Source organism: Nelumbo nucifera, chromosome 7, assembly GCF_055504915.1.
Source record: "Nelumbo nucifera cultivar China Antique chromosome 7, China Antique-T2T, whole genome shotgun sequence".
Classification (NCBI taxonomy): domain Eukaryota; kingdom Viridiplantae; phylum Streptophyta; class Magnoliopsida; order Proteales; family Nelumbonaceae; genus Nelumbo; species Nelumbo nucifera.
In genome coordinates, this window is record NC_142655.1 from 43162285 (window position 1) to 43306463 (window position 144179).

The 144179-nt window shown below is 40.3% G+C and overlaps 2 protein-coding genes across 3 annotated transcripts; one reads left to right on the top strand and one right to left on the bottom strand.

Moving 5' to 3' along the window:
* Positions 1 to 1503: 1503 nt before the first annotated feature.
* On the bottom strand, positions 1504 to 90174 carry LOC104590004 (NagB/RpiA/CoA transferase-like superfamily protein). 2 transcript variants are annotated; one of them, XM_088891131.1, is made up of 10 exons: positions 89737 to 89875; positions 88779 to 89090; positions 88465 to 88592; positions 72324 to 72393; positions 72006 to 72110; positions 65801 to 65896; positions 65610 to 65666; positions 2439 to 2556; positions 2195 to 2261; positions 1504 to 1850 (listed from the first exon to the last, which is right to left on the bottom strand). In XM_088891131.1, the coding sequence occupies exons 3-10, from the start codon at positions 88566 to 88568 to the stop codon at positions 1778 to 1780; spliced, it is 690 nt and encodes a 229-aa protein (XP_088747257.1). In that variant the 5' UTR covers positions 88569 to 88592; positions 88779 to 89090; positions 89737 to 89875; the 3' UTR covers positions 1504 to 1777. The 2 variants fall into 2 exon arrangements, with proteins under 2 accessions (XP_088747257.1, XP_088747256.1); XM_088891130.1 differs by lacking the exon at positions 88779 to 89090 and having other exon boundaries at positions 89737 to 90174.
* Positions 90175 to 124374: 34200 nt separating this feature from the next.
* SMP1 (seed maturation protein) lies at positions 124375 to 124858 on the top strand. Its single transcript, XM_019196422.2, has one exon. The coding sequence runs from the start codon at positions 124405 to 124407 to the stop codon at positions 124687 to 124689; it is 285 nt and encodes a 94-aa protein (XP_019051967.1). The 5' UTR covers positions 124375 to 124404; the 3' UTR covers positions 124690 to 124858.
* The last annotated feature ends 19321 nt before the right edge of the window (positions 124859 to 144179 follow it).

The window sequence follows — 144179 nt, forward strand, 5'->3', positions numbered from 1 at the left end:
TCGGTACATTTTTTCAGTTTTATTTATATATTTTTCGAAACTGGTTTAGAGGGGTCGGTTTAAGGGCCCAGCTACCCCTCTGACTTGATACAACCCCTGGAGGGGTGTATCAGTAAGCCATCTGCATGATATATATCGATACAAGGACTTGACTACCCTCACTCTAAAGTTTTGGAGACCTTAGTAAATAAAGCTTACATGTCAGTTATTGGATGCAACCTCGTAGACTGTGTTAGTTGTCAAATGGGGGAGAGTTGTAAATTGCCCTTTTCTAAAAATAATATTAAATACAAATTTCCTTTTCACAAAATTCATTTTGATTTATAGGGACCCTAGCAGTTCTGTCTTTCCAAAGGATCAATTTTTATGCTATTTTCATTGACGATTTTACACGATTTACTTGGTTCTTACCCTTGAAACACATATGATTTTTTCTTTTGCTTCCTAAAACTCCAACTATGTCCTTGTAATCAATTATTCATTTTGGGAACAAAATCAAAATTTTCCAATGTGATGGTAAAGTGAATTTTGTTTTCTTACTTTTATTAATCATGTTGATTACATCTTTGTCGAACAAAATGAGGTGGCAGAGAGGAACCACCGTTTACTTGTGAATCTATCGATGAGATATTAGGTTGAGGCTTTTTACATAGCCATTTACTCGATAAATTGTCTTCGTATTCCCTTGCTAGTCTGATCCTCTCCTTTTGAGAAGCTATAAGGAAGGCCACTAGATTACTCTTATCTAAGAATCTTAGGCTGCAGATGTGTCTCTTATCTAAGTGATCATGCACCTCAGAAGTTGCATGCAAGATCGTTTTAATGTATATTTCTTGGATGGTCCCTTTCTTAATGGGTATCCCTGCCTCAATCCAACAACTCAAAAGGTCTATTTATCTAAACGTGGTGTTTGATGAATCTCACCTTCCTTTTGCAGACAGAAATTCTAATTGTGATGGAATTATGGGGGAGTTACAAACTTACTCATCTATATATCAATGGCTTTCTCATGGGCATCAATCTGCTTTAGTGTTGCCTTCTGCGGATAATAAAAACACTACAACTACAACAGTCCCAGTCAAATCAAAAGTTAATTTTGATTGATGATGATGTTGCCCCTGAGATTAGTACAAGTGCTATCATGCCTCCTCGCCAAATGAACTCTTACAAGAATAACAGTAACGATTGGTTTTTTCTAACACATGCCTATAACAGAAATGTAGGAAGAAGGCGTATAGCAATTAGGCCACAATAGAGACAAGAAACAACAATGAACTGTTACAAAAAAAAAAAAAAATCTAAGGAAAAACAGGACGAAATAAACAAGAAAGAAATAACAATTAGAAATAAGGACAAAGAAAGAGATGAAAGGAATGTAACTAACAGATTTGAAGACATCATCATTGCCTTCAAGAGTCGAGCCTTAATACCATCTTGTAAAAAATAGGTAATTAAGGTAAAGAGAAGAAAGATGGAAGATAGAAGAGAAGATGCACAATTAGGTACTCTCACATCTCTATCAAATGAGAGAAATGCTTTAAAATTAAACTAGAAATGCCAAATTACAAAACAAACTCCTCACACGTCTGATATTATAACAATGTCCCTGAATATAATCTACTTCCTAAAATACCACCATTCTTAATCCATATTACATTCTGAATATTCCAACAATTGGGCGGTTATACATCTATTTTCCCACCTAATTCTGAAGAAGTTAACCCATCAAAAATATAAGTGGGCTAATCGTAATCTTGGCTACAGACCAAGATTACAATCATCTGATTGCATTCTTCGACAAATTAGTCACAACTTGTAGTCCATTTTCTGAAGCGATTACCACTGTGCAGCTGCAGTTTATCAAATAAAAAAGAAGAAATTTCTCAGAAATATCTTATTCAAGAGATGGGACATTAACACAACCAGGAAATAAACATTTTTCTCCTTGTAGCCATGTGTAAAGAGTGACTACAGAAATGTGATACATCCGTTTTTGAACTCTGAGGCATCTTAGCAGTTCAAAGTTAGTCCCACTAATATACACATGGATCTATCTATCTATCTATCTATCTACCTATCTATCTATCTATATATTTATCTATATATATATATATCAGTAAACTTTCTTCTCATATCCAGCATGGCGTAGAGATAAACTGAAGACTAGAGTTAAAAAGGGGATTGCAAAACTTACGGCACTCCAGATATGATTCCATGGTCCACAACCCCATCAATGTTATCCAGGCTCTCTCTTACTTCAGCTGCAATTAACACTTAAAATCTGTCTTAGGGATGCAGATAGGAGAAGCATACAATGGAGAAAGTATAAAAGAACACAATAGACAAGCAGTTCATACATATCTTGAATTTTATTAATTGGAAATAGTTCTGGATTTAAGTGAGAATTAACAAAAGATTCCGCAAAAGTAATGATGTACCTAGATTCTGTATGGGAGATGTAAAGAAGAGATCAAGAACATTATGTCCTTCTCTGGTGAATAATGGGAAATCACCTCCCAGTGGACCAGCATGACTTAAAGCTGGTCTCCTCCAAACCTTCAATTATTAAGGGCAAAAAAGAAAAAGAATTAGTACAACGAACTGAACTAGCAGTTGGCTTTGCATAACATCAAGCGTCCTCAATATTCAGTGATCATATGGTGCAACACACTGATCCTCATTGATGATGCTTTATTTATAAATGGATTGATACATTTGAAGGACCATTTATTATCAGATTAGTTTGATATCTTATTTTCCGTGGTTTCGATCTTTTTGGATAAAATAATCTTGCTAACTATGCTAAAATAAAATTGTACAAGCTTCAGAATTAGGCCACACGTATACTACTCAATTTCTCGTGTATCAGGTGAAGGTGTGCCGTGTAATCTCTGTTATTTTAGCAGAGGATCAAGAAAATATGAAAAGAAGCAGAAAAAAGGAGAAAAAAGAAGAAAGTTACATGGAACAGAAAAGAGTCTTCACTTATCTGATTGGAGCAAGGTTTATCTGAATGCTTTGGCTGTTCAGCAGGCTATGGAACCAATGATAAGGTTCCACACAATAAAATACATGGGGCCCACACCCTTTCACAGTGGGGCCCATGAATTTATTATTGGTGTGGAACCTCATCATTGGTTCCACAGGCTGCTGAACAGCCAAAGCGTTCAGCTAATCCGAATTCATCTGATTGACCATTTTTGTTTTTATTGAAAAAACTGAATACAGAATTACAAAACTACCCCTGTATATACACTACTAATAGCTAACCAATAAACCTTTGATAGAAAGATAGAAACACTCTCAAACTTTGGTAGTTGTCTAGAGAATATATTATATACTCAAAGATTGTTACATATAAAATCAACCCTCTAAATAAATCAGCCAATTGATTCTCACAAGCCACAAATGAAGTTGACACCTCTCCACTTAAAACTTCATATCAAATAAGTTGACTTCAATATGTTATGTTCTATTGTATAGAATTTGACACAATATAGACAACTACTAAGTCAACTTACACAATGTGTCTTCCATTGCTTTGTAATCAATTTTAACACTAGACCGGGCCCCCTACTACACTTCTTACTCTTCAAATTAACTAAATTTTCACCCAGTAAAATATTGTAAATTGTAGTGGAGTGCTTGTAGATGTGAATCAGTCCTCTAAAACTGATATAAACTTGGTAAAAATTAGAGAGAAAAGAAGGAGAAAAGTAGAGAACAACAGCACAAAGGAAGAAGATGGATAAAAGAAGAAGAAGAGTTCGAATAATCTCTTCCCTCCCTTATCTAATCCTTTTGTTAAACTTCAATCATTAGGCTAATTACAAGTATGCCCTTAAGTGGGCAGCCAGCTACGCAATAACATAAAGAGAACTTACAAAAAGAAATAACAGGCCCATAAAGGTAGGCCCATTAACTAACAAATAAATAAATAACATACTACAAGAAAAGATACTAGAGCCCATTCGGCCCAGTCTCTCTACACTCCCCCTCAAGCTAAGAATAGATGTCAATCATGCCCAGCTTGCTTATATAGTGTGTTAGCTTCCCTCTTGGAACTCCCTTGGTCAAAACATCAGCCAACTGTTATTCTAAGGCATTAAATGGCAAGCAAACTTCTCTTCATAGTTGTCAAGGCGCCGCTTAGGCTGGGCACCTCGCCCAAACGCCTTACTTTTAGCAACTAGGCGCCCTTCTAGGCGACTAAGCGCCCGCCTAGGTGACAAAAATGACAAGGCGGGCGTCTTTTATAATATCATTTATATTGTTGTATCTTATTAATGTATGTGTTAATACATTTTATTATATGCTATATATATCAATTATACTTTGTTTTAATGTTTTACTATTGAAATTTAAAAGATCAAAGGGTTTTGAGAAGAGAAAAAGAAAGAAAGAAAGAGCGGAATAATTAAGTTATTTTTTCTATTCTCTCTCTCTCTAATTAAATAAAATAGAAAATCCATCCTTGTTTTTTTTTTTTCTATTTTACTTTCCATCTTGAATATTTATCATATAAAGTTGATAACCATCTTTAGCTGTTAATTAATATGAATTTTCTCTATTAAATACTTATTATAGTAGTATTATTTTTGAAAATAATGAAATTAATATATGTAAAAGATTTTTATCTTTAGATGTGATGATTTGCCACATTTTTAGAGGAAATTTAATGTTCTTAATAAAGAGAATTGCTATTTTTTCAATTAACATACATGCTGAATGGTATATAAAACTAGGAAACTAGCCAAAAGTCAGATTTTTATATTATAAAATTTTTATCGCCTAGGCGTTACTAGGCAACTAGGCGCCCTATTGTCGCTCATAATCGCCTAGACGCCTTGAAAACTATGCTTCTCCTGAGGAAACTCTTTCCCGTATAAAATGTCTATAAACCTCGATGTGCTTAGTTCTATCATGTTGAACAGGATTATGTGCAATATTTATAGCTGTCTGGTTGTCATAGTAGAGCATCATTGGCTTCTCATAGTCAACCCCCAATTCTTCTAAAAGTGATCGTAGCCATAGTAATTCTGACACACCATGTGCCATTGCCCTGTATTATGCTTCAACAGAGGATCTGGCAACTACAAACTGTTTCTTACTCCTCCATGAAACAACATTCCCTACCACTAAAGCATAATAACCCGAGGTGTATATCCTACATCAATACATCCTGCCCAATCAACATCATTGTATGCTTCCAGCTTCATGTGTCCATGTTTGAAAAATAGAATACCTTTCCCTGGAGTACCTTTCAAGTAACACAGAATTCTTTCTGTAGTAGCTAAATGAGTATCTCTGGAAGAATGCATAAATTGACTAATAACAATCACTGCATAGGAAATGTCCAATCGAGTCATGCAGAGATATAACAACATCCCAAGCAGTCTCTGAAACACTCCCCTATTAGATAAAAGTTCATCTACAGAAAGCTTATGATTGGGATCAATAAGAGTGGAGGTTGGTTTTGTACCAAGTTTACCAGTCTCTGCAAGGAGGTCAAGGACATATATGCGTTGAGAAATGAAGATACCATCCGTAGATCTAGCAACTTCAATGCCCAAAAAATACTAGAGATCTCCTAAATCCTTGATCTCAAATTCAAAGTTAAGAAACCTTTTGAGTTTACTGACCTTCGGGGTGTCATTACCCGTGACCACAATATCATCAACATAAACTATCAGAAAGGCTACCAAAGAGCCACTTCTTTTCAAGAACAAGGTATGGTTAGATTGAGTTTGTGTGTAACCAAATGAGATAAGAGCAGCCCTGAATCTCTCAAACCAAGCCCGAGGGAACTGTTTGAGACCATAAATGGATTTCTACAGTTTACACATCTTCCCTTGCATTTCCTTTCCATACACTCCCGGAGGCAAAGACATATAGACCTCTTCATGTAAATCTCCATTCAAGAAGGCATTTATAACATCAAATTGGTGGAGAGGCCATTCAAAAGTAGCAATTAGGGACAACAAAACCCGGACTGAGGTCATCTTAGCCACAGGAGCAAAGGTCTCAAGATATTCAATACCATACATCTAAGTGTAGCCTTTAGCAACCAGCCTAGCCTTAAACCTCTCAATAGAGCCATCAAAATGATATTTAATGGCAAATACCCATTTACATGTTAGACAGTGTATGCCCTTAGCTCTAATCAGCATGATGTACATTATGACATTTATTGTAAATGAATAAAGTACATATTTGATTCATGTTATTGTGGGGTGTTTCTGTATAATATCCTTAAACTGGACACATATGAGACTCGTGTCAGTTTAGAATCTTCACAACTGTTGGATAGATTTGGGGAGATTTATCCTGTCAAGGCTGACACTGATGTACCGCCAAGTTGGTTGGGGTGGCTTGTCTCAGCTGCCAGGATGAGACCTGAGGTACATATAGTGTGGGTTTTCTTGAAACCCTGAACCGGACCAAAATTCTAGTATTGCCCTGAACCTTGGAGATAGATGGGCAAAACTGGAATGTTACACCTGACCCTTGGACTCGGATACGATACTGCACTAGGTGTCGGATTGGGCTGTCGTTGATGTGCCAATCAGTGAGATCCTTAGAGGGGGTCAAAACCTGGGTATGTTGGGATAGTCCGAGAATTCATCTGAGTGGGTGATCATAGTGACAGGATCAGCCCCTTTGTCGGACAAAGTGAATGATCGGGAAAATGCACTTTCTCTTATGGAAACCTAAACTACCGGCAGTGGATTTCAAATGTGTTTGAAATTTGGTTTTGCAAAATATATTTATATAGATATATACTTATAGATATTATGGTTTCAAAATGTTTGCAAAAGGTTTTAATTCCCGGGATCCATGTGAGTAGAGAGTACAACACTGTACCTTGCATCCGAGGGAGAGGTCCTCTCTTGTCGAGCAATGTTTGAACATTAAGGGCTGAGAGGTTAAGCGTAAGACCATTGAGGGTTATACCTGATGGGCTAATCTTGCATTTGCTCATAGTCCTTGGGCTTTCATAAGATGGCTGGACCCAAGGACTATTTAGTGTAAATGTTGGACCCATTAAGAGCCCATAGTGATGGGCTCAGGGGTTCACTGTATTCAGCAGTGAATTCGGCCAGGCCTTGTAACAGAGGCTAGGCTGAACCCATGTGGCTGATGTATAGACCAATATTAGGGTCCCACACCATACAAAGAGATCCAAGCTAACCAGCATTAAAAGGAAGTGAGCCTAAAAACTTAATGGGCCTAAAAACCCATTTCGAACTAGGTCAATTGGATTAATTAAATAGGGGCGGATCTGGGTTTGGATCAGTAGATAAGGACAAGAAGATAACTCTTATCCACTTAAAGAGTCTAGATCCAAATAAAAATTTGGATAAGGAAACTCCTAATTTGATTAGGAATAAGATGATCTTGAATTGCAAATAAGATAAGGGATTATCCTTATCACTTAAAGAGTCTAGATCCAAATAAAGATTTGGATCAGGAAACTCCTAATCAGATTAGGAGGTTGTCTGAGCAGGGCGAACCTAAAAAAGACACACAACACAGAGAGAAGACAACTCAGTTAGACTGATTTTGCCTTCAGTTCTTTTCCTTCCTGCTCTTGCCGCCCTACCCTGTTCGATCTCCAATTCTTGGATCTGATCAAGATTTGATCTTGATATTGTTTCTTGCTAGAAGAAACAATTTTGAAGCTGTGCTCACTACCCCATTTGATTCTTGGTGAAGAATCACAGGTTCTTGGTGAAGAACTACCTGCTGATATTGCCTCATCCTAAGTTGTGTTATCTTCAGTGGAGGGAGGATTTGGTACACTTTTTGGGCGTGAACACCTACGTTGGGAAGAGCTTTTTTGTGTAAATTCCGTATCAGGTATATCCCTCCCTAATCTTGCTTTCAGATTTGGTCCGATTTGGTTACAAGAACGAACCTTGAAAATGCAGTTTTCTAAATTGGGAATAAGATTCCCGGGTGGGGGTAAAGAAATTTTTGAAATTTCGCCCAACCTTCTTGTAGGGTTCGGCCATCCATATAATGGATCTCCCATCCCTTCAGTTGTATCAGAGCCAGGTTCAAGTCTTGAACCAAATTAGATCAGATCTGAATTTGCGCAAATAGGCAGAAAGCGTTCTACCTCATTTTCGCAATTTGCGTTTTTTCTGGGAATTGGTTCCCAGATTATGGGCGGATGATCTAGAAAATAAATCTTTATTATTCTGTCATATTTATAGAATTGTTCTGTGAATGTTTCTTGAATATTTGGGCTGGACATGTGATGGAGATCGAAACTTTTTGGTGCCAAGATTGGCGCACCCTGCTATTTCCTTTCTATTCAATTTGATCTGTAAATAATTTTTTTTTTCTTTTTTAGACAAATTGTATAGGAATTCGATGTGATGTAATAAATTAGGTTTTCCTATTTTATTTCCATCTGGAGATTGTTGGAGTGCGCAACAGAGGAGAAGAAGATTTTGTAGAAAGAAGTTTTGCGATCTGCAATTTTGCAGATATTGATTCTACAATCTGCGATTAACTGTTCTTTGCAGGTTTGCAGGATGTCCAAGAAATCACAGTGCATCCCTCTGATTTTGTTTTCTTGATAATTTCATTATCTTGAATTAATTTATTTTTCAGATCATTATTCTTGAATTAAATCTTGAACTGGACACCAAAACTTGGGCCGATTTGGTCCAAACTGGTTGGATCGAATTGTTGGTTCGATGGGGTTGGTTTTTCTGACCCTAATTCGACTTAGGCCAGAGGGTTGATGGCCCACTTCAAGTTTTAATTCGGCCCACCTCTTTAAAAACCTAGCTTTAATATGATAAAATTGAATCAGCCCTGATTTAGCTACATGGGCCAAACTGCTTTTTGCAGTACAGCCCATGTACCTAGATAATGTTATATGATAACATTATGGGCTCTATTGGGCTGATACTGATTTAATCTAATTAATTATGGTTTTACAAATATTTTTAATTGAATGGATCAATTTGTTTCATGCATGTGATGTATGGATGTGTGATGTGCTACGTACATGGGCCATAAGTACTTGGCCCATGATTAATTCGATAGTGGCTCTTTCGTACACCATGGTTGAATGCACATCATTGCCATAGTGTCCATAAGATCATTGGATGATCTCCCCGTTTGATGGGCCCCACATCAGCTTCCTCCCCAAGAGGAACCGTGCGGAACCCAAGCTGTTTAGGGCCCATTTAAATCTGGCTTTGAGAAAACCAGTAAAAGCCACTTTGGTTTGACCTAAATAAAACTAGGGCGTAATATTTCGTTCCCTCCACTGAAATATAAGTGCATGTGATAAGGAGATTCATATGATGAACTCTCTAAAGGCCTTTCATCATTAGCATGAAGATGGGTCCTTCAGTAATGAGAAGATGCACCATAAAATTGGGCTATCCATTTGCTGCTAGATCTGTTGGATTGTTTCATAAGATGATAGCGACATTATAGATCGATGTGGGAGGGGCCTATCCTAAAATGGAAGACTCTCTCACGGTACCTTGGCGTTCACGAATATGATGGGTAAGCACTTACTGGACAGAAAGGTTTAACCTAAAATGGCAATGAACCTTGTCTAATAGAGGCCAAAGGGAAAGCTCATGAGATGAGTGGATGTGATCCTTCGCAAAAGGTGGTGGGGTTATGCAGTTGAAACAGTTGGCTCCATGCACTGTATGTGGTTTTCCACATTTCCAGAGACATACTTCGCAGTCTCCGTCATTGAGATAGGAGGGAAATCTTAGAGATGAATAAATGGAAATGGAACATAAATTAAAAGCCATATATATGTAGATAACATGAATCAAATCAAGTTGTGGACTAATATTTGCTTTGCCTTTTATCAGAAATGGCAAACGAACAATTCACCAAACTGTTGGACGATAATAAGCTTAAGGGCCCAAATTACACTGACTGGTATCATAACCTTATGTTGGTTCTGACATCCGAGAAATTGGACAAAGTTCCTAAGAACCCTGCTCCGGATCGTCCGAGTGATAGGGCTTCTGAGGCCCGCAGGAGGGAATATCAAGAATGGGAAGAGAAAAACTCTCTTGCCTGGTGCTACGTCATAGCCTCCTTAGACAATCAGATACAGCGACAGTTCGATCAGATCGAAGTGTCCAAGGATATCTTGGATAGTCTAAGGACCATGTATGAAGAGCAGAATCGTTCTACTCGTCAGAAGGTCCTAAACCAGTTTATGACCACACAAATGTCCAAGAACCAACTAGTTCATGACCATTGTCTTAAGATGATGGGATACATCAATGAACTGGAGGCTCTTGGATCTAGGCTAGATCATGTCACCAAAGTTGATGCCATCCTAAACTCTTTGCCTCCTTCCTTCAATCAGTTTATAATGAATTACAATATGAACAAGCTAAATGTTAGCCTTCAAGAACTCAGCAATATGTTGCAGAGGGCCGAAGAACTGATAAAGAAGGATGAGCCCATAGCCATGCTTGTTGAAGGTGGCAAATCGGGCAAGAAGAAGAGGAAGGCAAAGAAGAAACCTCAAAAGAAAACTAGCAAGCCTAAAAAGTAGAAGAAAGACAAGGCATCAGACGCCTGTCACTTTTGCAAGCAGACCGACCACTGGAAGAGGAACTGTCCTCAGTACCTGGAGATCAAGAAACAAGGTAATTTCGAATCCTTTGTCATAGAGACCAATATATTGGTCACTTCTGCTTCATTCTGTATTGACTTTGGGGTTTCTACTCATGCATATAATACATGAAGAGGTCTATATGTTTTTACCTCTAGGGGTGTATGGGAAGGAGATGCAAGGGAAAGTCTGTAAATTGAGGAAGTCTCTTTATGGCCTCAAACAATCTCCTAGAGTCTGGTTTAAGAGATTTCAGACTGCCCTTGTTACTTTTGGTTACATATAGACTCAGTCTAATCATACCCTATTTGTAAGAGAAGAGATTCCTTGGTGACCCTTCTAATTGTCTATGTTGATGATATTGTGGTTACTGGTAATGATACTCAAGAAGTGACTCATCTCAAAAGATTTCATAACATTGAGTTTAAGATTAAAAACTTGGAAACTAAGATATTTCTTAGGAATTGAAGTTGCTAGATTTAAGGATGGTATCTTCATTTCTCAACGTAAGTATGTTCTTGATCTTTTTGCAGCGACTAGCAAATTGGGTGCTAAACCAACATCCACTCCTATAGACCTCAACCACAAGCTTTCAACTACTGATGGTGAATTGTTGACTGATTGGGGAATGTTCAGAGACTAGTTGGGAAGTTGTTATATCTTTGCATGACTCAACTAGATATTTCCTATGCAATTAGTGTCATTAGGTAGTTCATGCATTCTCCTAGAGATACACATTTAGTATATATTGAGAGGGTTTTGTGTTACATAAAAGGGACTCCAAGGAAGGGTTTCTTGTTTGCTAAGCATAGACACATGAAGATAGAAACATACACTAATGTTGACTATGTAGGATGTATTGATGATAAGAAATCAACTTCAGGTTACTGTGCTATGGTGGCAGGGAACATTGTGGTCATGGAGAAGTAAGAAGTAGTCTGTAATGGCTAAATCCTCAGTTGAAGCAAAGTACAGGGCAATGGCAGATGGAGTTTCAAAACTTTTGTGGTTGATACTACTTTTAGAAGAATTAGGTATTGATTGTGAGAAGCCAATGATACTATATTGTGATAAGCAGGCCACTACCAACATTGCACATAATCCTGTTCAGCGTGACAGAACTAAGCACATAGAAGTTGATAAACACTTTATACGGGAGAATTGCTTCAGGAGAAGCTTGCTTGCCATTTATTGCTTCTGAAGAACGGTTGGCTAATGTTTTGACAAAAGGTGTTCTTAAAGGAAAGCTGATTCACTATAAAAGCAAGTTGGGCATGATTGATCTTGAGGGGGATGAGAGAGACTGGGTCGGATGGGCCCTAGCCCATTAATATCTTATTGTTAGTTCTTCCTTGGCTTTTGTTTCTTAATGGGCCTTTTCTCTATGAGCCTTTAATTCTTTTTTATGCTTTCTTTAAGTATGTTGATGAGCTGGACGCCGACTTAAGGGCAGACTTGTAATTTATTCAATCTTAGAAAGATTAATAAAAGAATAGAGAGGTGAAAGAGGAGATTATTGAACTCCTTTCTCACTTCTTCTTGTTTTCATCCTCTTCTTCTTCATCCTCTTTATTATAATCTGAAATATTTTACAGTTTTTTATTGGACTGAATCACATTTGGTTTTCTTGAATATTTCTTAGGGATCATGGTTTCAAATCTACCGACATTTCGCTAATGTCACCCGACATGTCTAAGATCTCAGACATGAAAATGGATGGTAATATAAAAATTACATTATTTCGGTCAACATTTCCTATATTTCGGAAATGTTGACCAAATCGGTCCAAATAACCAAAAAAAAGACAGTTTTTCTTATTATGTCAACAGGATATCGACTAAAATAATATAATATATTAGTATATTATATTAATATAATCCAGTATATTAATATAAATTATTCCATTAATAATTTCTATTTAATATTTCAAAAAAAATTATTTATAAAAAAGAATTAACAAAAAATAAAAACAAAAGAATAAATTAATTACTTTATAATATACACATATAATATTTTTCAAGTAATAAAATATTAACTAGTTAGTATTTTTAAAATATTTATTAAAATCAGAAAATGTTTATTAAATTTTATAATAAATCATATTCTAAATTTAATATAAAAAATCAGAACAAATTTATTAAATTTTATACTAAACCATAATTTACTATAAATTTAGTATTAAAAATCATAATAAATTCATCAAGTTTTATAAGAAATCAGAATTTATCATAATCTTAATACTACAAAAAGGTGAATCAGTTTATTAAATTTATAATAAAACATAATGTAATATAACTTTAATATTTAAAAAATCAGAACAAATGTATTTCTATTTACTAGTGTGAAATAAATTTATGAGAATTTATAATAAATCAGAATTAAAAATAAAAAAAGAAAATATCGGATAACCTTGTAAAAACATAAAAAATGCATAATAAATCAGTAAATCGTCATTTACTAATTTGTTATTGATCATAGTTTTTTAGCTTTATATCATGGGAATAAGATAATAGTCTAGAAATATGTAATAATGCTTCTTTTATCATTTTACAAAATATCATTGCATATTTCCACATATTTCATAATATGTCCACAATGTCTCTAATTTTTACAATATTTCCCCTCGACATTTCCGGCATTTCTGACATATGTCCTATATTTGTTAGACAGCGAAGAATGTGAGACACCCATTAACTAAGTCACTAACACAGAAAGTGTTTGAGAAACATGTGGAAAGTATGGGACTCCGACTTGTACCTGATTGGAACTAAGTGCAATTGGGAGCTGTTAGACAGTGTATGACTTTAGCTCCAATCAGATTGATGTACATTTTGACATTTATTGTAAATGAATAAAAGTACATAATTGATTCATGTTATATCTGGTATGTTTCTGTGTAATACCCTTAAATAGGACACTTATGAGACTAGTGTTAGTTTAGAATGTTCACAACCGATGGATATACCTGAGGAGGTTTATCCTACCAATGCTAACACTAATGTGCTGCCAAATCGGTTGGGGTGGCTTGTCTCAACTGCCAAAATGAGACCCGAAGCACATGTAGTGTGAGTTTGCTTAAAACTCTGAACCGGACCATTTTCCAAATATGTCTTGGACCTTGGAGACAGATGGGAAAAACTGGAAAGTTACACCTAATCCCTAGACTCGACCATAGTACTGCACTAAGTGTTGGATTGGGTTGTGTTTGATATGCCAACCAGTGAGATTCTTAGCGGGAGTCAAAACCTGGGTATGTTGGGGCATTCTAAGAATTCACCTCAGTGGGTGATCATAGTGACAGAATCAACCCCTTTGTCGGGCAAAGTGAATGATCGGGGACTGCACTCTTTCTGATAGAAACCTAAATTGCTGGTGGTTGATTTCAAACATGTTTGAGATTTGTTTTGAAAAATATATTTATATATAGATATACATATATTTTGTTTTATGAAAAAGGTTTGTAAAGGTTTTAATTCCCGGGATCCATTTGAGTAGAGAATGCGAAACTATACATTGCAGACGAGGGAGAGGTCCTCTCTTGTTGGGCAGTGTTTGATCATTATGGGCTGAGAGGTTAAGTCTAAGACCATTTAGGGCTTATATACCTAATGGGCTAATCTAACTTAAGACCATGGTCCTTGGGCCTTCATAAGGTGGCTGGAACCAAGGACCATTTAGTGTAAATGTTGGGCCTGCTAAGAGCCCATACTGATGGGCTCAGGGGTTCATTGTGTTCAGTAGTGAATTCGGCCAGGCCTTATAACAGAAGCTGGGCTGAACCCATATGGCTTTTGTGAAGATTAATGTTAGGGTCTCACGCCATACAAAGAGAGCCAAGTCAGCCAACAATTAAAAGGGAAGTGAGCCTGATAACTTAATGGGCCTAAAGCCCATTTCGAACTGGGTTAATATGACTAATTAATATGGGTGAATCTAGGTTTAGATTTAGATTTGGATCAACAAGAGGATAAGATAAGTCTTATCCACTTAAGAGTTCAGATCCAAATAAAGATTTGGATCAAAGAACTCTTTCCTGATAAGATTATGAAGCTGATCTTGAAAGGGCAATAAATAGAGGGCGAATTCCTTCAGTTTAACACTTTTACTACAATCAATTTTCCCCCTCTATTCTTGCTGCCCTACCCTATTCGATCTCCAGTTCTTAGACTGATCAAGATCAGATCTTGATTCTGATTTTTGCTAGAAAAATCATATCTGAATCGTGCTCACACTCCCCTGCGTGATCCTTGCTGAAGGATTGCAGTTCTTGATGAAGAACTACTTTGCTGATCCTGTTTCATCTCAAGCTGTGTCATCTTCAATGGAGGCAGGATTTGGTGACCTCTTTGGGCGTGAACACCTACGTTGGGAGCTACGTTTGTGGATTCCATATCAGGTATAGCTCTCTCTTATTTTGGTTTCAAATCCGGTTCGGTTTGTTTCAAGAACAAACCTTGAAAAATGCAGTTTTTCTAAAACTGGGAATATGATTCCCGGAAGGGAGAAAGAAATATTTTGAAATTTCGCCCAGCCACCCTGCATGGTTCGGTCATCCATATGATGGATCTCCCTTACGTACAGTGGTTTCAGAGCCAAGTTCAAGTCTTGAACCAAATTTAGACCAGATCTAAAGCTGCGCAAATGGGCAGAAACTGTTCTACCCGATTTGCACAAACTGGTTTCTTTTAAGAATTTGGTTCTTAGTTTTGAGCGTATGATCTGAAAATTAATTCTTTATTATTTGTTATAATTATGGAATGGTTCTATGATTGTTTCTTGAATATTTGGGCTGTATGTGTGGAGATCGGAATCTTTTATGGCGCCAAGATCTACGCACCCAGCATTCTTTATTCTATTATTTTGGTATGTAAATAATTTTTTTTTTTATTTTTAAACAAAATGTATAGGATTCGATCTGATGTAATTTTTCTTCATCTCCGTGCACCTATGTGATTTCCCACATTTCCAGAGACATAACCGCGTCTCCGTCACTGAGATGGGAGAGAAATCTCAAAGATGAAGAAATGGAAATGAAACATAGATAAAAGCCCTCTATGTAAAAAACATGAATAAGATTTTACGTCGTGGACTAATATTTTGCCTTTTATCAGAAATGCCAAATGAACAATTTGCCAAACTGTTGGATGAAAACAAGCTTAAGGGACCCAATTACGCTGATTGGTTCTGTAACCTTATGCTGGTTTTGACGTCCAAAAAATTGGACAAGTTAGCCAAAACCCTACACCAGAACGACCGGGTGATAGGGCTTCTGAGGCCCGTAAGAAGGAATATCAAGAATGGGAGAAGAACTCTCTTGTCCGGTGTTATATCATAGCCTCCTTAGACAATCCAATACAGAGACAGTTCGATAAGATCGAAGTGTCCAAGGATATCATGGATAGTCTGAGGACAATCTATGAAGAGCAGAATCGTTCTACTCGACAGAAAGTCCTAAATTTGTTTATGACCACACAGATATTTGAGAACCAACAGGTTCATGACCATTGTCTTAAGATGATGGGCTATATTAATAAACTAGAAGCTCTCGGCTCTGGGCTAGATGATGACACCAAGATTAATGCCGTCTTAAATTCTCCGCCTCCCTCCTTCAATCAGTTCATCATGAACTACAACATGAATAAGCTAAAGGTTAGCCTTCAGGAACTTGGCAATATGTTGCAGAGGGTTGAAGAACTGATAAAGAAGGATAGACCGATAGTCATGCTTGTTGAAGGTGGCAAGTCGGGCAAGAAAAAGATGAAGGCTAAGAAGAAGCCTTAGAAGAAAACTGCCAAACCTAAAATGCAGAAAAAAGACAAGGCATCGAATGCGTGTCATTTCTGCAAGTATACTGGTCACTGGAAGAGGAACTGTCCTCAATATTTAGAGACAAGAAGGAAGGTAATTTTGAATCTTTTGTCATAGAGACCAATTTGTTGGTCACTTCTGCATCCTGGTGTATTGACTCCGGGGCTTCTACTCATGCATGTAAACATTGCAGGGGTTCAAGACAAGCAGAAGGCTAAGTGACGGAGAAGTGACGCTCTATTTGGGGACTTCTCCAACAATTGCAGCTACAACCATAGGAACTATAGATTTGTATTTCAGATAAGGAGTTATTACACTTAAAAATTGTCTTTATGTACCAACATTGAGAAGAAATTTAATTTCTACTTCAAAATTGTGCAAGGATGGTTATTCTATCTTGTTTAGTAATACGATTACTATTAAGCTGAGTAACAAATTCCTCGCTTACGGAGAACTTGAGAATGATCTCTATGTCCTCCATCCTTCTCTGGAAACAAACATAACCGAAACTACGTCAAAAATTATCCCCAAGAAGAGATCACGTGATATGATTAATCCCACATGCCTGTGGCATTACCGACTTGGCCATATTAATATAGATCGTATCACAAGGTTGGTAAAGGATGGTCCTTTGGATTTTCTAACTGTAGAAGATCTTCCAACCTGTGAACCTTGCCTTCAGGGGAAGATAACGAAACGACCATTTACGGGAAAGCTTGAAAGATCTACGAGCACACTTGACCTGATACATATTGATGTATGTGGTCCCATGAATGTTAGGACACGTAACCAGCACATTTATTTTATAACATTTACCGATGATTTCTTATAGTATGGTGACGTGTACCTAATAAGACATAAGTCTGAATCATTTGAAAAGTTCAAAGAGTTCAGACAAGAGGTCAAGAAACAGTTGGGGAGACAGATCAAGGCCCTTCGATCAGATCGAGGAGGCGAATATCTCTCCGACAAGTTCAGGGACTACTTAAAGGACAATGGGATTATATCACAGTTAGCTCCTCCTGCTACACCACAATTAAACGGTGTATCGGAGAGGAAAAATCAGACTCTATTAGATATGGTCCGTTCACTTCTCGTCCACTCAGAACTACTTATATCCTTTTGGGGTTAGGCATTAGAGACTGCGATATACATGCTGAACCGGGTTCCAACCAAATCTATTCCTAAGACTCTATATAAGCTATGGACCGGTAAGAAACCAAGTGTAAGACACTTGAAGATTTGGGGTTGTCTGACACATGTTAAAAGAACAAGTGCTGACAAATTGGAATCCAATACCAATCGTTCCCTATTTGTAGGTTACCCCAAAAGCTCTGTAGGTTACCTATTCTATGATCCAAAAGAGCAAAAGGTGTTTCGCAATCGAAATGCCTACTTCTTGGAAGAGGATTACATCCTAGACAATCATCATCAGGAAGTTGTTCTTGATGAGGAAAGTCAGGGGTAGTGGGAGATGTCCTGCAGGCTCCAGATAATGTCCAACCTAGAAGATCTACCCGGGTTTCTAGACCTCCAGTTCGTTATGGCTATGATCAAGAAAGTTACTTGATGGAAGCCACGATCAGTAAGGAAGATCCCCTGACTTATACGGAAGCTATGTTGCACATAGATTCCTTGAAGTGGGTAGATGCCATGAAAGCCGAAATGGACTTGATGGAAACCAACAAGGTCTGTACTCTTGTAAACCCACCCACTGGGTGAAAGCAATTGGTTGCAAATGGATCTACAAGAGGAAGAAGGGCCCTGATGGAAAGATTGAAACCTATAAAGCTCGTCTTGTAGCTAAGGGGTACACTCAGAAAGAGGGAATCAATTATGAGAAAACCTTTTCGCCAGTGACCATGCTTAAATCCATAAGGACCTTGCTATCTGTAGCAGCACACTATAGCTATGAGATTTGGCAAATGGATGTCAAAACCGCGTTCATGAATGGAGATCTTACTGAAGATATCTACATGCAGCAACCATAAGATTTCATTGCTGCAGGTTAGGAACACATGGTGTGTAAACTCAACCAATCCATCTATGGACTTAAGCAAGTTCTAGGAGTTGGAACATCCGGTTTGACTTTGAGCAAAATCCGGATGAGCCCTGTGTTTACAAAAAGGCAGTGGGAGATAAGGTTAAGTTCTTGGTTCTGTATGTAGATGACATTCTACTCATTGCGAATGATGTAGGAATGTTAACTACGGTGAAGGTATAACTTTCGCAGAAATTCTCCATGAAAGATCTTGGAGAAGCCTCCTATATCTTGGGACTTCGACTCTATAGAGATAAATCAAAGAGGATAATAGGATTATCCCAGTCTACTTATATTGACAAGATTGTCAAAAGATACAGCATGGAGAACTCCAAGAAGGGATTTGTCCCTTTCAAACACGGAGTCACTCTCTCCAAGGGTATGTCTCCCAAGACCCCTGAGGAGATTGAGGGCCTGAGAGAGGTTCCTTATGCCTCATCTGTAGGGAGCATCATGTATGTCATGTTGTGCATTCGGCCAGACATTGCATAGGTTGTTAGTGTGGTAAATAGATGATGAGACTAAAAAGTACCCTATTTTTATCGCCTAATATTCACTCTTTTACACCAATTTAGCACTTAAATGGACTCATTACTCTTGTATTTCGATTCAGGGCAAGAAAGAAGGCAATTGAAAGAAAACAGGGCAAATCGAGTGATTTTGCACAGTTTCGGCTACAATCAATAATCTGGGCATAACTCTCAATTCCGGACTCCGAATTGGACAATTCAAGAAGCATTAGAAAGATGAAAGGAAGGCCCACAACTTTTATGTTTTGGGTTTTTGCAGATTCGGTCCACATCGAGTACGAAACCGGACCCGAAGTCGGAGCAAGTTCGTAGCCAGGCCCATTTCACAGCTGAAGCCCAACTCGCAGAAGAACCTGGAAGCAACCCAAGTTATCAGAGAAGCCCAACTCGGATGCAAGAGCCTAGAGTCCTAATTCGAATGTAACCTCCAAGGAGGGAGAGAGTCTTATTAGATCTAAATTTTGAATGTAATCCTATAAATATAAGAAGGTTGGGGACTAGATAAGAGATAGGATAGGATTAGTTCAAAGAAGATCAGAACTCCCTGAAGATAAGATGATCTCCTAGAAGGAATTGGAAAACAGCCCTCTCCTTTGGCTATATAAAGAGGGGGGTGGACCAGCTCTAGCATCACTCACTCCAAGATCCAAGAGATCACCAAGCAACTCAAGCTACAAAGGAGCAGTTCGGCCATAGAGAAGAAAAGCATGGAGGGTTCGAAGATCATGAGCAACTAAACTTCTCTTTTCTGGTTCAAGGGGGGAGGTTCGATTGAGTCATTGTGAGGTTCTATATTTAATTTTAAGTTCTTGTTTTCTAATTCAAGTATTCATTGATTCTTGTGCATATTTTCATTGGATGTTAATGTTAATTAGTCTGACAAACTGAATTAATGTTGATTTTCCTACTACTATCCATGATTTCGGTGATCCGTAATTGTCACGAATAATGGTACAAGTAGCAATTAGGTTATTATCTTTTTGGGTCAATTGTTCATGACAGCCTTTGACCAATGTTTTGACATGGTTTAACCTAAGTGAATCGATGGAACAAGATTTGATAATTGCAACTATCTCAATTACTGTTGTCTTGGTTTAACTGTTTTCACAAAGCTTAATGCTATCACTAATTGATACGGAACGCTATCTTACCCAGTCAATTAGTGATAAGTGTTGATCGAATGCTGGGTTTGGTCAGCTGATTTAGGAAAACACAAGGTTTATTATGGCTATCCTAATAAATCTAAGGTTAAATGCTTGAATTGCAAGATTACCAGGGATACCTATGATCGATGGCCAATTGGCCAAACCGAACTCCTGAACCAGAATTCGGTAAGACTAATTTCTCTTGTTTGTTTAAGTTTGTTATTTCTTCTTTTAATTTCAGTATTTAATTTTCCCACTCAGTAATATTATCCATTCGGCTAAGAGATTACTGTTAGCTCCCTGTGGGATTCGACCTAATACCACTTTTACTGCAAATATCTTATTGTGGGACTAGTACTAATTTTGAGGGCTTCGACAACCCGTCAGTAGATAGCAGTCAAACCTACGACAGGAGCACTAGACAACTGTGAAGAACATACTTAAATACCTTCGAAGGACAAAAGAATTTTGTTTGGTATTTGATGGTAGTTCACTACAAATCATAGGGTATATCGATGCCGACTTCCAGTCAGACCCAAATGATAGAAAGTCTACATCTGGTTCCATCTTTACAATGGGGTCTTGTGTAGTTAGCTGGAAAAGCAACAAACAAGGGTCTACAACAGATTCCACGACCGAGGTCGAGTACATTGCCGCAAGTGAAGCTGCCAAGGAAGCCGTTTGGATAAAGAAGTTCATTCAAGAATTAGGAGTAGTTCCATCAAGCACATCACCCATTTCACTATTGTGTGACAACACTGGAGCCATTGCTCAGGCTAAGGAGCCCCGAGCCCACTCGAAGTTGAAGCACATTGAGAGGAAGTACCATGTACTACGAGAGATTGTTGGTAAAGGGGACATCCAGATTCAAAAGGTAGCATCAGCGAAGAATGTGAGACACCCATTAACTAAGCCACTAACACAGAAAGTGTTTGAGAAACATGTGGAAAGTATGGGACTCCGACTTGTACCTGATTGGAACTAAGTGCAATTGGGAGCTGTTAGACAGTGTATGACTTTAGCTCCAATCAGATTGATGTACATTTTGACATTTATTGTAAATGAATAAAAGTACATAATTGATTCATGTTATATCTGGTATGTTTCTGTGTAATACCCTTAAACTGGACACTTATGAGACTCGTGTTAGTTTAGAATGTTCACAGCCGTTGGATAGACCTGGGGAGGTTTATCCTGCCAAGGCTAACACTAATGTGCTGCCAAGTCGGTTGGGGTGGCTGGTCTCAGCTGCTAGGGTGAGACCCAAAGCACATGTAGTGTGGGTTTGCTTGAAACTCTGAACCGGACCATTTTCCAAATATGTCTTGGACCTTGGAGACAGATGGGAAAAACTGGAAAGTTACACCTAACCCCTAGACTCGACCATAGTACTGCACTAAGTGTTGGATTGGGTTGTCTTTGATATGCCAATCAGTGAGTTCCTTAGCGGGGGTCAAAACCTGGGTATGTTGGGGCAGTCTAAGAATTCACCTCAGTGGGTGATCATAGTGACAGAATCAGCCCCTTTGTCGGGCAAAGTAAATGATCGGGGACTACACTCTTTCTGATGGAACCGGTAGTTGAATTCGAACGTGTTTGAGATTTGTTTTGAAAAATATATTTATATATAGATATACATATATTATGTTTTTATGAAAAGGTTTGCAAAGGTTTTAATTCCCAGGGATCCATCTGAGTAGAGAGTGCGATACTATACCTTGCAGCTGAGGGAGAGGTCATCTCTTGTCGGGCAGTGTTTGATCATTATGGGCTGAGAGGTTAAGTGTAAGACCACTTAGGGCTTATATACCTGATGGGCTAATCTCACTTAAGACCATAGTCCTTGTGACTTCATAAGGTGGCTGGACCCAAGGACCATTTAGTGTAAATGTTGGGCCTGCTAAGAGCCCATACTAATGGGCTCAGGGGTTCACTGTGTTCAACAGTGAAGATTAATGTTAGGGTCCCACACCATACAAAGAGAGCCAAGTCAGCCAACAATTAAAAGGGAAGTAAGCCTAATAACTTAATGGGCCTAAAGCCCATTTCGAACTGGGTTAATATGATTAATTAATATGGGCAAATCTGGGTTTAGATCTGGATTTGGATTAGCAAGAGGATAAGATAAGTCTTATCCACTTAAGAGTTCAGATCCAAATAAAGATTTGGATCAAAGAACTCTTTCCTGATAAGATTAAGAAGTTGATCTTGAAAGGCTATAAATAGAGGGCAAATTCTTTCAGTTTAACACTTTTACTGCAATCAGTTTTCTCCCTCTGTTCTTGCCGCCCTACCCTATTCGATCTCCAATTCTTGAACTGATCAAGATCAGATCTTGATTATGATTTTTGCTAGAAAAATCAGATCTGAATCGTGCTCACACTCCCTTGCATGATTCTTGCTGAAGGATTGCAGTTCCTGCTGAAGAACTACTTTGTTGATTCTACTTCATCTCAAGCTGTGTCATCTTCAGTGGAGGCGGGATTTGGTGACCTCTTTGGGCATGAACACCTACGTTGGGAGCTACGTTTGTAGATTCCGTATCAGGTATAGCTCTTTCTTATTTTGGTTTTAAATTTGGTCCGATTTGTTTCAATAACGAATCTTGAAAAATGCAGTTTTTCTAAAACTAGGAATACGATTCCCAGAAGGGAGAAAGAAATTTTTTGAAATTTCACCCAGCCACCCTACATGGTTCGGCCATCTATATGATGGATCTCCCTTCCCTACAATATTTTGGTAAGCGACATTTCCATCGACATCAACATTTTAAACCTTGTTAGGGATTGAGGTTGTTAGGTCCAATAAAGGAATTTCATTTCCCAAAGTAAGTACATCCTAGGTCTCGTCTAGGATGTAGGTAAACTAGGGTGCAAACCAGCTAATGCCCCCATTGAACCTAACCATAGGCTTGGTGACTATGAGGGTGACACAGTAGTTGATGTCAAATAGTTTCAAAGCCTTGTTGGTTGACTTCTATATTTATCAATGACTTGACTTGGCATTGCATATTTTGTTAGTCAACATATGCATACTCCAAGTAATGTGGCTGCTAGAAACAGAGTTCTGAGGTACCTAAAGGTGCACCTTGGAAGAAGTATTCTCTTTGCTAGTAATGGGAACCTAAAAGTTCAGACTTATATTGATGATTAGACTGGATCAACAGAGGACAGATGGCCAACATTTGGTTATTGCACCTTTGTGATAGGTGATTTGGTAATGCAGAGTAAGAAGCAATTTGTGGTGTCTAGCGTAGAGACTGAGTATTGGGCTATGGCTCATGGAGTGGTAGAGATGTTTTTGGTGAAGAAATTCACTCCTTTTTCTATTATACATACAGATGTGTGTGGCTCTTTTCCAATTTCTGCTATGGGTGGCATTCAATATTTCATTACTTTTGTGGATGATCATATGAGATATATGTTGTTTATGATTTTAAAACAAGAAAGGTATTATGGTTGTTAAAAATTTCTACAATACGATCCTTACACAATTTGAGAAATTATTCAAGATCAATAGGAAAGAGTATTTCGAAAAAGAAAAAAAATTAAATACATTCTTGATAGAGTGAGGAGTTATTCATCGAAGTACATGTAGCTACACACCACAAGGTCCACAACAAAATGGTGTAGTAGAAAGAAAGAATAAACATTTGTTAGAAGTTACTCAGAGGCTTCTAACTACTTCCTGTCACTATTCCTCTTCCCCCTCATCCTTTTCAGTCAACTCAAGGTGGTTGGATAAGAGGAAAGGTCTGGAAATTTCTGATAAGGGTTTACAATCACCTCCCATGAATCCATATTCAGATACAAAGGGCGCATATGGGTCTTCACTGTGAATTTTGAAATATAAATCTAATGGTTCTGTCGAGAGGTATAAAACCTGACTTGTTGCTAATGACTATAACCAAATTATTGCATTAGGTTACACAAAGACTTTTGGCCTTGTTCCTAAAATGAATTCTATCAAAGTTCTCTTGGCTGTTGCAACTTAAAGATTTTTGTCCTCTATATCAATTAAATGTGAAGAATTCATTTCTTCATGGTGATTTGAAAGAAGAGGTTTATACGCTTCCTTCACCAGGTTTTGAGGTAACTTTAAGGAAGTTTTGTTGATTGAAGAAGTCAATTTATGGGTTGAAGCAATCACCTAGAGTGTAATTTGATCATTTTAGCAATTATATAAAGAGGTTTAGGTATGCTTAGAGTCATGCAAGTCATACTCTGTTAAACTTGAAAATGGGCTTACTACATCCCTGATTGTTTATGGGGATAATCTAGTGTTTACAAGAGATTTTTTTTGAAGATAAACAAAAAATAAACTTTATAAGTGAAAAAGAAAGAAAGGGAGGGTACAGCAGGGTGATAAGAAATCACCCAGCAATAAAAGACCCAGAATACAACAGACCTGCCCTAATAAATAGCCCCTTAAACAGAAAACAACCCTACAGACAAAACAAACACCTTAAAAAAACCCAGATCCAACTACAAGTATCCCAAAATATATCACAGAAGTCCCTTCCACCAAGCCTTAGAACAACTACAACAAACAAAAGACTGTATATCCAAGACCTTCCAAATCCTGCAAAAAAAAAAAACACATAAGAAAAACCCTGAACCCAGGTAACCAACTGATGAAATGCTCAACTCAAGCTTTATCCATTTTCTCATCGTGTCCACTGTCTAATATAGAAATCTCTTGTCTCATCTGAGTTACTTTCCTTATCTTTCTCTTGTCTCATCCTAGCGTTTACAAGAGATTAGTATGATGAAATCAAGAAACTCAAAGATTTCCTTGCCTCAAAGTTTGTGATCAAAGACTTGAGGGATTTTAGGTATTTCTTGGGTATCAAGGTGGCAAGATCCAAGAAAGGTATATGTATTTCTTAAAGAAAATATACCCTTGATCTTCTTGAAGAAACAGGGAATATGTGTGTCAAGCCTTTAGATACCCTAACTGATCCAAACCACCACTTAACGGTAGTAATGGAGAGTTCTTGGAAGATAGAGGGATGTTCCAAAGGTTTTGTGGGAAGACTTCTCTACTTGTCCTTGTCAAGGTGTGGCATTGCCTATGCGGTTGGAGCAAATAAGTACATGCATGTTCCTCATACTCCACATCTTGGACTAGTGAAAAGAATTCTCAGGTATTTGAAGGCCTCTCCTGGAAGGGGACTGCTATTTTCTAGCCATGGGCATTTGTAACAGGAGGCATGTATTATTGAAGGATCTTGAATTTGTGTCTCAAGAACCTATGAGGTTATGTTTTGATAATAAAGTTGTTATCAATATTTCCCAAAATCCTATATGGAATGTGAAAGAATGGTAGGATCCATCTAATGGACGCCATAAAGGTTGCGGAATGGGTGGGGCGAATTTCAAAAATTTCCTACCTTCTCCCAACTGGGAATCATATTCCCTGAATTTAGAATACAATATTCAAGGATCTACTTGAACCCTAATCAAACCAGATCTGTACCAAAAGATAAATGGGAGGATTATACTTGATCCGGAGAAGCAGTATCTCCCAAAGTTGGTGTTCACGCCCAAAGAATGCTCCAAGATCTGTCCCTGCTGAAGATGACACAGCTGTGGATGGAACAGAACCAGCAGGGTGCGTCCTACACACTGGATCCTTCACAAGAATCCCCTGGATGTACTAAACACTGAATTCTTTCAGTCTTTCTTGCAAGACTGATGTCAAGAACTGGTTTCTTGACTTTCTTTTCTGCAAGGATCAAATCTTGCAATAATGCAGATGGCGGCGGCAGGAGGAGATTTCCAGAAACGAAAAGGCTGAACTGTTTTCTTTTCTGGAGAGAATGAGATCTAATCTCAATTCGCAGGAACCCTTCTTGCTTACCAGAACCTCTTGGATCGAAATCTGATTTCCCTCTCTTGGTTCATTCGAAAATCTCCTCCCTTTCTTCTTGATTAAGAAATCTCCTAATTAGGAGTTATCCCAATCCAAATCAGTATTTGGATAGGGGATAATCTTAATCCCTTTCCCAGATAGAGTTAGCTTACTCCTGATCTTATCAGGTGGTTACCAGATTCAAATCTGATTTGAATTTGGTCTCTAAGAGTGGATAAGGCTAAGAGCCCAATCCTTTTTGCTAACTTCAATCTCAAATTCGCCCCATTGATGGGTGATCATATCAGCCCACCTCGAAATGGGCTTTTGGCCCATTAAGTATTCAGTGTTTAATTAGTTTCCAATCTGCTGCCCAGTTGGGCTTCTTTGTATGGCGTGGGACCCAAGCATTGATCTACACACCAGCCACATGGGTTCGGCCCAGCCTTTAATACAAGGCCCAGCCGAATTCACTGAAAATCTCAATGAACCCCTTGAATCCATCGTATGAACCCTATGGGCCCAACACTTACATTAAGTGGTCCCTGGGCCAAGCCATCTTATAAAAACCCAGGGACTGTGGGCAGGTGCAAGATTAGCCCATCAGGTATTATCCTAAATGGTCTTATACTTAACCTCTCAGCCCTTAATGATCAAGCACTGCCCGACAAGAGAGGACCTCTCCCTCGGCTGCAAGGAACAGTGCCGCACTCTCCTCTCACATGGATCCCGGGAATTAAAACCATTTGCAAACATTTTGAAACCGTACATATATATGTAAATATATTAATTTTGCAAAACAAAATTCCAACGATTGAAATCAACTGCCGGCAGTTTGGTTTCCATTAGAGAGAGTGCATTCCCGATCATTACCCTTTGTTCGACAAAGTGGCTGATTCTGTCACTATGACCACCCACTCAGATGAATTCTCAAACTGCCCCAACATACCCAGGTTTTGATCCCCACTAAGGATCTCACTGATTGGCATATCAAAGGCAGGCTGATCCAGCACCTAGTGAAGTGTCATAATCGAGTCTAGGGGTCAGGTGTAACTTTCCAATTTTGCCCATCTATCTCCAAGGTCCAGGGCAAGACTGGAAATCTGGTCCGGTTCAAGGATTCAAGTAATCCCATGCTGTATGTGCCTCGGGTCTTACCCTGATGGCTGAGACAGGCCATCCCAACACTTGGTGGCACACCAGTATCAGCCTTGGAAGGATAAATCTCCCCAGACTTCTCCAACGGCTGTGAACATTTAAAACTAACATGAGTCTCTACAAATGTCCAGTTTTAGGGTTTTACACAGAATTAAACCAAACAACATGAATCAAACATGCACTTTATTTATTTCCACTAAATAACAAAAGTACATCAAAATGATTGAAGCTAAGGGCATACAAAACTGTCTAACAGCTCCCACTTGCACTTAGGTCCAATCTGGTACAAGCCGGAGTTCCATACTTTCCACGTGTTTCTCAAACACCTTCTGTGTCAGTGGCTTAGTCAATGGGTCTGCCACATTATCCGCTGATGCTACCTTTTGAATTAGGACGTCCCCTCTACCAACGATCTCCCGCAGTACATGGTACTTCCTCTCGATGTGCTTTGACTTCGAGTGGGCCCGAGGCTCTTTAGCCTGGGCGATCGCTCCATTGTAGTCACACAACAACGGGATGGGTGATGTGCTGGATGGAATCGCTCCCAATTCGTGTATGAATTTCTTCATCCACACGGCTTCCTTGGCAGCTTCACTTGCGGCAATGTACTCGGCCTCGGTTGTGGAGTCTGCAGTGGACCCCTGTTTGCTGCTTTTCCAGCAAACAGCACACGATCCTATCGTGAAAACATACCCAGATGTAGACTTTCTATCATCTGGATCCGACTGGAAATCGGCATCGGTATACCCTAGAACTTGCAGTGAACTACCATCGAATACCAGACAAAACTCTTTCGTCCTTCGAAGGTATTTGAGTATGTTCTTCACAGCGGTCCAATGCTCCTGTCCTGGGTTTGCCTGGAATCTGCTTACCACACTCACCGCCTGAGCTATGTCCGGGCGAGTGCACAACATGGCGTACATGATGCTCCCCACAGCTGAGGCATAGGGAACGTCTCTCATGCTCTCAATCTCCTCAGAAGTCTTGGGAGACATCTTCTTGGAGAGAGTGACTCCGTGCCTGAAAGGAACGTTTCCTTTCTTGGAGTTTTCCATGCTGTATCTTTTGACAATTTTGTCAATGTAAGCAGCCTGGGATAATCCAATTATCCGCTTCGATCTATCTCTATAGAGTCGAAGACCCAGTATGTATGAAGCTTCTCCAAGATCTTTCATGGAGAACTGCTGTGATAGCCATACCTTGACCGAAGTCAACATTCCTACATCATTCCCAATGAGTAGGATATCGTCCACATACAAGACTAAAAAGGTGATCTTATCCCCACTGGATTTCCTGTAAACACAGGGCTCATCCGGATTCTGCTCAAAGTCAAACGTTTTGACTGCAGAATCAAAACGGATGTTCCAACTCCTAGAAGCCTGCTTAAGTCCATATATGGATCTATTAAGTTTACATACCATGTGTTCCTGACCCGCAGCAATGAAGCCTTGCGGCTGCTGCATGTAGATATCTTCACTAAGATCTCCATTCAGGAACGCTGTTTTGACATCCATTTGCCAAATCTCGTAATCATGGTACGCTGCTACAGCTAGCAGGATCCTAATGGATTTAAGCATGGCCACCGGTGAAAAGGTTTCCTCATAGTCGATGCCTTCTTTCTGAGTATACCCTTTCGCCACCAAACGAGCTTTAAAGGTCTCAATCCTGCCATCGGGGCCCTTCTTCCTCTTGTAGATCCATTTGCAACCAATTGCTTTTACCCCGGAGGGCGGATCCACTAGAGTCCAGACTCCATTGGTCTCCATTGAGTCCATCTCGGCTCTCATGGCCTCCACCCACTTCTAGGAGTCTATGTCTAACATAGCTTCCGCGTAAGTCACGGGATCCTCTTCACTAGTCAAGGCTTCCACCAGGTAACTATCCTGGTCATAACCATATCGGACTGGTGGTCTGGATACCCGGGTGGACCTTCTAGGTTGGTCATTACCTGGAACTTGTGGGACATCTCCCACTGCTCCTGAGCTCTCCTCATCAAGAACTATTTCCTGACGATGGGTGTCCAGGATGTAATCGGATTCTAAGAATCGGGCGTTTCGACTGCAGAACACTTTCTGCTCACTTGGGTCATAGAATAGATAACCCACCGAATCCTTTGGGTTGCCTATAAACAGGCAACAGCTGGTTTTAGATTCCAACTTGTCCGCACTTGTTCTTTTAACGTGTGCAGGACAACCCCAAATCTTCAAGTGTCTCACACTTGGCTTCCTTCCGGTCCAAAGCTCATATGGAGTTTTCGGAACTGATTTGGTTGGAACCCTATTCAGCACGTAGATAGCAGTCTCTAATGCGTATCCCCAAAAGGATGTGGGTAATTCTGAGCGTACGAGAAGTGACCGGACCATGTCCAACAAGGTCCTATTTCTCCTCTCTGAAACACCGTTGAGTTGAGGTGTAGCAGGAGGAGCTAGTTGTGACACTATCCCATTGGCCTTTAAGTAGTCCCTGAATTCGTCAGAGAGATACTCGCCACCTCGATCTAATCGAAGGGCCTTAATTTCTCTCCCTAACTGTTTCTCGACTTCCTGTCTGAACTCTTTGAACTTTTCAAATGATTCAGACTTATGTCTCATTAGGTACACGTAACCATATCGTGAAAAATCATCTGTAAAGGTGATGAAGTACACGTGTTGATTCCGTGTCCTAACACTCAGGGGACCACATACATCAGTATGTATTAGGTCAAGTGTGCCTGCACATCTTTCAGGCTAAACGTCAAATGGCCACTTAGTCATCTTACCTTGGAGGCAAGGTTCACAAGTGGGAAGATTTTCTACGGTTAGAAAATCCAAAGGACCATCCTTTACCAGTCTTGTGATTCGGTCGACACCGATGTGGCCAAGTCGGTAATGCCAGAGGCACGTGGGATTTACTGTATCACGAGTCCTTTTCTTGGGATTTTCGACCGACGTAGTTTCGGTTAAGTTAGTTTCCAAAGAAGGATGCAGAACATAGAGACCGTTCTCTAGTTCCCCGCATGCGATGAATTTATTATTCCGTTTAACAGTAATCATATTACTAAAGTAAACAGTATATCCATCAGCACACAATTTTGAAACAGAAATTAAATTCCTTCTCAAGTTCTGTACATAAAGACAATCTTTAAGTACAAGGACTCCTTCTTTAAAAACTAATTCTACGGTTCCTATTGCCGCAGCTGCAACACTTGCAGTTGTTCCCAAGAACAGTGTCACTTCACCTTCACTCAACCTTCTGCTAACTTTGAACCCCTGCAGTGAGTTACACGCATGAGTTGAAGCCCCGGAGTCAACACACCAGGACACAGAAGTAACTAACATATTAGTTTCTATGACACAAGTTTCGATATTACCTTTCTTAGATTCCAGGTAGGTAGGACAGTTCCTCTTCCAGTGGCCGGTCTGCTTGCAGAAGTGACAAACATCAGATGCCTTGTTCTTCTTCTGCTTCTTGGGTTTGGTAGTCTTCTTCTAGGGCTTCTTTGCCTTTCTCTTTCTCTTGCCCGATTTGTTAGCTTCAGCAAGCATAACCACAGGCTCATCCTTCTTGAGTAAATCCTCGGCCCTCTGCAACATATTGCTGAGTTCCTGGACGCTGACATTCAGCTTATTCATATTGTAGTTCATAGTGAATGCATTGAAGGAAGAGGGCAAAGAATTTAGGATGGCATCCACTTGCGTGCCAAGATCTAGCCCGGATCCAAGAGCTTCAAGTTCGTTGATGTATCCCATCATCCGAAGACAATGGTCATGAACTTTCTGCCCTTTGGTCATCTGCGCGGTCATGAACAATTTCAAGACCTTCTGTCGAGTAGAACGGTTCTGCTCCTCATACATTGTCCTTAGACTGTCCAATATGTCCTTGGCAAGTTCGATCTGATCGAACTGCCTCTGTATTGAGTTGTCTAATGAGGCAATGACAAAGCAGCGGGCTAGGGAGTTCTTATCCTCCCAATCTTGGTAGTCCCTCCTACGGGCCTCAGAAGTCCTATCACCCGGACGTTCCGGGGCAGGATTTTTCACTACCTTGTCTAACTTTTCAGAAGTTAGGACCAGCATAAGATTTCTGTACCAGTCGGCATAGTTTGGGCCCTTAAGCTTGTTATCGTCTAGAAGCTTTGCAAATTGACCATTTGCCATTTTCTGATAAAACAGCAAAATCATTAGTCCACAACCTTAGTTTGATTCATGTTTACCTACATAGATATGGCTTTTAATCTATGTTCCATTCCCATTTGTTCATCTCTGAGATTTCCCTCCTATCTCAGTGACGGAGATGACGAAATGTCTCTGGAAATGTGGGAAATCACATGGGGTGCGTGAAGCCAACTGTTTTAGCTTCATAACCCCACCACCTTTCTGTGACGGGTCATATCCACTCATCAAATGAGTTTCCCTTTGGCCTCTGTCAGACAAGGTTCAGAGCCATTTTCAGGTAAACCCTTCTGTCAGTGAGTGCACACCCATCATATTCAGGTTACGCCAAGGTACCGTGAGAGAGTTCCCATTTTCTGGTGAAGCCCCTCCCACATCGGTCTATGACGCCCCTATCATCTTATGAAACACTCTAACAGATCCAACAGCAAATGGATAGCCCAATTTTATGGTGCGTTTCCTCATTACTGATGGACCCGTCATTGTGCTAATGACGGAAGGCCTTTAGAGAGTCCATCATATAGATCTCCCTATCACTTGCATTCATATTTGCTGGAGGGAACAAAATTACGGCCTAGTTCTAATTTAGGTCAAACCAAAGTGGCTCCCACTGACTTTCATAAAGTCAGATTTCTGGTGGGCCTTAATCGGCTAGGGGTTCCGTACGCATCCCTTTTCAGGGTTGTGGGGCCCACCAGGCAAAGAGGGGTTCATCCAATGACCTTTAGGGACACCATGGCAATGATGTGCATTCAGCCATGGTGTGCGCAAGAGCCACTAACGAGTCATCACGGGCCAAGTACTTATGGCCCATGGTCGCAGCACATCAAACATCCAAACATCACATGTAAAGGAGGAATTGATCCAATCAATTAATTGCTGTAAAGCCCATTCAACGGCCCATTTAAAAACCAAGTCATTAACGATTAATGTCCACTAGGTGTATGGGCTGAATCGCAGATAGCAGTTCGGCCCATACAGCTTATCTCACAATAATGGGCTTTTGCAGTTTTAACCCTTTAAAACTGGGCTTTACAGGTGGGCCGAATTAATCCCTGTAATTGAACATCAGATTTGGAACAAAAGTGTGAGACAATTGGACTGAGAACAGCCCCTTTCGAAACCTAGATTCGGTCCAAACAGTTTTGGTCCAATCTAGTCCGAAATGGTCCAAAACTGATTTTCAATTCAAGAATTAATTATTGAATGATCTGAAATTAATAGTTTTGATTTCTAGCAAACACAAAACAATTATGGACTGTTCGCACCACCTGCAAAACAGAGGTTAATCACAAGGGTTGCAGTTTCATAAACTGCAAATCGCAGAAAACGATTTCTCCATCTGCAAATCTCCAGCGCCGCCATCTTCTTCCATCTTCTTTAATCAAGAAAAATAACAGAAATCCTATTTCTATTAATTACATTCTTGATCAAATCCTATACATTCAGTCTAAAAATAAAATAAAAAAATATTTACAGACCGAATTGAATGAAATAAATAAATAGAAAAGAAAAAGGGTGCGCAGACCATCTGCGCTAAAACTGCACTGCGATCTCCAGGTTTGAACAGTCCATTAAATCAAAATAAATAAAGATCAATTCCAAATAAATTTTGGATTTAATAGAAATTAATTTCAGATCAATCGCCCTTAACAAGAAACAGTTTCTTGAAAAAAGAAAACAATCTGCGCAAATCTTGAAAGAACACCTTCTATCCATCTGCGTAGGGTCAGATCTGATTTGGTTCAAGATTCGAACCTGTGGCTCTGATACCACTGAAAGAATGGTAGGATCCATCTAATGGACTTCATAAAGGTTGCGGAATGGGTGGGGCGAATTTCAAAAATTTCCTACCTTCTCCCAACTGGGAATCATATTCCCTGAATTTAGAATACAATATTGAAGGATCTACTTGAACCCTAATCAAACCAGATCTGTACCAAAAGATAAATGGGAGGATTATACCTGATCCGGAGAAGCAGTATCTCCCAAAGTTGGTGTTCACGCCCAAAGAATGCTCCAAGATCTGTCCCTGCTGAAGATGACACAGCTGTGGATGGAACAGAACCAGCAGGGTGCGTCCTACACACTGGATCCTTCACAAGAATCCCCTGGATGTACTAAACACTGAATTCTTTCAGTCTTTCTTGCAAGACTGATGTCAAGAACTGGTTTCTTGACTTTCTTTTCTGCAAGGATCAAATCTTGCAATAATGCAGATGGCGGCGGCAGGAGGAGATTTCCAGAAACGAAAAGGCTGAACTGTTTTCTTTTCTGGAGAGAATGAGATCTAATCTCAATTCGCAGGAACCCTTCTTGCTTACCAGAACCTCTTGGATCGAAATCTGATTTCCCTCTCTTGATTCATTCGAAAATCTCCTCCCTTTCTTCTTGATTAAGAAATCTCCTAATTAGGAGTTATCCCAATCCAAATCAGTATTTGGATAGGGGATAATCTTAATCCCTTTCCCAGATAGAGTTAGCTTACTTATGATCTTATCAGGAGGTTACCAGATTCAAATCTGATTTGAATTTAGTCTCTAAGAGTGGATAAGGCTAAGAGCCCAATCCTTTTTGCTAACTTCAATCTCAAATTCGCCCCATTGATGGGTGATCATATCAGCCCACCTCAAAATGGGCTTTTGGCCCATTAAGTATTCAGTGTTTAATTAGTTTCCAATCTGCTGCCCAGTTGAGCTTCTTTGTATGGCGTGGGACCCAAGCATTGATCTACACACCAGCCACATGGGTTCGGCCCAGCCTTTAATACAAGGCCCAGCTGAATTCACTGAAAATCTCAATGAACCCCTTGAGTCCATCGTATGAACCCTATGGGCCCAACACTTACATTAAGTGGTCCCTGGGCCAAGCCATCTTATAAAAACCCAGGGACTGTGGGCAGGTGCAAGATTAGCCCATCAGGTATTATCCTAAATGGTCTTACACTTAACCTCTCAGCCCTTAATGATCAAGCACTGCCCGACAAGAGAGGACCTCTCCCTCGGCTGCAAGGAACAGTGCCGCACTCTCCTCTCACATGGATCCCGGGAATTAAAACCATTTGCAAACATTTTGAAACCGTACATATATATGTAAATATATTAATTTTGCAAAAACAAAATTCCAACGATTGAAATCAACTGCCGGCAGTTTGGTTTCCATCAGAGAGAGTGCATTCCCGATCATTACCCTTTGTCCGACAAAGTGGCTGATTCTGTCACTATGACCACCCACTCAGATGAATTCTCAAACTGCCCCAACATACCCAGGTTTTGATCCCCACTAAGGATCTCACTGATTGGCATATCAAAGGCAGGCTGATCCAGCACCTAGTGAAGTGTCATAATCGAGTCTAGGGGTCAGGTGTAACTTTCCAGTTTTGCCCATCTATCTCCAAGGTCCAGGGCAAGACTGGAAATCTGGTCCGGTTCAAGGATTCAAGTAATCCCATGCTGTATGTGCCTCGGGTCTTACCCTGATGGCTGAGACAGGCCATCCCAACACTTGGTGGCACACCAGTATCAGCCTTGGAAGGATAAATCTCCCCAGACTTCTCCAACGGCTGTGAACATTTAAAACTAACATGAGTCTCTACAAATGTCCAGTTTTAGGGTTTTACACAGAATTAAACCAAACAACATGAATCAAACATGCACTTTATTTATTTCCACTAAATAACAAAAGTACATCAAAATGATTGAAGCTAAGGGCATACAAAACTGTCTAACAGAATGACCATTCCAAACATGTGGAAATTGATAGGCAGTTCATAAGGGAGAAAATAGACAAGGAAATATGCTTGCCATATGTTGTAACAGGAGGCATGTATTAGTGTTTGTGCAGGGTCATTTTGGTCTTTTTCCTTCTCTTATTTATGGTTCTTATTATTTCTGTTGTAACTCACATAATCAGGGGTATTTATGTAATTTAATTCTTTTATGAATATAAGTCATATTTGGACGGCAGTTGAGTCTCTCGACTGAAACTGTCTTTAGCCCTATTGTTTTTGTATTTTTCTTCTTTTCTACTTCCTCTCTGTTGCAACTCTGTATCCTGGGTTTATACCAGGTTTTTATTTGTTTCTTTACAAAATACAGGTCTGATCCCATGGTATCAGAGCCTGGTTGATCGACCTGCTCGACTGGTTCTGTTAAGGACGCCTCAAACAAGTTCAGTTGAAGGTTTCTGTTAATAAAAGTTGTAAAGATGAGGAAGAACCAAAAAGAACTGATCGCCCAGAGGGATAGGAGGCATCAATGCCTCAAGTTGCATTGTGCATTGAGTTTCTGGTGGTGTTCTAGACTTTATTTAGCAGTTCGTACAGGGACTGTGTGTGAATGGTGGAGATCAGTTGATTTTTTCTCTGTGAGTGATGGATTATTTTCTGTGAATGGTGGGACGTAACAACCTGGTGATCCGTTTTCTATGTTTTTCAATGAATGTGGTGAGGCCGGTTGCCTTTTAGAAGGATTCTCTTGTTGTTTCACTCTATACTAAGGATTGTGGCTATGTTGTAGGCATTTCCAGATTAATAACTGAATCGGCTGAGTGTTCTTTTTGACCTTGGAAGGTGTTAGACTTGGGAGTGAGTTGCTGAAATAGTGTGTTTGTGATCTATGGCAGCTTCTGGCAGTGAAACCAACACAAGTGTGATGGTATAACTGGATTTCATGGCTATCTGGATGACTTCAGTCAAACTCAATGTTACGAATTATGTACCATGGGAAAAATCTATCGAAGTAAATTTGACAGCTAGAGGCAAACTAAAATATATTAAAGAAAATAAGACAGTCCTAGGGGCTGCAGGGTATAGTGATTGGATACAAGAAAATGCGCAGATCATGACATGTCTTTGTAACAGTATGGAACCTCATATTAGTATGAACTTGATGATCTTTGACACTGCAAAAGAAATTTAGGAGCATGACAAACAACTGTATTCTGGACAGGAAAATGAGACTAGAATTTATCAATTATACTAGGAGTATTTTTAGCTACAACAAGGTGATAGGAGTGTGGAGGAGTATTATGCTAGTTTAAAGAGTTTGTGCAATGAGTTGGATTTGTACCAGCCTCTTTTCAATTGATCTCAAGGTGCAACAACAACACAGAGATCAATTGGAGGTGGCAAGATTTCTTTTTGGGTTGAGGTCTGAATTTGAGCCAATGCGTGCTAAAATTTTGGGTAGCAGTGATATTCCCACATTATCACGAGTTTCCTCCAGAGCCAGAAGAGTTACTAGCCCCCATACAGGGCCCCTAGTACTAGAGAAGTCAGCCCTAGCTGCAACCAAAGGTGGTAGATATGACTCAGGTGGTAGAGGTAGCTATCCCAGAGGGGGTAACCGTGGAGTGAGAGGTCATGGTAGTGGTAGAGATGGGAGCATTAGAGGTCGTGGTGTTGGTGTTGTTGGTCAAGGCATGGTCAGAGAATGCAGTTATTGTGAATGGGAAAGACATACCTTGAATTTTTGTTATGATTTGCATGGCCCGCCATCCACTTGGGCTAATCATGCTGGTGTAGGAGAAGATGGTGGTGCTTGTGATGAGTCTACTACTTTAGGCACTAGGAAGGAGAAGGAAATGGTCTCTATCACCTGAGAAGAATATGGAAAGCTTCACTTGTCCTCCCCTTCTCCTGGTAATACTGCAACCCTTGCAAAATCAGGTACAGCATACCTTGTTTCCTCTTATAAGCCATAGGTTATGATTTTGGAGCTTTAAATCACATGACCGGGTCTTAAAACTTGTTTGTATCTTTATCCCCTCCCTCCCCTGACTAGTCGGTTACACTTGCTTATGGGTACTGCCTCTGTTGTTTCTGGTACTAGTGATGCGACTTTACATTTTGATTCGACTTTGCCTTTTGTGCTATATGTTCCTAAATTTCCCTTTAGTCTTATATCTGTTAGTAAGTTGATGAAATATTTGAATTGCTCCATCTCATTTTTCCCATCTTATAGTATTTTCCAGGATCTCAAGACGAGGAAGACGATTTGTGTCGGGCATGAAGTTGGAGGATTGTACTATCTAGATGGTGGTGGATCACAGAAAGCTCTTCATTCCTCCATTACGCCGTTGCAGTGGCATTGTTGACTAGGTCATCCATCTCTTCCAGCTGTCAAGAGTCTTGTTCCAGATGTTGTGTCTGTTCATGAGTTACAGTGTAAAGTTTATCAACTTAGTGAACATCATCATGTTTCTTTTGTTCGAAGGGTATTTAATAGAGTCTCGAGTCCTTTTGAATTTATTCATTCAGATCATAGTTGTCAAGGCAACTAGGCAGGCACCTAGGCAGGCACCTAGGCAACAAGGCACCCATGGAGGCTCACCTCACCCAGTCGTCAAACAGTTTTGTATACTGTGTAATAAAATACTTTTATATTGTTATTTTTTTGAGATTATAATTATAAAATAGACATTATTAAAGAAATCTTTCTTTAATAATGTCACATGTAACTGTTATGTAGGAGAAAAGAATGGAAGAAGAGAGAAAAGAGAGAGAGAAGAAGAGAGAAGAGAGAAGAGAGAACTGAGAGCAAAAGATACTACTGGCGGCGCAGCTTTTTCAATATATATACTAGGGCGACAACAACTAAAATAAAAAAGAGTAAAAGTACAATAGTACCCCTGCGGTACTATACATAGGAAAAATAACAGTTGTTAACACTCCCCCTCAAGTTGGGACATAGATGTCAATCATGCCCAACTTGTCACATAAATCATGATATCATGAGTGGTGTAGTCCTTTGGTAAAGATGTCTGCAAGTTGATCCTCAGAGTTGACATAGGGAGTACACACTTCCCCTGTGATAGCCTTCTCTCTGATAAAATGCTTATCGACTTCAATGTGTTTAGTTCTATCATGTAGCATAGGGTTAGCAGCAATGTTTATGGCTGCTTTGTTATCACAGAATAGGGTCATAGGTTTGTCCACTAGAAAACCCAACTCACTCAACAGATTCTTTATCCACATAATTTCAGCCACTCCATGAGCCATTGCTCGAGATTCAGCTTCAGCACTGGATCTAGCTACCACACTTTGTATTTTTCTTTTCTAGGTAACTAGATTTCCTCCTATGAAGGTACAGTAGCCACTAGTTGACTTTCTGTCATCTAGGGATCCTGCCCAATCTGCATCAGTATACACTTCAACTTTCAAATGTCCATTCCTTTGAAACAACAAGCCAGCACCTGGAAACCTTTTAAAGTATCGGAGGATTCTTTCCGCTGCTTCAAGATGAGTGGTCATAGGGGCATGCATGAACTGGCTAAGGACACCAACTGCATAAGCAATGTCTGGGTGGGTCATAGAAAGATATAACAATCTCCCTATAAGTCTCTAAAACTGTTTCACATCCTTGATAGGTTCACCTTGGCTGCCACCTAATTTATGGTTAGGATCAATAGGGGAATCAACTGGCTTCACTCCCATTTTTCCTGTATCCTGGAGTAAATCTAGGACATACTTCCTTTTGGAAATGAAGATACCCCTTTTTGAGCGGGCAACTTCAATTCCTAGGAAGTATCTTAGAGGACCAAGATCCTTTACTTCAAACTGTGTGGCAAGAAAACTCTTCAACTTTTGGATTTCATCCTTCTAGTCGCCAGTGATAATTATATCATCAAAATATACTATCAAAGCATCAATTTTACCTTCTCTTTTCATAAACAATGTGTGATCAGATTGACATTGCTTGTATCCTTTCTGCTGAACCAGTCTCTTGGTGATTGTTTCAGCCCGTATAAAGACTTCTTCAACCTGCACACCTTTTGTTCATTACCTTGAGCCTGAAAACCAGGGGGTTGTATCATGTAAACTTCCTCTTCAAGGTCACCATTCAAGAATGCATTATTGATATCAAGTTGATGTAGATCCAAGTCAAGATTAGCAGCAAGAGATAATAGAACTCTAATGGAGTTCATCTTGGCAATGGATGCAAAAGTCTCTGCATAATCAACTCCGTACACTTGTGTAAACCCCTTTGCCACTAAACGAGCTTTATACCTCTCCACCATGCCATCAACCCTATGTTTGACTGTGAAAACCCATTTACATCCAACTAGATTCTTTCCCTTAGGAAGATCTATAAGTTCCCATGTGCCATGTTTATGAAGGACATTAATTTCTTCCTTCATAGCATCTGTCCATTCAGGTACTGAAAGAGCTTCTGCCACATTCTTAGGGATAGGGATATTGTCAATGGATGTGAGAAAGGCTCGAAAAGAGGGTGAAATGTTTTCATAGGAAATAAAGTGGGAAATGGGGTGTTTAGTAGTGCACGATCTAACACCTTTCCTGTGAGCAATAAGAAGGTCAAGGTCATTAGCAACAGAGGTATCAATTGCAATGGGGTCAGGGACATCAATGGGAACCAAGATACCTAAGTGAGTATGATCCGCCCCCGAAGAGACTAATGGCATTGGAGGTACAGCTTCTGGATTCTCCACAGCTCTTGAATTTGGTTGGCCTTTGTGACGACGGAAGAAGACACGAAAAGGAGGAGGATCAAAACGAGGAGGGAGCTTAACCAGTTTCTCCTCATTCCTACTCTCCCCCTGAGGAGAAACAGGGGAAAAAGGCTCACTCTCAAAGAAAGAGACATCCATGGAAACATAGAATTTCCGAGAAACAGGATCAAAACAATGGTATCCCTTCTAAGTGAAGGAATACCCCAAGAATATGCAAGGACTGACTCTTAGACTCTGTGACTTGAAGACCAGCCTTATTCTCCAGCATGTAAAGTCCATCAACCATACATCCTCTACCAATCGTCCTCTACGAGGCCAGATCCTGGATCACACAGTAAGAAGGGAAAAAGGTCACTGAGCAGTTTAAGGAATTAGTAATACTACTACCAGAGAACAAATTAATGGGAAATTTCGAAACATGTAAAACATCAAAGAGGGAAAGGCCAAAAGGGAGAGAAATGGTTCCTTGACCAGCTATGGTAGTGTATGATCCTATGAAAATTTGAGAGAAAAAATGAATTGATTGTATTGTATTGGAAGGAGCATATACACAACTTTATATAGAATTACAGAGCTAATTTACAGGGTGATAAAATACGAAACTAACTTTTCCTAAAAAACTAATTTCTATATCAGTGGGATTCTCCAATTAATATCCCATGATTCTAGGATATCCCATGATTCTAGGAAATTAAGTTTCCTAAACTGATGAGCCTAAAATTATGGAGAATCAATCAGAGAGTCAATCTTCTACTTTCCAACACTCCCCCTCAAGCTGGTGAATATGCATCTTTCATTCCCAGCTTGGAGATAAGTCCTTGGAATGCCACACTGCAAAGCCCTTTTGTCAGCACATCTGCCAGTTGACCATTCGTTGAGACGTATGGAGTGCAAATTAATCCGCTATCCAGCTTTTCCTTTATGAAATGCCTATCTATCTCAATGTGCTTTGTCCTGTCATGTTGGATAGGATTGTGAGCAATGTTAATAGCTGACTTGTTGTCACAGAATAATCTCATTGGACCTTCCCATCTGATCTTTAGGTCTTCCAAAATTATCTTGAGCCATAGTAATGCACATACTCCCTGAGCCATTGCCCTGAATTCTGCCTCTGCACTTGATCTAGCTACCACATTCTGCTTCTTACTCCATGTCACAAGATTTCCTCCAAGGAACGTACAGTAACCTGTAGTGGACCGCCTATCCATGGGAGAGCCTGCATAATCTGCATCGGTGTATGCCTCTAGGGTTAATCCAGTGTTTCTTTTAAACAAGATTCCTTTGCTAGGATTAGCCTTTAGGTAATGTAGTATCCTATAGACCACCTGTAGGTGAACCTCTTTTGGGTTGTGCATAAACTGGCTAGCCACGCTCACGGCATATGCTATGTCTAGCCTTGTGTGGGCAAGATATATAAGTTTTCCTACTAATCTTTGGTACATTTCCCTATTCACGGTTGGATCTTCATTTGCTTCTCCCAATTTGTGATTTGGCTCAATCGGTGTGGAGGATGGTTTGCATGCTAACTTTCCTATCTCTCTTAAAAGATCTGTTACATATTTCTGTTGTGAGATAAAGATGCCTTCTTTGGAATGAGCTACTTCAATCCCTAGAAAATACTTCAATCTCCCAAGTTCTTTTATTTCGAATTCTCTGACTAGGCATCTTCTCAAGGCTTCCTTCTCCTTTTCATCATTTCCTGTCACAATTATGTCATCGACATATACCAGAAGAGCCGTGACTCCCCCTGTATCCGAATGCTTTATAAAGAGTGTATGATCTCCCTGACTTTGTTGGTATCCGATGGCAAGCATAACTTTAGTAAATCTTCCAAACCACGCCCTAGGTGATCGCTTGAGACCATATAGTGCTTTCTTCAACCTGCAAACTTTATTTCCTTTTAGATTTCCTTTGAAGCCCGGAGGAATATCCATGTATATCTCCTCCTCTAAATTACCGTGAAGAAAAGCATTCTTTACATCAAATTGCTCCAAGTACCAGTCGAAGTTAGCTGCTAGTAACAACAAAATTCTTATCGTATTCATCTTAGCCACTGGAGCGAATGTCTCCTGATAGTCAACACCATAGGTTTGTGTATATCCTTTTGCCATGAGTCTTGCCTTGTATCTTTCTAGAGAGCCGTCTGACTTGTACTTTACTGTAAAAACCCACTTGTAGTCCACGGGTTTCTTTCCTGGTGGTAGGTCAACAATTTCCCATGTTTGATTCTTATCTAGAGCCTGCATCTCTTCTCTCATAGCATCTTTCCGTTTCTCATCAGATAATGCCTCAAATAAAGTATTAGGAATATGAATGGTGTTTAGACTAACTAGGAAACTCCTATGTGATGGTGAGAATTTTTTAAAGGACACAAAATTTGCTAAGGGATATAAGGGATGTTTAGTGCATTCTTTTGTGCCTTTCCTAAGGGCAATAGGAAGATCTTGGTCAGATGCTAATTCAGAAGAAATTTTTGGAACTGTATTTACCTCATTCTCAGGATTAGGAGTTGAATCTTGAACCTGCACAAGATTAGGATCCTGGTTTCTTCTTCTTGAATATACCTGCAATCTCATAGAGTCACAAAGTTCATCATTCTCTGTCATGGGTCTGGTATGAATGGGTGAAGAAGTTAGTTTGGTTTGAGGCGGTTTGATAGGTGCAGATACGGATTGAACTGGTATAGATGCTGAGTTTGGGTGTTGAGAAATTGTAGGTAGACCAAGCGGGAACAAATCTCTGTCCTTATCTTCAATGAATGACAAGGACTCCCCCTGAAGATAAGGTTGAGTGAAATATGGTGTTTTTTATTCAAAAGTGACATCAATAGAGACAAAGAATTTTTTAGTAGGTGGGTGGTAACACTTACAACCCTTTTGGGTGGACGAATAACCCACAAAAATACACTTGACGGCTCTTGAATCTAACTTCCCTCTATTATGGGTATGAACATGGACAAAAGCAGTGCATCCAAAGATTCTTGGGGTGAGATTATTTGTGGTACATAGATCGGGATAAAATTGAGAAAGTGTTTCCATTGGTGTTTTAAATCCCAACACCCTCGAAGTTAATCAATTTAAAATGTATGCAGCTGTAAGCACAGCTTCCCCCCAATAGGTTTTTGGAACATGCTGGTGGAAAAGTAAGGCTCGGGTTGCAGCTAGTAGATGACCATTCTTCCTTTCTGCTACTCCGTTTTGTTGTGGAGTATTAATGCAGGAGGATTCATGGATAATCCCTTCCTTTTGAAAATATGGGGATAAAGTTTGGTTGAAATAATCCCGTGCATTATCCGATCTAAATCTTTTGATTCTGACCCCAAACTGATTTTGGATCATGTTATGGAAATTTGGGAGGACACTACTTACATCTGATTTAGATTTAAGAAGAAAGATCCAAGAGACCCTAGTGCAATCATCAATAAAAGAGACGAACCATCGTGAGCCAAACACATTTGGAACTGTGGAGGGTCCCCATATATCACTATGGATCAAAAAGAATGGGACTGAACTTCTCTTGTTACTGATTGGAAAGGGCACATGCTTGTGTTTTGCAAATTCACACACATCACAATGAAAATATTCAACACTCAATCCTTTAAACAATGAGGGAAACATAGTTTTCAGAATTCCAAAAGATGGATGTCCTAGTCTAAAGTGATGAAGCCAAATGGTGTCTTTGTTGGATGATGAAAGGAATGACAGAGATAACTTATCCTGGACAATATTTGATTTGCATGATTCTTCAAGATAGTAGAGTCCATTCTTCTCCTTAGCAAGTCCAATCCTCTTCCCCGAATCCTGGTCCTGAAATATACAGTAAGAATGATAGAAAAGCACATTACAGTTCATGTCATGGGTGAGTTTTTGGATGGATATCAGGTTAGTGGACAATTTTGGAACATGAAGGACACTTTTTAGTGTAAGTGATGGATTAATATGGATATCCCCAAGGCCAGCTACGGTAGTAAGGGAACCGTCTGCAATGGCTATTTTTCGATTGCTTGGGCAGGGGGTATAAGTGCTAAAATGTAGTGAGGAGTGAGTCATGTGATCTGTGGCTCCTGAGTCAATAACCCATAAATCCCTAATAGGTTCATCTGAGACATTTAGTCCGTGAGGAATAGAAAACTTACCTGAGATTGCAAGAGAGCCTGTACCACTAGGTTTCTCCAACGATCCCAGAAGCCCCCTTAACTTTTCGATCTCCTCCTTATTGAACTTGGTCTTGTCTGGAGGCTTTTCTTGGCTCGGCTGATTTGTGGTGAAGTTAGCTTAACTTCGACTCTTCTGTTGTCCTCCTCGGTAGCCCCATTCCCTATTCGATGGTTTACCATTCAGCTTCCAACACTTCTCTTTGGTGTGCCTTGGTTTCTTGCAATAGGTACACCAAAGAGACTCCTTTTTGTCCCGTGCAGAGGACAAATCTGTCTTCATTCCTTCCAGTATTTTCGGTTGTTCCATCCTTGTAGTCATGGCTGAACCTTCTAGTACTTGGGGTTCAAGCATAACCCCCCTACGGCTTTCTTCAGCACGAATCAAAGAAATAGTCTCATTTAGAGATGGTACCTCTTCTTTGCCGAGAATCTGGACCCTAACTTGATCAAATTCTGCGTTGAGTCCTGCAAGAAAGTCATAAACGCGATCTTTTTCGATAAAACTCTTTAGGATTGCTGCATCCGCTGCACATTTAGTCTCAATGCACCGATAATGATCGAGTTCTTGCCATAGGTTCTGTAGTAAATTTGCATACTCGGCAACTGTCTTGCTGCCTTGTTTAGTTGCTCCAGTCTTGACTTTGATTTCGTACACTTGTGCTGCATCACATGCTTTTGAATATATTTGTCGGACGGCATCCCAGATCTCTTTAGCCGTGGATAAAAACATACACGTGTCGCTGATTTCAGGGTTCATTGAATTCCATAACCATGACATGATCATGGAGTCAGCTTCGTCCCATGCATCAAATCTTGGATCTCCTTCCTTCGGTCCCGTCCCTAAGAGATGGCTAAGCTTTCCTTTTCCCTTTAAATATGTTCGAACAAACTGAGACCACTTCAAATAATTTTTCCCATTCAACCTATATGCTGCGTGAATGTTTTGCAGGTCGCCAGATGCTTGATGTGAGGAAATTTCTTCCGATTGTGCAGTGGTATTTGATACAGTGGCTTCTGACATATTGGGCGGGCTTCAAGAAAGAGAGAAAAACAGACAATGAAGGTCTGAAAAACTTAGTAAGTGTTGGCGATGAAGGCCTAAAGAATCTTTCAGCCAATGTAAAAAAAAAAGGTAACTGTAATGCTCCACCAAACTGAAGAGTGGATCGAAACCACTCAAAATCCAAACCAAACCAAAGGGATTCAGTAAATCTGCTCTGGGCAACACCAAATCTAAGATTTCAGACTGATCTGATGTCTCTACAAAGAGATCCAAGAAAAAAGGATGAATCCGATGGCGCAGCAGTCCAGAAGAAGCAAAAATGTAGAGTTCAGATCTGTAGCCGATCTCGAAGAAGAATCAAGGACACTCAAGAACCTCCCAAATACTGTTAGAGAGTTCTTGAACCAGCAGCAGAGATGACAAAAGAGATACTATGTGTGGATTAAGTCGTGACCAGCTCTGATAGCATGTGAAAATTTGAGAGAAAAAATGAATTGATTGTATTGTATTGGAAGGAGCATATACACAACTTTATATAGAATTATAGAGCTAATTTACCGGGTGATAAAATACGAAACTAACTTTTCCTAAAAAACTAATTTCTATATCAGTGGGATTCTCCAATTAATATCCCATGATTCTAGGATATCCCATGATTCTAGGAAATTAGGTTTCCTAAACTGATGGACCTAAAATTATGGAGAATCAATCAGAGAGTCAATCTTCTACTTTCCAACAGATCCATCAGCTAGTCTCACCTTGTCTCTTCCAGAAAGAAGGTGATAGGTTTGAAAGTAAGAGGACGTACCAATCGTGTTTTGACGTTCCAGAATCAATGATCCAAGGAGTGTCAGGGTTATGAGAAGCAACATGGAAGGTTGTGGCAGAGTTACCTGATGTAAACACAAATGAAGTTGAGGGAGGAGCATCCATCTGACAAATTGCTCTACCATAGAGCTCTAAATGGTCATAAAAAGAATTTATAATATCCTCCCTTGGGTCAGATCCAAATGGATGTGTCTGAGTCATAGTATGAATGGGGGGCTGATTCCCTTGAGTAGCCATGTTTGTCATAGTGTATTTTCTTGTACCGTGTTGTCCTGACTTTTTATTCATATCTGAACCTTGCTTCTTATTCAAATCTTGAGCCCATTTCGGCTTTCCATGAAAATCCCAGCATGTGTCTCGGGTGTGTCGGGGTTTCTGGCAATGAGTACACACCACAATTTGTCCTTGTCATCCATCTTTTTCTGAAGATCCCCCTTCTTAGAAGTATTTCCCCCACCGGTAGTAACACTCCCTTTCGCTGCCAACTCAACTACATCTCCTCTAGAACTGTTCATCAAATTCCTTCTGCTTTCTTCTGATTGTACAAGAGCATAAACTTCCTGAACTGATGGAAGATCCTTGCTACCTAGGATCTGGACTCTGATAGATTCATATGTAGGGTTTAAACCATGTAAGAAAGCAAACACTCTCTGTTGGGAGACGAGTATTTTGTACAGTTTTGCATCTTCACCACACTTCTAGTCCACACTCTGATAATGATCTAACTCCTTCCAGATAGAGGTCAAGTCTGAGTAGTACACAGATAGACACCTCTCCCCCTGTTTACAAGTAGACGATTCTGCTTGTAGCTGGTAGATTTTTGCATAGTGTCGCAGTTCGAATATGTTGATTTTGCTTGTTCCCAGATCTCATTTACCGTTTTAGCCCACATGAAATTCCTTCTTATTTGAGGTTGCATAGAAACCAAAAGCCAAGACATGACCATGCTATTTTCCTGGTTCCATCTGTCATATTCAGCACTCCTAGAATGTGGTTCTTTGATTCTCCCATTAATATAACCTATCTTTCCCCTTGTAGTGATGTACAACTTGGTCCCTCTTGACCACCCTAAATAATTTAAACCATCAAGAGGAATAACAGCCATGGGAAAGGATAGGTCCACACCCCGACTCATTCCATTCAGCATTGAGGAAACACCGGATGTAACAGAACCTTCACCACTCATGATTTCAGATTCAAAAACAACTCTTAAATGGGGTACACAGCCTTAAAGAAATTCAACACTGAGGGAGAACAAAAAAAAATTTTCTTCAAAAACACACCTTTTGTAAAACACAGGTGCTGTTACAGCACTAACAGGTCATCCCTTGACTTACAAGCTCAACACAAGTGTTGCCACAGTGCATACAGGTCATCTCTTGACCTACACATCAACAGGACTGCTGTTACAGCAAGTACTGGTCACTTTCTAACCTTCAGTTCACCATAAAAGCTATTGTTGCAGCACAAAAGAGGTACTGGTCACTTTCTGACCCTCAGTTCACCATAAAAGCTGCTGTTGCAGCACACAAAAAGGTCCTCACGACCTACAGTTTCACAGGGATCAGTCGACCCAACAAAAAAGGAAAGAAAGAGGTGCTGATCACCTCACATCCAAACGGCAAGCCTAGTACAGGTTCTGCCCTAGCACACAACCAGAATAAAAAGGTAAGAGAGAGAGAGAAAAGTTACTTCAGTGTGTGAGGTCTTCAATCAGCCAAACAGCAGATGAGGGTGGCAGATCTGGAAATCTGGTGCGAAGAAGAAAAAAACTGTTCACTGGACTTCTTTCAGATCTGATAGTCCCGCTCTGATACCATGTTATGCAGGAGAGAAGAATGGAAGAAGAGAGAAAAAAGAGAGAGAAGAAGAGAGAAAAGAGAACTGAGAGCAAAAGATACTGCTGGCGGTGCAGCTTTTTTAATATATATACTAGGGCAACAGCAACTAAAATAAAAAAGTGTAAAAGTACAATAGTACCCCTACGGTACTATACATAGGAAAAATAACAGCTGTTAACAGTAACCAAGGGTTGGAAAAGTTTAGTAGGGCTGATCACTCAGTGTTTAGTAGAGATATTGCCTCTGGGAAGATTGTGTTGGCAGTCTATGTTGATGACATTATTATTACAAAGAGTGATGAATATGGCATCGAAGAACTCAAATAGTTCCTACAAAACTAGTTCCAGACTAAGGACTTGGGGCACTTAAAATATTTTATGGGCATAAAGTAGCAAGGTCAAAGTGGGGAATTTCTCTCTCACAAAGAAAGTATGTGCTTGACTTGTTGGAATAAACCGGTCTATTAGGGCCAAAACCAGTGGATACTCCTATGGATCCAAATGTGAAGATGTCTGATAATGAGGGGGAGCACCTAGTTGATCCTGGATGATATAGGAGATTAGTTGGGAAGCTGCTTTATTTAACCATCACAAGGCCAAACATTTCCTTCAGGCTCCGTTTGGTTTGTGGGAAGATTTGGGTGGGATGGGATGGGATGGGATGGGATGGAAAAGTGTAAACATTTACACTTCCATTGTTTGGTTTTATATATGGGAAAATAATGGGAAAAGAACTGTGACGAGCTACTTCTTCGCTATGGGGTGCTCTGTTTCACCAAGATGAAAGACGAACAGTAGTTCGCCGGTGGAAAGCGAAGACGATGAACAATGCTGCTGGTCACAATTGGAAAGCAAACAGTGCCACCGAAGACAGTAGTTCGGACTAACAGGTAGCAACAAACTGTTCAGACTAAAGACAAACCTAATTTTCCTATTTGGAACAAGAAGAAAAAGGAGGAAGGGGAGTGACTGTTCATCATCTCCTACCTTTGGACTAACAGGTAGCAGCAAACCAAACCCCCACCTCTCTCCATTTCTAAATCTTACTCACATATTCCTATCCTTCTCCCTCCATCCTCTTCTCCGTTTGTTAGTCCTCTATAGAATGTCTCTATCGGCGGCGAGGGAAGAAGTACACTAGAGTAGATCGCATTTCTCGTATCGTTTTCAACATAAACCCAACACTCGTGAAGCTACAATTGGTAAGCTTGGTAACCGGCCACAAATCATCGTTCTTGTCTAAAGAGAGGTACTCTAAAATCGAATCGAGCTCAAATCTCCTCTATACACCAATTGAGTTCAGGCCAGACACAAATCATCGTTCTCATCCCCATCCCACAAACCAAACAGATTCTCAATGTTGGACTATTGAGCCAGTTTATGCAAAACCTAAAGACATCCCATCGGGAAGGTATTGTTAGAGTACTATGCTACTTGAAGGGTGCTCCAAGCCAAGGGTTGTTGTATAAGAAAGGGAAGGAACTTTCCTTGGAAGGATATACAAATGCTGACTAGGAACAAATAAGATTACTTGGAAGAGTAAGAACTAAGAAGTAGAATGTGGTGGCTAGTAGTAGTGTTGAGGCCAAGTATAGAGCCATGGCCCACACTACGTGCAAGTTGGTGTGGCTAAAGCAGTTGCTACAACAAATGGGAATGTCAGTCACAACTCCCACTAAGTTGCTTTGTGACAATCAGGAAGCCATTCATATCTCCTCGATCCAGTGTATCATGAGAGAACTAAACGCATAGAGGTGGATTGTCACTTTGTAAGAGAGAAGGTGGTTAGTGGAGAAATCGTTAACCCATATGTGAAGTCTGAAGATTTTTATAAATAAAAAATTTTATTAAAACAAGAAGAAAATAGGATACAAGGAAAGGTGATAAGCAATCACCCAAATGAAATGAAAACACCCAAAGGACATCCAACTAAAGCTTAAAACACCCATGTAAGCCAAACCCTCCCAACAAATCCAAAACCTCAAAAACCAAGCCCCAAAACAAGAAAAAGAACTGACATGTGAACAGCAAAACAAGCCAAAAACAAAAACCCATACAATTCCCAACATAAATAAAACCCCCCACCTGAAAGCCATAGCGAAAAACTAGACCCACAATGGATTCTGAACTACTTGTTAATTTTTTTACTACAATCTTCCTATTGTCTTCTGGATGAGGTTGTGTTTCCTTACTTTCTTGTTGGGCCCAAGGCCAAACAAACCTCCTTTTATCCTTGTGAAAACCTTTGAAATGGTATCTGTTATTGACTTTTCTTAATCTTCTGAGTTTTGAGTCTTCTCACTATATTTAATGCTCGAACAACTTCTTCCATCTTCCCCTCAGAATTCTGACCCCTATCCGGAACAATCTCCCCCTTCAAAACCTCTTCCTTTTCCTTGATGTTATTCTCACTAGCTCCATCAAACCTTTCCTCCACAGACCTGAAAGCTTTCTTCGCAAACTCCTCCCCTCCTAGGAAAAATAGACCTAGAATTTTGCTGACTTCCACATCCTTATTAACAACTTTTTCAATGTCACAAGTGTTAAAAGCTGTTATTTATCTAAGTATAGTACCACAGGGGTACTATTGTAATTCTCCTCTTTTTTTTTTTAGTTGCTGTCGCCCTAGTTTATATACAAAAAAGCTGGCGCTGCCAGCAAGCTTTTTGGCTCTCAAATCTTTCTTCTCTGTTAGCGTAGGGGTATTTCTGTCTTTATACCTTGATTGATGTTGCTGATCTGTAATGTTGTGTTGAAACATGTGCTCTTAACTTAAGTAAGGGCACATAGGTCTTTTCAGTTATGTTTTAATAATAATATAAATACTTACTGGCCGACTGGGAGAAGTCAAGTTGACTCTTTCAGTTCGAACCAGAATTCTCTCTTCTCTCTCTCTCTTTCTCTCTTTCTTTATCACTTTTTCTTCTTCTACATAACTGAACTTAGTCAGGCCGAACTCTAAGGCAGACCTGAATTATAACATGGTATCAAAGCTAGGTTAAATCTGCCTGGATTTCTGCTTGCCTTGGGTTCATTCTCTGCGCACCCTATCTAGGGTTTTCCTCTTTTTTTCTGTGTTCGATTGGAGATAAGGGAAAGGGCTGAAAAGGAGTGATTGCCCTCTTCCCTTGGGGGTCTCTATGCCTCCAGTCAGGTCGTATGTGGTCGGTTGCTGTGATTTCTGAGATCGCCCTCTCCTAGTAGAGGAAGAATAGAGGACCGAACTGTGTGTGGCTGTTGTGTGTGAAGCGGCTGTTGTGTGTGGACTACTCTCCTGCTTGCATGGGTGTTACTTCAGCAATAAGGTAAGAGATTTCAGTGCATGATATCTGTTATGGATTAAATAGGAGGTGTGTTTCAGACTATTTGCTAGGGTTTTGGCCAATAAGTGCTAGGGTTTATGCTGGTTTCTTTGTGCATTTTGAAGGAAGAGATATGATCATATAGTGGTGAGATTTCAGGTAATTGTAGGAGTAGGGTTTGTGGTGTGAGCACACTTTTCAGCAACAACAAGTGCTGAAATCAGTGTGACAGGTGTGATTTAGGGTTTGTGGTGTAAAGAGCACACATTCCAGCAACAATTAGTGCTGCAATCAGTGTGACAGGTGTGACATAGTGGTGTGTAGTGTGGAGATCTCAGTGATAATAGAATTCAGCAAGTGTGCAGAATTGGTGATAACATAATGGGAGACAATAATGATTATAAACCTAGTGTGATGGTGCCTACAGACTACCTGAATGTTTAGATGACCTCCGTTAAGTTAAATGGAGAGAATTATGTGCCTTGGGCTGTTGTGGAACAGTATGGAACCCAGGATTAGTGTGAACTTCATGTTCCTTGATACTGCCAAAGATGTGTGGGACCATGCGAAGAAATTGTATTCGGGGCAGGACAATACAACCAGAGTTTATTAGCTTTATCAAGAGTACTTTAATCTGCAACAGGGCAATCAGAGTCTTGAGGAGTACTATGCCAACATGAGGAACATACGTAATGAGTTGAATGTCCATCATCCTCTCACTTCTGATGTCAAGATTCAGCAACAACAAAGAGAGCAGCTTGATGTGACTAGATTTTTGGTGGGACCAAAGTCTGAATATGAACCAGTACGGGCTCAGATATTAGGGGGATCAGCTCTTCCATCCCTAGAAGAGGTATTTGCTTGACTTCAGAGGATTTCTATCGGATCTACTAAGAACTCTAATATCTCAGATAGATCTACCTTTGCTGCGTCGAGAGGCCGTGGTGGTAGAGGTGGAGCTCGGGGAGCTCAGTCTGGCCGTGGTGTTGGTAGTAGTTCTGCATATGGCCGAAGTGGCAATGGTGGGTCTACTTATAATCGTGGTGGTGGTCGTACTGGGAGCAGAGATTCAGGGGGAGCCCGTGGTAGAGGACGTAGCTCAAGCCCGAGGAAGTGCACTCATTGTGGTATGGATGGACATACCATTAACTATTGTTATGATTTACATGGTCCTCCCTCAACCTGGGCCAATCATGCCACGACCGGTGACTCAAGTTCTAGCTTTAGATAGGAGAATCATTCATCTGACCAGTTGCCTCCTACATCCACAAATGGTCCCATGAAGGAGATGGTGAGTGTTCCCCGTGATGAATATGAGAGGTTTATCCAATCACAGCAGAACACGGCGACTTTTGCTCACTCAGGTATGGCTTGTCTAGCATCTACACCCAATCCCTGGATCATTGACTTTGGAGCCTCCGATCACATGACTAGAACTCCAGGTGTGTTTTCCTCCTTATCACATTGCTCAACATCACAATCTGTCACCCTTGCTAATGGTTCCACATCCTCAATTTGTGGTGTTGGTAATGTTGACCTAGATCCTGTATCCCTCTCATCAGTTCTATATGTTCCTAAATTGCCTTTTAACCTTATGTCTGTTAGTAAGCTGACCAAATCACTTAACTGCTCCATTACCTTTTATCCTTCTATGTGTGTTTTTCAGGATCTCAAGACGGGGGTGAAGATTGGTGGAGGGCATGAAGCAGGTGGACTGTATTATCTTGACGGTGGTGGTGGTAGAACTTCAACAGCTCTCCAGTCATCTCTTTCTCCTTTCCAGTAACACTGCCGATTTGGTCATCTGTCGCTCAAAGTCTTGAAGTCCTTGGTTCCGCCCTTGAGTCAGCTTTCTATTTTGGATTGTGAGTCGTGTCAGTTTGGGAAACACCATCGTGTTCCCTTTAGTTCTAGGGTTGATAACCGTGTGTCGAGTCCTTTTTCTTTAGTTCATTCAGATGTTTGGGGTCCTTATAAAGTAATGTCATATAATGGATACAGATATTTTGTCATTTTTGTGGATGATTTTTCAAGGATGACGTGGCTCTATTTAATGATAGAAAGAAATGAATTGTTTACCATTTTTCAAAAATTTTATGCTGAAATTCGTAACCAATTTGGTACCCACATCAAAGTTTTTCATTCTGATAATGGCCGCGAATATTTATCCTCATCATTTCAGGAATACCTGGACCAACACAGCATTATACATCAGACCTCGTGTACCTACACCCCACAACAAAATGGGGTGGCTGAGAGAAAGAATCGCCATCTCCTTGAAACAGCAATATCCCTAATGCATCACATGCATGTTCCCAAACCTTTTTGGAGTGATGCAGTGCTTACCTCTTGTTTTTTGATTAATCGGATGCCCACGTTCATCCTTGATGGTCAGTCTCCATTTCAGGTCTTGTTTCCTACTTTGTCTCCGTTCCCTCTTATGCCGAGAGTTTTTGGGTGTGTCTGTTTTGTCCATAATCTGGGTTCTAGGAACGACAAGTTTGATGCCCGTTCTCTCAAGTGCATCTTCCTTGGCTATTCTCGGACCTAGAAAGGGTATAGGTGTTACCATCCTAGTTCTCGACGGTCCTTTGTGTGTGTTGATGTCAGTTTCTTTGAGTCTACTCCGTTCTTTTTGGGGTCAGGTGATGCTTCTTCCTCCTCATCACCTCCTCCTCTTCCACTTCCCGTTGTCGATCCTCCTCCCTTTGTTCCAGTCGTGACCAAATCCTTGCCTCCGGTTCCACCACCTGTTGAACGCCCACCTATCCATCATGTGTATACACATCGCCCACGTGCACCAGCTACTACTCCTCCGACTACATCTCCGTCAACGGATCCGGCACCAGATCCCCACTTAGCATCTGAGATTGATCTACCCATTGCTTTGCGGAAAGGTAAACGTACATGCACCCTTCATCCCATTTCTAATTATGTTTCTCTTACTCACCTTTCCGCTTCCCATCGCCAGTTTGTTACCTTGTTATCATCAGTTATTGTTCCTAAAGATGTCCAGGAAGCCCTTGCCTCTCCAGGGTGGTGCCGTGCCATGGAAGAAGAACTCTCAGCCCTTCATCATAATCATACTTGGGACCTCACTGCTCTTCCTCCTGGGAAGCAAGCTGTTGGTTGTAAGTGGGTTTATACGGTTAAGTATCTGCCTGATGGTAGTGTTGAACGCCTGAAAGCGCGGTTAGTTGCAAAAGGGTACTCCCAAACCTATGGCATTGACTACACAGAGACCTTCTCACCGGTTGCTAAGATAGGGTCAGTTCGTGTTGTGATCTCTCTTGCAGCCATGTATGAGTGGCCACTATATCAGCTTGATATCAAGAATGCCTTTTTGCATGGTGACTTACTCGAGGAGGTCTACATGGAGCAACCTCCAGGGTTTGTTGCTCAGGGGGAGAATGGTAAGGTGTGTAGACTAAGGAAGGCTATATATGAGCTTAAACAGTCTCCTTGAGCATGGTTTGGTAGGTTCAGTGAGGTGGTAAAGAAGTTTGGCATGAAATAGTGCAAAGTTGACCATTCTGTATTTAGTCATGACTCTCCGGGAGGAAAAATACTGTTGGTGGTGTATGTAGATGATATTGTTATTACTGGGAATGATAACATTGGTATTGACAGGCTGAAGACTTATTTGCAGGATCACTTTCAGACAAAGGATCTGGGTAAACTGAAATACTTCTTGAGGATAGAGGTAGCGAGATCCAAGTATGGGATTAACCTGTGCCAGAGGAAGTATGTGCTTGATTTGCTGGAAGAAACAGGCTTGTTGGGTGCCAAACTAGCTGAAACACCCATGGACACAAATACCAAGCTAAGCAGTGATATGGGTGAAGTGTTTGAAGACCCTGGCAGATACCGATGACTTGTGGGCAAACTGAACTACCTAACCACTACCAGACCAGACATCTCATTTGCAGTTAGTGTGGTAAGCCAGTTCATGCAAAAACCTCTGATTCCTCATTGGAATGTGGTTCTGAGAATTGTGAAGTATCTAAAAGGGGCCCCGGGTCGCGGTCTGATATACAAGAGTGGGGGAAAACTTGAAATAGAAGGGTATTCTGATGCTGATTGGGCCGGTTCTATGTCTAATAGGCGGTCTATGACAAGCTATTGCACATTTCTGGGAGGTAACCTGGTGACATGGAAAAGTAAAAAGCAGACGGTTGTGGCAAGAAGCAGTGCAGAAGCAGAATATAGGGCTATGGCGCATACCGCTTGTGAATTAGTGTGGCTAAGGAACCTTCTACAGGAAGTAGGGTACAACATTAACACTCCAATGAAGCTCTATTGTGATAATCAGGCTACAGTTCATATTTCCTCTAATCCAGTGTTTCATGAAAGAACCAAGCACATTGAGGTTGACTGTCACTTTGTGAGGGAGAAGGTGCTGAATGGAGAGCTAGACACTACACATGTTAATACAGGAAATCAGTGGGCTGACTTATTTACAAAAGGCTTGAGTCGGGGAAGAGTGGACTACATATGTAACAAGTTGGGAGTATATGTGGGGGAGTGTTAGCGTAGGGGTATTTCTGTCTTTATACCTTGGTTGATGTTGCTGATCTGTAATGTTGTGTTGAAACATGTGCTCTTAACTTAAGTAAGGGCACATAGGTTTTTTCAGTTATGTTTTAATAATAATATAAATACTTACTGGCCGACTGGGAGAAGTCAAGTTGACTCTTTCAGTTCGAACCAGAATTCTCTCTTCTCTCTTTCTCTCTTTCTCTCTTTGTTTATCACTTTTTCTTCTTCTACATAACTGAACTCGGTCAAGCCGAACTCTAAGGCAGACCTGAATTATAACATTCTCTCTCTCTTCTTTCTTCCTCTCTTCTTCTCTCCTGCATCACAGCACTGATAACATGGTATCAGAGCGGGACCATCAGATTTGAAAAGGAGAGATCGCACCAGACTTCCAGATCTGCCTCCATCATCTACAGTTCGACCCCTGTAAAAATCTGTAGGTCGGTGAAGACCTTTTATGTGCTGAGAAAGCAGCTTTTATGCTGAACCTAAAGGTCAGAGTGGCCTGTACTTGCTATAACAGCATCTATGTTTGATGCATAGTTCAAGAAATGACCTGTCCACCCTGTAACAGCACCTGTGTTTATCAAAAAAGGGACTGTTAGTGCTGTAACAGCACCTGGGTTTATCAAAAAAAGGGGGTAACAGCACCTGGTGTTATCAAAAGGGGTTGTAAAAAAGGCGATTCCTTTCTCCCTTGGTGTTAGCCTTTCTTTAAGGTTTTGCTCCCACTTTAAGAGTTTTTTGAATCTGTAACCATGAGCGGTGAAGATTCTGCTACGTCCGGTGTTTCCTCAATGCAGAATGGAATGAGTGGGGGTGCGGACCTATCCTTTCCCATGGCTGTTATTCCTCTCGACGGTTTAAATTATTTAGAATGGTCAAGAGGGATCATGTTGTACATTTTTGCAAGGGGAAAGATATGTTATATAAATGGAGGAATCAAATAACCCAATTCTGCGAGTGCTGAATACGACAAATGGAACCAGGAAAACAGCATGGTCATGTCCTGGCTTTTAGTGTCTATGCAACCTCAAATAAGAGGGAACTTTATGTGGGCTGAAACTGCAAATGAAATCTAGGAACAAGGAAAATCAACCTATTCTGAGCTGCATCACTATGCAAAGATTTATCAGTTATAGGAAGAATCGTCCACTTGTAAATAGGGGGAGAGGTGCCTTTCTGTGTACTACTTAGACTTGACCTCTATCTGGAAGGAGTTAGATCATTATCAGAGTGTGGACCGGAAGTGTGATGAAGATGCAAAATTATACAAGAAACTTGTTTCTCCGTAGAGAGTTTTTGCTTTCCTACATGGCTTGAATCCTGCAAATGAATCTATTAGAGTTCAGATCCTAGGTAGCAAGGATCTTCCCTCCGTCCAGGAAGTTTATGCTCTTGTACAATCAGAAGAAAGTAGAAGGAATTTGATGAACAGTTCTGGAGGGGATGCAGTTGGGTTGGCAGCAAAAGGGAGTGTGATTACAGGTGGTGGAAATACCTTTAAGAGGGGGAACTTTCAAAAAAGAGCACAAACTGTGGTGTACTCATTGCCAGAAACCCCGACACACCCGAGATACATGCTGGGATTTTCATGGGAAGCCAAAATGGGCTCAAGATTTGAGTAAGAAGCAAGGTTCAGATTTGAATAAAAAGCTAGGACAGCAAAGTACAAGAAAGAACACTATGGCAAACATGGCTTCTCAAGAGAATCAGCCCCCCATTACTATTGTGACTCCGTCTCACGCCTCTGGATCTGACCCATGGGAGGATATTATTAATTCCTTCCGTGACCATTTAGAGATCTATAGTAGAGCAATTCGTCAGATGGATGCTCCTCCCTCAACTTCATTTGCGTCTGCATCAAGTAACTCTGCCACAACTTTCCATGTAGCATCTCATACCCCGACACTCCTCGGATCATTGATTCTAGAGCGTCTAAACACATGACTGGTACATCCTCTTAGTCCTCTCACCTGTAGTATTCTTTTGGGCTCTCAGTCCTCTCACCTCTCCTCTCTCCCTTTCTCTTGTTCAACATGGTATCAAAGCAGATCGTTCAGGCCTGAAGGGTGATGTCGAGCAGTCTGATTTTTCATCTTCCAAAGTCGAGCAGTCTGTCCCTTCATCTTCCAGTTGTGTCCATCTGTTGTTCGGCTTTCAGCAAGTAGAAGTCTGCCTGACTTTTCATCTTGCGGCATGGAGAAGGTTCTGTTTTATGGAGTGTTAGAGTTAGCTGAATAAGTGTAGATTAGTCAACTCACCTTTGTTAAGTTATGTGCTTATGTGGCAGTCGTATTAGAGACTCTCTGTCCCATACTTAAGTGGGGGCAGTTTAGTCTTTGTACAATTAATTAGAGCCTAATCACTATTAAGAGGTTGACTGATAGGGTTTAGTCTATTAGGTTCGACAGTTCTTTCATCTTCTTCTTCTTCTTCTTCTCTTCTTCTTCTTCTCCTTCTCTTTCTTCTTCTCCTTACTGGTTCGGACTACTGTAGCAGCAGTTGAAACATGGTATCAGAGTAGGGTTCGTGACCTGCTTCAGTTCATGACAACTTCAGTTCGTGCTTCAGTTCTCTCCTTTTCTTTTCTGGGCTGTCAATGGAGAAAACTGGTTCTTCCTAGGCCTGAAACATCTCAGCTTTCTTTCTCTCTGGTGCGCAAAACCTCCATTCTTAAGAAAACGACTTCAACAGTGAATGGTTGGCTGAAGCTCTCAAAAGAAGGTTGGTTATCTCTTCTCTTTGTGCTGTTGGTATTTCTGGGTTGAAAATCTTCAAGAACCTGCGAGGACTGATCAAAACCTAGAGAACTAGGTTGGTTGTTGCCCTGGTTCTTGGAAAAAATTCCAAGAACAGGCTGTGTTTACAGTGACCGAATGGTGTAAGGGCTGCTGTAGGTGGCCGAATGGTGTAGGGGCTACTGTAGGTGGCCAAATGGTGCAAGGTGTAATGCAGTGGCACTAGTTGAGTTTTCTTTGGTCTTGTAGTGCCCTCTTAAAAGTGTTAGACAGGTCTGTACCGTGTGTGACAGCTATGGCTGTGTGGTGGTGCTTGTGATGCACAATCTCTATTGAGTAGTTGTAAGAGGGCTTGCATGTGGTTAGTAAGTGCTGAATTAATGTCGGTGTGATTCGCGGTTTTGTGAAATCAGTAGTGGTGTGGACAAGAACAAAGGCTTGTGTATCTATCATTGTGTTTAGGGACTGTTGTAGGTTCTGGAACATCAAACTCCTGACAACAGCACTTAGTTGGTGACTGGGAATTCAGATTAGAGGCAACATTGAAAGAGTATCATGGCAGCAATGGGAGATGGCTGTAGTGATCAGAAACCTAGTGTGGTGGTTTCCTCTGACTATCTAGGTGTACAGATGACCTCAATTAAACTGAATGGTGAGAACTATGTTCCATGGGCCAAGTTAGTGGAAGTTTTTCTCAAGGCAAAGAGGAAAGTGAGGCATGTGAAAGAAGATAAACCACCGGCTGACTCTCCAAGGTTTGATGATTGGGAACAAGAAGATGCTCAAATCATGACATGGCTATGGAATAGTATGGAACCCAAAATAAGTGCCAACTTCATGTTCTTAGATACAGTTAAGGACATATGGGAACATGCCAAGAATCTGTATTCTGGGCAAGATAATACTACAAGGGTATATCAGCTCTATCAGGAGTACTTTGATCTGCAACAAGGAAATAAAACCCTAGAAGAGTACTATGCCAGTATGAAGAACCTCAAAAATGAACTCAATGTCTATCATCCTCTCACTCCAGATGTTAAGGTTCAGCAACAACAAAGGGAACAATTAGATGTCACAAGGTTCTTAGTGGGGTTGAAATCAGAGTATGAACCAGTTAGGGCCCAAATATTGGGGGGCTCTACCCTTCCTACACTTGAGGAAGTGTTTGCACGGCTTCGTAGGATTTCTTTGGGACAGACAGAGAACCCCACACAGTCTGATAGATTAGCATTTGTGATAGCCAGAGGAGGTGGACGTGGTACAAAAAGGGGGAGGACATGCCTCCCGAGGAGGTCGTGGTGGTTCCATATTTGGCCATGGTGGTGGTCGTGACTCAGAGGGAGGCCGTGGCAAAGGAAAAAGCAACTCTACAAGGAAGTGTACCCACTGTGGCAAGGAAGGACATTCGGTAAATTTCTGTTATGATCTCCATGGCTCTCCCTCTACATGGGCCAATCATGCTATAGCTGGTGGGGTTGACGTCAATGATAATCAACAGGCAGACCTAACTCCTTCCACATCTACATCTGTTTCCAAGAGGGAGATGTTGAGTGTACCGCGTGATGAGTATGAGCGGTTCCTTCAGTCTACTTCACAGCACACTACTGCTACTCTTTCCCACTCAGGTATAGCTTGCCTGTCATCTAAAACCTCTCCCTGGATTATTGACTCTGGAGCCTCTGATCACATGACCGGGACTCCAGGTGTGTTCTCTTCTCTCTCTGAAACTTCCACATGTCAAACTGTTACCCTTGCCAATGGTTCCTCCTCTCCCATCTGTGGTGTTGGCAATGTTGACAAGGCTTCTCTTTCTTTATCATCTGTTCTATATGTCCCTAAGTTTCCATTCAATCTTATGTTTGTTAGTAAATTAACCAAGACTCTTAACTGTTCTGTTACTTTTTTCCCTTCCTCTTGTGTTTTTCAGGATCTCAAGACAGGGAAGAAGATTGGTGGGGGCATGAAGCTGGTGGATTGTATTATCTTGACGGTGGTGGATCGTCAGTTGCACTTCAGACTTCACTCACACCTCTACAGTGGCATTGTCGACTGGGACATCCTTCTCTCAAGGCACTCAAGATACTAGTTCCGTCTTTGAGTCATTTGTCGGTGTTACAGTGTGAGTCGTGTCAGTTTGGGAAACATCGTCGTGTTTCCTTCTGTCCTAGAGTTGAAAGTCGTATGTTGAGTCCTTTTGCTTTGGTTCATTCAGATGTTTGGGGCCCGATCAAAATAGAGTCTTATAATGGTTACAAGTATTTTGTCACTTTTATTGATGATTGTTCAAGGATGACATGGATTTACTTAATGAAAGAAAGAAGTGAATTATTTTCCATTTTTCAGAAATTCCATGCTGAAATACGTACACAATTTGGTGTTCCAATCAAAGTTCTTCGTTCAGATAATGGTCAGGAATACTTTCTTACTTCGTTTCAACAGTATTTAGAAAAGCATGGCATCATCCATCAAACTTCATGTGCATCCACTCCTCAACAAAATGGGCTAATTGAACGAAAGAACCGTCATCTCCTTGAAACTGCTCGGTCTATTCTTCATCATATGAGTGTTCCTAAACGGTTTTGGAGTGATGTTGTACTTACTGCGTGTTTCCTCATTAATCGGATGCCCTCCTTCATTCTTCATGGTCACTCTCCCTTCTCTATCTTGTTCCCTACTTTGTCTCCATTTCCATTAACACCTCGTATCTTTGGCTATGTGTGCTTTGTTCACAATCTGAGTCCTGGAATAGACAAGCTAGATGCATGCTCCATTAAATGTGTCTTTCTTGGCTACTCTCGGACTCAAAAAGGGTACAAGTGTTATAATCCCATTACTCGGAAGTGCTATGTCTGTCCTGATGTCACCTTTTTGGAGTCTGTCCCCTTCTTCTCAGGAACTGAAGCATCTTCGTCTCCACCTTTACTTCCTCTTCCTCTTCCGGTCAGTGATCCCGTTCCGGGTGTTCCTGTTGGAGTTGACTCGTCACCTCATCCAGTGCAGATCCCTACTGAACGACCACCGATTCGGCAAGTGTATACACGTCGAACAACACCGGCCCCTCCTCCAGCTTCTACCTTGTCCGCAGATCCTGTCGTTGCTCCTGTTGCTGAACCCTCAGGACTTGATCTACCCATTGCCTTACGAAAAGGTAAACGTAGTTCTACTCTCCATCCCATTTCCAATTTTGTTTCAGTATCTCGCCTTTCCGCCTCACATCGCCAATTTGTTTCACTATTGTCATCTATTTCCATACCTAACAATGTCCAAGAGGCTCTTAGTTCACCTGGGTGGAGGCAGACAATGAAGGAGGAACTCTCTGCTCTTCAGCATACTCACACGTGGGAGCTCACTACTCTTCCACCCGGTAAGCATGTTGTGGGTTGTAAATGGGTGTATACTGTTAAATACTTGCCAGATGGTAGTGTGGAGCGTTGAAGGCCAGACTTGTTGCTAAAGGTTATTCACAGTTGTATGGAGTGGACTATATGGAGACCTTCTCTCCAATGGCTAAGATTGGCTCTGTCCGTGTGTTAATTTCCCTGGAAATTATGTATGATTGGCCCCTATTTCAACTTGACATCAAAAATGCCTTTCTTCATGGTGACCTTATGGAGGAGGTATATATGGAGCAACCACCTGGGTTTGTTGCTCAGGGGGAGGATGGTAAGGTGTGCAGACTGAAAAAGGCAATTTATGGGTTGAAACAATCGCCTCGTGCTTGGTTCGAGAAGTTTAGTGAAGTGGTGAAGAATTTTGGAATGAAACAATGCCAGGTTGATCACTCAGTGTTCAGTTATGACTCAAAAGCCGGAAAGATTTTATTAGTTGTCTATGTGGATGATATTGTCATAACTGGCAGTGACAAATTGGGGATCGACAAACTAAAGGTCTTTCTGCAAAACCATTTTCAAACAAAAGACCTTGGGACATTGAAGTATTTCTTGGGTGTAGAAGTTGCTAGATCAAGACAAGGTGTAAACCTGTGCCAAAGAAAATATGTTCTCGATCTACTGGATGAAACAGGACTGTTAGGTGCAAAACCAGCTGAGACTCCTATGGAACCAAATGTTAAGTTGAGCAGTGATACAGGGTAAATATTTGATGATCCTGGAAGGTATAGACGACTAGTGGGGAAGCTGAACTATTTGACTATCACGAGACCAAACATCTCCTTTGCAGTCAGTGGTGAGCCAATTTATGCAGAACCCTCGTATATCTCACTGGGATGCAGTTCTTAGAATTGTAAGATATCTGAAGGGAGCTCCGGGCCGTGGGCTATTGTATAAGCCAGGAGGAAAACTTGAAGTAGTTGGGTACACAGATGCAGATTGGGCAGGCTCTGTGTCTAATAGAAGATCTACTACAGGTTACTGCACATTTCTTGGAGGAAATCTTGTGACGTGGAAGAGTAAAAAGTAGACGGTTGTGGCTAGATGCAGTGTTGAAGCCGAGTACAGAGCCATGGCACACACTACATGTGAATTAGTATGGTTGAGGAATCTCCTACAAGAAATCGGGTTCCACATGGATAAACCTATGAAATTGTACTGTGACAATCAAGCTGCACTCCATATCTCATCCAACCCTGTTTTTCATGAGAAAACAAAGCACATAGAGATTGATTGCCACTTTGTGAGGAAGAAGGTTCTTACTGGAGAGATAAGCACAGAACATGTAGGCTCAGATGATCAGTGGGCAGATTTGTTTACAAAAGCTTTAAGCTCAGGGAGAGTGAACTATATATGTAACAAGCTGGGATTATATGACATATATTCTCCAGCTTGAGGGGGAGTGTTAGAGTTAGCCGAATAAGGGTAGATTAGTCAACTCACCTTTGTTAAGTTATGTGCTTATGTGGCAGTCTTATTAGAGACTCTCTGTCCCATACTTAAGTGGGGGCAGTTTAGTCTTTGTACAATTAATTAGAGCCTAATCACTATTAAGAGGTCGACTAATAGGGTTTAGTCTATTAGGTTCGACAGTTCTTTCATCTTCTTCTTCTTCTTCTCTTCTTCTTCTTCTCCTTCTCTTTCTTCTTCTCCTTACTGGTTCGGACTAGTGTAGCAGCAGTCGAAACATGGAGAAATTTCCATCTGATGTTCAACTGAAACTTTCATGGAGAAGTTTTGTTTTCATCCCCTGATATTCGACTGAAGTACCTTTTTTTGTTACTTTGTTCTCATTGACTGTTCGGCTGCCCTGTTGATGGACTGAAGTAACCCTTTTTTTCTTTGCTCTCTATGATTGTTCGACTGCCCTGAAGTTGGACCTGTACTAGGTCTGCCGATTCGATGTGTGGTGAACTTCACCTTTCTCCTTCCATTTTGTTGTGGGGTCGTATGATCCCTGTAAAACCGTAGGTCATAAGGACTTGTTTATGTCTTGCAACAGTAGTGTTTGTTTTTGGATCCTTGTGAAACCGTAGGTCATAAGGACCTGTTTGTGTGCTGCAACAGCAGTCTTTTTTTTTTTAGGCAGTGCTCCTCCTTTGGGTGTTGTTTATAAATCTGAAATCATGAGTGGTGAAGATTCTGCCACATCTGGAGTTTCCTCAATGCTGAATGGAATGAGTGGGGGTGGTGACCTATCCTTTCCCATGGCTGTTGTCCCTCTTGATGGTTTATATTACCTAGAGTGGTCAAGAGGGATCAAGTTGTACATCACTGCAAGGGGGAAGATAGGCTATATTAATGGGAGAATTAAAGAACCACACTCTGGGAGTGTTGAATATGATAGATGGAATCAGGAGAACAACATGGTTATGTCTTGGCTCTTAGTCTCTATGCAACCTCAAATAAGGAAGAATTTCATGTGGGCTGAAACAGCATATGAGATCTGGGAACAAACAAAATCTACATATTCAGAACTGCGACACTATGCCAAGATCTATCAACTACAGGCAGAATCGTCTACTTGTAAACAGGGGGAGAGGTGTTTATCGGTATATTACTATGACTTGACTTCTGTTTGGAAGGAGCTGGACCATTACCAGAATGTGAACTAGAAGTGTGACGAGGATGCAAAACTGTACAAGAAACTTGTCTCCCAGCAGAGAGTGTTTTCCTTCTTACATGGTTTGAACCCTATGTATGAATCTATCAGAGTCCAGATTCTCAGTTCTAAGGATCTTCCATCAGTTCAGGAAGTTTATGCTCTTGTACAATCTGAAGAGAGCAGAAGGAATTTGATGAACAGCCCTGGTGCAGATGCAATTGTATTGGCAGCAAAAGGGGGTGTCTCTACTAGTGTGGGAAATTCTTCCACGAAAAGAGATCTCCAGAAAAAAACAGATAAAGACAAATTCTGGTGTACTCATTGCTAGAAACCCCGACACACTAGAGATACATGCTGGGATCTTCATGGGAAACCAAAATGGGCTCAAGATCTGAATAAGAAGCAAGGTTCAGATGTGAATAAAAGGTCAGGACAGCAAGGTACAAAGAAATACACTATGGCCAACATGGCTACTCGGGAGAATCAGCCCTCCATCCATACTATGACTCAGACACATCTCTTTGGATCTGACCCAAGGGAGGATATTATGAATTCCTTCCGTGACCATTTAGAAGCTACTGCAGTACCCTGTCAATTTAACTAGGTCACTCATGACCTACAAGGTTTCAAACCTTACAGTTTTGGATCTACAGATCCACAAAGAAGGGTCAAACACCCCTTACACCATTCGGTCAATGCAGAACTTAGCTTGTCCTTGGACTTACTGCGAAGAACCGAGGCTACAAAAAAAAATGTTCTTGCCCCTGTTCAGTCTGAGCAACTCTTTTGAAGATTGCAACCCAGAAGTAATAAAAGGAGAGAGAATAAAAGTCACAGACCTCTAGAAGAAACTTCAATCAACCATCCACAGATTTCTGGTATTGCCTTCTTTTGGATTTCAGTCGAGTTCTGAGTATAGAGGGGCCGAAGTGTTCTCAGGGCTGGGAGGTGTTTGTATCATCCCACCCATGTTTTCCAGTTAGGAGAAGAAGAGAAGAAGATGAAGAAGGAGAAGAAGAGAGACAAAGGATATGAGAGTCCAAATTCAGGGTGGCAGCACCAGCTCTATTATATTAAATAGTAGGGCAACTAAACATAATAAAAGAAAGTAAAAGGACAAGAATGCCCCTCTACAGCATATAATACAAATTACATCATTGAACCAATACCTAGTGCATGAGAGTGTATTTCTAAGCCATTTTGGTATTTGGGAACACAAGTATCTTGCCTAATAGGTCACATTTCTTTCGACCATAAAAATTATGATCTATAGAAGAAAGTTGAACAAGAAAATGTAAAGTGTATAAATGAACGATCCAATATTTCAAAGAATAAAAATATACTATATATGAATACTACCTTAAATTTAGTGAGTAAAAGAAACAGTTATTTAAATAACATGGTGATAGGTCTTTACGAAAGAAGCATACCTCTGCATCTCCAAGAAACAGGTCATCAATTTCTTCTGCAGTCTCCATCCAGTTATACTGGAAAAGTTAAATATTAAAGTATAGAAATTAAAGATAAAAATAGAAGTCTAATAAACTAATACAAAAATAGAAATCCAAGTGTTCAATAGAAGACATTATCTTTATTGACAGATAAGGTGGAAAAGGCTCACAGCATGAACTATGACTGGAATAGAACCATCAAGAACTCCTTTGTATTGCTTTTCAGTAACAATGAAAACAAGCTCACCAGCATCCTTGATGATAGACTGAAAATGAAAAGTAAACATAGTAAGTCCTTTATAAAAAGAAATCCAAGGTTTAAAAAGTATTTTAAATGAGATCACTTTTTCTCTTCTTGCATTATTTTTATCCTATTTTTAACATATAGATAAAGATATTAACCATGAGCTATACTATTGTGGGATCAAACTCATGAACCATACAATGAAACTTTCAGAAAGAATAACTGAACATAAAACTCACTTTTCCCTCTTTTAACCACTTTAAGGTGGCGAACACATGTCACCCTAGAAAGGAAGAGTTTTCTTTTCCCTCCTTTACCCATTTTAAGTGGGGTGACACTTGGCACCCTAAGAAGATAGAGGTGGGGAGTCACTTAATCACCTCCCTCCTCTTTATAAACCCTTCTCCTATAAGGAGAAGAGGCTAATGCCATTTTGTTGGCTAATGCTATTCAATTGATTGAATTTCTAGCAACAAGAGACAAACAAAAGGAGAAACAAAAGAAGATTGTGGTGTAAAGAAAAGGAAGAAAAGGAGAAAGAAGGTAGGGGCTAATGCCATTTTGTTGGCTCACCCTCTTGTGGTAAGAAAGTGGAAAAGTCTCTTCCTCTTGTGGTAAGAAAGTTATTTTCAATTAGAAGCCTCCTACTATAATTGAAGGATCTTCAAAACAATCTCCTATTTCCATTCATAAGCCTAGGTCCAAGAGACCTCCAAAGGCTAGAACAAAGTAGTACTCCCATTTCCCTTGCTGATTTTGATGTAGAAAGATCAAAAAAAAAAGAAAAATTGGACATGGAAGCTAAAAAATGGGCTTTTATTTCCAGATACATGTTTTCCAAACAAGCCAGTTTCTACTTTGAACCAGGGGCATACACTATGCCCAATGAAGGGTTCAAGCCTTATAAAAGCCCTATCACTCGAGCAAGGGCTCGATTATTGCAAAGTTCCGAGGTTTGTTCATGATCAAGTTTGACTAGTGAATTTTTCACTTCAAAATTTTAACTAATCCATGAAGATCCTGAATCTTCAATTCAAGAAAATGAATTTGTGGATGAAATAACATTCCGTTTACAAAAATTTGTCATGCTTTCAAAAGAAAATCAAGAGTCAACTTCCATACTAGTCATGGTGACTGGAAACTCAAGTTTAGAAGAACGAATTCAAGACATGAAACGAAAGATGGCAGAAAAGGATGTGGAAATTGCATCTTTTGATACTCAGTTGGTGGCACAATCAAGTACATCTACAACAAAGTCGTCTCAACAAGCAACATCAACTTCTGCTCCTACTCCTCAAGTAGATCTAAAGGCACTTATCGTAGATGGAATAAAAGAGTTCCAAGCATCTCTAATGCCACCAGTTCTTGGGTATAGGAAACCATATCCCACCTACTATGATACACTCCCATTTCCTCCAAGATATCAAAAGCCCAACTTTGAGTAATTTGAGGGAATAAATGGGTCTCCCCATGAACATTTGGCCCATTTCTATTCTTCATATGGTGAATCGGCAATGTTTGATGCCTTATTAATGAGGCAATTTGTGCATTCTTTAAAAGGAACAGCTTTAATTAGTATATACAATTAGCACCAGGATCAATTGTCACATGGGATGATATGCAACGTGCTTTCTTAGCACAGTTCGTGAGTTCCAAGAGGAAATTTTCAATTACAAACTTAGCTAAAAACAAAACAAAGGCCAAACGTAAGTGCAAATGAATTTATTACATGCTAGAGAGACATGAATCTTCAATGTGTTGAGAAATTAAAGGAAACTTCAGCGATACAAATGTGTGCTAACAATATCTTGCCAGAGATTGCTTCTTTGTAGGCACAACAAAACCACAATCATTTGATGCATTGGTTTCTAAAGCTAGCAATGTGGAGAGACAAATTGCTAGGCAAAAGACTGTGGCATGCAAGTCCAATCCTCCTTCAGAAACAAAAAGGATGGCAAAAAGCCCATAGACAAAAAAGAGGCAATGACCACCTTTGTTAATGTTAAAAAGAAGGATAAGGCTAAAGGAAAGAGTAGAAATCTGCTGAATTAAAAAATATGAAAGAAAGTAGTTTCTTGAAGAGAGAAGGAAGAGAGAAGGAGAAGAAGAGAAGAAGAAAAGTTGAAAGAAAAGAGAGCAATGATCTGGTCGCCCCCTTCACTTATTATTTATACTAAAATAATAGAACAGTACAAAGACAATTATGCCCTTATAGGGCGGCAAAACATAAAACAGCATATATAACACTCAAAAAACATAATAAAATTTGGACTCACATAACTACTGTGGTCCCCACCTCCTATCTAACAACTAACATAAAACATCTACTCAGAAAAACATCATAAAACTAATTAATCTTCAACAGAAAGGATGTCCCTATTAAATTGCTAGATCCAAAGCGAACAAATGATGTCAACAAGATAAAGGACCCAAAGTATTGTCCTTATCACAAGATGGTCAGTTATCCCATAAAGGATTGTTTTGTCCTTGGGTACATTATCCAATCAATGATAGAAACGGGGGAAATTAAATTAGTGGAACCTCCTACAAAAGAGATTATTGCAGCTACTAACAGTATATTGCTTGCAGAAGAAAATGCTCCAACTATCCCTTCTTTATGTGAATTGATGGTAGAGCCAAGTATGTTATGTTGTGATGACTCCTCTACATCAGATAATGAAGAAAGTTAGCAGATAGTTGTCAACAGAGAGCTAAAATTGGTGGTTAAACCCTAAAGAATAGAAATAATTGCTTCTCCAGTTATCACTTTCAGGAGACGTAGGGTCCCCAAGAAGAATAAGAATGTCCAAAAAGAAGCCTCAGATAATTTTTTAGGATGAATAAGAACAACCCCCAAGGTTCTTGTCACTCTGAAGGAATATATTCCAAAAGAAATACTTGATGAAGGCCTAGATGAGATGGTCTCAACAATGCCATATCATATGGCATTTTGTGAGGAAAGAAGATGTACCTACAACTCAAAATTATGTGAACCAAATCACCTTACAATATAGCTGACACCGTCTTCCTTCTACACAAGAACCTTCTTCAAGCAAGAAGGTAACTAAAAATGTTGGTAACTCTATTACACAAGTAGAGATTGAAGAAAAGGAGGATAAGGAGCTTGTTACAAAAATAGGACAAATAACTCACAATTAGAAATACCAATTCAAGTTTGTCCTATACGAGAAGCTAAATTATGTCTCAAGCGTATTTCAGCACAGCTAAGTGTTTATGATGCTTTGCAGCTCTCTCCATATTTGAGAAGGGATTTAGTTCAGGCATTATTAGATCCTGAACAGTTTAAAGATGAAGTGAAAACCATGTGGACGCACAATCAAGTTTCCCTAAAATGTGTGCCTCATGCAAGGCATGCATTTCCTTTGATGATGAAGATTTGCAGCTTGGAACGAAGTATTATAACCGTCCCCTATATGCGTCCGACATAGTGGGTAATAAGCCCATTAATCGAATACTCCTTGATTGTGGATCTGTAGTGAATCTTCTGCCCTTAAAGACACTATTGGTTATAGGTATGACACCTCCCCACCTATCCCCCTCATATCTAAACCATTCAAGGATTTAATCAGGAAGGGCAAAAGGCGATTGGCACTATTGCCTTAAAAGACAAAACTAGGAAATTATATTCGGATGTCCTATTTCATGTTACTAGTAAGTATGCACATGCTTTGCACATGGCAATTTGAGATAATGATAATGATAGTAATGATGTATCCAAAATATTCTATAAACTTTTATGTATTTTTTTATTTTTTGTTTTTATATTTTTTGTTTTATATTATTAATCAGATGTTGATTGCAAAATCCAAATCTGATTACATAAACACCTCATCCAAATATGTGATAACCGGATTTAAGTTATAAAATTCAAGTATCATTGACAGGCCTACCTATTTGGCTACACTCTTCATTTTGTAATGTTTTATCTTTTTGGTGTATCTTTTTTTGTTCATTTAAAAAAAAATGTTAGATTTAAATAGAGGGATTTGAATAAGGTGAAAAGTAGTAGTTCAATTCACTATTTAAACCTCACAATTAAATAGGGACTAAATTCAAAAATGAGTATTTTAGTCAAAAGAAAGTTCCACAAATTATTCATATTTTTAATATAGTGTAAATATAGAATTATAGATGTGTTCAATTTTTTCTATAATTTTTTTTGTATTTTTGTGTATACAAATAATTAAGATATGTCGCACTTACTTTTTATTTAATATGATAAATATATGATATCATACCTGTACGTGAAAGGTTTTTTGCAAAATTCATGTATTATTTCATTTTTGTATTTTTATATTTTATTATTTATTACATTTGGTTAATTCTAAATTATGTACTTCATTTTCATTATCAATAAAAATAATTCTTGTTTATTAAACTTATTTCTTAATTCGATTAATAAAAATATGATAAATGCGACTATTTTTTCCATTTTATAATTTTCTATATTTATTTCTATTTTAAAAATTTTATTACCTAACTATGACTTCATAGGTTGACCAATTTTATTCGGATGGTTGAATTACTTAGCCACCACTTGGACAAATAATGGATTTGTTTTTGAGTTAGTTTTAAAATATATGGGTTTATATTGTTAAAAATATTGACATATATCTATTAGTAGCATTTATTAGTGAAAAATAACTTAAATATAGGATTTAATAAGAGAAAATGGGAGTTAATACCTTAAGTATAAGAGTTAATGAGAGGGAATTAAATAAGGTGGAAAATAATAATTGAAGTTACATTTTCAACCCTTACATTTAGAGATGGACTAAATACACAAATATAGGCATTTTAGCAACCATTAAAAGCTAGCATTAAGGTTGTAATAAAATGACTTTTCTACCCTTTCTCAAACAAAGAAATAGAGGGTAATTTTAGTCCAAAGAAACTCACTCTGCATCTGCACTTATATATATATATAGTATAGATTGATGCAAACACCTCCTATAATGTCCTCCTAGGACGCCCTTGGTTACATGCATATGGAGTAACCCCATCAACACTCCATGCTAAATCTGTAGACTATAACACCTCATCAAATGGACAAGTAGAAGCTTTCAACAAAGTTCTCTGCAAAATACTTAAGAAAATGGTATCCAAGAATAAAAGAGATTGGCATGAATGCCTCCCTGAAGCACTTTGGGCATATTGAACAATAATGCGGACAGCTAGTAGATGCACACCATATAGTTTGGTATTTAAAGATAAGGCTTGCTGAACTTGAGGCTCTTGATGAAAAGAGATTCATAGCTCAACAAAGACTTGAAGTTTACCAAGCCTAAGTTGTGGGGCGAGATATTGGTCATTTGCAGTGAATATGGTTTTAAATAGAATGGAATGGTAAAATAGGATTCATGTAGTCGACCCCATATAGTTGGGATAAGGCATGGATGATGATGATGATGATGACGATGATTCTCTTTTTTTCCATTTTTCATCTCTTCAAAACTAATGAAACCTTTATTTTTAATTTATTTAATTTTTCATTTTTCATCAATATTTTCTCTTTTTTTCCTATTGTTCTACTTTTCCATAATGCCCTCTCTTTTGCTTCCAAATTGATATTATGGGAATCGAGACCTTTCTGCAGGAAAGTTTTCTTACAGCCACCTTTCCTTATTTTATGGGCAGGGGAGTAACCAGTAACAACACCCAAGATGTTTGTTGTTAAGTCTGAAAGAAAAGTAGATTCCTCTTTCCAATTAGTTAAGGGGAAAACACAATTGTCTAATCACTCACACTACTGAAGAGACAGAATACACATTACAAGTTATCCCTAAGGCCTCATCCCCAAATAGATGTGTCTTATCCAACTAATCTGGCCAGTATCCTAAGGAATTTGCAGATCTCATTCCCAGAAAAGAAAAAAAAAAAAAAAGGTATAGTTGTGACAAGGCTTAGATGATAATGATGATGATGAGAAACTATGGAGAACCCCATTCCCTTCCGTTGTCTTTGATGTGAGTTTACCGAGTATTTCAAATATGAACAAATGATTAGAAACAGCAGTGGATCCCTTGGTCAATCTCCTCAAGCTCCAGAAGAAACAGCCAAGCTACTAAAAGTATAAGGCTCATAGAAAGTGAAAACAGATCAAAACTCACCTTCTCTTGGATTATGGACTCCCCACCTTGTAATTTCCGCCGACCAATGAGAGAAATAAGTGTTCCCTCTTCTATGATATCAGCATCACTAAATGAAAAGTCAATCTACAACCAAGAAAATCAAAACAATTCCAAAGTATGTAAGTGTGCAAGAAGCATCTTATCAATGCAATAAACTGGAAATAGAAACATATCTGCAGAAGTGTTTGTTCTGAAAATGTATTTCAACTAACATGTAAAATTGTATAAAACATTTAAATACTCACAAAACCCATACAAATGGAACCAACTTATTGGACAATAAGATACTGTGCACACTTGAGAACTATTTTGATAATCATTCAACAGAATTCCTGCCTTTGCTGCTTCGCTAGCACTAGAAACAGACCTGCAGCATTCTAGTGCAAGTTAATCTCTCTGTTAGAAATGTAAATGGTTGTACAAATTATTTACATGAAACCAAAATAGAGAGGGAATTTAAAATGGCAACAAAAGCAGCAGTGTCAGCAACCAAAACAACAACAATTACTACTACTATTAAAACGAGTAATATAATACTATTATTATTAGTAGTATTAGTATTATAACAATAATAACAATAACAATTAATAATAAAAGTATTACCACGTGTTTTTATGGTAAAATAAAATTTCATTAAAATAAAAAAGAAAAGAGTACAAACTAGCAGGCGACAAGGCATCACCCACCCACAGCAACAAAGAGAATACTACTGAAAATCAGAATAAATTTTCCAAGATACACAGCTGAAATCCCAAAACTTCCCTAGCTTATCCCCCAAATATTCATCCCTGTTAACTTGCCTGAAGTCTGGAAGAACCATGACCCAATCAGCCACTGATTTTCTAACAGCAGCCACAATCTTGTCTAAGCTACAGGCTTTGTCTTCAAAAATGCTTCTATTCCTCTCCTTCCAAATATTCCAGCATATTGTGAATAGAATGCAGCTCCAGTACACCTTTGCTTTCTTGCTTCCTCTTAACTTTGAACATAAAGAAAAGATATCTACAGCCAAACTTGGATGAAACTCTGAAGCCCCGAACATAGCAGTGAACAATCTCTACATGAAACCAGCAATCTTGCAGGAGAAAAACAGATGACCGACATTTTCCTCTTGCTCTTTACATAAGCAGCACCTATTAGCCATACTGAATCCCCTTGATTTCAAGTGTTCCACAGTCAAAATACAGTCCATGGCCACCAGCCAAGAATAATCTTCAACCCTAGGAGGTACTGGGTTTCCCCACACACCCTCCACTTGATTAGAGGGTGAGATGTCCCTGCTAAGAGCCATGTAACATGATTTAACAGAAAATCTTCCATTTGAGCATTCCTTCCACCATAGTTCATCCCTAGACTAAGGTGGCATTTTCACTCCTAGTTTTCCCAACAAAGAAATGCATTCTTCCACCTCTCTATCCAAGAAAGGTCTCCTAAACTTCGGGCTCCAAATCAGCTTCTCACCCCTTCTTTCATAACATTGGCTGATAGGAACTTCAGCGTAAGCCGGCCTATATAACCTTGGACATAGTTCTTTCAATTTGCCTATCCCACACCAATCATCTTCCCAAAACCTAATTCTTGAACCATACCCTACTGAAAAACTTGATAAGCTTCTAAACTCCTGATTGAATCTCATAATCCCTTTCCACACACTCACCCCATATGAAGATCTAACCTCTCTAGCTTCCCACCCAAACCTAACCACCCCGTACTTCCCCACCACCACCCTCCTCCATAATGAATTTTCCTCCCTCCCTAACCCAAATCTCCACACCCACCCTCCTCCACCTGGTGATGAAGGACTTATTAGATGTTGGAGGGTAGATAGAAATCAGGTGATTGTTACCCATCTCCAATTTGCAAACGACACCATCTTTTTCTATCAAGGAAACAATGAGGAAGTGGTGGAAAATCCGAGGGTGCTGCTGAATAATTTTGTGGGAGTGACAAGGCTGAGGATAAATTGGATCAGAAGTGGAATTTTAGGGGTCAATTTGGAGGAAGGAGAACTTTTAAGATTTGCTGAGATCTTGGGGTGCAAGATTAGAAGCTAGCCTATCAATTACCTAGGTCTACCTTTAGGAGGAAACCCTAGGTCAATTGGGTTTTGGAAACCAGTTTTAGAAAGGTCTAATAGGAAGTTAATACTGTGGAAGAGGAATTATATTTCTTTGGGTGGAAAAATAACCTTGATTAGAGCCACATTGACAAACCTCCCCACTTATTTCCTTTCAACCTTTAGAATCCCTTCTAGGGTAACAAGGTGCTTAGAGAAGTATATGAGAGATTTCCTTTGGGATCCAAGAGAGGAAAGGAAGGACCATTTGATCAAGTGGGAGCAGGTTAGCAAGCCTAAGAAACAAGGGGGTTTAGGAATTGGGAACATCCTATTAAGGAACACAACTCTACTAGGTAAATGGCTTTGGAGGTTTAGACTATGGCACAAAGTGATTGAGAGCATTCATGGGGTGGATGGAAATGTCTGGTATACAAAAATTTCCCCTCATAGTTCTTTGGCTTTTCCTTGGAAAGAAGTTCATGAAATCTACCTTACTTTCCTCAATTCCATCCGGTTTGATGTGGGACAAGGTAATAAAATTCTGTTTTGGGAAGATCTATGGGTAGGAGAAACCCCACTTAAAGACCAATTTCTTGATCTCTTTGCGCTATCTAACCTCAAGGGGGAAGCTATATCCATGTTGGGAACACCATGTCCAAATGGTGTGAACTAGAACTTGGGCTTCAGAAGGGGACTAATGGAAAATGAGTGTGTCTTTAATCCTATTGCTGAACCTTCTAGGGCAAATCCACTTGGACCCTTCGCAAGAAGATTCTAGAATCTGGGTAGGTTCTCCAAACGGTCCATTTTCTTCTTTTCTTGCTCTTCTTTCTTCAAAGTACTTGCTTCCCCCAACCCCCTAGGTGGGGATTTCCCTATGAAAGAAATTTGATTAAAGCCTATTCCCCCGAAGATTCAAGCCTTCTACTGGGAAATATTCCTTGGTAAGGTAAACACTTGCGATATGCTGCAGAGAAGAAGGCCATATATTTGCCTTTCTCCTCATATGTGCTCTTTTGTGTAAGGAAAGTGGTGAGACCCTATCTCATTTATTGATATCTTGTTCTTTTGTGCTTCGAATTTAGGAATTCTTTTGTACTCTCTTTGGCTGCAGGTGGGTTCCCCCTCAAGATGTGGCAAGACTCTTCAACCGTGACTTCTTGAGACAACGAAAGAAAAGAGGGATGGTAATGTGGAAAGCAACAAAGGCAGCAATTTGTTGGGTAATATGAGAAGAGAGGAATAATAGGATATTCTTGGAGAAAAGCAGAACAATAGAGGAAGTGATTGATAGCATCAAGGTGAAAGTAGCTCATTGGGTAAAACCCTTGGGTAGCTTTCAAGTCTTCGCAGTTACAGGCATTCTAAGAACCTAGTCTGAAGTAGCATTCATCAATAGTAAGAGATAAAGTAAGGCTGGAGTGGAAACCACCAAAAGGCAATAAAGTGAAACTGAATTTTGATGGGAGCTCTTTGGAAATCCAGGCATTTCAAGAGTAGTAGGAGTATTCAGAAATTCTGAAAGGAGGATACTGGGTATGTTCTCAGGACTGATTGGCACCAGAAACTCACTGAAAGCTGAACTTTTGGCATTACTACAATACTACAAGGGTTAAAGTTAGCCAAACAGTTAGGATACAGAAATGTTGAAGTGGAAGGGGACTCAAAAGTAGTAATTTCCTGGGTAGCAAACAGCAGCCATACCCCATGGACATTTAAACATGTGATTAGGGAAGTGTAAAAGATTGCAAAGGAGGTTGAGGCTGAATTTGAATGGGTTAGTTGATGCTTTATCAAAACAGGGGGCATTGAGACAGCAACTATTTTGGGCTGCACTATAATGAGGGATAGAATAGAGTGGTTAAAGGGATCAACAGTCCCATCACCAAGTTGTATAAACCGTTTACAATCTGAAATTTAATAAAATACATGTTTAATGATAAAAAAAAAAAACTCCCCCAATTGGCATCCCCAAGTAGGTGAAAGGAAACTCCCCAACTCTGCATTCAAAAGCATCATCACATTCCAATAGGATTTCCCTCTCAACTCCACCAACTCCAATCAAAACACTCTTTGAAAGATTAACCTTCAAACCTGTTAACAGCTCAAAATTTTCCAAGACTGCTCTCAAGTTTAGAACCTGATTAACTGAGGCATCCAAAAAAGTCAAAGTATCATCTACATGTTGCAGATGAGAGACGCATGGGCCATCACCTCCCCACCTTAAAACCCTCAATCAATCCCATCTAGACACTCCTCTCCAATCATAGGTTCAGCATCTCCATAACCAAAACAAATAGCATGGGAGATATTGGATCTCCTTGTCTCAATCCCCTAGTTGTGCTTCTCACAAGATTTGTGTTGGAACATGTTTTCTATGTACAAGATAACAATAGAGAGGAGACAGAGAAAACAAAGTTGGTTCTAAAGGGTTGTAATGACTCAGTTGGCCCCCACCCCAAAGCCTCCAATATATATCTGTTATATTGTTCTATAATTACAAATCAGTTCCCATTAGGTCTCACCGTCTCAGGACCAATTTATAAGAGAAAAACAGGTTTGAACTTTGAAATGGGTGTATCTAAACCTTAACCATGAACCAAAATATAGTTTATTAATGAATTAAAAGAATGAGAAAGGACAATTATATCCCTCTCATACAAATGCAAGAATAAGGCTATACAGCCATGGTACAATGCATACAATGTATAGTGCAATAATACCTCCAATCGTTATAAATGAATTCTGTTAGTCTTATCAGTTAATATATGAGTTCTTCTAGGGATATACATTTAGCTACTATAGAAAGGATTTTTGCCTACCTTAAGGATCAGGTTGGTTGTATTATTCTCTTTCCTAATCATGGACACATGAAGATTGAAGGGTTTATTCATGCAGACTGGGCTCATTGCAAGGATGACAGGAGGTAAGCTTCAGGTTGTTGCCCTCGGGTTGCAAGGAATCCCATATCTTGGAGGAGTAAGAAACAATCTGTTGTGGTTCAGTCTAATTCAGAAGCAAAGTATTGGACTTTGGCACATGGTGTCTCAGAGATGTTATGGGTTTGGTTTTTACTAAAGGAGCTTGGGATTGTGACATTGTGTATGATAGACCTATGATGTTGTACTGTGATGATCAAACTACTATAAATATTACTCACAATCCAGTACAACATGACCAAACCAAGCATATGAATTGACTGACATTTTATTGGAGAACGTATGGTTTCTAGAGATGTCGTCTTCCATATGTTGGCACTGTTGGGTTACTGCCCAATACAAGAACTACTTCGAAGGGGTTCACTTCCTATAGAAGGAAAATAGGGAAGGGGAAAGGAAGATAGAGTTGGGATAATTCTCCGCATACCATTCTCCTCCTCTACTTACTTTATGTAATTGCCTTTAGTACAATCATTACCCACTATTCTTCCCTAACCAATTCTGACTTCACACAAGTTGATCCTAACCAATTAGGCTGGTGTGTCCTTCTGTCTTCTGGTGTACACAAAACAAACTACGCGTGGAATATCTGTTGTGCTTGCTAATTGTGGACTTCTACTAATGTGGGCCTTGTCCTAGGCCTATGTAGTGGTATAGGGCCATGAATCCTGTAGGTTCTTGTCAATTGCCCTCCCCTCAAGAATAACCTTGTCCTCAAGGTTGAAGCCAAGGTACTGTTTCTGGATCTGCGAACAAGATTCCCTAGTGGCATCTGCAAGAGGAAGTCCAGTCCGGGCAATCAAGGCTTCTTTTGCCAACTTTCCTTGCTTAACCCAACGAAAGTCCAACAATTCAAGGGGAACCATTTGGAGGGACCCGTCCTCTAGGAATTCAGGAAGGGTGGTACACACCTGAGTGATTAGGAGAAGCTCCAAGCAATAGGCCACTTCTCCTACCTAGGCTATCACTCGAAATTGGTCATAATAATGAGGAGACAGCTTCCAATTTGCTCTCCTTGCCACCATCATTTGGTGATAAGGCTGTAATTTTAAATAGACTACATGCATGTTAGAGTTGGATAAACAGGGTTAATTTGGTCTTTTATCTCTTTATTAAGTATAGGAAAGAATGGTCTCAGCTAGAAAGAATTAACTCTCTCTTAGCCAACCAGAATTGTATTTATAGGTTTGTAAACACTAAGTACAAAGCAACTTTAAATAAAACACTGTAAAATGACTTGAATACCCTTGGACTGTCGACTCTAACACTCCCCCTCAAGCTGGTGAGTATATGTCATATAGTCCCAACTTGTTACATACGTAATCCACTTTTCCCCGACTCAACCTTTTTGTAAACAAATCTGCCCACTGACTTCCTATGCCACATGTACTGTGTTTATCACTCCACTTAGCACTTTTTCTCTTATAAAGTGACAATCAACTTCTATGTGTTTTATTCTCTCATGAAAGATTGGGTTAAATGGGATGTGAAATGCAGCTTGGTTGTCACAATACAACTTCATAAAACTATTTAATGTATACCCAATCTCCTTGAAGCAAGGTTCAAAATATCGATATAGGCCGATACGCCACATTGGCTTGTATCGAAGCTTGCCTTCATTTTTTTTTTTTTTCACTCAAACTGGTTCAGGGGGGTTGGTTTAAGGCATGTCTACCCACTAAAATAGGTGGGACCCTGAAACACTAGGTGTAGGGACGTATCAAAGGGGTCCCGATACGATACGTATCGCCTGATACACCCTGATACATTGTGATATTTTGATCCTTGCCTAGAAGTATATCTGGCAAAAAGTTGTCCCCAACCCAACCCAATAAAACAGGGTTAGAGTCTCATATTTAGCTACCTGAATTTGAGAATACCCCTTACCCGACCCAAAAAAACTAGGTTGGGTTGGGTCGGGTCAGGTCATGGGTCATGGGTCATGGGTCATGGGTCATGGGTCATGGGTCAACCCACTAACCCGATTGTCAATTCTAATTGGGACTATTTATGTATTGTTAGAAGTTTTCACTCATCAATATTTAGACTTTAGTCTTTATCATTTATGTAATCTGAAGAGCTATACTCAAAGTAGCAAGGAAGAGAAGAGAACCGCAGAACTGAAGAGAATGTCGAACTGTACTAGCCAGTCGACCAGTCCTTTATTTATAGATGAATATAGTACATGGTACAAGAAATTACTGGGATGCCCCTGATTAGTGATGGGACACCCAGATGACTTAAATCATTAAACAGGATTAGGCCCATTAACACAAGCCCAGTTACAAGATAAGTTAAACATAAGAATGGGCTAATAAGAACTCTTATCAGCCGAACATCACTCTAACATTCTAACACTCCCCCTCAAGCTAAGCATAGATATCAATCATGTTTAGCTTGCCAAGTATGTCCCTAAACTTCGTTGATGCCAGCCCTTTAGTTAATACATCTGCAATCTGCATCTCTGATGAAGTATAAGGCACACAGAGTTCTCCTGAAATAATTCTCTCTCTGACAAAGTGTCGATCAAATTCAATATGTTTTGTCCTATCATGCTGCACAGGATTGTTGGCAATGTTGATAGCAGCTTTATTATCACAATACATCTTGAGAGGACCCTCAGTCTTGATACCAAGCTCATTAAGGAGAGTCCTGAGCCATAAGAGTTCAGCAACCCCATGTGCCATAGCCCGGTATTCTGCTTCTGCACTTGATCTAGCCACACCATTCTGCTTCTTACTACGCCATGTGACTAGGTTTCCTCCCAAGAATGTACAGTAACCTGAGGTTGATTTTCTGTCTCCAACAGACCCAGCCCAATTAGCATCAGTGTAGGCTTCAATTTCAAGTTTGTTGTTTTTTCTGAATAAAATTCCTTTCCCTGGGCAAGTCTTCAAGTATCTGAGGATTCTTTCCACTGCTCTCATATGAGGGGTCTTTGGTGAGTGCATGAATTGACTGACAACATGCATTACATAGGCAATGTCTGGCCGAGTAAGGGAAAGTATATCAGTTTTCCTACCAACTTTTGGTACCTTTCCTTATCACAGTATTCCTCACCCATTGATTCTTGTAATCCATGGCTTGGTTCTATTGGAGTGTCTGCTGGCCTGCACCCCATCATGCCTGTTTCCTCTAGGAGATCTAGCACATACTTTCTTTGACATATGTAGATTCCTTCTCTTGATCTAGCAACTTCAATTCCAAGAAAGTATCTCAGATTTCCCAGGTCTTTGATCTCAAATTCTGAAGCTAAGAACTCCTTCAGCCTCTTCATCTCTTTCACATCATTTCTAGTAATCACCATATCATCCACATACACAATGAGTGTTGTAAGTTTGTCATCCTATCTCCTTGTAAACAATGTATGATCTGCACTGCTCTGAGTGTACCCTACTTTCTTCATGGCCAAACAAAGTCTCTCAAACCATGCCCGGGGAGATTGCTTCAAACCATATAATGCTTTCCTTAGTTTACATACCTTCTTTCCAACATCATATCCAGGTGGGGGTTCCATGAATACCTCTTCATGAAGATCACCATTTAGGAAGGCATTCTTCACATCCAGCTGATGAAGTTCCCAAGAGAATTTTGCTGCTAGTGACAGTAGAACCCTGATTGTGTTGAGCTTTGCTACTGGGGCAAAGGTTTCCTTGTAGTCAATTCCTTCCTTTTGTGTAAATCCCTTTGCCACGAGTCTGGCCTTGTACCTCTCAATTGACCCATCTTCCCTGTGCTTTACTATGAATACCCACTTGCACCCAACAGTGCCTTTCCCTTCTGGCAAGTCCACCAATTCCCATGTCCTTGCTTTCATTAGGGCTTTCATCTCCTCATTCATGGCTTCTTTCCACCTTGGATCAGATGCCGCCTCTGAATACCTGGAAGGGACACATACAGAGGAAAGAGCAGACACAAAGGAATGATAGGCAGGGGATAAGTGTGAGTAAGAAACATAATCAGCTATGGGATGCCGAGTGGTACAGGAACGAACAGGCTTACGGAGAGCAATAGGAAGATTCAAATCTGAATTGAGTGAATCAGAATTACCTTGGATTGCAGAGACAGATTGATCTGAGTTCAACTGGTTGCAATCATGAGGTTGAGGGGCCTTCTTCCTTCTACTGTATGTAAGTATCTCTTTCTCTTGTTTACTGGAACCTTCGGAAGCATCAGCCGAATCTGGAGAAGCAACTGGCACAGTGGAAGTCTCACTAGGTTGACCCGGAATGTTACAGCTAGTAGTAGTGAAAGGTGCTGAAATGGGAACAAAAAAGAAGGGAGAATAAGAATCCTCTTCCAACCCACTACTCTCCCCCTGAAGAGGATTCTAAGAAGACTCGAAATAGGGTTGAGACTCAAAAAAGACTACATCCCTGGTGACATATTTTTTCTTGGAGACGGGATCATAACACTTATACCCCTTCTGCGTAGGAGAGTACCCCAAAAATATTCCCTTTGTAGCCTTAGGATCCAGTTTGGTCTTCTTCGGATCTTTCACATGTATGAAGCATGTACAACCAAAAACCCGCGGGGGAAGAGGAAATTCTGGAAAAGTGAGACACAAAACAGAGAAAGGGGTCTTCATACCCAGTACCTTAGATGGCATCCGATTTATCAGGTATGATGCAGTGAGAACAGCTTGAGACCAATATTGCTTGGGCACATTGTGCTGGAAAAGAAGGGCTCGAGCTATCTCCAATAGATGCCTGTTCTTGCGCTCAGCGACCCCATTTTGCTGAGGGGTGTAAGCACATGATGATTGATGTAACATGCCTGCATCTTCCATGAATGAGTTCAGGGATCTTTCAAAGTATTCAGCTGCATTGTCTGAACGGAATTGCTTGATCTTTTTATCAAATTGTGTTTCAACCATCTTGCAAAACATCATAGTTATCCGGGGAACTTCTTCACGTCCTTTCAACAGATAAATCCAAGTGCACCGAGAATAATGGTCAATAAAACCGATAAAGTAACGGAAGCCATCAATGGAAACAATGGGTGAAGGACCCCAAACATTAGAATGAACCAAATCAAAAGGGGCTTGAATTTCATTACTAGAAATTGGATACATTGATCTACATTGTTTTGACATTTGACACACATCACAAATTAAACTCTGACTCGGAATGCCCTTACATAATTCGGGAAACAACATTGCTAAGGAAGAAAATGACAAATGACCTAGCCTAGCATGCCACAAGTGCAGCCTAGCTATTGACTCCACACTTTCCGGACAAGTAGTAGAAGCTTGCATGACTGAGCTGACATCTTCATCAAAATAGTAGAGGCCCCCATACTCATGACCACTCCCAATCGTTCTCCTCGTCAATCTGGAAGACACAATGAGAAGGAAAGAAAGTTATACTGCAGTTCAAGTTTTTTGTAAGCTTTGAAACAGACAACAGATTTGAGGTAAGACTAGGAACATGTAGGACTGATTTAAGAGAGAGATCCTTGCTTAGGTCAACCACCCCCTTTCCAGAGATGGTGGAGAGGGACCCATCAGCTACTCTCATCTTATCCTGGTCAGACAACAAATGATATGTGGAGAATAAGGAGGACATATGTGTCATATGGTTAGTGGCTCCGGAATCAATCACCCAAGAGGTAGAATTAATGGAACTAGATGCACTAAATGCAGAGGCTGTACCTGATTTGGCAAGAGAGGTGGAAGTTAAAGAATTGTTCTTCAGACGGGCTAATGCCCGACTGAGAACCTCTACCTCACTAGCTGTGAAGCCCAAAGTACTTGGTCTAGAGGAGTCAGCAGCCTGCCTTGCGGTGGAAGATGACACTATCTGAATACTCTATGAGTTGTCACTACTGTTGTTGGTGGCAAGATTCCCACTTGCTGTGTGGTCCTTATGTTGCCTTTTGTCCTTTCTCAGAGCAGCTGGCTTCAGATGAGGGTACAAGACCCAACATTTCTCCTTTGTGTGTTTCTCACCACCACAATGTGTACACTTGAGGGACTTCTTGTCTGAAAATCTATTCCCCTTAGTGGAGACTAAGGCTGAATGTTCTCCAGGTAGTTCTGTTGACTGTGTCTGAGAGTCAACTTGCATCTCCTTTATCCTTACTTCTTCATTCCTCACCAGGTAGTAGACATGGTGAAGCTCAGGTAATTCATCTCTCCCTAGAATCTGTGACCTTATACCTTCATATACAGGGTCAAGACCCGCCAGAAACTTGAAGGCTCTGCCCTCCTCAATCTGCTTATCATGCCTCCCCTTATCATTAGCATTTTCCCAATCCAAAATCAAATGGTGGTCAAGCTCTTCCCAGAGGCCTTCCAGTGTTGCAAAGTAGGTTGCCACGGACATGTCTCCTTGCCTTAGGGCTGCAATGTCTTGGTTCAGCCTGTAGATTCTAGCATTGTTCTTTTTCTGGCCATATGTCTTAGATACTTTCTCCCAAATTTTAGTAGTTGTGGGGAAGTGATGAACAGTTCTGGCCACCCTAGGAGTCATAGAGGCCAGCAACCAAGACATGACTGTGGCATTTTCCTTGCGCCACACGGTGTATTCAGGACTGCCAATTTCTGGTTGTTTCTTGTCTCCATCCAAATAGCCTGTGAGGTCACGAGAGGTAATGAACAGCATTGCTGAGACAGACCACTCTCTGAAGTTATACTCATCTAGCAGCACACTTGTAATCTGCAAGTTGTGCAGATTAGGGTTTTCCAGGTTTGAGGACCTTGTAACAGGTTTGTTATCTCTAGAGGAAACTTCACCGGATAGTGAGGACATCCTGACTTCAGTCCAAGAGTTGTTCACAGTGTTGTAGGTGGTTCTGTTTAGGACTGGCCGAAGTGGTCACAGTGTTCACAGTGCTAGTAGAAGTGTTCACAGTTCGGGTACTGTGCAGTGCTGTTTAGGACTGGCCGAAGTAGCAAGTACAGGGCTGTAACTGAACCAATTCACAGTCCTAGTAACTGAAGTTACTTCAGTTAGGGCTTGTTCTGCAACCTGAAGTAACTGTGCAGTGCAGTAACTGAAGTTCACAAAGTAGGACTGATAACTGACCTGAAGAAAATCTATAACTGAAGTTACCACAGTTCTGCCCAAGTCTTGCTGGGGCACGAAGCTGCAACTATAGAGAAGGCTAAGTCTTTACCACTTGTTCTGCGCAAGTCTTGCTGGAGCACGAAGCTGCAACTGTAGAGGAAGCTCTCCCCCTTTCAGCTAGTGCTAGGACTGTTGAAATCAGTCCTCAACTAGGTCTGTCCTATACCTCTCTTCGTAGCCCAATAGCTACTATTTGCTGGAGATAATCTAGTAGGACATCTACTTCTGGGTCTTACTTCCCTTGAGTCCTACAACCAAGAGAAACCCTAGGTTCGAACTTGCTTTACTCTCTTACACTCCTAGGTCTTCACTGCAGCAACCCAGAAAAGGAAGAGAGAAGATGAAAAGACAGCAAGAGAAGAGAGTGCGCCTGCTGAAACCCGGAAGGAGCTAATGCTCTGATACCATGTAATGTGAAGAGCTATACTCGAAGTAGCAAGGAAGAGAAGAGAACCACAGAACTGAAGAGAATGTCGAACTGTACTAGCCAGTCGACCAGTCCTTTATTTATAGATGAATATAGTACATGGTACAAGAAATTACTGGGATGCCCCCTGATTAGTGATGGGACACCCAGATGACTTAAATCATTAAACAGGATTAGGCCCATTAACACAAGCCCAGTTACAAGATAAGTTAAACATAAGAATGGGCTAATAAGAACTCTTATCAGCCGAACATCACTCTAACATTCTAACAATTTACTCTTTGAATTGTTGAATGTTCAAGTTTTTTATTTTATGTATAGAATTTTAAGGTTAATTCCTTTAATTTTGGCATTTTTCATGTATTTTTTCTTTATGTTTTAAAATTTCAATTAGTTTTAGGGATGACCCGAATTGACCCGTAGGTCAACCCTAAACCGAACATTTAGGGTTAGGGTCTAACATTTGCCTACTCAACCCAAAATTCAACCTGACCCGAAATCAAACCAAAGTGTCTTGACCCAACCCACCCAACCCAATTGCCAGGTCTACATGAAAGAGATTCTTCAACCACACTAACTTACAAGTTGTGTGTGCCATGGCTCTATATTTAGCTTCAGCACTTCTTCTTGCTACAACTGTTTGTTTCTTTCTCTTCCATGTTACTAGATTTCCTCCAAGAAAAGTACAATACCATGTAGTAGACATTCTATCAGATACTGAGCTTGCACATTCTACATCTATATAACCCTCTATTCCAAGACTTCTTCTGGATTTGCATAATAATCCACGACTCAGAGCTCCTTCCAAACACTATACAATTCTCAAAACTACATCTCATTGGGGAACTTGGGGGTTTTGCATAAACTGACTAACCACACTCATTGCAAAGGAAATATCAAGCTAGGTAATACTTAAACAGTTTAGCTTACCCACTAACCTCCTGTACCTCCCAAGACAATCAAATTCTTCACCTGCATCACTACTTAGTTTGATACTTCGCTCCATAGGTGTTTCAGTTGGTTTGGCACCAAACAATCTTGTCTCCTTTAACAAGTCAAAAACATATTTCCTCTAACACAAGTTGATTCCATGCTTTAACCTTGCAACTTCTATTCCCAAAAAGTATTTAGTTTGCCAAGATCTTTTGTTTGAAAGTGATCATGCAGAAAAGCCTCCAATCTGTAAATCCCCAACTTATCATTCCTTGTAATGACAATGTCATCTACACGAACCACCAATAGAATCTTCCCAGTTGTAGAATCATAGTCCACTTCACTGAATTTATGTTAAAAGAGTGTTATATTGGGTGTACTAGGGCAGTACGGTAATTAAGTAATTATGTGTTTAGAATAAGGACACTCCTATCCACTATCTTTTCTATAATTAAGGGCATACTTGTAATTTTCATTTACTTAAAGTTAATATAAAGTTGGGCTGACTGTTATGAGGAGATGAAGTCATTCTAATCTCTCTCAAACACAGTTCAGTGGTTTGCTTCTTCTCTATTCTCTTCTCCTCCCTTCTCTTCTCTCCTTTCTTTCTCTTTTGTTTTAGTCTTGTCACAGACTATATCTTGTTGTGTTTTGTCTCTGTAATACCATATTTCACATGGTACCAGAGCAGGAGACATTAAGAAGGTCTGGTAGGATTCCCTTTCACAGTTGATCTACATAGGGTTTCTTTTGGAATGATGGTACTCACTGCTACCTGGGATCAGACCAGATTTAGTGAGCATTCTTGGTGATTAGTGATGGTTTTGACCATCACAACTGCTGTAACAGGTGAACAGTGAGGTGTGTATCCCTCTAGTGGATCAAATCCAAGAGGGAATGTTGTGACTGATATATTTCTGGGTTAGTGACTGATGTTGTGATGATTTAGAGAAGTGATTGATGTTGTGAAGAGTTTAATAGTGGTGTGATAATTTTGTGAGCTGTGAAAGTGTTCAGGTTGGTAGAATACAGTGATAATCCCATGTTTTTTTAGAAAGGTGAATTATAATGGAGGTGAAAGCGAGTGTTACGGCCCCCACAACCTTTATGTTAACTACTATCAAGTTGAGTGGAAGTGCAAACTATGTTGTTTGGTCAAAATCTGTAAAAGTGTCGTTCACAGCAATTGGGAAATTAAAGTATATTACTGACAATAAACCCAGGACTGATAATCCTAAATATCCAGAGTGGTTAAAGGAGGATGTGCAAATCAAAACTTGGTTGTGGAATTCCATGGAAACAAAAAATCAGTTGCACCCTTATTTTTCTTGATACCTCAAAACAGATTTGGGACCAAGTGAAGAAGATGTATTTGGGGAGAAATAAAACCACTCGAATATATCAGTTGTTTTAGTGATTTTTTAGTCTACAAGAGGGAGATAAGTCTTTTAAGGATTATTATCTGATATGGTGAGTCTTTGTGAGGAACTGAATATATACCAACCTGTCACTAATGATGTTACAATGATGGAGAAGCAGAGAAAAGAACTATATGTAGCAAAGTTTCTTTTAGGAATCAAACCTGAGTATGAATCAGTGAGAGCTCAGATTTTGGGCAGCCTAGAGTTACCTGACTTGGAGGATGTATTTTCTAGACTTCAGAGGACCAAACTATCCGAATCACCCCACCATCTGATTGAGCAGCACTAATTGTATCTGAAAGTGGTGGATGAGGTCATGGTACTTATGGAGGACTTGGGAATGGTGGCCATGGTCCTCTACGATTTCCAAGTGGTAGAGGTGATCGTGGATGAGGCAGGAAAGGTAAAGGAAGGTTCTGAACTCATTGTGGGTTGGAAGGACATACAATTGGAAACTGTAGAGATTTATATGGGATTTGGTTTTGTTCATATTGCTACTGTGAGGGACATACTGTGGAGTATTGTTGGTTGTTGAAGAAACTGGGAAGCTATGCTAATCAGGTTACTTATCAAGATGATGCATCACAATCTCAACCGCAGATGGCTACTACAAATAATCAGCCAAAAGGGGAGACGATGCCTATCTCTAAGGAAGAATATAATTAGTCCATTGCAGCCTCATCTTCTTCCACTGCTACTCTTGCTCAGACACCAAGTGACGCCTAGGCAACTAAGCACTCCTATGTCGCCTAGGTTCTCGCCTTGGCACCTTGAAAACTACGGTTGACAAAGTAGTAGATGCTTTAGAAAGATCTGAATTGATTTATTTACATGTTTAGAAACCTTATTGTATAGGTAGTTTTAGTTCAATAGTTTCTACAACTATAGATAACAATGGGGTATGTAAAACATGGAAGGAAAATGAAGCTATCTTTTCCAGCATGAATTGAGGCTATGTTTAGAGCTTGTTAAAATTCAACTTTCAGTTAGTGTTCTCTGTTGTTGGATGTGTTTCCGTAAAGCAGTTAACTAGTATAACTTCCAATTCCAGTTTTGTCTGTTTTTTCTTTCTTTCTCTTTCTTCTTCCTTTAACTTTAGATAAGCAGTTTCTTTCTAAAAGTTCCAAAACATGAGAATGATAAACACAAAGTAGAAAAACTATATTTCCACCTACATCAATGAATTATATGTAATGGTGAGAAAGAAAGAATAAAACTTTAAACTGATAAACATTGATCAAGTTTCATATCAGTTATTTCAAACATCATGCAAGTTACATGCATCCAATAATGTTGTATTGATCTACAATATAATAAGTGGTATGCCACCTTTTGAAAGAGTACAGCCCAAAATTCACACTGATAAATGACCCTAAATTCTTTTAATTTGGCCAATCAATGAACTATAGAAAATACATCTACTCTAAGATGGACTTTGATGGGTCAATCACTGTAGTATAAGTCGCTAGCCAATCAGCGTAATATTGGAATATAACCTATCAAATGGTGTATCCCAGTTGACTCTTTGAAGAAAAACAAAAAACAATGTAAGAGTAGTCAATATTAATGAGATGGGGAGTGAAACTCACGTTGGTATTCCTATAACATCCTTCAAAGCTCCTTCTCGAATTTTGCGACCCAAATACTGTATGGCCATGCTTGAAGCATGACCAGATCCTAAGCCCACCACCATGCCACTTCTAATGTAGGTATCCACCTACCAAAAAAAGAGTCCCCGAATTATTGAAGTGCGCATTGATAAATACCACCCGTAATCACAAGCCAATCATCTCCACATGCACATGCATGTACACATACACACACAAATGGTAGTGGCAGCAACAACAAAAGCAGTAATAATCACTGTTCTAAACACTGAGAGTTGACAACTAAATTTACTAACCAGAAAAGGTCCAGCTTTGTTCAATACCCATACTGAGCCATAGGAGGCCTGGTTCTAATTCAGCCTCATCCAGACACGTAACAACTCCAAATTTTAGAACATTCGTGGCAACATGAGGTATGACAGCAAGAATTAAGTTTCTGGATTTTGGTGATATTGCCCAAGCACTTAAGTTTAGTAATCATGATATCATTGTATTGTTCAGCTAAGTTGTAAAGTAGCCTATGCTTTAATTATCTTTTGATTCTACAGGCTACTCATACCCTTTGCTAAGAAGCAAAGTCCTTCATATCATAAAACCAAAATGCCATTCTGCAATAACACAAGGAAACTGTCAAAAAGAAAAATGTGCATCTGCTGGATGGATCTACTTTTACAAATACCATTGATAACAAAACCCAATAAGAACTCATAGTCAAATAGAGTAATTTGTGTGATCCAATTTCGCAACATTTACTTGGATAACCAAACACCACATAAACTATATTAAACCGGGAAAGTGATACCTAAAATGGGTTTTATTAGGGAAAGAACCAATGATTCTCTTGTTGGATATTTTACTTCTCTTATTTAACATCAATTTAGAACACCAAAAAATAAAGAAAAAAAAGTCAACAATATTATGGAAAAATATATGATGCCGGAAAGACATGATACCGGAAAGGCTTTGACTAATCAAAACCCCCCGTGAATTTTGATGAAAATAACCAGTTTGACTAATTGGTTAAGTCAATCCAGAGATTCTTTTCCAACAAAACCCGTTGCCATGTTCCGAAGAATCTATGAGTAGACAACAATTTAATGATGCAAATTATCTCTAGTGATGCTGTACAGGCTTCAATTACAAATATCAATAAGACATTGCATGGAAAACCAAGTAAGACTACCATAATTGCACAATTATGATACTTGAAGAAGGAAACAGAAAAGAAAAGAAACAAGAAACAGGAAATCTAACGGTATGTTTTGCAGCTTGGAGCAGAGCAGGGCCGTCTGTGATACTCGCCCTTGCAATCATCCAACAATTTTTCCTTCTATTCGAGAAAAAAGCTTTCCGGCGAGGAAACGACCCAATATTCCGACGAAATTCAGTAATTTGCAGCGGTGAGCAGCAGGGAACTACTGACGCCATTCCCTCTCTGTGGATAAGAAAGCTTGGGACCAAGGCTCGGTTAGTTGGTACGAGGCTACGAACAAAATTGCAGTTGGATGCAATATATATACTGATATTGGTTAGGCCGTTAGGGAAACCGAGGAGTCTACGGTTGGTGCTGTCACCGCTGTGGATACTAGCTAAGAAGCTGCTGGAGTGGAATCTATGGTCCCTATTTTTTGGAAAAAGATTGCGAAGATTTTCCACCAGAACAAGGAGAACAAAATGGGCAGGTTCATCATTCACAAGGATTTTCCATGTTTAGTTCCATACTTTCAAACACCAAGATGAATTGAAACCCGTATACTGCTCAACCCGAATAGAACGGATTCCTGTTCGACCCGACCTGATAATGAGGATTTCATGGGCTGTTATATAAATCAATTATCAATGATTAGCCCTGATTTGAAAAGCTTTATCCCGTGTGTGAGCCAATCGGCAATACTCATGTCGGTGGTTACATCAGAACGGATAGCAATGTCTTCTGCACCAAGCCAAATTTGCCTTGCCAATGGACATTTGTGGAATAGATGTTGAAAGGATTCATCATCTTATCACATAGAGGGCAGAAAGTATTATGTGTTTAAGCACCACTTACAATCTTCTCTTGATAAGAATAGCATCATGCATTATTCTCCAAATGAAAATTTATAATTTAGGTAGAATGAATTTTAAATTCCAGAAATGATGCCATAAGATATCATCACCGAAAAGATGGGTAGAAGAAGGTAAGGGTTTTCCTCCAATACATGTGGTGTCAGAGTCCAAGCCAAAGTATCTTCCATTTCTGCGTTTGGGCTTGGGAGAGATATATTATATATATGGTTGGTTGTAGTGGTGTCAAAGAGTAGGTTCACCAAATCACAATGCCAAGTCATTGTAGAGTGGTCAATTAGGCCTACAACCTTTAAAGTCATTTGTTGGTGATGAGCAGAGTTTGGTTGAACAGCTACAGGTAACCATGGATCTTAAGAAATATTAATATGCCAACCATTGGCCGCCAGCCTTCAACAACCCTTTAAAAGATATGGTTGGCATTTCAAAATAACCCTTCCAGATATATGATGAGCCACGGTTGATTATTGCTCAAGAAATGCCAAGAGAGCCACATTCTTTAAATTTGCATCATGGAAGCAAGGTTCAAAATATCGATACAGGGCAATACGTCGGTAGGGCCTATCGAACTATATCGATACTATTTTTTTTTTTTGAATCTAGTTTAGAGGGGCCGGTCTACCCCCTGAAACACTCACCGACCCAAAACACCCCCCTGTAGGGGCATATTGGGAAGGCTCTGATACCTGACGATATTTTGAACTTTGCATGGAAGCCAAGTCCATCAAAATCTTTTGGTAACATAAAAGAAGACCAGGTTTGAAGATGTAAAGGATGGTCCTTTTGGATTTTCTAACCATAGAAAATCTTTCCACTTGTGAGCCTTGCCTTAAAGGCAAGATGACTAAGCGGCCATTTGACAGTAAGCCTGAAAGATGTGTAGGCACACTTGACCTAATACATACTGATGTATGTGGTCCCCTGAGTGTTAGGACACGGAACCAATACGTGTATTTCATCACCTTTACAGATGATTTTCATGATATGGTTACGTGTACCTAATGAGACACAAGTCTGAATCCTTTGAAAAGTTCAAAGAGTTCAAACAGGAAGTCGAGAAACAGTTAGGGAGAGAAATTAAAGCCCTTCGATCGGATCAAGGTGGCGAGTATCTCGCTGACGAATTCAGGGACTACTTAAAGGTCAACGGGATAGTGTCACAATTAGCTCCTCCTGCTACACCTCAACTCAACAGTGTTTCAGAGAGGAGGAATAGGACCTTGTTGGACATGGTCCGGTCACTTCTCGTACGCTCAGAATTACCCACATCCTTTTGAGGATATGCATTAGAGACTGCTATCTACATGCTGAATCGGGTTCCAATCCGAAAACTCCATATGAACTATGGACCGGAAGGAAGCCAAGTGTAAGACACTTGAAGATTTGGGGTTGTCCTACACACATTAAAAGAACAAGTGCAGACAAGTTGGAATCCAAAACCAGTCGTTGCCTATTTATAGGCTACCCAAAAGATTCGGTGGGTTATCTATTCTATAACCCAAGTGAGCAAAAAGTGTTCTGCAGTCGAAACACTCAATTATTAGAAACCGAATACATCCTGGACACCCATCGTCAGGAAATAGTTCTTGATGAGGAGAGCTCAGAAGCAGTGGGAGATGTCCCAAAAAGTTCCAGGTAGTGACCAACCTAGAAGATCCACTCGGGTATCCAGGCCACCAGTCCAATATGGTTATGACCAGGATAGTTACCTGGTGGAAGCCTTGACTAGTGAGGAGGATCCCGTAACTTACGCGGAAGCTATGTTAGACATAGATTCGCAGAAGTGGGTGGAGGCCATGAGAGATGAGATGGACTCGATGGAGGCCAATGGAGTCTGGACTCTAGTAGATCTGCCCTCAGGGGTAAAAGCAATGGGTTGCAAGTGGATCTACAAGAGGAAGAATGGCCCCGATGGCAGGATTAAGACCTACAATGCTCGTTTGGTGGCGAAAGAGTATACTTAGAAATAATGCATCGATTATGAGGAAACCTTTTCGCTCGTGGTCATGCTCAAATCCATTAGAATCCTGCTAGCTATAGCAGCATACCATGACTACGAGATTTGGCAGATGGATGTTAAAACCGCGTTCTTGAACGGAGATCTTAGTGAAGATATCTACATGCAGCAGCCGCAAGGATTCATTGCTGCTTGTCAGAAACACATGGTATGTAAACTTAATAGATCCATATATGGACTTAAGCAGGCTTCTAGGAGTTGGAACATCCGTTTTGATTCTGCAGTCAAAACATTTGACTTTGAGCAGAATTCGGATGAACCCTATGTTTACAAGAAGACCAGTGGGGATAAGATCACATTTTTGGTGTTGTATGTGGACGATATCCTACTCATTGGGAATGATGTAGGAATGTTGACTGCGGTCAAGGTATGGCTATCACAGCAGTTCTCCATGAAAGATCTTGGAGAAGCTTCATATATACTAGGTCTTCGACCCTATAGAGATAGATTGAAGCGGATAATTGGATTATCCCAGGCTGCTTACATTGACAAAATTTTCAAAAGATACAGCATGGAGAACTCCAAGAAAGGAAACATTCCTTTTAGGTACGGAGTCACTCTCTCCAAGAAGATGTCTCCCAAGACATCTGAAGAGATTGAGGGCATGAGAGACGTTCCCTATGCCTCAGCCGTAGGGAGCATCATGTATGCCATGTTGTGCACTCGCCCAGACATTGCTCAGGCGGTGAATGTAGTAAGTAGATTCCAAGCTAACCCAGGGCAGGAGCATTGGACTGCTGTGAAGAACATACTTAAATACCTTTAAAGGACAAAAGAGTTTTGTCTGATATTCGATGGTAGTTCACTACAAGTTCTAGGGTATACCGATGTCGATTTCTAGTCGGATCCAGATGATAGAAAGTCTACATCTGGGTATGTTTTCATGATAGGATCGTGTGTTGTTTGCTGGAAAAGCAGCAAACAGGGGTCCATTGCAGATTCCACAACTGAGGCCGAGTACATTGCCGCAAGTGAAGCTGCCAAGGAAGTCGTGTGGATGAAGAAATCCATACACGAATTGAGAGTGATTTCGTCCAGCACATCACCCATCCCGTAATTGTGTAACAACAATGGAGCGATTGCCTAGGCTAAAGAGCCTCGGGCCCACTCGAAGTCAAAGCACATCGAGAGGAAGTATCATGTATTGCGGGAGATCGTTGGTAGAGGGGATGTCCTTATTCAGAATGTAGCATCAGCGGATAATGTGGTAGACCCATTGACTAAGCCACTGACACAGAAGGTGTTTGAGAAACATATGGAAAGTATGGGACTCTGGCTTGTACCAAATTGGACCTAAGTGCAAGTGGGAGCTGTTAGACAGTTTTGTATGCCCTTAGCTTCAATCCGATTTGATGTACTTTTGATATTTAGTATAAATAAATAAAGTGCATGTTTAATTCATGTTGTTTGGTATAATTATGTGTAAGACCCTAAAACTGGACACTTAATGAGACACGTGTTAGTATTAAATGTTCACAGCCATTGGATAAGTCTGGGGAGATTTATCATGTCAAGGCTGATACTGGTGTGCCGCCAAGTGTTGGGATGGCCTGTCTCGGTCACCAGGGTAAGACCCAAGGCACATGCAGTATGGGATTACTCGAATCCTTGAATCGGACCAGATTTCCAGTATTGCCCTGGACCTTGGAAATAGATGGGCAAAACTGGAAAATTACACCTGACCCCTAGACTCAATTATGATACTTCACTAGGTGTCGAATTGAGCTGTCTTTGATATGCCAATCAGTGAGATCCTTAGTGGGGGTCAAAACCTGGGCATGTTGGGGTAGTCTGAGAATTCATCTGGGTGATCATAGTGACAGGATCAGCCCCTTTGTCGGACAAAGGTAATGATCAGGAATGCACTCTCTCTGATGGAAACCAAACTCCAGCAGTTGATTTCAATCGTTGGAATTTTGTTTTGCAAAATTTATATATGATAAATATATATATGTACGGTTTCAAAGTGTTTGCAAATGGTTTTAATTCCTGGGATCCATGTGAGTGGAGAGTGCGGCACTGTTCCTAGAAGCCGAGGGAGAGGTCCTCTCTTGTCGGGCAGTGCTTGATCATTAAGGGCTGAGAGATTAAGTGTAAAACCATTTAAGATAGTACCTGATGGACTAATCTTGCACCTACCCACAATCCCTGGGTTTTTATAAGATGGCTTGGCCCAGGGACCACTTAATGTAAGTGTTGGGCCCATAGGGTCCATGTGATGGGCTCAGGGGTTTACTGAGTTTTTCAGTGAATTCGGCTGGTCCTTGTAATAAAGGCTGGGCCGAACTCATGTGGCTGGTGTGTAGATCAATGCTTGGGTCCCACGCCATACAAAGAAGTCCAACTGGGTAGCAGATTGGAATTTAGTTAAGCACTGGACATTTAATGGGCCAAAAGGCCATTTCGAGCTGGGCTGATATGATCACCCATCTATGGGGCGGATCTGGGATTAAAGTTAGCAGAAGAATTGGGCCTTTTACCTTATCCACTCTGGGAGACCAAATTCAAATCAGATTTGAATTTGGTAACCTTCTGATAAGATAAGGAGTAAGCTAACTTAATCTGTAGATAGGATTAAGATCATCCCCTATCCAAACACTGATTTGGATTAGGATAACTCCTAATTAGGAGGTTTCTTAAGAAAGAAGAAAAGAGGAGAAACCCTAAGAGAGAAAATCAATCAAATTTCGAACCTAGGGTTGTGTGCAAGAAATCATCCTGTGAATTGAGATAGGATCTCATACACACTCCAAAGAGAAGAGAAGCAATTCAGCCATCTTCGTCCCAGGAGTTCTCCTCCAGCCGCCGCCATTCTTTCTAGCAAGATTCGATCTTTGAGGAAGAAAGAAAATCAAGAAATCAATTCTTGACACCAGTCTTGCAGAAAAGACAGAAAAAGATTTGGTGGTCACAGTTTCTAGAGGATTCTTACGAAGGATCTAGTGTGTAGGATGCACTCTGCGGGTTCCGTTCCACATACAGCTATGTCATCTTCAGCAGGAGCGGATCTTGGTGTCCTCTTTGGGCGTGAACACCAACTTTGGGAGATACTGTTTCTCTGGATCAGGTACAATTCCTCCCTTCCCTTTTGGTTCAGATCTGGTTCGATTATGGTTCAAGTAAGATCCTTGAATATTGTATTCTAAATTTAGGGAATACGATTCCCAGTTGGAAGAAGGTAGGAAAATTTTTGAAATTCGCCCACCCATTCCGCAATCTTCATGGCGTCCATTAGATGGATCCTACCATTCTTTCAGCAAGAACTGAACCAGATCTGAACCAAAACTATAGGAGAGGGATATACCTAATAATAAGATGCAATATCTCCCAACGAAGGTGTTTACGCCCAAAAAAAGACTCCAAAGACTGCTCCCACTGAAGATGATACAGTGAATGGTGGAGTAGAATCAGCAAGGTCCGTTCAACGAACCAAATTCTTCAGCAAGAATTCAATGGAGGCAGTGAGCACAACTTTTGATCAGCCTTTCTCCAAAGACTAATATCAACACACCTCTTGATCACTCCTACGAAGGAAAGAGATCGAACTGGCTGTGGCGGCAACTGGAGAAAATCTCAGGGAGAAGATGGCACAGTCACACTGTTGCTGTCTTCTCTCTGGATGCTCTAAGATCTGATCTCTGAGATTTCTGGGATGGTGATGATGAACTGGATGGTTCACCCCCTCCTCCTTTTATAGGCTTAAAAAGAGCTCCTAATCTCATTAGGAGTTTACTTAATCCAAATATGTATTTGGATTAGGAGTTCTCTTTAAGAGATAAGGGTAATCCCTTATCTTATTTGCAGATTAGATCAGCTCTTTCCTAATCTCATTAGGAGGTTACCAGATCTGAATTCAGATCTGGACTCTCTGAGTTACCCTATCCAATCTGCTGATTTAATCCTAGATCCGCCACCTTATTTAACTAGTTAAACTAGGCTAGTTCGAAATGGGCTTTGGGCCCAATAAGTCTAAGTGCTCAAATTGTTTCCAACCTACTGCCCAGTTGGGCTTTTTTGTATGGCGTGGCACCCAAACATTGATCTACACATCAGCCACATGGCTTCAGCCCAGCCTTTGTTACAAGGCCTGGCCGAATTCACTGAAAAGACAGTGAACCCCCTGAAACCCATCACATGGACTTCTAATGGGCCCTAACACTTACACAAAGTGGTCCTTGGGCCAAGCCACCTTATAAAAACCCAAGGACTGTGGGCAGATGCAAGATTAGCCCATCAGGTATTACCCTCAATGGTCTTACACTTAACCTCTCAGCCCATAATGATCATACACTGCCCGATAAGAGAGGACCTCTCCCTCGGCTGCAAGGAACTGTGTTGCACTCTCTACTCACATGGATCCCGGGAATTAAAAACTTTCGCAAACATTTTGAAACCATAATATATATATTTATATCCGTATATAAAATATATTTTGCAAAACAAATTTCAACGATTGAAATTGGCTGCTGGCAGTCTTGGTTTCCAACAGAGAGAGTGCATCCCCGATCATTACCTTTGTCCGACAAAGGGGCTGATCCTATCACTATGATCACCCACTCAGATGAATTCTCGGACTGTCCCAACATACCCAGGTTTTGACCCCCACTAAGGATCTCACTGATTGGCATATCAAAGACAACCCAATCCGACACCTAGTGTAGTATCATAGTCGAGTCTAGGGGTCAGGTGTAACTTTCTAGTTTTGCCCATTAATCACCAAGGTCCAGGGCAATACTGGAAATCTGGTCCGGTTCAGGGTTTCAAGTAAACCTACACTACATGTACTTCGGGTCTCACCCTGGCAGCTGAGACAGGCCACCCCAACACTTGGCGGCACATCAGTGTCAGCCTTAGCAGGACAAATCTCCCAGACTTATCCAACGGCTGTGAAGATTCTAAACTAACACAAGTCTCATAAGTGTCCAGTTTAAGGGTATTACACAGAAACACACCACTATAACGTGAATCAAATATGTACTTTATTTATTTACAATAAATGTCATATTGTACATTAATCTGATTGGAGCTAAGGGCATACACTGTCTAACACATTGTTCAACTCATTACAAATTTTTGCTAGCAAGAGATAGGTTTGCATTATATATTGTGGCAAAGCTTGAAGAGTAGTAGTAATGAGCACACTTTTTCCAATATGAGAGAGAGAGAGAGAGTATTCATTTTCCAACTTGACAATCTCATTTTCAACTGATCCATTAAATAATTCCACTCCATTGCTTTAGCTCTACCCAAAAAGAACGAACACCCAAATATTTATCCCCTCACTTCATAAAGGATACTCCAAACTTGTTGGCAATTCAATTTCATGTTCTTCTATGTGTGTTGGTGCTGAAGAAAATGGATGACATATTAAAATTAACCTCTTGTCTAGACCAGTTATATAGTTGCCTGAATATAACTGCATCTCCCAAATAGGAGAACATCATGTCAGAGATACGGATGCTAGTTTTGGTGAATTTGAAATAATGAATCTCCCCGAGTTGAAGCTTGGACTTCAGAAGTCCAAACTGCATTTCCATACACAAAATAAAGAGGTAGGGCGATAAAGGGCAGCCCTATCAAAAACCTCTACTTGGGCAAAAGGAAGAGCTAGGTTTACCATTTACAAGCACTACAAATTGGGTTGTTGAGACACATTGATAAATGATGTTGCAAATATCATTTGAGAACCCAAATTGATCAAGAACAAAGCACAAAAAAGACCATTCCATTTTATCAAAGGTTTTAGCCAGATCTAGTTTAAGAAGAAAATTTCCAACGCTACCTTTTTACTTCTTCATACTATGTAGGACCTCCTGAGTGATGATCGTGTTATCAATTATGTTTCGTCCAGGGGGAAAGCACTCTGTAATGAGTGGATTAGTTTGGGGAGGATTGGTTTCAGTTGATTGCAAATGATTTTGGCTACAATTTTGTATAGAACATTGCTCAACCTAATAGGCCTTTCTTTATTAAAATCTATCAAAATTCCTTTAATATATAAAATCATTCTTGATTCCACCCCTTCAATATGGATGAGAGATCCATCATATGGATGGCCAAACCCTGCAGGTAGGTTGGGCAAATTTCAAAAATTTCTCTTTCTCCCATCTGGGAATCACATTCCCTATTTTGGAAAATCTGCATTTTCAATGATCAATCTTGAACCAAGAACCGGGCCAGATTTGAAACCAAGAGGGGGGAGAGGGATATACCTGATACAGAGTAGCAATAACTCCCAATGAAGGTGTTCACGCCCAAAGAAATCTCCAAAGACTGCTCCCACTGAAGATGACACAGTGTAGGGTGGAGCAGAATCAGCAGTGTTCTTCCCAAGAACCGAACCCTTCAACAAGAATTCGATGGAGGCTGTGAGCACGACTTCAGACCAGGCTTTCTCCAAAGACTGATATCAAGAACTTTTCTTGATCGCTCCTACAAGAATGGAGATTGAACTGGCAATTGGCGGCAACTGGAGTAGAACATAGGGAGAAGATGGCGCAGTCACACTGTTGTTGTCTTCTCTCTGTGTGATCTAAGATCTGATGACTGAGGTTTTGAGATGTGATGAATGGTTCGCCCCCTCCTCCTTTTATAGACTTAAAGAGATCAGCTCCTAATCCCATTAGGAGTTTCCTGATTCAAATCCTTATTTGAATCTGGACTCTCTTTAAGTGATAAGGATAGATCCCCATCTTATCTGCAGATTAGATCAGCTCTCCTAATCTCATTAGGAGGTTTCCATATCCAAATCTCTATTTGGATCTAGACTCTCTGAGTGGATAGGGACAACTCCCTATACTATCAACTGATCCAAATCCTAGATCCGCCCTTGTTTAACTACTCATATTAGACCAGTTTGAAATGGGCTTTAGGCCCAATAAGTCCATGTGCTCAGTAACCCTCCAAACTGCTACCCAGTTGGGCTTCTCTGTATGGCGTGGGACCCAAACATTGATCTACACATTAGTCACATGGGTCCAGCCTAGCCTTTGTTACAAGGCCTGGCCGAATTCACTATTATGGGTGGTGAACCCCTGAGCCCATAACCATGGGCTCTTAATGGGCCCAACACTTACACTAAGTGGTCCCTGGGCCAAGCCACCTTATAAAAACCTAGGGACTGTAGGCAGATGCAAGATTAACCCATCAAGTATTACCCTCAATGGCCTTACACTTAACCTCTCAGCCCATAATGATCAAACACTGCCCGACAAGAGAGGACATCTCCCTCGGCTGCAAGGAATAGTGTTGCACTCTCTACTCACATGGATCCCGGGAATTAAAACATTTTGAAACCATAATATATATGTATATCTTTATATAAATATATTTTGCAAAAACAAATTTCAACGATTGAAATCAGTTGTCGGCAGCTTTGGTTTCCATCAAAGAGAGTGCATCCCCGATCATTACCTTTGTCCGACAAAGGGGCTGATCCTGTCACTATGATCACCCACTCAGATGAATTCTCGGACTGTCCCAACATACCCAGGTTTTGACCCTCTCTAAGGATCTCACTGATTGGCATATCAAAAACAGCCCAATCCGACACCTAGTGCAGTATCTAATCGAGTCTAGGGGTCAGGTGTAAGATTCTAGTTTTGCCCATCAATCACCAAGGTCCAGGGCAGTACTGGAATTCTGGTCCGGTTCAGGGTTTCAAATAAACCTACACTGCATGTACCTCGGGTCTCACCCTGGCAGCTGAGACAGGCTACCCCAACCAACTTGGCGGCACATCAGTGTCAGCCTTGGCAGGATAAATCTCCCCAGACTTATCCAATGGCTGGGAACATTCTAAACTAACATGAGTCTCATATGTGTCCAGTTTAAGAGTATTACACAGAAACATACTACAATAACATGAATCAAATATGTACTTTATTCATTTACAATAAATGTCATAATGTACATCATTCCGATTGGAGCTAAGGGCATACATTGTCTAACATCGTCCAGGGGGAAAGCACTCTGGAATGGGTGGATTAGTTTGGGGAGGATCGGTTTCAGTTGATTGCAAATGACTTTGGCTACAATTTTGTATAGAACATTGCTTAAGCTAATAGGCCCTTCTTTATTAAAATCTATCAAAATTCCTTTAATATATAAAACCATTCTTGATTCCACCCCTTCAATATCCAATGTTGTAATATCTCCCCTCTTACTATGTATAATATTGAAAGAGAAAGAGAGAGAGAGAGGGCCTCCGTGTATAGAAAGATTAAGAGAACTTCCGTGTGCCTACCGAGGACTTAATTAATTAATTAGACAGATACAGATATATAGATAAGACCACAAAAATTATTTAAGCCTTGAGTTATTTTAGTTATTTTATTTATTGGAATATTTATTTTCCATGTTTTCAATGCAGAACCTATGGTTTCCTCCACATCTAGCCCTACATTGATATGTATCTATTAGGCCAATCTTGGAAGAAGTGGGAATGAGAAATCTTAAAATAATTTTTACTCCAGATAGGCTAGGTGCTTGGTTTCAGTGCCCTATAATTTGCTTCCTATCCTATTTAAAATATTAACTGATTATGCAATGGGTTGTTCTATGGAGAATGAATATGACAACAACTATATGTCTTCTATACATTTGGATGGAGTGAAGTTTTATTATAACTTTTGATAAGTTCAAAAAATAACTCCAAAACCAGATGCTATAAATCATCTGATCATCCGATTTTGTGGGTTTTTTTTTTTTTCTAGCTGGGTCCCATGAAATAATTGGTCTTGATCATCTAAATATACAACACTTCGCCAATTACAACTTGCAAAGGTATCAGGCCACCCAGTTGTAGCTTATTTAAATGACACAAAAATCAAATGTGGGAGATGTGGATTAATTGAACTTATTTATGTTCTTTTTTATTTCATATCTTTTTTTAGTTTCTCGAAGTAAAGACAAATTATGACTCCTTCCCTTAAGTAAAAGATATTTCACAGTTGTGGTCCTATGATCACCCTTAGATGTGATCTTCTATATTATTTATATAGAAGTGATTTCTTTTCTATTGTCTTCAGAGATGCCCTACCAGGTTCGCTTGGCAGGTATCTAGCGATGGACATGCCTTTGCTAGTACAAAGTGAATATAGAAAATTTTATTTATAAGCTGTAGAGCCATTGTTTTTTTCAAAGTATTAATTGATCATTTTGATATAATTGATCCTTAAACTTTTCAGCCTCCAAATTTAATTCTTGGATCTCTCTTGAGATATTAGTTGGGTTATTAGAACCATCCTTAATTTCTGCATCTTTAGCCGGTTGCAATTTGAGCTTTGTTGTGTTTAATTCTTCATCCAGAGTAGAATTCAAAGTCAACCTCCCACACATATTTTCTAGCCAAAGACCTCAAGTTATACCATTACCTCTCCATAAAGTAAGGCCAGAAGTTATACCATTACCTTCCCATTATCTTTAGTTGGTTATTTATTAGCTAAAACCAAAAGCCAGTCTTTAATTGTAGGTCAATTAATGTAAAGTATTTTATCAAATAATAATTATAAGAATGCCCTCCAAATACCTCAAGATATAGGGTTAAAGCTATCCAATGAAAATTCCAGAAGCCAAGACCCTCATTCGCGTTTTTATAGATATTATAAATATGTCATGTTTAAGATAGAAATTGAAAATTAATAAAAGTAACAACACAATTAAAAATAAACTTTAAATGCATGTAGTCTTACTTGCATAATGCCATGGAAATTGTGTAGAACTGAAGTGAGAATACTTGTATAATGTCTTTTGAGATAAATTTTGTCTTGACTAATTTGCAATACCATTTCACTTTTGCAGGTTCACATTTGTCTTCATTCTTTTTCATTCTTTTGTCCTTAAATGAATCGACATCTTTTGTCCATGTTGTTGCTGAGATATGTACTATTTGTGTTTCCTTTCACCGTAACCTTTCCCAATTCTTTCCGATAAACATGTCTAACTTTGACCTTTTTAGTGTGGTTGCTTTCATATTCATTTATAGGTCAATTCTTGATCAATTTATTAGCATACTAAAATTGTAATAGGACAATAAGAAGGTAATTCTTGATCCATTTACTGTAATTGCATTAAAAGTAAACATTAAACTAATATGGCTATGATTCTTTAGTCAAAAGGTAATAGGACCTTAAGAAAGGTCTTTTTATAGAAAAAAAGGGGCTTACAAATTAGCCATTTCATGACATCAGTCCAAACTTCAACTTTCATTAAGCAAAATAAAGTTACCACATAAAACACTAAAGTAATTACTTACAAAATCAGACAGTTCGCTTTGAGAACCACCACCTCCATCAAAAACAAACATAGACATAACTTTATGGAACACTAAAACCAAGACCACAAGACACTAAGACATTGATAAAAAAGACACTGTGTATTATTAATTTGTGTCAATAGTCCAAAAATTTTCTAATTGCCACCAACCAAATAGTCTTCTTTCTCAAGATCGTCTTCCACCTGAATCACTTCTTCCATTTTAAGTGGAAAAAGCCTATATTTTAGGTTTGAAATCTCAACCCTTAGTACTTCAACATGATTTTCAAATTATTTACAATTCCAGCAATAGCTCTCTAATTACTCATAATTGACATAAAAAATTTTTATGTTGAAGAAATAAATTATTTTCTTCAATGCTTTCAAAGATTTATTTTGTTCTAATCCTTTCTTATTAGGTGTTAATTTTCCACAATCTCAATTTTTCTTCTTCAAGTCTAATAATATTTGTAGTTCTAAAGTCTTTACCAATATCTTTAACAATCATTCTTGGAGGTGGAATTTGCAATCGAGTACTCAATTCATTCAATAAGTTCTTGAATGAAATATTGGCTTCAAATGATCAAACCATTATTCTACAATACATAACAAGAATATAGTACACAGTACATCCCCTATTTCTCACATATGGCAAAAGCTTGGGTTTGTGCACACAATACCCAAACCAGCCTGGGCCCCTAACTTGCCATCTGGCTTACACTGCAAACATAAAACATTACAAAAGGAAGAGTCTAACCAAGCAGTTAGGCCTGTCAATGGTACCTAAAACTTTGCAGCCTAATATGAGGTGTTTACATAATCAGATTTGGATTTTGCAATCAACATTCAATTAATAATAAAAAACATAAAACATAAAAACAAAAATATATGAATTTTATAAAAAAAAATTGGATACATCATCTAGAATTGCCATGTGCAAAGCACGTGCACACAATACCCAAACCGGTCTGGACCCCTAACTTTCCATCTGGCCTACATTAAGACGAAGAGATCAAGCATTCAATGTATCCCACCTAAAATATATTGGGTAAAAAACCATTTAAAATTCATAATTGCTTTATTTCTTTTTTATTAGAATTTGTGATTTTAAAGGAAATAATTGAACGAGATAAAAAGTAATGCTGAACTTTGGAGTCTATAAATAAGAGTACAAAACCTGAAAAGCCCTATAAATGATGCATAAATCAAATGATTCAAGATGCTTGTTTAGGGTGTGGGTGGAGCTCATTAGACTGGTCATAAATTAGATGTATGACTTTGATCAATAATTAGCATATTATGTTGTCCAAACTGGTTATGGTCCTACTTCCCTGCATCCACACTTTTACCTCAATATACATTCAGAATCAAGAGACATCTTGGCTCTGCAACACATACATATATAATTTGCAATCTGTACCAATCTTTGAAGAATAATTAAACCCTATGTCACCGGGCCAAACAAAATTTAAGACATTGGGTGTGCCAAAAATTAATATAACGATGCATATGTTTTGTGAATTCTATATAGAACTGCTTTTTAAGCAAAACTTTTTATGTCGAAGGGTCATACATCTTTTGCTTTTATTATGCTGATTTTTCTTTTCTTTATCGGTTTGAGCAGGTCTAAAACAAAGAAATTGTTCAAAGAAAGAAGAATCTTTCATGTTCATCAATTGCCGATCCATGAATTCCTACGCATTTCAACTCCATAATGTATTAGTCTTAACTCAAAAGTATTGTTCAATGTGAAACAACATATGCATTGATTCTTTCTAATGTAGGCGCATCCGGCTAGGCCAATGGCGAGCCTACACGCATCTGGCGGCGAAGCACATAGCGGAACCAATCAAGTCACAGGCAGAGTCGGTCTCAGCACCTCACGCTAGACCAATCAGGGCGCATGCTAGGCTGGGCTTGGCAGGCCTCACGGAGCCTATCGTGCGCCCTCACCTTGACACCTTCCGATCACCCGCCGGCCCAGGTCGACGATGGGAAACAAAGGTTTTGCAAAAGCACTGTTTCCCACCGTCGGCCTTTCTTGTTGGCCTGGGGCATCACTGCCTCCTCTGGGGACGTCCAAGAGACCTCTCCCCACCCCGTGGAGGTGGTTCCGCTGCCTGTCTATCCCCGCACCCCCCTCCGGGACTACTTCTCAGAAATGACAGAATCACCAAGAGGCCGCTTCAGCGGGTGCGGAGGGGTTCGATGGCCACCAAACCTACTCCCTCCTACTTTCACTCACCTACTGAGAATCCCGACACCTTCCGATCTCCCATCGACCTAATGGCCTGGGCTGACAGTCAGAAACGGTGGTTCTGCAAAAGCATCGTTTCCCACCGTCGGCCTTCCCCGTTGGCTTGGGATATCTCTGCCTCCTCTGGGGACGTCCAAGAGACCTCTCCTCACCCCGTGGAGGTTATTCTGCCACCTGTCTACCCCCGCACCTCCCTCCGGGACTACTTCTCAGAAATGGTAGAATCACTCGGAGGCCACTTCGGTAGGTGCGGAGGGGTTCGATGGCCACCAAATCCACTCCCTCCTACTTCCACTCACCCATCAAGCATCCCGACACCTTCCAATCGCCCATCGGCACGACGCCCCGGGCCGACGATGGGAAGCGGTGGTTTTGCAAAAGCGCCATTTCCCACCGTTGGCCTTCCCCATTGGCTTGGGGCATCTCCGCCTCCTTTGGGGACGTCCAAGAGACCTCTCCTCACCTCGTGGAGGTGGTTCCGTCACCCGTCTACCCCCGCACCCCCTCCTGGACCGCTTCTCAGAAATGGCAGAATCACCTAGAGGTCACTTCATCGGCCTTCTTCGTGAGCGTGGGCTTCTCTGCCTCATGCCGGAAGGTATCTTCGATGAATTTACAAATATTTCTTTGTCAACAAAAAAATATCTTCTAAGCAATTTTTGTTTATATACTTATATTTAAAAGTCAAAATAACTACAATAAGACACCAAAATAGTTTACCAACATGAAAATGAAAGGGGGGAGAGTCTTTTAACACAATATTAAAAACACTGAACCTACGTATTCACCAATAATGATAAACTATTTCTAAAAGACTAATGTAAGGAGAATAATAACAAAAAGAATTAAAACATAGCTAACTCATTGACTGATTTCATAGACTCAATCTGCCTTATGCAAACATCGACTTCTCTCTCCACATTTTCAAGGCATTCTAGAACATCACCATGACTATTTCCTGATGTAACCTCATCCGACCAACCTTAAGGAATCGTCTACTCAAAAAATTTGCAACTGCCAATAGAATCGTTTTCAGTCGTTGGGCTATCCAGCACCTGCTCCTGCAAGTGCAACACATGTCATTAGCAATATACATGCCTTATATCAATGCTAACAAATAATATCATCCCACTAAAAATATTACCTTGGATATTAATCGATAGCTATTAAACAACTTTTGCAGGTTATTCCGAGTTGTAGAAATTCAAAGGATGCATTTTCATTTAAAATAGCAATACTTAGTATCATACTGCAAACTACTCGGAGATTGATTCTCGACACTCCGTTGGCTATTCATACCTACAAATGTTCAATAACCCATGGTAACGACATCCATATCTCAATCAACATTAAAACACTTCATTTTCATTAGTGCTGAACTAAGCAACATTCAAATATTAATTTATAGAGGTCCTTACGACAATCAATTAAGGAAAAAATGTAACAAAGTAAATTACTTGTGGTCAAGCAGCGTCAACAAATGCATGGGTGGCCAAACCAGAATAAACCGGAAACACAGGGGTCATGCCGGAAACACGAGGGAACCACCTCCATAGCAGTTGAATGCAAGGGCTTGAGAAACCTTCCAACGGCCGTTAAAACCAGCTTCGAGCATCCTGTTAATGGTCAACAAAAGGTGCCTCGGACGGACGGTGAACAGTAAACCGATGCTCTAGCTTCCTCTGAATGGTGAACATTGAGTGTCATCCCCGGCCGGTGACCGGTGAACACAAGGGGATTTGAGATTGTTTCAACGTCTTAAATAAGGAAGGCCGGTGATAAAACAACGAACATAGATAGAGATGAAGCTCCAGTAATGAAACGGTGAACACAAGTAGAAATGAAGCTCCGATGATGAAACGGTGAGATGAAGCTCCGGTGATGAGTAAGAAATGAAGCTCCAATGATGAGAGATGAAGCTTTGGTTATAAACGGCTATGAGAAAATTTGAAATGGGGAAAACATTATAGATCCAGTGATGAGAGATGAAGCTCTTGTGATTAATAGCTTGAAAAATGGGGAAGAAGTTGTAGTTTTGAAATGGGGAAGACGTTGTAGCTCTGGTAGTGAGGGAGATGAAGCTCCAGAGAAGAAACAACTCTGAGAAATTACCTCTGGTGATCCGGTGTGAGGAAGAAGACGATGAGAAGACACTTTCTGTAGAGCTCCAGTGATCTAGTGATTCATGGTTCTGAGAAACGGTGAGGATGTCATAGGTTCAAAATGAGGAAGAAGATGAGGGAGATGAAGCCCCGGAGAAGAAACAACTCTGAGAAATTAGCTCTGGTGATCTGATGTGAGGAAGAAGACGATGAGAAGACGCTGTAGCTTTTTGTAGAGCTCCGGTGATCTGGTGATTAACGACTCTAAGAAACGGTGAGTAGGTTCGAATTCAAAATGAGGAAGAAGACAATGAAAATGGTGTTAGGGGTGGAGGGGTATAATGGGTATAACACTATGACGTGGGGGGGAGGAGCCGAAACAAATTTCGGATATGTTGAGCGGGGGTGGCATGGGTTTCGTCCGTACGTCCTCAGTCAAGATTTCGATTTATGAGGGGGAGCTGCCTGAAGATTGCCCTTGTTTTTAAAAGCAATCACACAATATTAATTTTTTCACTCTCAAATGGCATTCAACTAGAAGTTAAATAAAGGGCGACAGATGTCTTAAAATTCCCTTTTTTCAATTCATTTATTATCAATAACTGATTGCGCGATTTGCCCTTATTTTTATATCAATAAATTTAAAATAAAAAGATAAATTTTGTCATAAAAAATTTTAAAAATATTATGAGACTATTGGTGCTTTTTAAAGTAGTATAGCTATAGATTGTAATTATAATATAATAATTATATATTATATATTATATATTATATATATACTAGGGATTTTAAGTTATTATTTTGTACATATGTGTTGATGTTGGTTATCACGATCATTTGTATTCCTATTTTTCTTTTAATAATTTTATGTTAATGAAAATTCGTTTCAATCAAAATAATCGAAAGTGCACGTGTCATGAGCTTATATCATTTTTGTCATTTTACTAAAACTACTAAATCTTTCTCACATTCTTCAATCAAATAGTTTAGGCTGCGTTTGGAAGCGATGCAAATGGAGTATAAATCCCGATTCAGGGTAAATTTGCACTTTGGTTCACTTTTGCTTGTGTTTGGCAACATTACATTTATGCATTGACGAATGACAGAAAAAGCATTTTTCAATGCATATTTACATTGATAATAACATGTAAAAGTACATCAATAAAAAAGAAATAAATTTGCATTCAAGTGTGCTTTTGATAAAAAAAGGCATATGCTTTATTGAAATTCGTATTTGCATCCATTACAGCTAAAAATCTATTTGGTAAGAAGATAAATTTGTCAATGCAAAACTAACCCAACTTTGTAATTTATATGGACCATTTTACACTTTACATATTTGCATTCACACTTATTTGCATCGTTTCCAAATACAACCTTACGTTCCACTTCCACAAATCCACTAGCCGGCTTATCACAAGTTAATAAAGAAGAGAACAAAGGAAATTGGCCACTCCTATGACATTTTGAAATTTCTAATGGAGAAGGGTTTATCATATGTGCCACATAGACGCGCAATTCATATTTGATCCATATTTGGACGAGGGTTGATCCATATTTGATCCAATTATAAATGAATCGAGTTCAAATAACTTGAATTCCGACAATTGGATATCATCATGTAGTCTTATAAGATAAGGCTATAATCAGATCGGATCCAACCACATGTGTTATCAAACCTTACATATCAGATTTAACTTGTATCCATCTTATTATGTTTAAAATGATAGAAAAACTAAAAATTAATTATTTTTAACTTATACATGTGTGATATAAATGCATACTAAAACTTGGATATATGACTTTGATACTATTGTTTCATAGAATTGACATTATTTGTATATACACTAAGGTTTTTAAAATTGAACCAGACAACGAATCAGTCAAGGGTTTGTTTCCTGGGCCGAACGGTCCAACTGTTCGAATTGAATGGACGACCCCTTTTGACAAAAAAAACTAAAAAAAATAAAAAACCGGCCAAACCGTTGAATAGATTGAACGGTTCGACTGCCCGAGTCAGCAATTTACTAACCAAATCAACAGTTTTTGGGGAAATAACGGTTCTGGGGTAAAATGAAACTGGTCACCTGACTGGTTCTCGGGTTTTCCGGTACAACTATCCGGTCTGTTAGACAATTTTTGTATGCCCTTAGCTTCAATCAGAATGATGTACATTATGAGTTTATTGTAAATGAATAAAGTACATATTTGATTCATGTTCCTGTGGTGTGTTTCTGTGTAATACCCTTAAACTAGACACTTAATGAAACTCGTGTTAGTTTAGAATGTTTACAGCCAGTGGGTCGGTCTGGGGAGACCTATCTTGATAAGGCTGACATTGATGTGCCACCAAGTCGGTTGGGGTGGCCTGTCTCAGCCACCAGGGTGAGACCCAAGGCACATGCGTTGTATGATTAATTGAATCTTTGAACCAGACCAGATTTCCAGTATTGCCCTGAACCATTGAGATTAATGGGCAAAACTAGAAAGTTACAACCGACCCCTAAACTCGATTATGATACTGCACTAGGTGTCGGATTGGACTGTCTTTGATGTATCAATCAGTGAGATCCTTAGCGGGGGTCAAAACCTGGGTATGTTGGGACAATTTGAGAATTCATCTGAGTGGGTGATCATAGTGACAGGATCAGCCCCTTTGTCGGACAAAGGTAATGATCAAGGATGCACTCTCTCTGATGGAAACCAAGATTGCCGGCAACCGATTTCAATCGTTGAGATTTGTTTTGCAAAATATATTTTATATGTGATATAAAAGTATATATATTATGGTTTCCAAACGTTTGCAAAAGGTTTTAATTCCAGGGATCCATATAAGAAGAGAGTGCAACACTGTTCCTTGTAGCCGAGGGAGAGGTCTTCTCTTGTCGGACAGTGTTTGATCATTATGGGCTAAGAGGTTAAGTGTAAGATCATTGAGGGTAATACCTGATGGGCTAATCTTGCATTTGCCCACAGTCCCTGGGTGTTACAAGGTGCCTTGGCCCAGGGACCACTTAGGGTAAGTGTTGGGCCCATAGAGCCCATGTGATGGGTTTTAGGGGTGCATTGCCCATAACAGTGTATTCGGCCAGGCCTTGTAACAAAGGCTAGGTTGAACCCATGTGGTTGATGTGTAGATCAATGTTTGGGTCCCATGCCATACAAGGAAGCCCAATTGGGCAACAGGTAGGAAGGCTAAATGAGCACATAACCTTAATGGGCCTAAAGCCCATTTCGAACTGGGCTAATTTAATCAGTTAAATAAGGGGCGAATTCTGAGATTGGATTAGCAGATAGGATTAAGTCTTAACCCTATTCACTCAGAGAGTCTAGATCTGAATCACATTCAGATCTAGAAACCTCCTAATGAGATTAGGAGAAGGCTGATCCAATCTGCAGATAAGATAAGGGTTTACCCTTATCACTTAAAGGGAAGTCTGATCCAAATATGATTTGGATCAGCAACTCATAATGGGATTAAGAGCTGATCATTTTAAGGCTGTAAAAGGAGGAAGGGGCGGCAGCCTTTAGAAGACACATATTCACATCCTCTTCGGAGCTGAAATCACAGAAGGAAGAATTCAGCAACCCTGCGAAATTCTTTTTTGCCGCCTCCTTTCTGCCACCGCTTCACCTGCCAGTTCGATCTCCATCTTCAGTGGGAGAAATCAAGATTCGATCTTGACATCAGTTCCTTGTGAAGGGACTGTTAGGAAGTTGTGCTCACGTGCCATCCTGCTATTTCTTGCGAAGGATTAGGTTCTTGGAGAAAACACTGCTGATTTTGCTCCATCCTACACTGCGCCATCTACAGTGGGAGCAGTATTTGGAACCTTCATTGGGCGTGAACACCTTTGTTGGGAGATATTATTTCTCTGTATCAAGTATAATCCTCTCCTACTGCTTTTGTTCAGATCTGGTTCGATTCATGGTTCAAGATTGATCCTTGAAAAATATGATTTTTCTAAAATAGGGAATGCAATTCCCAGTTAAGGGGAGAGAAATTTTTTAAATTCGCCCACCTTATTCCGCAAGATTTGGGCGCATCCATACGATGGATATTTCATTCCTTCACGGTCCGGTTTTGAAAATCATGATATACACACACCATTCATATATGATCCATATTTGGAAAGGGGTGGATCCATATCAGAACCGATTATAGATTAAATTTGATAAGGGCACTACAAGAAAATAGACCTATAGCTACGACCAAATCCATAGCATAAATGCAAAAAAAAACGTAGCTATAGGTCTATAGCTACGGACTGGCTACGATCAAGATACGGTAGTTACAATCGCAGTAGCTATAGGCAATAACTACGGCTGAACGTATCCGTAGCTACAATTTACCTATAGCCACGGCTTGTGCCCGTGGCTAAAGCCTAATTTAGCTACGAATCCACATTGCTCGTAACAAAAGAACATCAATCTATAGCTACGGATATTAATTGGCCGTAGCTTGAGAAATAACCTATAGCTACGGTTCAAGTTGTCAGTAGCATTAACAATAATCTATAGCTATAGTTGTGTATTACTACGGTTTATAATGACTGTAGCTAAAAACATAAATCTATAACTACGGTCTACATTGACTGTAGCTAAAACATAAACTTATAATGGTTAGATTCTAAAATTATTTTTTGAAACCTCCTTTCCTGTATTGAATACAAACACAGATAGTTCATAATATAAGATGGAACTTAAATTTAAAACTCCATTAAAAGATTATATAATAAAAAATGAATTATATCTCAAGGTGCTTTAACATCTATGTATTTGCTACAAATTCAAGGTTCTTGAATACATGAAACTCAATCCCCAAAAAAAAAACTTGGCATGTAAAATTTGATCAAATGTCTCCATCCACACGTGTGAAGTATCCTCCTTTACCATTTTCAACCTATAAGAAAATAATAGAAAATAAGTTAGAAATCACATTTTTGGAGATATAAAATCATGTATGAAAATTTAGTTAAGTATGCAATATAAACTTGCCTTCCGTATTGTAAAACCTAACCAAGCTTTAATGCTTGTTTACTGTACTTATTTTCCAATAATTTTCAGATTTAATACCTGCAAGTTGTAATAAGTAAAGTGATATGGACTTGAATAGAAGGCTGGAAACTCGGGATTTTTGTTCCTTGATTAAAAGGTTTTGTTGGTGATCTCTTTTCTCCTCTCTCCTCCATTCTTTCTTCTCTATTCCCACTTTATTTTCACTCCTCTCTCTCCTCATCATCTCTTCTCTCTTTCTCTCTCCTCCTAAGATATTCCCTCTAAAATTCTTTAAATTCAGTCCCATTTTGTATATCAGGTTGCATTAACCTGATAATAGGAAGATGTCGGTAGTGTACTCAGGTATGTTAAACATAGTTACTTTTTATTCTGCAATTGCGATATTGCAATTCAAAGTGGAAGGAGGACTTGCAAACAATTATCAACGGGTTTAGGAATGCAGCTCTAGGTCCATGGCATTTAAGACATCACATCAAGGGGGCTAGTGCAACGACTGCTAGCTTAAAATAAGCTTCAAATGGGTCCCTAGATTAGTACTTGAGGATGCTATTCCGAGAATGAGTCAATAGGAAGTTTTTGTATTGAGGGTATGTGCTACCCAGGTTAATTTGTTCATCTTTCTTGAGAAGATTGTATGTTTGGGGAGAGTAGAAGTGGGATTTGTGTACTACACTTTCTGTTTTTAACCAATTTGTACTTTTTCTATTATTTCTGACTTAATTAATTAAAAATTGATTGTTTACCCAAAAAGGAGGTTCAATAGCAGTCATAATAAACTATAGGATACTTTCTAGAAGAGATTTTGTAGAGTACATAATCACCATGGATGATTTTATTAATTGGAAGTTAAGGCTACATGCTAACGTGTGGGGGGGGGGGGGGGGACTTTATCCTAAGTCTCTTAATGTACAAGGAGAAAGGAAACATGCATCAATATCCTGAATTTACAAAAGCCATGCCACTCTCATTTATTCAAATAGTTTTGCATGATATTCGATTGGGAATCAAAGAAGGTGAGGGCATCCTATGGAGTGAGTGTGTGGAAGGGGAACATGACTTTTAACAAGGAATGCAGGGACCTAATCAGATTTGTAGTAGGGGATGGATCTAAAATCAGGTTTTGGGAGGATGAGTGGTGTGGGGTGGGAAGGCTTTGTGACTTATGTCCAAGACTGTATAGATTAACAGAGGCTGAAGTCACTATCAGTGGCTGCTATGAAAGGAGGGGAGAGCAGTTGATCTGGAGTCTGAAATTCAGGAGGCCTTTATTGAACAGAGAAGTTGAAGAATGCATTGTTAGATACTTTTTGTATGTCCTTAGATTCAATCAGAATGATGTACATTATGAGCTTATTGTAAATGAATAAAGTACATATTTGATTTATGTTCCTTTGGTGTGTTTCTGTGTAATACCCCTAAACTGGACACTTAATGAGACTCGTGTTAGTTTAGAATGTTCACAGCCAGTGGGTCGGTCTAGGGAGACCTATCCTGATAAAGCTGACACTGATGTGCCACCAAGTCGGTTGGGTGGCCTGTCTTAGCCACCAGGGTGAGACCCAAGGCACATGCGTTGTAGGATTAATTGAATCTTTGAACCGGACTGGATTTCCAGTATTGCCCTGGACCTTGAAAATTAATGGGCAAAACTAGAAAGTTACACCCGACCCCTAGACTTGATTATGATACTACACTAGGTGTCGGATTGGGCCGTCTTTGATGTACCAATTAGTGAGATCCTTAGCATGGGTCAAAACCTGAGTATGTTGGGACAGTCTGAGAATTCATCAGAGTGGGTGATCATAGTGACAGGATCAGCCCCTTTGTCGGACAAAGGTAATGATCGGGGATGCACTCTCACTGATGGAAACCAAGACTGCCGGCAGCCGATTTCAATCGTTGAGATTTGTTTTGCAAAATATATTTTATATGAGATATAAAAGTATATATATATATATATATATATATATATATTACAGTTTCCAAAATGTTCACAAGAAGGTTTTAATTCCCGGGATCCATATAAGCAGAGAGTGTAACACTGTTCCTTGCAGCCGAGGGAGAGGTCCTCTCTTGTCGGGCAGTGTTTGATCATTATTGGGTGAGAGGTTAAGTGTAAGACCATTGAGAATAATACCTGATGGGCTAATCTTGCATCTGCCCACAGTCCCTGGGTGTTACAAGGTGCCTTGGCCCATGGACCACTTAGGGTAAGTGTTGGACCCATAGAGCCCATGTGATGGGTTTCAGGGGGTGCACTGTCCATAACAGTGTATTCGGCCAGGCCTTGTAACAAAGGCTGGGCTGAACCCATGTGGCTGATGTGTATATCAATGCTTGGGTCCCATGCCATACAAGGAAGCCCAACTGGGCAGCAGTTAGGAAGGCTAAGCGAGCACATAACCTTAATGGGCTTAAAGCCCATTTCGAACTGGGCTAATTTAAGTAGTTAAATATGGGGCGAATTTTGGAATGGTTTTGTAGATAGGATATGGTCTTAACCCTATCCACTCAGAGAGTCCAGATCTGAATGGGATTCAGATATGGAAACCTCCTAATGAGATTAGGAGAAAGCTGATCTAATCTGCAGATAAGATAAGGATTTTTCCTTATCACCTAAAGGGATGTCTGATCCAAATATGATTTGGATCAGCAACTCCAAATGGGATTAGGAATTGATCCTTTAAGGTTACAAAAGAAGGAAGGGGCGGCAGCCTTTAGACATCACAAGAACATCAGATCACTGCAAGTCTTTAGAGCTGAAATCACAGAAGAGAGAATTCAGCATACTTGTGAAAATTCTCTCTTGCCGCCTCCTTCCTGCCGCCGCCTCACCTGACAGTTCGACCTCCTTTTCAGTGAGAGAAATCAAGATTCGATCTTGATATCAGTTCCTTGTGAAGGGACTGATAGGAAGTTGTGCTCACATGCCATCCTGTTACTTCTTGCGAAGGATTAGGTTCTTGGAGAGAACACTACTGATTCTGCTCCATCCTACACTGCGCCATCTTTAGTGGAAGCAGTTTTTGGATCCTTCCTTGGGCGTGAACACCTTCGTCGGGAGATATTATTTCTCCGTATCAGGTATAATCATCTCCTACTACTTTTGTTCAGATCTTGTTCAGTTTATGGTTCAAGATTGATCCTTGAAAATATGATTTTTAAAATAAGGAATGCGATTCCCAGTTGAAGGGAGAGAAATTTTTGAAATTCGCCCACCTTATTCGGCAAGATTTGGGCATCCATATGATGGATCTCTCATCTCTTCAGTGGTATCAAAGCCACGGTTCAAAACTTGAACCAATTTTTTTCAGATTTGAACCTGCACAAATGGGCAGAAGGCGTTCTACCCAATTTGCGCAGATAAGGGTTTTGGGAAATTGTTCCCAAAATTATGGGCGAATAATCTGAAATTAATTTTTATATAAATCTGATTATTGTTTAGAATTGTTCTTTATGATTTTCTTGATTTATGGGCTGTTCGTACAAAAGGAGATCGAAATCTTGATTTGCGCAGGGAACCTGCGATTTTGCAGTTTTTGGATTATTTTATTACATTTCGTCTGTAAAATAATTTTGTTTTATTTTTTATACTGAATGTATAGGTATTCGATCTGATGTAATATTAATATAAATTAGGTTTTCTATTTATTTTATTTTGGATCGAAGATGGTGGCGCAGAGAAGGAGATTTCGTAGATGGGAGAATCGCAATCTGCGATTTGCAGTTTATGAAACTGCAAACTGTGATCTAACCTCTATTTTGCAGGATGGATTGTGCGAACAGCCCTGTTTGACTGATTCTTGATTTTCTTTTATCAGTGTTTAATTTCAGATTATTTTCTTGAATTAAAGATCAAACCCTAGACCCATTCGAACCAAGATTGGTTCAAATCGTTTGGACCGAATCTAGGGTTCAATAAAGGCTGAATGTCAGCCCTAATTTTTCCCAAAATGGGCCTGAGGATTGATAATTAATTAAATGCTTAATTTGGCCCAACCTATAAACGCCCAGTTTTAAATTGTTAAAACTACAAAAAGCCCACTTCGCAGATAAAGCTATATGGGCCGAACTGATCAACCCTGATTCAACCCATATACCTAGATGATGTTAATGGTTAATATTATGGATTAAAAATGGGCTTTACAGATATTTAATTGATTGGATCAATTTATCCTTGCATGTGATGTATGGATGTGTGATGTGCTACGTACGTGGGCCATAAGTGTTTGGCCCATGCTGAATTGATAGTGGCTCTTGCGCACACCATGGTTGAATGCACATCAGTGCCATGGTGTCCCTTTTGGGCATTGGATGACCTCCCTCAGTGGTGGGCCCCACACCTCATGGAGAGGTTACGTGTGGAACCCTAGCCGATTTGGGCCCACCAAAATCTGGTTTTATGAAAGTCAGTGGGAGCCACTTTGGTTTGACCTAGATCAAACTAGGGCGTAATTTACTGTTCCCTCCAGCTAATATGTGTGCATGTGATAGGGAGATTCATATGATGAACTCTCTAAAGGCTTTCCATCATTAGCATAAGGATGGGTCATTCAGTAATGAGGAAACACACCAGAAAATGGGCTATCCATTTGTTGTTGGGCTTGTTTGAGTGTTTCATAAGATGATAGGGGCGTCATAGACCGATGTGGGAGGGGCTTCACCAGAAAATGGAAAATCTCTCACGGTACCTTGGCATTCACGAATATGATGGTTAAGCACTCACTAGACAGAAAGTTTTACCTTAAAATGGCTCTGAACCTTGTCTGACAGAGGCCAAAGGGAAAACTCATATGATGAGTGGATATGATCCTTCACAGAAAGGTGGTGGGGTTATGCAGCTGAAACAGTTGGCTCCATGCACCCTATGTGATTTCCCACATTTACAGAGACAACTCGCAGTGTCCGTCACTGAGAAGGGAGGGAAATCTCAGAGATGAATAAATGGGAATGAAACGTAGATTAAAAGCCATATCTATGTAATGAACATGAATCAAATTAGGTTGTGGACTGATGTTTGCTCTTTTATCAGAAAATGGCAAACGGACAATTTGCAAAGCTTCTTGATGACAACAAGTTGAAGGGCCCAAACTATGCCGATTGGTATAGGAACCTTATGCTGGTCCTGACTTCTGAAAAGTTGGACAAAGTGGCTAAAAATCCTGCCTCGGAGCGTCCGGGTGATAGGGCTTCTGAGGCCCGAAGGAGAGACTATCAGGAATAGGAGGAGAAAAACTCCTTTGTCCGCTGCTATATCATTGCCTCCTTGGATAACCCAATACAGAGGCAGTTCGATCAGATCGAACTTTCCAAGGACATATTGGACAGTCTCAGGACAATGTACGAAGAGCATAATCGTTCTACTCGGCAGAAGGTCTTGAAATAGTTCATGACCGCGCAGATGTCCAAGGGCCAACAAGTTCACGACCATTGTCTTCGGATGTTGGGTTACATCAACGAACTGGAGGCTCTTGGATCCGGGTTGGACCTTGCGTCCCACATAGACGCTATCCTCAATTCTTTGCCTCATTCCTTTTATCCGTTCATCATGAATTATAACATGAACAAGCTGAATGTCAGCTTGCAAGAGCTCAGCAATATGTTGCAACGAGCAGAAGAACTGATTAAAAAGGATGAGCCTGTAGCTATGCTTGTTGAAGCTAGCAAGACAGGCAAGAGAAAGATGAAGGCAAAGAAGCCTCAGAAGAAAGCCACTAAGGGTAAGAAGTAGAAGAAAGACAAAGCATCGGATGCCTGTCACTTCTGCAAGAAGACCGGCCACTGAAAAGGAACTGTCCTGCCTACCTAGAATCTAAGAAAGGTAATTTTGAATCTTGTGTTATAGAAACTAATTTATTGGTAGCTTCTGCGTCCTGGTGTATTGACTCCGGGGCTTCAACTCATGCGTGTAACTCACTGCAGGGGTTCAAGGTAAGCAGAAGGCTGAGTGAAGGAGAAGTTACGCTCTACTTGGGGACTTCTGCAAGTGTTGCAGTCGCGGCCATAGGAATCGTGGAGTTAATTTTTAGAGAATGAACTATTGTACTAAAAGATTATCTTTATGTACAAAATTTAAGAAGAAATTTGATTTCTGTCTCAAAACTGTGTGCGAATGGTTATTCTGTCTTTTTCAGTAATATGATTACTATTAAAAGAAACAAATGACTTATCGCATACGGGGAACTAGAGAACGATCTCTATGTTCTACATCCTTCTCTAGAAACTAACATAACCGAAACTACGTCGGCTGAAATCCCTAAAAAATGAGTCCATGATATAGTTAACCCCACGTGCCTGTGGCATTACCGACTTGGCCATATCGGTGTTGACCGAATCACAAGGCTGGTAAAGGATGGTCATTTGGATTTTCTAACTGTATAAGATCTTTCCACTTGTGAACCTTGCCTACAAGGTAAGATAACAAAACGGCCATTTAACGGTAAGCCTGAAAGATGTACAGGCACACTTGACCTTATACATAGTGATGTATGTGGTCCCCTGAGTATTAGGACATGTAATCAACACGTGTATTTCTTCACCTTTACAGATGATTTCTCACGATATGGTTACGTGTACCTAATGAGACACAAGTCTGAATCTTTTGAAAAGTTCAAAGAGTTCAGACAAGAGGTCAAGAATTAGTTTGGGAGAGAAATTAAAGCCCTTCGATCAGATTGAGGTGGCGAGTATCTCTCTGACGAATTCAGGGACTACTTGAAAGACAATGGGATAGTATCACAATTGGCTCCTCCTGCTACACCACAACTTAACGGTGTTTCAGACAGGAGGAATAGGACCTTATTGGATATGGTTCGGTCGCTTCTCATACACTCAAAGTTACCCATATCCTTTTGAGGTTACGCATTATAGACTGCGATTTACGTGCTGAATTGGGTTCTAACCAAATCGGTTCTGAATACTCCATATGAACTTTGGACCGGAAAGAAACCAAGTGTCAGACACTTGAAGATTTGGGGTTGTCTAGCACACGTTAAAAGAACGAGTGCAGACAAGTTGGAATCCAAGACCAGCCGTTGCTTATTTGTAGGCTACCCAAAAGGCTCTGTGCGTTACCTATTCTATGACCCAAGTGAGCAGAAGGTGTTCTGCATCCGAAATGCACAATTTTTGGAAACCGATTACATCCTGGACACCCATCGTCAGGAAATAGTTCTTGATGAGGAGAGCTCAAAAGTAGTGGGAGATGTCCCACAAGTTCCAGGTAGTGACCAACCTAGAATATCCCCTCGTGTATCCAGGCCACCAGTCCGTTATGGTTATGACCAGGATAGTTACCTGGTGGAAACCTTGACTAGTGAGGAAGATCCCGTGACTTATGGGGAAGCTATGTTGGACATAGATTCCCAGAAGTGGGTGGAGGCCGTGAGAGCTGAGATGGACTCAACGGAGACCAATGGAGTTTGGACTCTGGTAGATCCGCCCTCCGGGGTAAAAGCAGTTGGTTGCAAATGGATTTACAAGAGGAAGAAGGGCCCCGATGGTAGAATTGAGACCTTCAAAGATCGTCTGATGGCGAAAGGGTACACTCAGAAAGAGGGCATCGATTATGAGGAAACATTTTCACCTGTGGCCATGCTTAAATCCATTAGGATCCTGCTAGCTGTAGCAACATACCATGATTATGAGATTTGGCAAATAGATGTCAAAACTGCAATCCTAAATGTAGATCTTACTGAAGATATCTATATGCAGCAGCCGCAAGACTTCATTACTACTGGTCAGGAACACATGGTATGTAAACTCAATACATCCATTTATGAACTTAAGCAAGCTTCTAGGAGTTGGAACATCCGTTTTGACTCTGCTGTCAAATCGTTTGACTTCAAGCAGAATCTGGATGAGCCCTGTGTTTTTACAGGAAATCCAATGGGGATAAAGTTACGTTCTTGGTTCTGTATGTAGATGTCATTCTACTCATTGGGAATAATGTAGGAATGTTTGCTATGGTGAAAGTATGGCTTTCACAGCAATTCTCCATGAAAGATCTTGGAGAAGCCTCCTATATATTAGGTCTTCGACTCTATAGAGATAGATCGAAGCGGATAATAGGATTATCCTAATCTGTTTACATTGACAAAATAGTCAAAAGATACAACATGGAGAACTCCAAGAAAGGAAATGTTCCTTTCAAGCACGGAGTCACTCTCTCCAAGAAGATGTCTCCCAAGACCTCTGAGGAGATTGATGGCATGAAGGACGTTCCCTATGCCTCTGCCGTAGGGAGCATCATGTATGTCATGCTGTGCACTCGGCCTGACATTTCTCAGGTAGTGAGTGTGGTAAGCAGATTTCAGGCCAACCCAGGGCATGAGCACTGGACTGTTGTGAATAACATACTTAAGTACCTTCGAAGGACAAAAGAGTTTTGTCTGGTATTCGATGGTAGCTCACTACAGATCCAGGGGTATACTGATGCCAGTTCCAGTCGGATCCAGATGATAGAAAGTCTACATCTGGGTATGTTTTCACGATAGGATCGTGTGTTGTTTCTTGAATGTCAGCAAACAGGGGTCCTAAGTAGCAAATTAGCGGTCCACAACCCAAGCCGAACGCATTGCCATAAGTGAGGCTGCCTTATGAATGAAGGTGTTCATTCCTGAATTTGGATTTCAGCACATCACCCATTCCACTATTGTATGACAATGCTGGACCTACGGGAGGATGATGTTAAGAGGTAGCATCAATAGAGAATGTGGTAGACCCATTGACTAAGCCTCTGTTACAGAAAGTGTTTGAGAAACATGGGGAAAGCATGGGACTCCGGCTTGTACCAGATTGGACCTAAGTGCAAGTGGGAGCTGTTAGACAGTTTTTGTATGCCCTTAGCTTCAATCGGAATGATGGAAGTATGCCACACAACATTAATCAAACATGTACTTTTATTTATTTACACTAAATACCAAAAATACATCAAAACTGATTGAAACTAAGGGCGTACAAAACTGTCTAACAACAAGAGCAGGAAGAAATAGAGCAGAAGGCAAAAGCAGTCTAACTGTGTTGTCTTCTCTTTTTATTCAGCGAATGTGTCTTTGGAGGTTCACCCTACTCTCTTATTTATAGCCTTAAAGAAAAATATTCCTAATCCCATTAGGAGTTTCCTAATCCAAATCTTTTATTTGGATCTGGACTCTTTAAGTGATAAGGATAATCCCTTATCTTATCTGAAGATAAAGATCAACCTTCCTAATCAAATTAGGAGTTCCTTTGATCCAAATCTTTATTTGGATCTGGACTCTTTAAGTGGATAAGGATAATCCCTTATCTTATCTAGTGATCCAAATCATAGATCTGCCCCTATTTAATTAATCTAATTAACCCAGTTCGAAATGGGCTTTTAGGCCCATTAAGCTTTCAGGTTCACTTCCTCTTTAATGTTGGATAGCTTGGCTGGCTCTCTTTGTATGGCGTGGGACCCTATCATTGTTCTACACATCAGCCACATGGGTTCAACGTAGCCTCTGTTACAAGGCCTGGCCGAATTCACTACTGAATGCAGTGAACCCTTGAGTCCATCACTATGGGCTCTTAATGGGCCCAACATTTACACTAAATGGTCATTGGGTCCAGCCATCTTATGAAGGCCCAAGGACTGTGGGCAGATGTAAGATTAGCCCTTCAGGTATAATCCTCAATGTTTTTACACTTTACTTCGCAGCCCATAATGATTAAACACTGCCCGACAAGAGAGGACCTCTCCCTCGACTGCAAGGTGCGGTGCTGCACTCTCTACTCACATGGATCCCGGGAATTAAGACCTTTTGTAAACATTTTGAAACCATAATATATATATATATATATATGTATGTATATATCTCTATATAAATATATTTTGCAAAACAAATTTCAACGGTTGAAATCAACTGCCGATAGTTTAGGTTTCCATCAGAGAGAGTACATCCTCGATCATTCACTTTGTCCGACAAAGGGGCTGATCCTGTCACTATGATCACCCACTCAGATGAATTCTCGGACTGCCCAAACATACCCAGGTTTTGACCCCTCTAAGGATCTCACTGATTGGCATATCAAGGACAGCCTAATCCAACACCTAATACAATATCAAAATCGAGTCTAGGGGTCAGGTGTAACATTACAGTTTTGCCCATCTATCTCCAAGGTCCCGGGCAATACTGGAATTTTAGTCTGGTTCAAGGTTTCAATAATACCCACACTGTATGTACCTCTGGTCTCACCCTGGCAGCTGAGACAAGCCACCCCAACCAACTTGGTGGTACATCAGTGTCAGCCTTAGTAGGATAAATCTCCCCAGATCCATCGAATGGCTGTGAAGATTCTAAACTAACACAAGTCTCATATGTTTCCAGTTTAAGGGTATTACACAGAAACACACCATAATAAATGAATCAAATATGTACTTTATTCATTTACAATAAATGTCATAATGTACATCATGCTAATTGGAGCTAAGAGCACACACTGTCTAACAATAGACCACTCAAAGCCTCGGCTTAACTGGCGCTCACCGTTACTACTCCCATAAGCCGAAGCCAAATTTTTCTCCTCGGCCTCGGGAGTGGGGGCAAGTGATGTGGGGTGATCCAACCTAGCCCATTCGAGGCTGGGAGGCATAGCCCTTGAACGCCAGACCTAGGAACGAGATCCGCTACAGCAGGAGTTACTTTGCTCCCCTCATACAGAGCCAATCGCAGAACGCCCACGCGTCCCCACAAAGCTCTCTGATTTCCCTCGTACGGCACCCATCTCAGGCATTTATCTCCACCTACCTCCATGCAGCTCAAGTATAAATAGGGGTGCTCCCCTCCAGGTAAGGGGGGAATACAATTTGCGTCTAGACTTGGAATTGATCTCATAAGTTGTATTCTAATTCTCCTCTTCGTACCCCGTACTAACTTGACCGTCGGAGACTCTGCCTCGGGTTCTCACCCGGGGCCTCTAACGTATTCTACCTTGCAGCACCTTGGCCACCTGCCTTCGGCTTCTATAGTATTTGGAGCCCTCTCCGCCTTGGCCTACATACCTCGGCCTCGACAACAAGCTCCTCGAACCCTTGAAACTTTTGGCCAGCTTTCGAAATTTAGGGGCAAAATTACTTTGTTGTCCTTAACCATCCCGAGCATAACAATTATAATTATAATTATAATTATATATAATTGGATGGGGTTAAATTCACATCCGATCCGATTATTAATAAAATGTCATATTTAACACCCAAATCCAAATTTGGAATCGTAGAGTAAGTATATCGGACTGTTAGGGTCCATTGACAACCCTATCTACACTCATTACCATTGTTTTCAATCTATCGTTGATCCGACTATAGGTTGAATTATTTGAACCGTCACCCAATCAAAATTTCGGATCCAATTTTAGTAAAACTTGGAAATTGTTAAAAACCATTTGATCGAGGAGTTTGGAGACTATTGATCCATTAAACGTGATAATTGAATCATAGGTTGCATACTTAATATCAAGGTTTTTAAAATCGACTTAGAGAAAGAACTGGTCAGGGGTCTGGTTCTTGGGTCAAATGGTCCGATTGTTCAAACTCAACGATCAATTCATTTTGACAAAAAAAACAAAAATTAAAAAAAAAAATGATCAAAACCGTTGAATGGTTCGAATGATTTAACCATCTGGATTAACGATTTATTGACCAAATCAATATTTTTTTTGCAAAAATCTGATTTTGGGGAAAATCAAAACCCGTCATTTGACTAATTTCCGATTTTTCCGGTCCGATGCGGTTTTAAAAACCATGCTTAATATAAATACAAACTTCAAGAAACCAAAAATTATAGGGATAGACTGAACTATAAAAACCCCAAAATTATATTACTAACATGGTACGATCTAACCAGAGGCAAAAACGGTGGCTTCGTCCGTTTTTAAAACATTACTAAATACAGAGGAGGGAGAGGTGATATGAGAGATAACAAGACCACCTGCTCTTAAAGATGTCACATGGTAAGAGGAGACACCTGCCGTTTAAAGTGCCACCTGTAATAACACCTGGGAAAGGAGATCTGAGAGATAACGAGACACCTGCCTCTTAAAAATGTCACATGGTAAGAGGAGACACCTGCCTTTTGAAGTGACACCTGTAGTAACACCTACAGTAGCAGCAGACACGTAACCAGAAAATCCCCACCAATAAAACCTGGCCTACAATGACGAATTAACGAGGGAAGATCAAGAAAGAGGAGATGGCCAAAAACAAGGACGATATAAAGTATGGAACAGCTCAGGCGAAGCTATCGGAAGATGAGACTCTGAGGGTGAGATACAAGGCAGGTACCCCAATTGAAGGAGGCAAGATTGCCGATTCTGAACCAGTTGATCTCTTTTCCGGTGCTCGCCGCATCTCCGACACTCACTCGGACGCCGTCGGTGAACGTAATGCCACTACCCAATCACAGTTACACCGTACCGACGAAGATAATTACGACTTGAACAAAGAGAAATCAGATGTGATCATCACAACCGGTTAAGCTATATATTTGTACTTTTATAGTAGTAATAGTCTGGAAGTTTCTAAAATTGGGTAGAAGACTTCTCCCCTGGCAGATAAAAATCTCTCATCTGTTAATTTTCTGTCCATGTTAGCATGTGACATCTTGTGTGGTTTAAAGTTTCTAAAATTCTTAGTTTTGCTCTTTATTATTTATTTGTTTAGTTTGCTTAGGTCGTTATGCTTGGATAAGAATCTTCTCTAACTGAGAAAATCTCAGGTAATTGGTTCCATCACGAGAGTCTAGCATCACAAAATCGATGAACTTTAACTCAGCGATTAAAAGGAAAAAGATAAAAAACAAAAGATATCAAAGGCCTATCAATTTGACATTGGGGAGGAACATTCAGGTCGATGAATTTTCGTTTGAAGTTTTATTAAAGTGAAAACCAGGACAAAGCATCCAGTTTTTACAGAATCATGTATTGAAAAAGGAGAGGTTTGAAAACTTTAGAATATTCAGAAAATAAGACGTTTGGTAACTTAAAATATTCAGAAAACAAGAAAAAAAGAAAGAAATAAGCAAATACTTTGCTATAATATGGTTAAATAATCTTTGGGAGTGTTTGGGTTGATTCCATATAAAAAAAAAGGTCCGTAGTTTGTTATGACTACAAATTGAACGTAACAGAGAAATTGATAATGAGGCTGGGCATCGTCGTCAATTCGGCATGTCATAAATACAACGGTGTTATTGTGGACGTTACTCGGCTGAGAGTTCTCCCGTGTAGAGGTGAAAACGGGCCGTGGCACACCCTGCCCGTGTAAAGTGTGGGCCGTCCCGTCGGCTCGTGGGCTGTCTTGGGCCGTGCCACCTACCTAAAGATAATTTGGGGGTTGGCTATGCGGGTCTATGCCGTGTCGCGGGCCGGTTTTTTTGACTTTTTTTATTTTTTGATAAAATCGTGGTATTTTTTTTTATTGAAATTAGGTCTGAGTTGATTGTGGTGTCAGTTTGGGTCAAATGGGTTCAGATCGTGTAGATTTGGAAACGACTTGAGGAAAGGACAAAGGTTTGGAATAGAATCTGTCAGAAAATGGGTTCAGATTGTGTAGATCAAGGATTTGATTCGATTAATTTAGAAATTTTGGTGAGATAGAATGTCAAATGTATTTTGAGTTGGTTCGGTTAATTTAGAAGTTTGGAACAGAATTTTGGTGAGATAGATTGGTAAATAAAGGTATTTTGAGTTGAAATTTTTTTAGAGTGGATATTTTAGAGTATTCGGGATCTTGTGGTAATGTTAGATTGGTCTTAGGGGTTGAGATCGTAAAAATTTGGGTAAATGCAGAATTCTGAATTTTAGCCCCTCTCTACAACTAGCCCTCTCCTCCTTATAAATTATTATTTTAATGTATCTAGAGTTGATGGGTTGTGGGTGTTTAGGCTAATGAGAGGTTTTAAAAAGGAATTTTTGTTTAATGAGAGGGTAAAGGGTAAATAGAGGAATTTCGAGTTGAGATTTGTGGGTAGGTCTTTTACATTGTCTAGTGTTTAATGGTGGTGTGGGTAGGTATTTTACATTGTGGTGTTTGATTTGAGGATTGAGGTGTGAAAGGGGTTGATTGGAGCCATCAAATTGGTATTGAGCAAATTTGATTGGACTTGAGGGTTTTTTGGGTGAAATTTGGGTTCTTTGGGTTTTTCAACATTTTGGAGTGACCAGAATGGTTTGTTGATAGTTGCTCCACTTTGTTGTAAGGTAGGAGACTACTAATAACAAAAGATCAAAAGAAGTACAAAAAGATTTTTGTGAAGGGTAGGTTTGGAAGAGGGGCAAGACGAAGAAGGAAGATTAAAGTGAATGAAGAGGCGAAGGAGAGGAGTTCTCGTGCATCACTATTTTATCATGTTCAGGGTATTTTATTCTTGGAAAAGTGACCTCTCCTAAGTATCAAGAACCTTGAATCAAGGTACATTTGCTTTAAAAGAAAATAATAAAAACAACTGATAATATGAAAATTATTTATTTTGGAAAAATGACCTCTCTTAGGTATCAGAAATCTTGGGGTACATTTGCTGTAGAGGAAAGCATTAAAAGCCAATCAAAACATAACGCTAAAAGCATTTTAAGCTTAGTACAAACTACAATCATAAACACAAACAAATATTCTTTAGAAAACTTTTTAAGAGCCTTTGTAAAACACTTTGAAAAACATGAAAGAGGTCTTGTGGTTGATATAGCATGGAACAACTGATCTGGATGATCACTTGGAGAGTTTCAAGGCGCTTATGCTCCTTTACGGATACTCTGACGCCCTGAAGTGTCGGCATTTTCAAGCGACCTTCATGGGGGCGGCCCGTCGGTGGTTCTCTGGGCTACTCCCTTGGTCCATTAGTTCGTGGGAACAATTCACTAGTCTCTTCCTTGCCCACTTTATCAGCAACCGACGATGCCAAAAGAGCATCGTCTCGCTCATGGCTGTTCGACAAAAGCGCAACGAGAGTTTATGGTCCTACATTGACCACTTTAAGAAGGAGGATCTCGAGGTTTGGGATCTCGACCCCATGGTCTCCATGCACACAATCATCAATGGCCTCCTACCGGGCTCATCCCTTAAGTGCTCGGTAGCCAAGACACCACCCAAGCCCAAGGCAAAATTTTTAAAGAAGGCCCAGAAGTATATCGTCGCCGAGGAGGCCTCGGTCGGAGATCGCTAGTAGGGAGAGTCTGACCACCATCACAGAGGCCTAGAAAATAAGAAAAAGAGTGGAGACAACTACAACAACAGTAGTAAGGATAGCAAGAAGCCACCGCCCTCGGCCTGGCTTATAGCAAGTACACACCACTCAACTCCACCCAAATGAAGGGATGAGAGATCCATCGTATGGATGCCCAAATCATGCGAAATTAGGTGGGCGAATTTCAAAAAAAAAAAATTCTCTCCCTTCAACTGGGAATCGCATTCCCTATTTAGAAAATCATATTTTCAAAGATCAATCTTGAACCATAAACTGAACCAGATCTGAACAAAAGCAGTAAGAGAGGATTATACCTGATACGGAGAAATAATATCTCCCAACGAAAGTGTTCACGCCCAAGGAAAGATCCAAAGACTGCTCCCACTGAAGATGGCGCAGTGTAGGATGGAGTAGAATCAACAGTGTTCTTCTCCAATAACCTAGTCCTTCGCAAGAAATAGCAGGATGGCACGTGAGCACAACTTCCTATCAGTCCCTTCACAAGGACCTGATATCAAGATCGAATCTTGATTTCTCCCACTGAAAGGGAGGTCGAACTGGCAGGTGAGGCGGCGACAGGAAGGAGGCAGCAAGAGAGAATTTTTAGAGGTATGCTGAATTCTCTCTTCTATGATTTCAGCTCTAAAGACTTGCAGTGATCTGATGATCTTGTGGTAATCCAAAGGCTGCCGCCCCTTCCTTCTTTTGTAACCTTAAAGGATCAACTTCTGATCCCATTAGGAGTTGTTGATCCAAATCTTATTTGGATCAGACATCCCTTAAGGTGATAAGGATAAATTCTTATCTTATCTGCATATTAGATCAGCCTTCTCCTAATCTCATTAGGAGGTTTCCACATTCAGATCTGGACTCTCTGAGTGGATAGGGCTAAGACCCTATCCTATTTGCTAATCCACTCCAAAATTCGCCCCATATTTAACTACTTAAATTAGCCCAGCTCGAAATGGGCTTTAGGCCCATTAAGGTTATGTGCTCACTTAGCCTTTCTAACTGTTGCCCAGTTGGGCTTCCTTGTATGGCGTGGGACCCAAACAATGATCTACACATCAGCCACATGGGTTCATCCCAGCCTTTGTTACAAGGCCTGGCGAATACACTATTATGGACAGTGCACCCCCTGAAACCCATCACATGGGCTCTATGGGCCCAACACTTACCTTAAGTGGTCCTTGGGCCAAGCCACCTTGTAACACCCAAGGATTGTGGGCAGATGCAAGATTAACCCATCAGGCATTAACTTCTATGGTCTTACACTTAACCTCCCAACCCATAATGATCAAACAATGCCCGACAAGAGAGGACCTCTCCCTTGGCTGCAAGGAACAGTGTTGCACTCTCTGCTTATATGGATACTGGGAATTAAAACCTTTTTGCAAACATTTTGGAAACCATAATATATATATACTTTTATATCTCATATAAAATATATTTTGCAAAATAAATCTCAACGATTGAAATCGGCTGCCGACAGTCTTGGTTTCCATCAGTGAGAGTGCACCCCCAATCATTACCTTTGTCCGACAAAGGGGCTGATCCTATCACTATGATCACCCACTCAGATGAATTCCCAGATTGCCCCAACATACCCAGGTTTTGACCCCCGCTAAGGATCTCACTGATTGGTACATCAAAAACAACCCAATCCAATACCTAGTGTAGTATCATAATCGAGTATAGGGGTCAGGTGTAACTTTTCAGTTTGCCCATTAATCTCAAGGTCCAAGGCAATATTGGAAATCTGGTCCAGTTCAAAAATTAAATTAATCCTACACTTTATGTGCCTAGGTGATGAGACTTAGAAGAACCTTATTTTGTCCCCTTAATTTCATCCTTTTTACACTACTTTAGCATTTAAATGTACTCATTACTCTTGTATTTCGATTCTGGGCAATAAAGAAGGCAATTGGAAGGAAACAGGCCAATTCGGGTGATTTTGCACAGTTTCGGTGACAGTCAGTGATCTGGGCCTAACTCACAGTTCCGGACTCTGAATTGGGCAATTCAAGAAGCATTAGAAAGAAGAAAGAAATTCCCACAACTTTACTATTTTGGGTTTTGACTGATTCGGCCCGCATCGAGTATGAAACTGGGCCCGAAGTCGGAGCAAATTCGTAGCCAGGCCCATTTAACAGCTGAAGCCCAACTCGCAGAAGAACCTGAAAGCAGCCCAAGTAGCAGAGAAGCCCAACTCGGATGCAAGAGTCTAGAGTCCTAATTCGAATGTAATCTCCCAAGAGGGAGAGAGTCTTATTAGATCTAAACTTTGAATGTAATCCTATAAGGATAAGAAGGTTGGGGATTAGATAAGAGATAGGATAGGATTAGTTCAAAGAAGATCAAGACTCCCTAAAGATAAGATGATCTCCTAGAAGGAGTTAGAAAACAGCCCTCTCCTTTGGCTATATAAAAAGGGGGGCGAACCAGCTCTAGTTTCACTCATTCCAAGATCCAAGAGATCATCAAGAGGCCAAGAAGGTCAAGAAAGCAGTTCGGCTATGGAGAAGAAAGGCATGGAGATTGCGCAGATCATGAGTAGCTCAGCTTCTTTTTCTAGTTCAAGGGGGGAGGTTCGATTGTGTCATTGTGAGGTTCTATAGTTAATTTATTTTCTTGCTTTTTAATTCAAGTATTCATTGATTCTTGTGCATATTTTTATTGGATGTTGATGTTAATTAGTTTGACAAACTGAATTAATGTTGATCTTCCTATTGCTATCCATGATTTCGGTGACCTGTAATTGTCACGAATAATGGTACAAGTAGCAATTAGGTTGATATCTTTTTGGGTCAATTGTTCGTGACAGCCTTTGACCAATGTTTTAACATGGTTCAACCTAAAGGAATCGATGGAACAAAATTCAGTAATTGCAGCTATCTCAATTATTGTTATTTTGGTTTAACTGTTTTCACAAATCTTAATGCTATCATTGTTTAACATGGAACGCTATCGTACCTAGTTGAGTGGTGATAAGTGTTGATCGAATGCTGGGTTTGGTCAACTGAATTAGGAAAACACAAGGTTTATTATGGCTATCCTAATAAATCTAAGGTTAAATGCTTGAATTGCAAGAATGCTGAAATGTACCTAGGATCGATGGCCAATCGATTCAACCCGAACCCTTGAACCAGAATTCGGTAAGACTGATTTTCTCTTGTTTGTTTAGTTTGTTATTCATTTAATTTTAGTTATTAAATTTTCCCACACAATTACTTTATCCATTTGGCTAAGAGATTACTGATTTGCTCCCTGTGGGATTCGACCTTGAACCACTTTTACTGCAAATATTTTATTGTGGGACTAGTAATAATTTTGAGGGCTTCGACAACCCGTCAAAATTTTGGCGCCGTTGCCGAGGAGCAACGTTAATTTCTTAGCTATTACCTTCTTTTTGTTAACTTTCTTGTTTTATGACTCGTGCTTCTCAACGAGGTGAACTCGAGTATAACCCCGAAATTGAGAGGACCACCCGTCGGTTAAGGAAGGAGGCTAAGCAAAGGAAGGATCATTCACCTAAAAGGGGGAACACAGATCTCGATCTACCCACTTGTGATTTTCCCATCTTTGAAGAAGTAGAAAGAATGGCTGACAGAGAGAGGACATTAAGGGAGTTGGCTGCACCAATTATGAACCAACAGCCCTTAAGCATCACGTACCCCACTCTTGAGGTAGCCTTTGAACTCAAATCTGGTTTGATTCAATTATTGCCTCTGTTTCATGGTTTCCCAGGTGAGGACCCTCACAAACATCTAAAGGAATTTCATGTCGTCTGTTCAAGCATGAAACCCCACGGTATGACCGAGGACCAGGTAAAACTCATAGCCTTTCCATTTACTTTAAGAGATAAAGCAAAGGATTGGTTGTATATTCTCCTCCCGGTTCAGTACGCACATGGGATGAAATGAATAGGATATTTTTAGATAAATATTTTCCTGCGTCCCGGGCTGCAAATATAAGAAAAGAAATATATGGAGTTCGGCAGTTTGGTGGTGAGACATTATATGAATATTGGGAAAGGTTTAAGCAACTTGTTGCTAGTTGTCCCCACCACCAAATTCCTGAACAATTGTTAATCCAATACTTCTATGAAGGGCTTCAGCCCATGGATAGAAGTATGGTCGATGCAGCCAATGGAGGAGCTCTAGTGAACAAGACACCTGAAGCGGTCAGGGAATTAATCTCCAATATGGCCGAAAATTCTCAGCAATTTGGTACAAGGACAGAAGGTACCATTAAAAGGGTTAACGAGGTAAGCCATGCAAATTTAGAAAACCAGATTTCTGATTTAACTGCCTTGGTTAAGCAGCTCGCAGCAGGACGGTTACAAACTGCCAGGGTGTGTGGTATCTGTTCGATCCCAGGACATCCTACGGACATGTGTCCATCACTACAAGATGGCCCAATGCAGCAAGTCAATGCCGTGGGAGGATTCCCGGAGTTCTGCCTCAACGAAAGTATGATCCTTACTCCAATCATTACAATCCGGGGTGGAGAGATCATCCAAACTTTAGCTACGGGACCCAAGGAGGACAGTAGAAATATCAGCCCCAATTTTTCAGTCGACAGCCCCAGTTTTCAACACCCATCACAGCGCAAGGCCAACCCCCAAATTCAGGTATGTCTTTGGATGAATTAGTTAAGGCTCTAGCTACTAATACTCAACAATTTCAGCAGGAAACGAGAGCTAGCATTCAGAATTTGGGGAACCAAATTAACCAACTTGCCACTTCCATCAGCAAGTTGGAGGCGTAGAACTTCGGGAAACTACCCTCACAAATGGTAGTTAATCCGAAAGAGAATGCAAGTGCGGTGGTGTTGAGAAGCGGAAGAGAGTTGCAGTCCCAACCAAGTTCACCATCGAAGGAAGCCAAGGAAGAGGAAGGACAAGGGTCAAACGACAGCCCCATTGAGGTAAAATCGGACCCCCCTCTCTCTAAGGTTACTAATGTTGTACCACCTTTTCCTAGCAGGTTGGCAAATTCAAAGAAAGAGGAATATGAACAAGAAGTGTTAGAAACCTTCAGGAAGGTGGAGATCAACATTCCCTTGCTACATGCAATAAAACAAATCCCTAAATATGCAAAATTTTTGAAAGAGTTATGCACTAACAAGAGGAGGTTGCGAATTGATGAAAAGGTAAGAGTGGGAAAGAACGTTTCAGCCGTGATCAAGAGGACCCTGCCAGAAAAGCGTGCTGATCCAGGTATGTTTACCTTACCTTGTGTGATTGGTAATAAACGAATCGAGCATGCCATGCTGGACTTAGGTGCATCTATTAATGTCATGCCATACTCGATTTACTGTGCATTGAGACTAGGTCCTTTAAAAGAGACTAGAGTTGTTATTCAATTGGCTGATCGTTCTAATGCATACCTAGAAGGGATTGTTGAGGATGTATTAGTGCAGGTTAACGATTTGATCTTTCCAGCTGATTTTTACATCCTGAAGATGGAAGAAGACACAGCCACGAGTTCAGCCCCACTTCTATTAGGTCGTCCATTCATGAAAACGACCAAGACCAAAATAGATGTGGACGAGGGTACCCTCTCTGTCGAGTTTGATGGAGAGATTGTAAAATTTAATATTTTTGATGCAGTGAAATATCCTAGTGAGTGTCATTCGATTGTGCAGGAAGTCTTTGGAAAGGAGGACATGGATGATAAGCTAGAATATAAGGCACAATCGGATAGGGAGGAAGAGATCGATGCATCCTATGATACTCTGGAACCTGAACAGGAGGTAAGGACTTCTGATGTTCAATTGAAGGTTTCTCACACAAGGCTGCTGCCCTCTGTTTTGCAGGCTCCGGAGCTGGAACTAAAGACCCTACCTGATCACCTAAAATATGCCTACTTGGGCGAAAAAGAGACACTGCCTGTGATCATTGCAAAAGGGTTGACTGAGGAGCAAGAGGAGAGGCTCATCAAAGTCCTAAAGGACCATAAGGAGGCGATTGGCTGGACCCTAGCTGACATAAAAGGGGTCAGCCCCTCAATTTGCATGCATAGGATCCTTTTGGAAGATGATGCCAAACCGGTTAGAGAACCACAAAGGAAACTCAACCCGGTAATGAAAGAGGTAGTAATGAAAGAGGTGCTTAAACTGTTAGATGAAGGGATAATTTATCCAATTTCAGACAGCAAGTGGGTAAGTCCTATTCATGTTGTGCCTAAGAAAACTGGGATGACTGTAGTAAAAAATAAAAATAATGAACTAATTCCCATGAGGGTACAAGGTGGTTGGCGAATGGTAATAGATTTTCGAAAACTCAACTTGGCCACTCGAAAGGACCATTTTCCCCTACCCTTCATTGATTAGATGCTAGAGAGGCTGGCAGGTAAGGCTTTCTTCTGTTTTCTTGATGGATTCTCCGGGTATTATCAGATTGTTATTGCGCAGGAGGACCAAGAGAAAACGACATTCACTTGTCCATTCGGCACCTTCGCCTACAGACGAATGCCCTTTGGTTTGTGTAACGCTCCGGGCACTTTTCAAAGATGCATGATGAGCATATTTTCTGATTTTATTGAAAAATGCATTGAAGTGTTCATGGATGATTTTACTGTTTATGGTGATTCGTTTGATGATTGTTTGAATAGTTTAAGTAAAATTCTGAATAGGTGTGTGGAAACAAATCTTGTCTTAAACTATGAAAAATGTCATTTTATGGTGAAGGAGGGTATTGTGTTGGAACATGTAGTTTCAGCCAGAGGAATAGAAGTCGACAAGGCAAAAATTGATTTGATTGTGAGTTTACCTTACCCTACAAATGTTAGGGAGGTTCGTTCTTTTCTTGGACATGCAGGCTTTTATCGCAGGTTCATCAATGATTTTTCAAAAATTGCCCTGCCATTGTCCAGTTTGCTACAAAAAGATGTGCCTTTCGATTTTGATGATGAGTGCAAGGAAGCTTTTAACAAGCTTAAAAATTTATTAACCATTGCACCCATCATTCAACCACCCGATTGGAACTTGCCCTTTGAGATCATGACAGATGCAAGTAATTATGCAGTAGGGGCTTATTTAGGGCAGCGAATAAATGGGAAGAGCCATGTCATTCACTATGCTTCCAAAACATTGAATGCTGCACAGAGCAATTACACAACCACAGAAAAAGAGCTATTAGCTATTGTTTTTGCCTTAGACAAATTTAGGTCATATTTGCTTGGCTCTAAAGTGATTGTTTTTTCTGACCATGCAGCTTTGAGATACCTACTAGCAAAGAAGGAGTCGAAACCGAGGCTGATAAGGTGGATACTCTTTCTCCAAGAGTTGGATCTAGAAATCAATGATCGAAGGGGAGCTGAAAATTTGGTGGCTGATCACCTAAGTAGGTTGGTGAAAGACGAGGACTCTTCTCCCATTTGTGAGTTGTTTCCTGATGAGCAGTTGTTCCACATGAGAGGTATGACTCCATGGTATGCTGACATTGTGAATTACTTGGTCACAGGAATTTTGCCTAATGACCTTAGCAGATCCATAAAGAATAAAATCAGGTATGAGGCAAAATATTATGTATGGAACGAACCCTACCTATGGAAATTTTGTTCTGACCAAATGATTAGGAGATGTGTCCCTGAGGAGGAGCAGATGTCGATTCTAAGGTTTTGTCATAATTATGCTTGTGGGGGCCATTTTGGGCCAAAGAGGACTGCTCGAAAAGTCTTGGATAGTGGGCTGTATTGGGCCACCCTATTTAGAGATGCCTACTTGTTTTGTAAAAACTGTGAAAGATGTCAACAAACAGGTGCACTATCTCGCAGGAATGAGATGCCCCAAACCCCCATTCTTATATGTGAAATATTTGATGTTTGGGGCATTGATTTCATGGGACCCTTTCCCCCCTCTTGTGGTTTTTCTTACATACTTTTGGCAGTTGATTATGTCTCAAAATGGGTGGAAGCCAAAGCCACCAAAACTGATGATTCTAAATGTGTTGTAGGGTTTATAAAGTCTAACATCTTCAGTAGGTTTGGCATTCGTCGAGCCATCATAAGCGATCAAGGGACCCATTTTTGCAATAGAACAATTGAAGCCTTGTTGAGAAGATATGGGGTGCATCACCGAATTGCCACTACTTATCATCCCCAGACTAACGGGCAAGCTGAAATTTCCAATAGAGAGCTAAAGTCCATCTTGGAAAAGACGGTGAATCCAGGAAGGAAGGATTGGAACCTACGCCTAGATGATGCTCTCTGGGCATATCGGACAACTTACAAGACCCCAATAGGTATGTCCCCTTACAGGTTAATTTTTAGCAAATCTTGCCACTTGCCAGTGGAAATTGAACATAGGGCCTATTGGGCAATCAAGCAATGCAACATGAATATGGAAGAAGCAGGGAAGGAAAGGAAACTCCAGTTGCAAGAGCTGGAAGAGTTGAGGTTAGAGGCATACGAGAATTCAAGAATCTACAAAGAAAAGACCAAATCGTTCCATGACAATGCACTCTTAAGAAAACAATTTAAAATTGGACAAAAGGTCTTATTGTATAATTCTCGACTTCAACTCATGCCAGGTAAGCTGCGTTCCAGGTGGATGGGTCCATTTACTATGACTAATGTTTTTCCCTATGGTGCAGTAGAGATCAAAAGTCTCGACACAGGTAAGATGTTCAAGGTTAATGGACATCGATTGAAGTTGTTCCATAATGATGCAAATGTCCCCTCTACGGTAGACATCTCGTTGGACATTCCACGGTATTCATTGGATTAAAGGAGCAAAAAGAGGACGTCGAGCATAACGACGTTAAACAATTGCGCTTCTGGGAGGCAACCCATTATGTTTAGTTAATTTTGTTATTTGGTTTTGATATTTGTGTTTAGCAGGAACCTCAAAAAGCGAACAAGGAAGTACCCCCAAATCCTTCTACTTTATGCATAATCACATACATTGGGGACAATGTATAACTTAAGTGTGGGGGGATTAGGGAAACCTGATGGAAATTTGGGATACCTTACCTTCTTGAAATTTCTGCTCCCGGAAACTTATCCTTGAATGATTTCAACTTATTAGGAATCATGTGCTTAGGCTGAATAGATAAGATAGGAAGCAAGCATGACTAACTGAATCTTTTTGGCTACATATGGTACCTCATGATTTTAATCGATCAATAGGCAAGATGCATAAGGGTTTGATTGATTTTCACATAATTATCCGTCAAACATGGGTTGATTATTCTAGAACTTGCTGTGTTAGGCATATAGAGACCACAATCAATGAATTCATGGATCAGATGGTGAAACCTTGTGATTCTTGTGCATAAAAAAATAAAAAAATAAATAAAAAATAAAATCGTGACTAATGTGAGATGGAGCATAAAATGCACTCACATCTAGAAACAAAAACAAGTGTGAGATGGAGCATAAAATGCACTCACATCTAGAAACAAAAACAAGTGTGAGATGGAGCATAAAATGCACTCACATCTTGAAAAGAAGGCAAGGGTGAGATGGAGCATAAAATGCACTCACCTTAAAAACCCCAACCCCATTCTCACCTTCAGATCCTAGGAATTCACACTAAGTGGTGGAGATGTGATACATAGCAAGCTTATGGAAATAAGCACACCTTGTTTTGATTCAAAGAAAAGTAATTGCATCATGGTATGTTGCTACAGCTAGCAGGATCCTAATGGATTTAAGCATGGCCACAGGTGAAAATGTTTCCTCATAATCGATGCCCTCTTTCTAAGTGCACCCTTTCGCCACCAGACGAGCTTTGAAAGTCTCAACCCTACCATCGGGGCCCTTCTTCCTCTTGTAAATCCATTTGCAACCAATTAATTTTACTTCGGAGGGCGGATCTACTAGAGTCCAGACTCCATTGGTCTCCATTGAGTCCATCTCAGCTCTGATGGCCTCCACCCACTTTTGGGAATCTATGTCCAACATAGCTTCCGCATAAGTCACGGGATCCTCCTCACTAGTCAAGGTTTTCACCAAGTAACTATCCTGGTCATAACCATAACGGACTGGTGGCCTGGATACCCGAGTGGATCTTCTAGGTTGGTTACTACCTGGAACTTGTGGGACATCTCCCACTGCTCCTGAGCTCTCCTTATCAAGAACTACTTCTTGACGATGGGTGTCCAGGATGTAATCGGTTTCCAAGAATTGTGCATTTCGGTTGCAGAACACCTTCTGCTCACTTGGGTCATCGAATAGGTAACCCACAGAGCCTTTTGGGTAGCCTACAAATAGGCAACGACTGGTCTTGGATTCCAACTTGTCTGCCCTCGTTCTTTTAACGTGTGCTGGACAACCCCAAATCATCAAGTGTCTGACACTTGGTTTCTTTCCGGTCCAAAGTTCATATGGAGTATTCGGAACCAATTTGGTTGGAATCCGATTCAGCACGTAAATCATAGTCTCTAATGCGTAACCCCAAAAGGAAGTGGGTAACTCTGAGTGTACGAGAAGCGACCGGACCATATCCAATAAGGTAATGTTCCTCCTCTCTGAAACACCATTAAGTTGTGGTGTAGTAGGTGGAGCCAATTGTGATACTATCCCATTGTCCTTTAAGTAGTCCTTGAATTCATCAGAGAGATACTCGCCACCTCGATCTGATCGGAGGGCTTTAATTTCTCTCCCTAACTCTTTCTCGACCTCTTGTCTGAACTCTTTGAACTTTTCAAAGGATTCAGACTTGTGTCTCATTAGGTACACATAACCATATTGTGAGAAATCATTTGTAATGGTGATGAAATACACGTGTTGATTCCGTGTCCTAACACTGAGGGGACCACATACATCAGTATGTATAAGGTCAAGTGTGCTTGTACATGTTTCAGGCTTACCATTAAATGGCCGTTTCGTCATCTTACCTTGCAGGCAAGGCTCACAAGTGGGAAGATCTTCTACAGTTAGAAAATCCAAAGGACCATCCTTTACCAGCCTTGTGATTCAGTCAACACCAATATGACCAAGTCGGTAATGCCACAGCACGTGGGGTTAACTGCATCACAGACTCTTTTCTTGGGGATTTCAGCCGATGTAGTTTCGGTTATGTTAGTTTCTAGAAAAGGATGTAAAACATAGAGACCGTTCTCTAGTTCTCCGTATGCGATGAATCTGTTGTTTCTTTTGATAGTAATCGTATTACAAAAGAAGACAGAATAACCATTTGCACACAATTTTGAGATGAAAATCAAATTTCTTCTTAAATTTTGTACATAAAGACAGTCTTTCAGTACAATAGTTCATTCTCTAAAAATTAACTCCACGGTTCCTATGGCCACGGCTGCAACAGTTGCAGAAGTCCCCAAGTAGAGCGTAATTTCTCCTTCACTCAGCCTTCTGCTTACCTTGAACCCCTGCAGTGAGTTACACGCATGAGTTGAAGCCCCAGAGTCAATACACCTGAACACAGAAGCTACCAATAAATTGGTTTCTATAACACAAGTTTCGAAATTACCTTTCTAGGATTCCAGGTAGGCAGGACAGTTCCTTTTCCAGTGGCCGGTCTTCTTGCAGAAGTGACAGGCATTCGATGCTTTGTCTTTCTTCTGCTTCTTACCCTTAGTGGCTTTCTTCTGAGGCTTCTTTGCCTTCCTCTTTCTCTTGCTTGTCTTGCTAGCTTCAACAAGCATAGCTACAGGCTCATCCTTTTTGATCAGTTCTTCTGCTCGTTGCAACATATTGCTGAGCTTTTGCAAGCTAACATTCAGCTTGTTCATGTTATAGTTCATGATGAACGGATTAAAGGAAGGAGGCAAAGAATTGAGGATAGCGTCTATCTGGGTCGCAAGGTCCAACCCGGATACAAGAGCCTCAAGTTCATTGATGTAACCCATCATCCGAAGACAATGGTTGTGAACTTGTTGGCCCTTGGACATTTGCGCGGTCATGAACTATTTCAAGACCTTCTGCCGAGTAGAACGATTCTGCTCTTCGTACATTGTCCTGAGACTGTCCAATATGTCCTTGGCAAGTTCGATCTGATCGAACTGCCTCTGTATTGGGTTGTCCAATGAGGCAATGATATAGCAGCGGGCAAGGGAGTTTTTCTCCTCCCATTCCTGATACTCTCTCCTTCGGGCCTCAGAAGCCCTATCACCCGGACGCTCGGGGTAGGATTTTTACACTTTGTCCAACTTTTCAGAAGTCAGGACTAGCATAAGGTTCCTGTACCAGTCGGCATAGTTTGGGCCCTTCAGCTTGTTGTCACCAAGAAGCTTTGCAAATTGTCCGTTCGCCATTTTCTGATAAAAGAGCAAACATCAGTCCACAATCTAATTTGATTCATGTTCATTACATAGATATGGCTTTTAATCTACGTTCCATTCCCATTTATTCATCTCTGAGATTTCCCTCCCTTCTCAGTCACGGAGACTGCGAGTTGTCTCTGGAAATGTGGGAAATCACATTGGGTGCATGGAGCCAACTGTTTCAGCTGCATAACCCCACCACCTTTCTGTGAAGGATCATATCCACTCATCATATGATTTTTCCCTTTGGCCTCTGTCAAACAAGGTTCAGAGCCGTTTTCAGGTAAACCTTTCTGTCCAGTGAGTGCTTACCCACCATATTCGTGAACACCAAGGTACCGTGAGAGAGTTTCCATTTTCTGGTGAAGCCCCTCCCACATCGGTCTATGACGCCCCTATCATCTTATAAAACACTCAGACAAGCCCAATAGCAAATGGATAACCCATTTTCTGGTGTGTTTCCTCATTATTGAAGGACGCATCCTCTTGCTAATGATGGATGGCCTTTAGAGAGTTCATCATATGAATCTCTCTATCACTTGCACTCATATTAGCTAGAGGGAACAGTAATTACTCCATAGTTTGATCTAGGTCAAACCAAAGTGGCTCCCACTGACTTTCATAAAGCCAGATTTCGGTGGGCCCAAATTGGCTAGGGTCCCGCACGTAACCTCTCCATGAGGTGTGGGGCCCACCACTAAGGGAGGTCATCCAATGACCAAAAGAGACACCATGGCAATGATGTGCATTCAACCATGGTGTGCACAAGAGCCATTATCGATTGAGCATGGGCCAAGTACTTATGGCCCATGTACGAAGCACATCACACATCCATACATCACATGCAAGGATAAATTGATCCAATAAATTAAATATCTGTAAAGCCCATTTGAAGCCCATTTGAAATCCATAAAATTAACCATTAATATTATCTAGATATATGGGCCGAATTAGGGTTGATTGGTTCGGCCCATATAGCTTTATCTGTTAAGTGGGCTTTTAGCAGTTTTAACTATTTAAAACTGGGCCTTTACAGGTTGGGCCAAATTAAACATTCAATTAATTATCAATCCCCAGGCCCATTTTGGGAAAAATTAGGGTTGACATTCAACCATGATTGAACCCTAGATTCGGTCCAAACAATTTAAACCAATCTTGGTTCGGATGGCTCTAGGGTTTGATCTTTTATTAAATCTTTAATTCAAGAAAATAATCTAAAATTAAATACTGATAAAAGAAAATCAAGAATCAGTCAAACAAGGCTGTTCGCACAATCCATCCTGCAAAACAGAGGTTAGATCACAGTTTGCAATTTCATAAACTGCAAATCGTTGATTGCGATTCTCCCATCTATGAAATCTCCTTTTCTGCGCCGCCATCTTCGATCCAAAATAAAATAAATAGAAAACCTAATTTCTATTAATATTACATCAGATTGAATACCTATACATTTAGTCTAATAATAAAAAAATTATTTTATAGACCAAATGCAATAAAATAATCCAGAAACTACAAAATCGCAGGTTCCCTGTGCAAATCAAGATTTCGATCTCCTTTTGTACGAACAACCCATAATTCAAGAAAATCATAAAGAACAATTCTAAACAATAATCAGATTTATATAAAAATTAATTTCAGATTATTCGCCCATAATTTTGGAACAATTTCCCAAAACCCTTATCTGCGCAAATCGGGTAGAACGCCTTCTGCCCATTTGCACAGGTGCAGATTAGATCAGTCTTCTCCTAATCTCATTAGGAGGTTTCCAGATCTGAATCACATTCAGATCTGGACACTTTGAGTGGATAGGGTTAAGACCCTATCCTATATGCTAATCGATTCCAAAATTTGCCCCATATTTTACTACTTAAATTAGCCCAGTTCGAAATGGGTTTTAGGTCCATTAAGGTTATGTGCTCACTTAGCCTTCCTAACTGCTGCGCAGTTGGGCTTCTTTGTATGACGTGGGACCCAAACAATGATCTACACATCAGCCACATGGGTTCAGCCCAGCCTTTGTTACAAGGCCTGGCGAATACACTATTATAGACAGTGCACCCCGTGAAACCCATCACATGGGCTCTATGGGCCCAACACTTACCCTAAGTGGTCCCTGGACCAAGCCACTTTGTAACACCTAGGGACTGTGGGCAGATGCAAGATTAGCCCATCAAGCATTACCTTCTATGGTCTTACACTCAACCTCCCAGCCCATAATGATAAACAATGCCTGAGAAGAGAGGACCTCTCCCTTGGCTGCAAGGAATAGTGTTGCACTCTCTGCTTATATGGATCCCGGGAATTAAAACCTTCTTGCAAACATTTTGGAAACCGTAATATATATATATATACTTTTATATCTCATATAAAATATATTTTTCAAAACAAATCTCAACGATTGAAATAGGCTGCTGGCAGTCTTGGTTTCCATCAGTGAGATTGCATCCCCGATCATTACCTTTGTCCGACAATGGGGCTGATCTTGTCACTATGATCACCCACTCAGATGAATTCTCAGACTGTCCCAACATACCCATGTTTTGACCCCCGTTAAATATATCACTGATTGGTACATCAAAGACAGCCCAATCCGACACCTAGTGTAGTATCATAATTGAGTCTAGTGGTCGGGTGTAACTTTCTAGTTTTGCCCATTAATCTCAAGGTCTAGGGCAATACTGGAAATCTGGTCCGATTCAAAGATTCAATTAATCCTACACTGCATGTGCCTAGGGTCTCACCCTGGCGGTTGAGACAGGCCACCCCAACTGACTTGGTGGCACATTAGTGTCAGCCTTATCAGGATAGGTCTCCCCAGACCAACCCATTGGCTGCGAACATTCTAAACTTACACGAGTCTCATTAAGTGTCCAGTTTAAGGGTATTACACAGAAACACACCAAAGGAACATGAATCAAATATGTACTTTATTCATTTACAGTAAACTCATAATGTACATCATTCTGATTGAAGCTAAGGGCATACAAAAACTGTCTAACACCAAACACAGATTCTCATGCAAGTAGGGAAGGAGGAGTACGCGAAGTGGCCGGAGAGGATAAAGAGAAACCCCAAGAGGGGAAACCCAAAGAAGTATTGCAAGTACCACCGCGGCACCGACCACAGCACCGAGGATTGCTACAAACTCAAGAACGAGATCGAGTCCCTCATTCGCCGAAATCATCTAAAGCAATACGTAGAAGGTGAGGCTGGCACCTCGTCCTCACAGCAATAGTTTGCAGGCATCATCGATGTCATCATTGGGGGCTCGGCCTCAGGTGGAGATTCGGTCTTGGCCCGGAAGGCCTACGCCAGGCAGCTGAACATCCAGGGGATGGCTCCCAAGAAGTTGAAGTAGGATGAGGCCCTCACCTTTACGGATAAGGACCTGAAGGGGATCTTGGTCCCCATGACGACACATTAGTAATATCCACCATCGTCACAAATTTCATGGTGAAGAGGATACTTGTGAATAGCGGCTCCTCTGTCGATATCCTCTTCTACAACGCTTACGAGAAGATGAAGCTGGTGCCCGAGCGCCTCCATTCGGTCGACGTGCCACTCGTCGACTTCTTCAGAAATATAGTTAGACTGGAGGGGAGAATCACCTTACCAGTAACGGTAGGGACGGAGCCTCGACAAGTGACGAGGATGAACGAGTTCCTGGTCATGAAAATTGGCTCCCCTTACAATTCCATCATTTGGTGGCCGACCCTCCATGCGTTCAAGGCAGCCATCTCCTCTTACCACCTCGCCCTCAAATTCCCCACCAAACTCATTGTCGAAGTCATCCAGGGGGATCAGCAGACCGTCCGCTAGTACTATCTGGCAACACTGAAGGGCAAGAACAAGGAAGCACTACTGTTGGAGGGCCTCGACCTTAGGGAGAAGCTAGCAAGCTGAGGACCTCGTCTTGGTTCCCTAGAGGAGGCTGAGCCCGAGAAAATAGTCTGCGTCTGGTCCAACCTTCCCCTAGAAAGCCTATCCAAACTAGTAAGTTTCCTTAAAACCAATGCCGACGTCTTTGCTTGATCTACCGCTAACATGCCTAGAATTGACCCTTCAGTCATTACTAACAGACTGAGCGTGGACCCGAGCTCTAGGCTAGTTCGGTAGAAAAAGAGAAACTTTGCACCAAAGCGATGGAAGGCCATAGGAGAGGAAAGTTGACAAACTACTCGATGCTGGGTTCATCCAAGAGGTACATTACCCTAACTAGTTGTTCGATGTGGTTAACCCTAGCCAAAACCTTTGACACCTTGCGGAAGTATAATATGAAGCTTAACCCCAGCAAGTGTTCCTTCGACGTCACATCAAGCAAGTTTTTGGGTTTTGTCGTCACGCAACGAGGCATAGAGGCTAACTCGGAAAATATCCAAGCTAATCTGGATAAGGAACCACCTCGATCATCAAGGAAACTTAGAGGCTTACTGACTGAGTGGCTGCCCTCAGCCGCTTCATGTTGAAGTCGGCCAACCGCTGTCTATCCTTCTTCCTGGCCATTAAAAAGCTAAAGGATTTCAAGTGGATGGAAGAATGCCAGTGCGCCTTCGAAGAG

Excerpts from the sequence above, each read along its gene's own strand:
- LOC104590004 (XM_088891130.1), bottom strand. The coding sequence starts at position 89,910 with ATGGCGTCAGTAGTTCCCTGCTGCTCACCGCTGCAAATTACTGAATTT. Across the intron at positions 88,593-89,736 it reads TCCAAGCTGCAAAACATACC|GTGGATACCTACATTAGAAG; the intron begins GTTAGATTTCCT and ends TTTTTTTGGTAG. Across the intron at positions 72,111-72,323 it reads ATTATCAAAATAGTTCTCAA|ATTGACTTTTCATTTAGTGA; the intron begins GTGTGCACAGTA and ends TCTTGGTTGTAG.
- SMP1 (XM_019196422.2), top strand. The coding sequence starts at position 124,405 with ATGGCCAAAAACAAGGACGATATAAAGTATGGAACAGCTCAGGCGAAG.